Here is a 126,335-nt window from a genome sequence, read left to right as displayed (position 1 = left end):
ACACAACTCCTTTGTCACTCTTGCCTTTCAATGGAGGGTTATGTCACCAAGGAGCCCCCATTCCCATGGCCAGGCCACCAGGAAGGACAGCCAGAGGCTCCTAAGGGACAGGTTCAAACATGGTGGAAACAACACAGCAGGCCACTTCTTGCTCAGCCCATTGGGCAAATGCCTATAAGCCTTGAAGACAGTCCCTCCCTGATGGGAAGGGTGGTGCTGGTGGAAGAGAAAACCTGTGTGGGAAGGGGGCACACAGAGGAGTGTCTGAGTAAGCAGAAAGAAGGGGCAATTATTGCAGATCAGTTCCTTGTCTCCTTTGTTTGAGAACATGACTAACTCATGACTTCAGTGAATTCATATCCAAACTTATTGTGTTGGGATCAAGTTAAGGCTGGAAGGCAGAAGAATTTCTCCATGACTACAGGAAGCCAAAGAGGCAATCTTCATATTTCATACCTATCTAGAGGCTGGGGTGATCTCACTGTTTGTAAAGCTCAGCCCTTCCCAATCTGCAAGCTCACCTTCCAGCACTGAGCCCAGCCCATTTTCATCCTATATAAACGGCTGCCGGGAAGCTCAGCTCACACACCTGCTCCCCTCAGCGCTGCCCTCCAGCCTCTCGCACTTTCTAAAGCCTTCTCATCTTCAGGAACCATGTCTAGCAAATCTATCAGGAAGAGCCAAACCATTACCCACCGCGGCTTCAGTGCCGGCTCAGCCAGACTCCCTGGGGCCGGCCGCTCTGGCTTCAGCAGCATCTCCGTGTCCCGCTCCAGGGGCAGTGGCGGGCTCGGTGGAGTGTGTGGAGGAGCTGGCTTCGGCAGCCGCAGCCTCTATAACCTGGGGGGCTCCAAGAGGATCTCCATCGGAGGGGGCAGCTGTGCCATCAGTGGCGGATATGGTGGCAGAGTTGGAGGTGGCTTTGGCTTTGGAGGTGGAGCCGGGAGTGGATTTGGTTTCGGCGGTGGAGCTGGTGCTGGCTTTGGGCTCGGTGGTGGCGCTGGCTTTGTTGGTGGCTATGGGGGCTCTGGCTTCCCTGTGTGCCCTCCCGGAGGCATCCAAGAGGTCACCGTCAACCAGAGCCTCCTCACTCCTCTGAACCTGCAAATCGACCCCACCATCCAGCGGGTGAGGACTGAGGAGCGGGAGCAGATCAAGACCCTCAACAACAAGTTCGCCTCCTTCATCGACAAGGTGAGCCAGGAGGACCCGCCCTCCAGGAGGATTTCAGAGTCCCCAAACTAGAGAACCACAAACGTCCTACAGGGGGAGACGAGGGGAGAGGGGTAAGGGGACCCAGGCTAGCTGTCCCCTGGGATGCCAGGTGGGCTCCATGTTGAGCACAGGCAGGAGGTGATGGACATCATCTAGAGATACTGAGCCTTAAATGTCCCTCATTCCTGCCTAGGAAGAATTCTCAACTTTTGATAACCTTGAAGCAGATATGGGGAAATGAGAGAATGTGATGGGCTGGCTTTACCTTCTGAAGAATCTAAAGATTAAAAAGAAAATTCCGGTGGAAACTGCTGTAGAACTCTGAGTGGGGAGAAAGAATGAAAGAAAAAAGGAAAGAAGGATATTATGGCTGGGTTAAAAAAAAGACTCAAAAACGTTTGCATATCCATAGAAATATTAATTTTATTTTAGAAACAGAGAATGATGATTAAACGAGGAAGTCTTTGAGGCAATTCATGCTTAAATGGGAAGTCAGATAGGAATCTAATCATTAATTAGTCTAGAATTTAATCATTAGATTCTAAATAGTTGATATCTCATTAAATTAGATCCTAACTAAATAGAAACTTTGAGATATATCAGGGAAATACTATTTTTAATTGAATTTGTGATTTAACTAGATTTGTGATGGCACTCGTTAAGAGAGAGAGAGGAATATTGAAGGGCACGGATAGGCTCCATAGCTCAGAGGGTGAGGAGTAGACTCAGGGGTAGGTTTCATCAATGAGATCTGTGGGGGGCAAGGAAACGATGTGGGGCACAAGACCTGTCAGCCTGAGCCTCTGTACATGCTCTGTAGAGGCCCAGCATCGCCGTGACCACCAGGCCTGCTTGGGGACCTGATAACTCACATCTCTTGCTTCCTTCCTTTGTCTGGCAAATAACCACCTTGTCTTCCTCCAGGTGCGCTTCCTGGAACAGCAGAACAAGGTCCTGGACACCAAGTGGACCCTGCTCCAGGAGCAGGGCACCAAGACCGTGAGGCAGAACCTAGAGCCTCTGTTCGAGCAGTACATCAACAACCTCAGGAGACAGCTGGACAGTATCCTCGGGGAGAGAAGCCGCCTGGACTCGGAGCTCAGGGGCATGCAGGACCTGGTGGAGGACTTCAAGAATAAGTGAGTTCCAGGAGGGACATGGGCTCAGTTTCCTGAGGTGCACAGTTCAAGACTATTGACCAGGACAGCTGTGGGCATGAATCCTAGAAAAACATGTCCACGGACATGAAAAGCACAATTATTGCCCAAAAGCAAACCCCAGAAGACAAAAGGGCCTTATAGGTGGATGGGGAGAGTAAAGAGGAAAATATTTAAGGACTCAAAAAATCATCTTTCAGGCTCACAGGCAGGAAAGCTCAATTTGGGTGTATCCATTATATGGAAGTTTAGATCGTAGGCTGTCTTTTCAGTATCATCTTCACCACCAGCTCAATTACACCTCATCCTTTTCTAATTCTAGATATGAAGAAGAAATCAACAAGCGCACAGCAGCAGAGAATGAATTTGTCACTCTGAAGAAGGTGAGCTGCTTGAGGTCAGGCGCTCATGTTTGTTTGCAGAAAGGGGTCCCTGCCCACATCAGACAGGAGAATAGTAGGGAGACTAAAAGATGGGCAGACTGGGAAGGAGAGCTCAGCTGACTCAACTGTTGGCTTATTCCATAGGATGTGGATGCTGCCTACATGAATAAGGTTGAACTACAAGCCAAGGTAGACAGCCTCACAGATGAGATCAACTTCTTGAGAGCCTTCTATGACGCAGTAAGCATCTCCACCCCCTTGGATTTACCCTGTGGGGCTCTGCAAAGGGTGCAAGACCTTGGGGTGGGTCCCTCTGTAAATGTCACAGGAAGAGATGATCTGACGATCTCGTGTTCCGCAGGAACTGGCTCAGATGCAAACCCACATCTCAGACACTTCTGTGGTCCTCTCCATGGACAACAACCGTAGCCTGGATCTGGACAGCATCATCGCCGAAGTCAAAGCCCAATATGAGGAGATCGCTCAGAGGAGCCGGGCTGAGGCTGAGTCCTGGTACCAGAGCAAGGTGAGCAGTGAGTTGGCAGCTGCTGAGGAACCCCTCTGCCCCATCTCTCAAGACCAACCAGGCTACAGGCTCGATGGGGAAATCGACTTCGAGGAAGCTGGAGTCCTCTCACAGGATGTGTTCCCTTCACTCATAGAGTAGACATTTACAGAATTTATGTCCAAGTCTTGTAAGTCAAACCAAATGCAGGAAAAAAGCTACCATAGAGAAAGAGCTAGTGATCTCTGCTTTACCTTCACTCTGATGCTGGCTCAGAAACAAAGTACAGACCCTTGCTGGTCCCAAAGAGAACTAGACAGGCAGTGGTCCCATAACAAAGATGGCCTGAGATCGGTGTACGATATCCAATGATCTTATAATGTCAACTCTTCCTAAAATCCCTGGTAGAGAAGGCATTAAGCCCAAGTTTAATGAATGTCTGATTCAGAAGTGAAAGTCACCTTTAGCATGTTAAAGCCCATATACACCGCCTTCTCTCCCTCTGGACTGCAGTACGAGGAGCTGCAGGTCACAGCGGGCAGACACGGCGACGACCTGCGCAACACCAAGCAGGAGATTTCTGAGATCAACCGCATGATCCAGAGGCTGAGATCTGAGATCGACCACGTCAAGAAGCAGGTACGCTGGGGGACTGTGGGGAAGAAAAGCATCATCGTCTCCTTAGTAGACCAGCAGGCACTCTCACCATCACTGGGAAATTCCTGGGCGCTGAGGGAACTGCAGGGAGCAGAGGGCACGCAGCTCCTCCTTAATGAGTTCCCACAGGTTAGGAGAGATGCATGCAAAGACTAGAGAAAGATACAGTCACGTGACAGGACCAATCCCGACTGATCAGAGATGTAAATACATAGTCTAGAGGCATTGAAAGGAGATGGCCTAATAAGGATGGTAGATTTGGGAATACAAGAAGCAAGTCGGGAAAGAAAAGGGCAGGCCAGTAAGTGAGGAAGAATGTTGCAGATCTGCTCAACATTCAATTAAAGAAAGCCAAGTAAAGACACAGGATGAAGATGAGTGTTACTCATAACTGTGAGGTGGTAGGAAGGCAAGGTCTCAACAGTTTGATGTGAAACTCATCACCTCACTGAGGATGTTTATAATTTTGTATAAGCTAGTCCGGCATCCATATGAGATTAACTAAAACTGCCACATTCAAAACAAACCAGTGAGTCCATTTCTTCCAATGTCCCCTGGTCTTATGTCTGCTGTGGTAACTTCCACCAGTCACCACTCATATCCTCGTGCAGGCTGGTTAAGACAGAGGCATAGGTTTTCTCAAGTGGCTCCCAGACTAGACCATGTTTGCAGAATTGACAAACTGGACAAAAGGAGTCATGAATTCTGGGTTCTGGAACTCTACCTTAATGGAAAACAAGAACCAAGCTTTGTCTCCTCTGGAAGCCTACATTGTAAGTTCGTTCTGCCTGTTCCCCCTGTAGTGCGCCAACCTGCAGACTGCCATTGCTGATGCTGAGCAGCGTGGAGAAATGGCCCTCCAGGACGCCAAGAATAAGCTGGCTGGTCTGGAGGATGCCCTGCAGAAGGCCAAGCAAGACATGGCCCGACTGCTGAAGGAGTACCAGGAGCTGATGAATGTCAAGCTGGCCCTGGACGTGGAGATCGCCACCTACAGGAAGCTGCTGGAGGGCGAGGAGTGCAGGTGGGTAATTCACACAACCTTCTAAACATCTGGGCCATCTCCAGGATGTCCAGGCAGTGAGCAAGTTTAAGGCACTCTAGTGGTGGCCATAATTGCTACTCTCGGAGAACTATTTAAAGGCATTTTCCCCACTGGCTATGCTCAACACCGAGGCTTCCTTCACTGGTCCAACGGTGGCTCTCTGAGGTCTCATGCCCTCTGTCTTTCCTTCCTCCTAGGCTGAGTGGGGAAGGCGTTGGACAAGTCAACATCTGTAAGTACTTTTCCTTGCCTCCCTCCCTTGCCCTTGTATTCTTCTGACTGGACTCAGGCTGGCAGAATGAGCTCACCGAGTCTTGTGTGTCCTTGTCCCTCTCCCGTCCACAGCCGTGGTGCAGTCCACCGTCTCCGGCGGCTATGGCGGCTCCAGCAGTGTTGGCGGTGGCGTAGGCCTGGGCGGAGGCAGCAGCTACTCCTATGGCAGTGGCATTGGAGGTGGCTTCAGTTCCGGCAGTGGCAGAGGCATTGGAGGTGGCTTCAGTTCCAGCAGTGGCAGAGGCATTGGAGGTGGCTTCAGTTCCACTGGGGGCGGCAGTTCCACCATCAAATACACCACCACCTCAACCTCCAGCAGGAAGAGCTACCAGCACTGAACTTCTGGCACCGGCTCTCGGTCCCACGCTGTCTCAGGCCCCTTCTCCAGCTGCATTGTCCCCTCCTCACGCTGCTTCTTCTCTCCTGCTTCCTACGTCTCTTACTCCTTCAGTTAGAACTGAAGTTGCTGAGCACCCTCCTTCCTCCTCTCTGCCTACACCTGCTCCTCCTGAGCTCCCACTGCTCACCATCAGAAGGTTGCTGCCTGGGTGCTACTCCAGAGCTGGCCAACTGCCCCTGGCTCCCACTGGCCCAGGGAGTCCCCGTCTTCCAAGTGTTGAGTTCCTCCCTCACTGTGGTCATGAAAGCACAATTGGCTAGTTCTGTGATGTACAGGGCCTGTCTCCCTGTGATGTTTCCTCTGCCCTCTGCTCTCTTCTCATTGCTAAATAAAAGCAGATTTGTTATATAATGCAATGTTTTATTGCCTTGATTTGTCTCCAGTGGCTCTTGAGCTTTTTCATCTGAGAAACACTGTTTCCTGAATGAAGGGTATTCCCACTCCCCACGCGCTCACTCGCCTCCTGTAGACAGCTTCAATGAAAAGCAGTTTGGCATCCTGACGTTAAGGATTTTTCCCAGATCAGTTTCCGTCAGTCTTTTTGGCTAGTGGAGTGGGAAGGATGTTGTCTATCATCATTGCAAAGTCTGTTTTCTGACAGTTCCAGGCACTAGCACCTTAGTCTCTCAGACTTGGTCTCTAAGACTATTTTCCTCCTACCCCAGTGGTCACCCATAAAGCCCAGAGAAACATATTACTGTCCAATTAGAGTAAAAGAACATTTACAAGAGATTAAGATATTTGATTTATTCTTACAATCACTTTCATGAGTAAGAAACTTGCCTGAAAACATGTGTCCAGAGCAATTAACTTGTGCACACTCCTGGGCTGACGTCATACTCCCAGAGATGTATCCTGAGGAAACTGTACAAATGCTGAAGGTGTATGTGAATCCCAATAATCTTGATAAGATGGAAATATGGGAACACTAGACATGGTCAAATTAACGATCCAAAGACTCAGGCACAAAGCTCAGATGCTGATTTCTCGAAGTGTGAAGGAAAAATAGGAATGGAAATGTCTTCCTTCTCACACCGTAATCCTCTCACAGTGACTCAGAGATGCAGAGTCCCTGTTGCTGCGAAGAGACGGTCCCACATCTTCTCTCAGGTGCGCCCTGGCCCACTTTGACTTCTATGAATGAGTAACGGAAAACTCGGGATACCGTGCAAGGATGGTCTGTCCATTTCTGCTTCCTGAGGGCCAGCCACTGTTTCCAGTCCGTTTTCTCCATGCGTCTCTTCCCCAGGCTCTCACCTCACAAGAGAAATGTTCATGAATTGATTTACAGAAGGTGTTTCTGGATCCTGCTGCATCAGTGTCCTGCTGTATTCACCTCTAAGCATCCCCCCAGGAACGTGGGCAGCCTCTCACCTTGGCCCCTCTTCACTTTGTGCCCAGAATTTCCCCAAGAGCAGACGGACGTGTGATGAGTGGTGTCCGCAGTCTAAGCCCACTCACCACACATACTAATGTGTGCCCACGAGTGATAATCGAAAGTCAAGTAACTGACTAGGAAAATTATCTAGGACATAGCAACACACCAAAAGGGGATTAGAACAGTGTATACACACAGTCGTGCAGCACTTAACGATGGGAGTACATTCCGAGAAACGCATCGTTAGGCGATTTCGTCGTTGTGCGAAAATCACAGATTGTGTCTACGCAAACCTAGGTGATATAGCCTATACACACCTAGACTATATGGTACTAATCACCTTCAGATGCATGGTTCTTTTTTGACCAAAGGGCTGTTATGTGGCGCGTGACTGTATATAGATTTAAGTTAAATTACAATCTTATAGTACATGGATATTAAAACTATAATAAAGGAAAACTGTAAACAACTCTATGATGACAAATTTGATAATTTAGATGAAATGGGTCAAATTAGAAAGACACAAAACTAGCACAACTTACACTAGGAGAAATAGATACTCAGAATAGCCCTGTATCTCAGTTAAAGAAATTGAATCAGTAAAATATGACCTTCCAAAAAAGGAAGCACGAAGCCCAGATATTTTCATTGATTTTTCTACCAAACATTTAAAAAGGAAATGATGCTAATTCTTGCCAATCTCTTCCAGAAAATAGAAGCAGGAGGAACACTTTCTAACTTATTCTAGGTCAGCATCACTCCAGCACCAAAACTAGACAAAGACATTGAGGAAAGGAAGTCTGCAGTCCAATACCTCTTATGAACATAGACAGGAAATGCTCAACAAAATAGCATCAAATTGAATCCTACAATGTAAAAAGAAATTATATACCACAATCAAGTGAGATTTATTCCAGATACATAAGGCAGGTTCGACATTCCAAGTCAGTCAATGCAATCCACCATATCAGAAGACTCAAGAGAAAAAAAAATATGATAATATTAATTAATGCAGAAAAAAAATTATAATCCAACATCCACTCATAATTTTTTTAAAAACTCTCAGTAAACAAGAAATAGATAGCAACTCTCTCATCTCAATGAAGAACATACCAAAAAAAATCCTATAGCTTACATCACACCTACCGGTGAGAGACTGGACCCCTTTCTTCTGAGACTGAGAACAAGACAAGCATGTGCTCTCCCTCCGCTTTTATTCAACATTGTGCTGGAAGTGCTAAGTATTGCAATAAGATGAGAGAAAGCAAGAAAGTTATACTAGATTTAGAAAGGAAGAAATACAACCGTCTTTATTCTCAGATGACATGATAGTCACTGTTGAAAATCTGAAAGATGCTTTCCAAAACTCCCTGGAATGAACAATCCAGTACAGCAAAGTCACAGGATGTAAGATTACTATGCAAAGGTCAGCTGTTTTCCAGCAGTTGAGGAACTGAAATACCAGCAATGAAGAACACAGCACCATTTATGATAAAAGCAAAAGATGAAATACTTACACATAAATCTAACAAAATACATAGAGAATTTATAAGTGGAAAATTATAAAATACTGATGAAAGAAATCAAAGGTGTAAATATGTGAATAGATAGTTCATATTCACGGGCTGGAAGGTTCAATATCACTAAGATGTCAATTCTTGCCAAATTGATATATAGATTCAACACCATCTCAATTGAAATTTCAGCAAGTTCTTTCATAGATACCAACAAGTTGATTGTGAAGTTTGTACAGAAAGGCAAAAGACCTCTGCAAGGTTACATAAGTGATGCACAGGGGGATTTTCTCAGGTTGGTGAAGCTCTTCTGTGTGATACTGTAAAGGTGAATTCATGACACTGCATTTATTAAAAGTCATAGAATTTTGTAGCACAGAGTAAACTTTATCATTTGAAATTTTTAAAAAATTTATGTGGTTGAGAGAACCCAGTATGGAAACGTAGAATGTAGGGGCCGGACCCATGGCCGAGTGGTTAAGTGCGTGCTCCGCTTCGGCGGCCCAGGGTTCGGATCCTTGGCGCGGACATAGCACCACTCGTTAGGCCATGTTGAGGTGGTGTCCCCCAGACCACAACTAGAAGGACCCACGACTAAAATATGTAACTATGTGCTGGGGGGATTTGGGGAGAAAAAAGCAGGAAAAAAAAAGAAGAAGAAGATTGGATACAGTTGTTAGCTCAGGTGCCAATCTTTAAAAAGAAAAAGAAATATAGAATGTAAAGAAAAGAATCTATCTGTATTACAAATGTATGAAACGACCTCACTGAAGTGGATAGGGGTTAAAAGGCTGACCTAAGTAGCTCTGGAAATGAGTGGAGTCTATAAGACTAAAAGGCCTGTACATTAACACTGCACTCTAGCTGACAAGGTTGTTTCCCATGGGGAGATGGTCTCATAATTCTGAAGCCACTATACACATATACTGAGATTGAAAAATTAAGTAAAAGGTTGGCAGATGGTTGGAGCCAGGTTTATCACTGTTGGTGTGTGAGGTGACAGATAAGCAAAAGAGAAGCTAAAATGATCCTTACAGTAATGAATTAGAGCTGTAGACGTCAGCATGAACTTATGTTTTGGTTTGATATAGATACAGGTGGTTCCATATGGTAATATTCATATATGTATGTATATACAGGGGCTGGAATAGACACATATATTTTTGCTCTATTACCTAATGGTGCCTAGAAACAATGACACCTGAATGGCAATGAGCACATCTTACAGCCCAATCTTGGTTTCAAATACCATTACCCAATATTAGTGTGATGATTAATTTTACGCATCAACTTGACTGGGAAGGTGCCCAGGTATTTAGTTAAAAATTATTCTGGGTGTTTCTGTGGGGATGTTTTTAGATAAGATTAACGTTTAAATTGGTAGCGTGAGTAAAGTAGGTTGCCCATCATGATATAGGTGGGCCTCATCTGATCAATTGGAAGTCTAAACAGAACAAAAACGCTGACCCTCCACTAAAAGACAGAATCCTCTCACCGGACTCTCTTCCGACTGGGACGCTGGCACTTCCCAGCTCTGCAAAAGCCTGCTGGTCCTCGGACTTGATCTGGGATGTCAGTCCTGCAGATTTTGCACTTGCCAGCCTCCAAATCACATGATCAAATTCGTTATAATAAATCTCTTTTTGTGTTTGTTTGTGTGTGTGCATATATGTATATATAAACAAAATTTCTGACATATATATGTGAAAAAACGTTTCCTATAAGGAATTGGCTCATGATTATATATATAGCATATATACAATTGTTTGTTGATTTATTAAATACAATTATGTGTTATATATAATAAATTTACATTACACACTGTAGAATTATGTAAATTATATATAATAAATCTATAATAAATACATAAACAAATATATATATGCTATATATGCATCTGTCTTCTCTTGGTTCTATTTCTCTGGAGAACCCTGACTAACACTATTAGAAATGAAAAAGGCTCCTTGGAGAAATGAGCGATTTAGGACTGCGATGGGAACATATGATCCTAGAGCAGCTTTCAGTGCCAAAAAAGAAGGAAATCATCAGAAAGCCCACTGAGAGAGCTCCCAATGGCCAAACTCGAACAATTTGAGCCTGGAAGGAAGGAAGGAAAGGAGAAAGAATTGGAATATAACCCAAAGTACAAAATAAATGTTCATGAGCCTATATTCATATGAATAAATGATTGAATAAATAAATTAATGAGGGAAGAAAGACAACTCTCATGCAGAAGAATTCCCAACTATTTACATAGGTGCACCCCCCCTCGAGAGGTAGAGAAAAACTCCTCCCCCTTAACTGTGGGCTGTGTGTAATGACTTCCTTCCAAAGAGTACAGTGTGAAAAGGGGGTGGAGAATAATTTTACGGTATTGAAATCTGACAAACACTTCCTCAGCCGGTTGATCAAGGTTAACATCAACAGCGATAAGTCATGTTGATAGCATGTACCCTTCATATGATGTGATGAGAAGGGCACATTTCCTCTGTGGTCTTCCTTTCAAAACCCCATAACTCCAGTCTAATCCTGAGAAAACGTCAGAGAAAGCCCAATTGTGGACATTTACAAACTACCTGGCCACGGTTCGTCAAAACTTTCAAGGTCATCAAAACAAGGAAAGCCAGACAAACTGTCTCAACCAAGAGGAGTCTAAGGAGGCATGATGGCCAAATGTAATGTAACATCCTGGATGAGGTCCTGGAACACAAAAAAGGCCCCTGGGTGAAAGCTAAGGAAATCAGAACGAGGTATGGACCAGTCGGTAATAATATATTTATATTGGTTCCTTAATTGTGACAGGTGTAGCACACTAACGTGAAGAATTCATAATAGGAGAAACTGGATGTGCAGAGTGTAGAGGACCTCTGTGCTGTCTTCACATTTTTTTGTAAATCTAAAACAATTCTAAAATAAAAAGTTTATTACAAAAAGCGCTTAAGGTGTGGGGCTCAAGGTGACATCTGTGTGTTTAACTAACACTAATTTTGTAAACAAAATTATAAAACAACTGAGAGAGAGAGAGAGAAATACTTGAAGGACAAGTGCTAAAACAATAATACTGGTTGTCTCAAGTTGGTGTAGACCCAAGTAACCTGTATTTGTTTTAAATTGCATGACTTTCTGAATTTTTTAATGTTGAACATGTGTTACATTCATCACGAAAAAGTTATTTCAAAAGAAAGGAAAAAAGAGTTTTCCTGATGATGTCATAATTATAGGACATCTGAGATTAGAGATGGTTACACTTTTTGAGACAAAGGGAGAGAAGAGTCAGTCTCTAGACCCAAGGCCCATGAGGGTGAAACATTGGGTTGCATTCCTTTGCCCACTGAAGACTGAATGGAAGGAGAAGATTTCTTTTGCAACAGCAAAAAAGCTTGTTTTTGAGGCAAGGAAGGAGTGCTCTGTACCAATGGTGGTTGGATACTGGCTTGGACACCTAAGGAGGCTAGCCAATTGCCTTCTCCAGTACTGAGTCTGTGTATCTGGAAAAGACAGGAAATACACCTTTTCAATAACATCCTCAAGTAGAAGAATTTATTGCTAGTTAGAAGCCATATCCAAAGTTCACCTTGCCTGAATCTTCTGTGATCCAGCATGATCACTTGTGAGCCATCCAGTGTACATTCTAGACACATTGGCTAGAATCCTAAGCACACCCCAATGCATGGAATCACGTCTCACAGTGGGAGCAGCAGGATCATCACAGTCAGGGAGGAAATGCTTCAAAGACGTGCTGAGAGTAGGCTGCTCTTCCCTGCCCTGCTCCGCGCCCCAGGGGGCAATCCCCATGGACTTCCTTGCCAGCTAACTCTTCATTGTTGTGGCCTTAAGAAAAGCTGGCGGTAGATCCAAAGATGGGAGGACAAAGGTGTCCACCTCTGGTAGTAGCTGTATCCCTCTTTGACCATGACTCCTGTGGGGCAGTCCCTTCTCCTCAACGCTGTCACTTACTGGACTCCAGGGGCACCATTTCCTTTCTCATCTCTTCCTCTCCTCACCTCTCGAGCATGTGTTCTCTGTGCGTGTTTTTGGAGACCTGACAGCCCTTGTTTCTTCCTTTGACTTCTCTAGTAGTCCCTTAATCAGCGTTCTTTGGAGAGCATTCTGCTTCCTCCTGGGACCCTAGGTGACACAGCAGGGATTCTAGCTGATGATCAGGAAGCAGGAGCTCTCCCCTTCCGAGTGCCACACTCCATCTTCTCCAAACCAAACAGAGTCTGAGCTCTGACTGAGGTTGAGCTGTTTCACCGAAACCTGTCTAGAGCCGAGAACCAAGACCTGTGACTTTGTCTAGCAGCCTCTCCCTTTGGCACTAGCAAGTGGGGGTGGGGCAGAAAAACCACCCTCTTTAGGATTAGAGGGGAGCCCACTCGGAGGCACCGTTTCCCCCAACACTCTTACTGTCCCCAATCTCCTCATGCTCCTGTAGCAGCCCCTACTCTAAGGCCACTGTCATCTGTATCTGTGCTCCTCTCACTTAAGAAACTCTTCTCCATCAATTGTAATAACAGAGGACCTTACTTCCCACTTCTGTTTTAATCTCCAGCCTAGAATTTATCTGGATGCTCATGAACATCTTCCTCCATCCCCTTTTTCTAAATCTCCATTCCCTTTGCCTAATTTTTCTTCGTAGCACTTGAAGAAAGTTAAAAACCAAAACCCCGGACTGTGTAACAATGCCCTGCCGTATATCACACTGGAATAACAGAGATAAAGCCAGCTGTGAAGTTAACAGAAAACAATTTTTTCCTAAAGGTAAGTTACGGCTGCAAAGTTCTATGAAACCACCTTCTTTGAATGACAGCTGCTCTCTTAGTCACCGACAAACTTTATTGTCTAAAAACGTGGGCTCAGAAATTTTACTGCTTGAAATTATATCAGTAAGAAATGAAACGCCCTGGACCTGGCGGACCTAAGTCGCTTTGACACAGAGAGGCAATCTCAATTTCCAAGCCAGGCACAGAGCTTCAGATAAAAAGTCTCTGGACATCCACATCTAGCTTAACTTTCCTGTTTCCAAAGAAACAGGACCATGAGTCCACTGTGCACGTAACCTGGTGTTGACTGACCTTTTCACACAGCACTTTGCTTTGAAGCATCAAAATAAGGCTTCTTTTAAATTTTGCCTAGACTCCTCCCTTCCCCAAATCCTCTAATGACTCTGCCTTTCCCTGTGTTTGCAGATACACCCGCAGTTCCTCTGTCTGTGATCTCCCTCATTACAATGAGTCAATGAATCTCACTTTGTCAGACTACACACTTATTGAGTTAGGGCGTACTTGTCACTCACCACATTTTTTGTATATTCGTCAGTTAATTGACAATTTCGCCCCACCCCGGAATGTAAACTCCGAAGCATGGGGTCTTCATCTTCAGCCATACCTAAAACCATACTGGCATATAGAGACCCTCAATAAATGTCCATCAAGTAGGTGAATAGTAGACACACCTTCTAAAGAGCACTCTGAAAAGCAGTAACATGCATATTTATTTATTTAGTATTTTTCTAAAAAAATGTATATTTTTATTTTAATGACAAAAGCCAGTGGCAGAAAACAGCATTTATAGAATATTTAATTTTGAGTCAGCAAGAAGGAGGAATATAAACATATAGAGACGTGTTTGCTTGTATGTTTTTAAAAGTAAGGATTGTAAGGATAAGCCAGACCTAATAAGAATGATTCCCTGTCAGGCTGGGGCTGGCGTGGGGGAGCCAGGGAGAAGGCAGGAGAAGCGGAAGGCAGTAAGTCTTCTGCGAATGGAAGTTGTTGTTGTTTTTTTTTACTTTGGAACCACATAAGGGCTTTACAAAATTTTTTGAAAATCAAAAGGAACAAGAAAGCCATCCCCCAAATGGAAAACAGATGAAATAAGCTCTAGGTCAACTGGTACTGAAACCGTACAGAGAAAAATGTTATTTTAAGTGACTTTAAAATACTTGATTTAATTTACATCCCTAGTAGGATATATCCTAGAATTAAAGTAGCCTCAAAGAAATCATAAACTGCATTCAGTAGACCTATTTTTAACAGTAATGTTGGTATTGATGTTTTGATACTATCATAGGTATGTTCCAGGATAAAGCAAATAAGTAACAGGCTTGTGTCATTCAGAGCCAAGCTTTTCAGTGTGAGAAAAAATAAATACAGGTAAAAAAATCAGCCTGTCATCTTCTATTTGAATTGGAAATATCAGTATAAACTTCTGATTTGGTTTTTTTAAATATATGTTGACTTTTTCCTAGCTCTGTCCCCTGAAAACACTTCAAAGCAAAGACAACCCAATAACAATGAGCACTCTAGCATCCAAATTCTAGTTTAGGAATATCAGTTCCCATTAAAAGGACCCAGAGCTGCTCGGAGCTACAGCTGATTCCATGTCTGCTCCACGATAAGGACAAGGTACGCTTGAGACATCTCGTCCCAGAAACAGAGAAGCTTTCAAAGCGAACAGGGGCCCATCCAGGGGACACAGAAGTCAATCTGAAGAGCTCCCATTGGCCTAAAATGGGACAATTTAAGCACCAAAAGGATTAATGGCGGCAATGGACTGAAACATATCTAATGTATTTTTTAAAAAACTATGAATTTATAATTATACCAAAAACAAAACACAAAAGAAATAACCAAACAAAACACTTCCTGATTACCTTCAGAAATTGCTAGAGTCCCAATCCATTACATTGAAAAGTGGCAAATAAAGGGAAAGAATCAAGCACTTATTCTGATTGTCTTGTAGGAATTAAATATTAGGTTACCTAAAAAGTAAACGATGAGAAGTCTTTCTTCATAGACAACTCTGAGCCAATAAACACAGACACAGGATGGTAAAATCAGAAAGTTGCCATTTTGCAATCCCTAATGAAACAATCCATCTGGAAATTTATCAATGGATACTAAAATCTTAGATGAACTTTTACTATGTACTGTTTAATGGAGGGATAGGGCAGAAATCACAGAAATTCCCTGGTCAGTCTTAACATCACTAAACACTGGGCAACTAGCATTATGTACCTCATGATACGATGCAATAGGGAGTACAGAGCACCAGCTAGTAGGCACTCTTGCCTGAAACAACGGAACGAAGTCCAGTCAACTCTAATACATCCACTAGTACGTAGGAAAACCAGGCATAGAAGAAGTTATGTGGCACCAAGAGGAACCAATGAGCCAAATCCAGAACACAGCCATTCTATAGAAAAAACATCTTCTCCACAAATCAATGGTATGAAAAAATAGGAAGGAAGCTGTTAAGAATAACGAACCTGAAGAGACATAGCAGTGACATGCACTGTGTGACCTAGTTAGGATGTTGCCTCAAGAAAAACCAGGAAAAAGACATCTTAGAGATAATCACAGAAATTTGAACATAGCTGGTTTTTAATTTCATTAGGAAATGGTTGTTGATTATGATAGATATAATATAGTTCTGCACTTAGATTAAAAAGTCATTATTACTTAGACAAGCATGCAAATATTTACTATGAAATGACTTCATGTCTGGATTCCCTTTAAGATGCTTCAACAAAGAAGTAGAGGATTTAGATGTGAAAAGCAGGGAAATTAGAAGAAACAATTATCAGAAAATATTGATAATCATTTCACGGGTGATCGGTAAATGGTGGTTTATATACTCTTGTCTTTCACCGCATCTATTTGAAAGTTTCAATGATACACATTTTGTTTAAGCAGTAAAGTCGATTTTTATGCTGAGGAGAGCACAGATGTATTTCTGGATTACACTTCTGGTGAATGTAAATCTACAGCATGGTAAAGACAACGTGCCGCAGAAATCTTTCAGGTGACACACAATACGGCTCTAAGAAGGGGCGAGGCCCTGAGAACAATGACAGCTGCATTGAATGAAATTGTTTCATAAAATGTGAGAGAGGAAAAAATAATATTTCTAATTTAAGTTACTCAGTTAATATTTTAATTAATATGATATTTTAATATAAATATACAGACAGGAGAGTTCTGAATATAACCTAACGGAGGAAAAGGAGGCATTTCCCTCTTCTCAGAAATTACCTAAAAGTGGCAAGAAGACAAGAAACAAAGGTAAACTCCACTCTCAACCACCAAAATAAACAGATCTTCAATCCCCAAACCAAAAAACTAGAGGGATATTCTCACAGAAACAGAGACATACTAACACAATGGTTAGGTGTTTGCCCTCAGCTGCAGATCTCAGAAGAACCCAGGGAAGAACATTCTCACAGACAAATCAAACCAAACAACATGGCGACCACAAGGAGCACCACACAAGCTGACACTGAGAGTCACCACACTGGCCTCTGCTGACTCATGGAACTCCCACCAGTCAGCGGAAAGGACAGGTCCTCAGGCGCAAATCCAAGAATCACTTGTTTGCACCAGTCAGAGCTGGGTGTGTTGGCTGGAAGCAGGACCCCATTTGTCATGAAGTTTCTAGAAACAGTGAAGGCAGGGTTAAATAACGAATCAGAGTCAAGGCCAATGTCAGCATTTTGTTAGTGAAGCAAAGAAAGCTGAGCTGAACTGTGAGCCACTAGGCAGCAATCTTTGTTGGTTTAGCTGAGTTGAAGAGTAAAAGAATTATTCACACAGCCCTGTGTCATACGGAGAATCCTGTTAGCCTGGATATGGCCTTGGCTCCTCCTCCAGAATACTTTCTTCAAATGGCAGGCCCAGAAGTTGCTCACTTTATTCAAGGATGAGCACGAGTCACAAAGGAACCATTGCAGGACCCACAAAAGATATTTTACATTAAAAAATGTAGGCAGCCTGGTGGCATAGTGGTCAAGTTCACGCACTCTGCTTCAACAGCCCGGGGTTCTCAGGTTCAGATCCCAGGCACAGACCTACACACTGCTTGTCAAGCCATGTTGTGGCAGCATCCTGCACACAAAATGGAGGAAGATTGGGACAGATGTTAGCTCAGCAACAATCTTCCTCAAGCCAAAGGAGGAAGATTGGCTACAGATGTTAGCTCAGGGCCAATCTTCCTCACACACACACACACACACACACAAATGCAGGGAATCGGAGAAACAAAAGGCATATAGCAAACACTCAACAGGGGGCTGGCCTGGTGGCGCAGTGGTTAAGTTCACACATTCCACTTCTCGTTGTCCTGGGGTTCGCCAGTTCTGATCCCAGGTGCGGACATGGCACCACTTGGTAAAAGCCATGCTGTGGTAGGCGTCCCACATATAAAGTAGAAGAAGATGGGCATGGATGTTAGCTCAGGGCCAGTCTTCTTCAGAAAAAAGAGGAGGATTGGCAGTAGTTAGCTCAGGGCTAATCTTCCTCAAAAAAATAAAAAATAAACACTCAACAGAAAAAGACTCGACAAAATAGTACCAAAAACTTCAATGAGATACGCACCATGATAAAATGAGGGAAGAAAGGGGTAATGTACTGAGACAATGAAAGGTAAAAACATTAACTTGTAGAGCCCAGAAAAGGAGCAGAGAACCAAAATAAAGCCACCATAGAAATGAAGGCCAAATTGAAAACAGCACAAAGAGGAAACCACATTGCTGAGTGTGGAATAACGGGCCCACAGGTGCAGGTGGAGGACAGCGGCAATCATGAAAGAGCAGTCACAGCGTGGAAGAGACCAAGAGAAACAGATATGGGGAGAAAGCAGATACAACACAAGTGTAGTGGGAACAGAGAATATATGTGTGTGACATATATATATATACAAGTAAACTATACACATATATGTAAAAAATATTCTATATATGTATGTAAATTTTATATAACACACACACACACACACACACCTGCCTCAGGAAAAACCCTGAAATATATCCAAGTGATTTGAGGAGGATGCGCATGGAACTGGACTCTGCTCGCCTCCATACGTGTGAATTGGGTGGCTTGGGAAGGACCTTCAGTGTGTATTTTGTTTCTTAAACACGTGTTACTTATTTAACTTTTTAAAGTATAGATCAGTGTGTAAGTAACAATATTCAATATATAAATAAGCATTCCTCTCCATCTGCATCTGGAAAGTTTAAATATATAGCTTCGTAAGCTTCTAGTGGAGCTCTCAGTACACAGGGATGTGAAGGACACAGTGGCGTGTTATGACTCACTGAGAGTCCACAATTAGAAAACTCCAAAGAATGAAAAGCAGCACAGGACAAATAATCTGGTTTTGTTTTTGTTTTTCTTTTTGTGAGGAAGATTGGCCCTGAGCTAACATCTGTTGCCAATCTTCCTCTGTTTTATGTGGGATGCTGCCGCCACAGTGTGGCATGACGAGCAGTACTAGGTCTGTGCCCAGGATCCAAACCTGTGAACCAAGGGCCGCCAAAGTGAAGCACTCAAACTTAACCACCGCGCCACCAGGGCAGCCACATAACCTGGTTTTTATAAAAAATAAATTGCAATGAAAAAAATGAAGGGACATCTAATGATTTAAATGATTTTAAAGATAGGTCACCAAAATACAACATGTATGGAGCTTATTTGGATTCTGAGTTGGAAAACTGAAATCTAAAAGATAAATAAGGCCAACAGCAAATTTGAAGATTAAATAGACATTTGTTGATTTAATGAACATAAATTTTTAAGACATAAAAATGGCATTTGGTTATATTTTCTAAGAGTCTGTCATTTAGACTTCAGTATAGAACTTTCTACTACAGAAATTATGTGATCTCCGGATTTGCATTGAAATAATGCAGAGTTGGTAGGGAATTGGGTGGGACTGTGGAAGACATGAGTTTGACCGTGAGAGATTGTGAAGCTGGGTGATAGGTACACAGCGGCCCATTATGTTGTTATTCTACTTCTCGAGCTGTGTGAAATTTTAGGGAAAAAAAGTCATAAGTAATCTTCATACATAATGAAGAGGATGAGAATCTTTCTGTCAAGGCACATGCCGTCCAGTACTTCCATCTGCAGCATCTCTGCTGGATGGAACAACAGGTAGACAGGAGAGCACTTCGTCCCTTCTGACACACAAGAATGACATGTGGAACCTCTATTATAGATGGTGACTAACTCCGAGCTCAGTGAATGGACAATAGGCTTATTGTACAGACATCAAGTAAAGGCTGGAAGGCAGGAGAAATTTTCCCTGACTGAAGGAAGCCAAAAATGCAATCTTCGTATTTCATAACTTTCCTAACAATCCAGATGTGATCTCACTGTTTGTAAAGCCCAGCCCTTCCCAATGTGCAAGCTCACCTTCCAGCACTGAGCCCAGCCCATTTTCACCCTATATAAACGGCTGCCGGGAAGCTCAGCTCACACATCTGCTCCCCTCAGCTCTACCCTCCAGCCTCTCGCGCTTTCTAAAGCCTTCTCATCTTCAGGAACCATGTCTAGCAAATCCATCAGGAAGAGCCAAACCATCACCCACCGTGGCTTCAGCGCCGGCTCAGCCAGACTCCCTGGGGCCGGCCGCTCTGGCTTCAGCAGCATCTCCGTGTCCCGCTCCAGGGGCAGTGGCGGGCTCGGTGGAGTGTGTGGAGGAGCTGGCTTCGGCAGCCGCAGCCTCTATAACCTGGGGGGCTCCAAGAGGATCTCCATCGGAGGGGGCAGCTGTGCCATCAGTGGCGGATATGGTGGCAGAGTTGGAGGTGGCTTTGGCTTTGGAGGTGGAGCCGGGAGTGGATTTGGTTTCGGCGGTGGAGCTGGTGCTGGCTTTGGGCTCGGTGGTGGCGCTGGCTTTGTTGGTGGCTATGGGGGCTCTGGCTTCCCTGTGTGCCCTCCTGGAGGCATCCAAGAGGTCACCGTCAACCAGAGCCTCCTCACTCCTCTGAACCTGCAAATCGACCCCACCATCCAGCGGGTGAGGACTGAGGAGCGGGAGCAGATCAAGACCCTCAACAACAAGTTCGCCTCCTTCATCGACAAGGTGAGCCAGGAGGACCCGCCCTCCAGGAGGATTTCAGAGTCCCCACACTAGAGAACCATGAATGTCCTACCAGGAGGAGACGAGGGGAGAAGGATAAGGGGATGCAGGCTAGGTGTCCCCTGGGATGCCAGGTGGGCTCCATGTTGAGCACAGGCAGGAGGTGATGGACATGCTCTAGAGATACTGAGCCCTTAAACGTCCCTCATTCCTGCCTAGGAAGAATTCTCAACTGTTGATAACCTTGAAGCAGATATGGGGAAATGAGAGAATGTGATGGGCTGGCTTTAGCTTCTGAAGAATCTAAGAGGTTAAAAAGAACATTCTATGGAAAACTGGCTAGAGCTCTGGACAAGAGGGATAAGAGGGAAAGAAAACAAAAAGAAAAGAATTTCTTGGTGGATTAGAAAAAAAGAACTCAGAAGCATTCATATGTCCATCGAAATACTAAACTAGTAGAATCAGAATATGACCATTAAGGGAGTTTGTTTTAGATTCAGGCACTAAACGGGAAGTTAGATTGGAATCCACTCATTAAGTGGATAGGAATTTAATCGTTAGGTTCTAAAGGTTTGACATCCCTTTAACTAAGGTACTATCTTAAAGAAACTGAGGGGCCAGCCCGGTGGCGCAGCCGTTAAGTGCGCACGTTCCGCTTCAGCACCCCGGGGTTCCCCAGTTCGGATCCCGGGTGCAGACATGGCACCGTTTGGCACACCATGCTGTGGCAGGTGCCCCATGTATAAAGTAGAGGAAGATGGGCATGGATGTTAGCTCAGGACAGTCTTCCTCAGCAAAAAGAGGAGGATTGGCAGCAGATGTTGGCTCAGGGCGAATCTTCCTCAAAAAGAAAAGAAAAGAAAAGAAACTTTGACTAATATAATAGGGAAATACTACTTTTAACCATCTTGGTGAGTTTAACTAGATTCTAATTGTACTTTTTAAGAGAGAGAGAAGAAATGTTGAAGGGCACGCATAGGCTCCACAACTTAGAGGGTGAGGAGTAGACTCAGGGGTAGGTTTCATCAGTGAGATCTGTGGGGGGCAAGGAAACGGTTTGTGGGAGCAGACCTGTCAGCCTGAGCCTCTGTACATGCTCTGTAGAGGCCCAGCATCGCCGTGACCACCAGGCCTGCTTGGGGACCTGATAACTCACATCTCTTGCTTCCTTCCTTTGTCTGGCAAATAACCACCTTGTCTTCCTCCAGGTGCGCTTCCTGGAACAGCAGAACAAGGTCCTGGACACCAAGTGGACCCTGCTCCAGGAGCAGGGCACCAAGACCGTGAGGCAGAACCTGGAGCCTCTGTTCGAGCAGTACATCAACAACCTCAGGAGACAGCTGGACAGTATCCTCGGGGAGAGAAGCCGCCTGGACTCGGAGCTCAGGGGCATGCAGGACCTGGTGGAGGACTTCAAGAATAAGTGAGTTCCAGGAGGGACATGGGCTCAGTTTCCTGAGGCGCACAGTTCAAGACTATTGACCAGGACAGCTGTGGGCATGAATCCTAGAAAAACATGTCCACGGACATGAAAAGCACAATTATTGCCCAAAAGCAAACCCCAGAAGACAAAAGGGCCTTATAGGTGGATGGGGAGAGTAAAGAGGAAAATATTTAAGGACTCAAAAAATCATCTTTCAGGCTCACAGGCAGGAAAGCTCAATTTGGGTGTATCCATTATATGGAAGTTTAGATAGTAGGCTGTCTTTTCAGTATCATCTTCACCACCAGCTCAATTACACCTCATCCCTTTCTAATTCTAGATATGAAGAAGAAATCAACAAGCGCACAGCAGCAGAGAATGAATTTGTCACTCTGAAGAAGGTGAGCTGCTTGAGGTCAGGCGCTCATGTTTGTTTGCAGAAAGAGAGGACACGGGGTCCCTGCCCACATCAGACAGGAGAATAGTAGGGAGACTAAAAGATGGGCAGACTGGGAAGGAGAGCTCAGCTGACTCAACTGTTGGCTTATTCCATAGGATGTGGATGCTGCCTACATGAATAAGGTTGAACTACAAGCCAAGGTAGACAGCCTCACAGATGAGATCAACTTCTTGAGAGCCTTCTATGACGCAGTAAGCATCTCCACCCCCTTGGATTTACCCTGTGGGGCTCTGCAAAGGGTGCAAGACCTTGGGGTGGGTCCCTCTGTAAATGTCACAGGAAGAGATGATCTGACGATCTCGTGTTCCGCAGGAACTGGCTCAGATGCAAACCCACATCTCAGACACTTCTGTGGTCCTCTCCATGGACAACAACCGTAGCCTGGATCTGGACAGCATCATCGCCGAAGTCAAAGCCCAATATGAGGAGATCGCTCAGAGGAGCCGGGCTGAGGCTGAGTCCTGGTACCAGAGCAAGGTGAGCAGTGAGTTGGCAGCTGCTGAGGAACCCCTCTGCCCCCTCTCTCAAGACCAACCAGGCTACAGGCTCGATGGGGAAATCGACTTCAAGGAAGCTGGAGTCCTCTCACAGGATGTGTTCCCTTCACTCATAGAGTAGACATTTACAGAATTTATGTCCAAGTCTTGTAAGTCAAACCAAATGCAGGAAAAAAGCTACCATAGAGAAAGAGCTAGTGATCTCTGCTTTACCTTCACTCTGATGCTGGCTCAGAAACAAAGTACAGACCCTTGCTGGTCCCAAAGAGAACTAGACAGGCAGTGGTCCCATAACAAAGATGGCCTGAGATCGGTGTACGATATCCAATGATCTTATAATGTCAACTCTTCCTAAAATCCCTGGTAGAGAAGGCATTAAGCCCAAGTTTAATGAATGTCTGATTCAGAAGTGAAAGTCACCTTTAGCATGTTAAAGCCCATATACACCGCCTTCTCTCCCTCTGAACTGCAGTACGAAGAGCTGCAGGTCACAGCGGGCAGACACGGCGACGACCTGCGCAACACCAAGCAGGAGATTTCTGAGATCAACCGCATGATCCAGAGGCTGAGATCTGAGATCGACCACGTCAAGAAGCAGGTACGCTGGGGGACTGTGGGGAAGAAAAGCATCATCGTCTCCTTAGTAGACCAGCAGGCACTCTCACCATCACTGGGAAATTCCTGGGCGCTGAGGGAACTGCAGGGAGCAGAGGGCACGCAGCTCCTCCTTAATGAGTTCCCACAGGTTAGGAGAGATGCATGCAAAGACTAGAGAAAGATACAGTCACGTGACAGGACCAATCCCGACTGATCAGAGATGTAAATACATAGTCTAGAGGCATTGAAAGGAGATTGCCCAATAAGATGGTCAATTTGGTAATACAAGAAGCAAATTGGGAAAGAAAAGAGCAGGCCAGAAACTGAGGAAGAATGTTGCAAATCTGCTCAAGATTCATCGTGATAAGGAAAGTAGGGCAAACACACAGGATGAAGGTCAGTGTTGCCTGACAATGTGAGGTGGAAGGAAGGCAAGTTCTCGATAGTTTGGTATGAAACTCATCACCTCACTGAGGATGTTTATAATTTTGTATAAGCTAGTCTGGCATCCATAGGAAATTATCTAAAACTGTCACATTCAAAACAAACCAGTGAGTCCATTTCTTCCAGTGTCCCCTAGTCTCATGTCTGCTGTGGTAACTTCCACCAGTCGCCACTCACATCCTCATGCAGGCTGGTTAACACAGAGGCATAGGTTTTCTCAAGTGGCTCCCAGACTAGATAGGTTTACAGAATGGACAAAGACCGGACAAAAAGATTCATGAACTCTGGGCTCTAGGACTATTCCTTAACAGGAAAGAAGAACCACGGTAAGTCTCCTCTGGAAGCCTACATTGCAAGTTCATTCTGCCTGTTCCCCCTGTAGTGCGCCAACCTGCAGACTGCCATTGCTGATGCTGAGCAGCGTGGAGAAATGGCCCTCAAGGATGCCAAGAATAAGCTGGCTGGTCTGGAGGATGCCCTGCAGAAGGCCAAGCAAGACATGGCCCGGCTGCTGAAGGAGTACCAGGAGCTGATGAATGTCAAGCTGGCCCTGGACGTGGAGATCGCCACCTACAGGAAGCTGCTGGAGGGCGAGGAGTGCAGGTGGGTAATTCACACAACCTTCTAAACATCTGGGTCCATCTCCAGGATGTCCAGGAAGTCAGAAGGTTAAGGCACTCTAGTGGTGGCCATAATTGCTACTTTCAGAGGACTATTTAAAAGCATTTACCCCACTGACTATGCTCAACACCAAGGCTTCCCACACTGGTCCAGCGGTGGCTCTCTGAGGTCTCATGCCCTCTGTCTTTCCTTCCTCCTAGGCTGAGTGGGGAAGGCGTTGGACAAGTCAACATCTGTAAGTACTTTTCCTTGCCTCCCTCCCTTGCCCTTGTATTCTTCTGACTGGACTCAGGCTGGCAGAATGAGCTCACCGAGTCTTGTGTGTCCTTGTCCCTCTCCCGTCCACAGCCGTGGTGCAGTCCACCGTCTCCGGCGGCTATGGCGGCTCCAGCAGCGTTGGCGGTGGCGTAGGCCTGGGCGGAGGCAGCAGCTACTCCTATGGCAGTGGCATTGGAGGTGGCTTCAGTTCTGGCAGTGGCAGAGGCATTGGAAGTGGCTTCAGTTCCACTGGGGGCGGCAGTTCCACCATCAAATACACCACCACCTCAACCTCCAGCAGGAAGAGCTACCAGCACTGAACTTCTGGCACCGGCTCTCGGTCCCACGTTGTCTCAGGCCCCTTCTCCAGCTGTATTGTCCCCTCCTCACGTTGCTTCTTCTCTCCTGCTTCCTACTTCTCTTACTCCTTCAGTTAGAACTGAAGTTGCTGAGCACCCTCCTTCCTCCTCTCTGCCTACACCTGCTCCTCCTGAGCTCCCACTGCTCACCATCAGAAGGTTGCTGCCTGGGTGCTGCTCCAGAGCTGGGCCACTGCCCCTGGCTCCCACTGGCCCAGGGAGTCCCCGTCTTCCAAGTGTTGAGTTCCTCCCTCACTGTGGTCATGAAAGCACAAGTGGCTAGTTCTGTGATGTACAGGGCCTGTCTCCCTGTGATGTTTCCTCTGCTCTTTCCTCACTTGTAATTGCTAAATAAAGCAGATTTATAATATAATGCAGTTTCATATTGCCTTACTTGGTTGCCAGTGGTTCTTGAGCCTTTTCATCTGAGGAATTCTGTTTCATGAATGAAGGGTATTCCCACTCCACATGTGCTCACTCCCCTCCTGTAGATAGCTTCAACAAACATCAGTTGGCATCCTGATGTTCAGGATTCCTCCCAGATCAGGTTCCATGAAAATTTGGCAAATGGAGTATGAGGGTTCTAGTCCATCATCATCGCAAAATCTGTTTTCTGACAGTTCCAGGCACTAGCACCTTAGTCTCTCAGACTTGGTCTCTAAGGCTGTTTCTTGTCCTGCCCCAGTGGTCACCCATAAAGCCCAGAGAAACATATTACTGTCCAATTAGAGTAAAAGAACATTTACAAGAGAATAACATATTTGATTTGTACTTGCAATCACCCTCATCACCACGAAACTTGCCTGACAACATGTGTCCAGAGCAATTAACTTGTGCACACTCCTGGGCTGACGTCATACTCCCAGAGATGTATCCTGAGGAAACTGTACAAATGCTGAAGGTGTATGTGAATCCCAATAATCTTGATAAGATGGAAATATGGGAACACTAGACATGGTCAAATTAACGATCCAAAGACTCAGGCACAAAGCTCAGATGCTGATTTCTCGAAGTGTGAAGGAAAAATAGGAATGGAAATGTCTTCCTTCTCACACCGTAATCCTCTCACAGTGACTCAGAGATGCAGAGTCCCTGTTGCTGCGAAGAGACGGTCCCACATCTTCTCTCAGGTGCGCCCTGGCCCACTTTGACTTCTATGCATGAGTAACAGAAAACTCAGGATACCGTGCAAGGATGGTCTGTCCATTTCTGCTTCCTGAGGGCCAGCCACTGTTTCCAGTCCGTTTTCTCCATGTGTCTCTTCCCCAGGCTCTCACCTCACAAGAGAAATGTTCATGAATTGATTTACAGAAGGTGTTTCTGGATCCTGCTGCATCAGTGTCCTGCTGTGTTCACCTCTAAGCATCCCCCCAGGAACGTGGGCAGCCTCTCACCTTGGCCCCTCTTCACTTTGTGCCCAGAATTCCCCCAAGAGCAGACGGACGTGTGATGAGTATTGTCCGAAGTCTTAGCCCACTCACCACACATACTAATGTGTGCCCATGAGTAATAATTGAAAGTCAAGTAACTGACAAGGAAAATTATCTAGGATATAGAAATACACAAAAATGAGGTTAAAAACAATGTATGTATATATGGATATAAGTTAAATTAAAATCTTACAGTGCATAGACATTATAACTATAATAAGGGAAAACTACAAATAACTCTATGCTGACAAACCTGATAAGTTAGATGAAATGGGTCAAGTTGGAAAGACACAAAACTACCAAAACTTACACTAGGAGAAACAGATCATCAGAATAGCCCTATATCTCTATCAAAGAAATTGAATCAGTAATATATGACCTTCCAAAAAAGAAAGCATCAACTCCAGATATTTTCATTTGTTAATTTTACCAAACATTTAAGAAAGAAATGGGACCAATTCTTGACAAACTCTTTTTAGAAAATAGAAACAAAAGGAACACTTTCTAACTCATTCTGTGAAATCAGCATTATTCTAACACCAAAACCGGATAAAGACATTTAAGAAAGGACATGTGGAGTCCAATACCTCTTAGGAACGTACACAGGAAAATGCTCAGCAAAATATCATCAAACTGAATCCTACAATGTATAAAGAGAATTATCCGCCACAACCGAGTGAAATTTATTCCAGACACGCATGGCTGGTTCTACATTCCAAATCAATCAATGCAATCCATCATATCAAAAGACTCAAGAAGAAAAATCATATGATTATACTAATTAATGCAGAAAATGTGTACAACATAATCCAACATCCATTTGCGATTTATAAAAAACTCTCAGCAAACGACAAACACAGGGCTACTTCCTCATCTTAATAAAGAACATGCAGAAAGAAATCCTATAGCTAATATCACACTGACTGGTGAGAGACTGGACCCTTTTCTTCCGAGACTGAGAACAAGACAAGCATGTGCTCTCCCTCCACTTTTATTCAACCTTGTGCTGGAAGTGCTAAGTAGCGCAATAAGATAAGAGAAAGCAAGAAAGTTATACAGATTAGAAAGGAAGAAATAAAACTGCTATTTATTCTCAGATGATATGATAGTCTATGTAGAAAATCTAAAAGATGTCATCAAAAACTTCCTGGAATGAAAAAGCCAGTATAGCAATGTGGCAGGATAAAAGATTATTAAACAAAAGTCAGTTGCACATAGATACGAACAGATTAGTGGTTACCAGAGGGCAAGACGGTTGGCGGGGAGGCTGAAAGCGGTAAAGGGCACATATGTACGGTGATGGATGAAAACTAGACTATTGGTGGTGACCATGATGCAGCCTATACAGAAAGTGATACATAATAATGTGCACCTGAAATTTACACAATGTTATAAGTCAATATTACCTCAATAAAATAATTTTTTAAAAAGTCAATTTCTTTCTTATATGCTAGCAATGAAGAACTGAAAGTTGAAATTAAAAAACAATCCCATTTACAATAGCACCAAAAGATTAAATATTTACACATAAATCTAGCAGAATACTTAGACAGTCTATATATGGAAAATTATAAAGTACTGATGAGAGAAATCAAAAGCGTAAATATATGAAGAGATATTCCATATTCATGGGTTGGAAGATTCAATATTGTTAAGATGTCAATTCTTCCCAGATTGATATATAAATTCAATACCATCTCATTGAAATTTCATCAAGCTCTTTTATAGATATCAACAAGTTGATTCTAAAGTTTATACAGAAAGGCAAAAGACCTTTGCAAGGTTACATAAGTGAAACACAAGGGGATTTTTTAGAGTGGTGAAACTCTTCTGTATGATACTGTAATGGTGAATTCAAGACACTGCATTTGTCAAAACTCATAGAATTTGTAGCACAGAGTGAACCTTAATGTTTGAAATTTTTAAAAAAAAAATTAGGAGGTTGAAGGATCCCAGAATGGGAAAAAAAATAATCTATCTGTATTACAAATGCAGGAAACAAGCTCACTGAAGGGAGTGGAGAGTTAAAAGGCTGACCCGAGTAACTTTGGAAATGAGTGAAATCTGTAAGACTAAATACAAAAGGGCCTGTACGTTAATAACACTGTATTCTAGCTGATAAGGTTGTTTCCCTGGGGAGATGGCCTCATAATTCTGAAGCCACTCTACACATATACTGAGATTGAAAAATTAAGCAAACAGCTGGCAGATGGTTGGAGCCAAGTTTATCACTGTTGGTATGTGAGGTGACAGATAAGCAAAGGAGAAAGCTAAAATGATCCCTACGGTAATGAATTAGAGTTGTAGACATCAACATGAACTTACATTTTGTTTTGATATAGATACAGGTGGTTCCATATGGTAATATTTATATATGTGTGTACATACAGAGGCTAAACTATACACATAGAAATTTTTGTTCTATCACTTAATGGTGCCTAGAAACCATGACACCTCAATAGCAACAAGCATATCTTGCACCCAGATCTTGGTTTCTAATACCATTACCCAACATTAGTGTGATGGTTAATTGTATGTATCAACTTGACTGGGCCACAAAGTGCCCAGATGGCCAAAATTATTCTGGGTGTTTCTGTGAGGATGTTTTCAGATTAGATGAACCCTCAAATTTGGAGACTGAGTAAAGTAGATTGCCCACTCTAATAAACGTGGGCCTCATCCAACCAACTGAAGGCCTAAATAGAAAAAAAGGCTGACATTCCACTAAGTAAGAGAGAATTCTCTTGCCTGATTTTCTTCCTACTATGACACCGGCACTTCCCAGGTCTGCAATAACCTCCCAGCCTTCAGACTTGAACTGGGTCATCAGTTCCGCAGATTCTGGCCTTGCCAGCCTCTAAATCACATGAGCCAATCCCCAATAATAAATTTCTTTCTATGTACATCTGTCTTCCACTGGTTCTGTTTCTCTGGAGAACCCTGACTAATCCCATTAGGAAGGAAAGCTTCTTTATCAGGAATGAAGGAGAAAGGACATATTCTAAGAATGGGGCAGGAAATATATATGATGAACCCTGGAGCTTCTTTCACTGCCAAAAAGTAAGGAAATAGTTCAAAAAACTCACTGAAAGAGCTCCCAATGGCCAAATTCGAACAATTTGAGCCATAAATTAAAAAATAGATAAAGTATTGGATTATAATCCAAAGCATAAAATAACTTTTCATGAGCCCATATGAATAAATGATTGAACAAATAAATTAATGAGGGAAGAAAGGCACCTCTCACGCAGAAGAATTGCCAACTATTTACATAGGTGCACCCCTCTTGGGAGGTAGAGAATAACTCCTCCCCTCTAACTGTGGGCCGTGTGTAATGACTTCCTTCCAAAGAGTACAGTGTGAAAAGGGGGTGGAGAATAACCTTACGGTATTGAAATCTGACAAACACTCCCTCAGCCGGTTGATCAAGGTTAACATCAACAGCGATAAGTCATGTCGATAGCATGTACCCTTCATATGATGTGATGAGAAGGGCACATTTCCTCTGTGGTCTTCCTTTCAAAACCCCATAACTCCAGTCTAATCCTGAGAAAACGTCAGAGAAAGCCCAATTGTGGACATTTACAAACTACCTGGCCACGGTTCGTCAAAACTTTCAAGGTCATCAAAACAAGGAAAGCCAGACAAACTGTCTCAACCAAGAGGAGTCTAAGGAGGCATGATGGCCAAATGTAATGTAACATCCTGGATGAGGTCCTGGAACACCAAAAAGGCCCCTGGGTGAAAGCTAAGGAAATCAGAATGAGGTATGGACCAGTCGGTAATAATATATTTATATTGGTTCCTTAACTGTGACAGGTGTAGCACACTAACGTGAAGAATTCATAATAGGAGAAACTGGGCGTGTGGGGTACAGACGAACTCTCTGTACTGTCGTCACAATTTTTTTGTAAATCTAAAACAATTCTAAAATAAAAAGTTTATTACAAAAAGTGTTTAAGGTATGAGGCTCAAAGTGACATCTGTATCTTCAACTAACACTAATTTTGTAAACAAAATTATAAAACAACTAAGATTGAGAGAGAGAAACAGAGAAATAATTGGACACATGCTAAAACAATAATGTTGGTTATCTCAAGTTGGTGTAGACCCAAGTAATGTATATCTATTTTAAGTTGTGTACTTTCTGAATTTTTAAATGTTGAGTATGTGTGACTTTCATCACTAAAACATTTTTCAAAAGAGAAAGGAAAAAGAATTCTCCCGATATGTCATAATTATTGGACAATTGAGATTAAACGTGGTTACACCTTTTGGCACAAAGGGACAAAACATTTAATCTCTAGATGTAAAGCCCATGAAAATAAAACACTGAGGGCTGAATAGAAGCAATAGATTTCTTTTGCAACAGCAAAGACTTGTTTTTGAGGCAAGGAAGGAGTGCTCTATACCAATGGTGGTTAGATAGTGGATTTGACTCCTCAGGAGGCTAGCCAATTGCCTTCTCCAGTACAGAGTCCAGGCATCTGGAAAAGACAGGAAATACATCTTTTCAATAACACCCTCAAGTAGAAGAATTTATTGCTAGTTAGAAGCCATATCCAAAGTCCACCTTACCTGAATCTTCTGTGATCCAGCATGATCGCTGGTTAGTCGTCCAGTGTAGACTCTAGCCACATTGGCTAGAATCCCAAGCACACCCCAAAGCGCAGAATCACATCTCACGGTGGGAGGAGTAGGGTCAGCACAGTCAAAGAGGAAAAATTTCAAAGACGTGCTGAGAGCCGGTTGCTCTTCCCTGCCCTGCTCCGCGCCCCAGGAGGCAATCCCTATGGACTTCCTCGCTAGCTAACTCTTCACTGTATTTGGCTTTAAGAAAAGCTGGCAGTAGATCCAAAGATGGGAGGACAAAGGGGTTGAGGCATCCACTTCTAGCAATAGGTGTATCCCTCTTTGACCATGACTCCTGTGGGGCAGTCCCTTCTCCTCAATGCTATCACTTCCCAGACGCCAGGGTCACCACGGTCCTTTTGGCACTAGAAAGTGGGTGTGGGGCAGGAATATCTTCCTTTTTGGGATTGGAGGTGAGCCCACTCAGAGATGCCATTTCCCCCAATACTCTTACTGTCCCCAATCTCCTCAGATTCTGGTAGCAGCCCCCTTTTTAAGGCCACTGTCATCTATGCCTGTGCACCTCTCGCTTAAGAAACTCTTCTCCATCAATTGTAGTAATGGATGACCTCACTTCCTCTCCCGTTTTTAACTCCAGCCTAGAATGTATCTGGATGCTCATGAAAATTTTCCTTCATCCTCTGTTTCTAACTCTCCACTCCCTTTGCCCAATTTGTTTTCCTTCATGGCACTTGGAGAAACTAGCCACAAAGAAATCATAAACTGCATTCAGTAGACCTATTTTTAACAGTAATGTTGGTATTGATGTTTTGATACTATCATAGGTATGTTCCAGGATAAAGCAAACAAGTAATAGGCTTATGTCATTCGGAGCCAAGCTTTTCAGTGTGAGAAAAAATAAATACAGGTAAAAAATCAGCCTGTGATCTTCTATTTGAATTCGAAATAACAGCATAAACTTCTGTGTTTTTTTTTAATATACCTTAATTTTTTCCTAGCTCTGTCTGCTGAAAATACTTCAAAGCAAAGACAACCCAATAACAATGAGCAGTCTAGCATCCAAATTCTAGTTTAGGAATATCATTTCCGAAGAAAAGGACCCAGAGCTAGTGGGAGCTATGGCTGATTCCATGTCTGTTGCAAGATAAGGACAAGGTACGCTTGAGACATCTCGTCCCAGACAGAGAAGCTTTCAAAGAGAACAGGGTCCCATCTAGAGGATACAGAAGCCAATCTGAAGAGCTCCCATTGGCCTAAAATGGGACAATTTACACACCAAAAGGATTAATGATGGCAACGGACTGAAACATATCTAATGTATTTTGTAAAAACTGTGAATTTATAATTATACCAAAAACAAATGACCAAACAAAACACTTCCTGATTACCTTCAGAAATTGCTAGGGTCCCAATCCACTATTCTGAAAAGTGGTAAATAAAGGGGAAGAATCAAGCACTTATTCTGACTTTCCTGTAGGAATTAAATATTAGGTTACTTAAAAAGTAAACGATGAGGAGTCCTTCTTCACAGACAGCTCCCAGCTGATGAATGTAGACACAGGATGGTAAAATCGGAAAGTTGCCATTTTGCAATCCTTAATGAAATAATACATCTGAGAATTGATCAATGGATATTAAAAGCTTAGATGAAGTTTTATTGTGTACTATTTAATGGAGAGATAGGGCTGAAACCATAGAAATTCCCTGACTAGTTTTAACATCACTAAACACTGGGCAACTAGCATTATGTACCTCACGATACGATGCAATAGGGAGTACAGAGCACCAGCTAGTACATACTCCTGCCTGAAACAATGGAACTAAATCCAGTCAACGCTAATACAGCCACCAGTACACAGGAAAACTGGGCATAGAAGAAGTTACGTGGCACCAAGAGGAGCCAATGAGCCAAATCTAGAAGACAGACATTCTATAGAAAAAAACAACTTCTCCACAAATCAATGGTATAAAAAAAGAGGAAGGAAGCTGTTAAGAATAAAGAACCTGAAGAGACATAGCCGTCACATGTGTGACCTAGTAAGGATGCTGCCTCCAAAAAAACCAGTAAAAAGACATCTTAGAGATAATCAGGGAAATTTGAATATAAGTGAGTACGAGATTTCTTTAGGAAGTGGCTGGTGGTTATAATAGATATAATACTGTTGGGAAGTTAGATTTGAAAATCAGTGACCCTGGCGGTATTTGAAATACTAGTGGCATAGGGTTCAGCATCACAGTCACAGTATGACAACCAATGGACAATTGACTGACGGGTGGTATGGTTCCTGACCAGGAAATGAACCCGGGCTGCGGCAGTGAAAGCACCAAATCTTAACCAGTAGATCAGCAGGGCTTCTCAGAAATTACCTAAAAAGAAGAACAAGAACAAGAAACATAAAAGTAAACTCCACTCTCAACCAGCAAAAGCAAAGGATCTTACAATCCCTAAACCAAAAAACTAGAGGGATATTCTCACAGAAACAGAAACATACTAACACAATGGTTAGTTGCCCTCCACTGCAGATCTCAGAAGAACCCAGGGAAGAACATTCTCACAGACAAATCAAACCAAACAACATGGCGACCACAAGGAGCACCACACAAGCTGACACTGAGAGTCACCACACCGGCCTCTGCTGACTCGTGGAACTCCCACCAGTCAGCGGAAAGGACAGGTCCTCAGGCGCAAATCCAAGAATCACTTGTTTGCACCAGTCAGAGCTGGGTGTGTTGGCTGGAGGCAGGACCCCATTTGTCATGAAGTTTCTAGAAACAGTGAAGGCAGGGTTAAATAACAAATCAGAGTCAAGGCCAATGTCAGCATTTTGTTAGTGAAGCAAAGAAAGCTGAGCTGAACTGTGAGCCACTAGGCAGCGATCTCTGTTGGTTTAGCTGAGTTGAAGAGTAAAAGAATTATTCACACAGCCCTGTGTCATATGGAGAATCCTGTTAGCCTGGATATGGCCTTGGCTCCTCCTCCAGAATACTTTCTTCAAATGGCAGGCCCAGAAGTTGCTCACTTTATTCAAGGATGAGCACGAGTCACAAAGGAACCATTGCAGGACCCACAAAAGATATTTTACATTAAAAAATGCAGGGAATAGGAGAAACAACAAACATGTAAAAAACACTCAACAGGAAAAGTCACAATAAAACAGCATCAAAACTTTAAGGAGGGGCCAGCCCCATGGTGTAGACATTTAAGTTTGTGTGCTCCACTTTGGCAACCTGGGGTTTGTGTGTTCGGACCCCGGGCGCGGACCTACACACCATTCATCAAGCCATGCTGTGGCAACATTCCACATACAAAGTAGAGGAAGACTGGCATAGGTCTTAGCTCAGGGCCAAACTTCCTCACCAAAAGAAAAAAACATTCACTGAAATGAACACACTGTGATAAAATGAGAGAATAAAGGGGCAATGTAGTGAGACAATAAAAGATTAAAACATTAGCTTGAAGAGCCCAGGAAAGGAGCAGAGAAGGAAAAAAAATCCACAATAGAAATGAAGGCTAAATTGAAAACAGCACACAGTGGAAAACACATTGCTGAGTGTGCAATAACGGGCCCACATGTGCAGGTGGAGAACAGCGGCAGTCATGAAAGAGCTGTCACAGCGTGGAAGAGACTAAGAGAAACACAGATACAGGGAGAAAGCAGATACAACACAAGAGTAGTGGGAACAGAGAATATACGTGTGCGTGATATATATGCATAAATATATACATACAATATTTTATGTATGTTATGTATGTAAAACACACACACAAACACAAACACACACACACCCCCATGCCAGGAAAAGCACCAAAATATATCCAAGTGAGGTGACAACAAGGACACAAGAAATTGGACACAGCTTGCCTCCAGATATGTAGGAATTGAGTGGCTGGAGAAGTGCCTTGAGCATGTATTTTGTTGCTTAAACATATATTACTTTTTAATTTTAAAATAGTTAACTAACTGTGTATTAACAATATTCAATATATAAATAGGCATTCTACTCCATCTGTATCTGGAAAGTTTAACTATATAGCTTATTAAGTTTCTGGTTGAGCTCTCAGTTTACAGGATTGTGAAGGACACAGTAGCGTGTTGTGACGCACCGTAAGCACGCAATTAGAAAACTCCAAAGAACGAAAAGCAGCACGGGACAAATAACCTGGTTTTTAGAAAAATAAACTGCAAGGAAAAGAATGAAGGTGAATTTAATGATTTAAAATACAAATTATGTTAAAGTTATGTCACCAAAATGCAACATATATGGAGCTTATTTGGATCCAGATTTAGGAAATCAAAATCTGAAAGATAAATAACGCAAATAGCAATAGTTGGGGATTAAATACAGGCTTGTTGATGTTAATGAACATAAATTTTTAAACAATAAAAATGGAATTTGGTTGTATTTTTTAAGAGTCTGTCATGTACACATAAATAAAGAATTCTCTACTAAAGAAAAGATGTGATCTGCGGATTGTCATTCAAATAAGTTAGAGTTGGTAGAGAATTGGGTGGGAGTGTGGAAGATGTGAGTGTGGCCATGAGAGATTTTTCAGGCTGCGTGATAGGTACTCAGGGCCCATTATGTTGTTATTACACTTGTCTATCACTTCTTTTATTACATAAAAGGAAAAAAGTGATATTCAACTTTCATACGTGATGAAAGAGGCTGAGAAGCTTTCTGTTAAGGCACATGCCATCCGTGATTTCGATCTTGAGCGACTCTGCTGGATGAAATGCCAGCTGGAGGGAGAGCCCTTCGTCCCTTCTGACACACAAGCATGACATGTGGAACTTCTGTCTGAGACAGTGACTAACTCTGAGCTCAGTTAATGGACAATAGGCTTAGGGTGCTGAGAACAAGTAAAAGCTGGAAGGCAGGAGAAATTTTCCCTGACTAAAGGAAGCCAAAAATGCAATCTTCATACTTTCATGTTAATCCAGATGTGATCTAACTATTTGTAAAGCCCAGCCCTTCCCAATCTGCAAGCTCACCTTCCAAGACTGAGCCCAGCCCATTTTCACCCTATATAAATGGCTGCCGGGAGGCTTAGCTCACACATCTCCTCCCCTCAGCTCTACCCTCCAGCCTCTCGCGCTTTCTAAAGCCTTCTCATCTTCAGGAACCATGTCTAGCAAATCCATCAGGAAGAGCCAAACCATCACCCACTGTGGCTTCAGCGCCGGCTCAGCCAGACTCCCTGGGGCCGGCCACTCTGGCTTCAGCAGCATCTCCGTGTCCCGCTCCAGGGGCAGTGGCGGGCTCGGTGGAGTGTGTGGAGGAGCTGGCTTCGGCAGCCGCAGCCTCTATAACCTGGGGGGCTCCAAGAGGATCTCCATCGGAGGGGGCAGCTGTGCCATCAGTGGTGGATATGGTGGCAGAGTTGGAGGTGGCTTTGGCTTTGGAGGTGGAGCCGGGAGTGGATTTGGTTTCGGCGGTGGAGCTGGTGCTGGCTTTGGGCTCGGTGGTGGCGCTGGCTTTGTTGGTGGCTATGGTGGCTCTGGCTTCCCTGTGTGCCCTCCTGGAGGCATCCAAGAGGTCACCGTCAACCAGAGCCTCCTCACTCCTCTGAACCTGCAAATCGACCCCACCATCCAGCGGGTGAGGACTGAGGAGCGGGAGCAGATCAAGACCCTCAACAACAAGTTCGCCTCCTTCATCGACAAGGTGAGCCAGGAGGACCCGCCCTCCAGGAGGATTTCAGAGTCCCCAAACTAGAGAACCACAAACGTCCTACAGGGGGAGACGATGGGAGAGGGTTGAGGGGACCCAGGCTAGCTGTTCCTGGGGATGCCAGGTGGGCTCCATGTTGAGCACAGGCAGGAGGTGATGGACATGCTCTAGAGATACTGAGCCTTTAAACGTCCCTCATTCCTGCCTAGAAAGAATTCTCAACTGTTGATAACCTTGAAGCAGATATGGGGAAATGAGAGAATGCAATGGGCTGGCTTTACCTTCTGAAGAGTCGAAGAGGTTAAGAAGAAAATTACAATGGAAAACTGGCTAGAGCTCTAGACAAGAGGGAAAGAAAAACAAAAAGAAAATACTTTCTTGCTGGATTAGAAGAAAAGAACTCAGAAGCATTGATAAATCCATAGAAATACTAAACTAGTAGAACCAGAATATGGCCATTGAGGAAGTTTATTTAGAAGACACTAGGGCGCTAAATGGAGAGTTAGATTGGAATCCACTCATTAAGTAGAAAGGAATTTAAAATCATTAGATTCTAAAGATTTGACATCCCTTTAACTAAGGGACTCTCTGAAAAAAATTTCATATTATATCAGGAAAATATTTTTAATTAAATTTGTGATTTAACTAGATTTGTGATGGCACTCAATAAGAGAGAGAGATGAGATGTTGAAGGGCACTGTAGCTTCCATAACTTGGAGGGCAAGGAGTAGATTCAGGTGTAGGTTTCATCAGTGAGATCTGTGGGGGGGCAAGTAAACGATGTGGGGCACAAGACCTGTCAGCCTGAGCCTCTGTACATGCTCTGTAGAGGCCCAGCATCGCGGTGACCACCAGGCCTGCTTGGGGACCTGATAACTCACATCTCTTGCTTCCTTCCTTTGTCTGGCAAATAACCACCTTGTCTTCCTCCAGGTGCGCTTCCTGGAACAGCAGAACAAGGTCCTGGACACCAAGTGGACCCTGCTCCAGGAGCAGGGCACCAAGACCGTGAGGCAGAACCTGGAACCCTTGTTCGAGCAGTACATCAACAACCTCAGGAGACAGCTGGACAGTATCCTCGGGGAGAGAAGCCGCCTGGACTCGGAGCTCAGGGGCATGCAGGACCTGATGGAGGACTTCAAGAATAAGTGAGTTCCAGGAGGGACATGGGCTCAGTTTCCTGAGGTGCACAGTTCAAGACTACTGGGTGACCAGGTCAGGTGTGGGCATGAATCCTAGAAAAACATGTCCATGGACATGAAAAGCACAGTTATTGCCCAAAAGCAAACCCCAGAGGGCAAATGGGCCATATAGGTGGATGAGGAGAGTAAAGAGGAAAATATTTAAGGACTCAAAAAATCATCCTTCAGGCTCACTGGCAGAAAAGCTCAATTTGGGTGTATCCATTGTATGGAAAGTTTAGACTCTAGGTTGTCTTCTCAGTATCATCTTCACCACCAGCTCAATTACACCTCATCCCTTTCTAATTCTAGATATGAAGAAGAAATCAACAAGCGCACGACAGCAGAGAATGAATTTGTCACTCTGAAGAAGGTGAGCTGCTTGAGGTCAGGCGCTCATGTTTGTTTGCAGAAAGAGAGGACACGGGGTCCCTGCCCACATCAGACAGGAGAATAGTAGGGAGACTAAAAGATGGGCAGACTGGGAAGGAGAGCTCAGCTGACTCAACTGTTGGCTTATTCCATAGGATGTGGATGCTGCCTACATGAATAAGGTTGAACTACAAGCCAAGGTAGACAGCCTCACAGATGAGATCAACTTCTTGAGAGCCTTCTATGACGCAGTAAGCATCTCCACCCCCTTGGATTTACCCTGTGGGGCTCTGCAAAGGGTGCAAGACCTTGGGTTGGGTCCCTTTGTAAATGTCACAGGAAGAGATGATCTGATGATCTCGTGTTCCGCAGGAACTGGCTCAGATGCAAACCCACATCTCAGACACTTCTGTGGTCCTCTCCATGGACAACAACCGTAGCCTGGATCTGGACAGCATCATCGCCGAAGTCAAAGCCCAATATGAGGAGATCGCTCAGAGGAGCCGGGCTGAGGCTGAGTCCTGGTACCAGAGCAAGGTGAGCAGTGAGTTGGCAGCTGCTGAGGAACCCCTCTGCCCCCTCTCTCAAGACCAACCAGGCTACAGGCTCGATGGGGAAATCGACTTCGAGGAAGCTGGAGTCCTCTCACAGGATATGTTCCATCCACTCATAGGGTAGACATCTACAGAATTTATGTCCAAGTCTTGTAAGTCAAACCAAATGCAGAGGAAAAGCTACCATAGATAAACAGCTAGTGATCTCTACTTTACCTTCACTCTGATGCTGGCTCAGAAACAAAGTACAGACCCTTGCTGGTCCCAAAGACAACTAGACAGGCAGTGGTCCCATAACAAAGATGGCCTGAGATCGGTGTACGATATCCAATGATCTTATAATGTCAACTCTTCCTAAAATCCCTGGTAGAGAAGGCATTAAGCCCAAGTTTAATGAATGTCTGATTCAGAAGTGAAAGTCACCTTTAGCATGTTAAAGCCCATATACACCGCCTTCTCTCCCTCTGGACTGCAGTACGAGGAGCTGCAGGTCACAGCGGGCAGACACGGCGACGACCTGCGCAACACCAAGCAGGAGATTTCTGAGATCAACCGCATGATCCAGAGGCTGAGATCTGAGATCGACCACGTCAAGAAGCAGGTACGCTGGGGGACTGTGGGGAAGAAAAGCATCATCGTCTCCTTAGTAGACCAGCAGGCACTCTCACCATCACTGGGAAATTCCTGGGCGCTGAGGGAACTGCAGGGAGCAGAGGGCACGCAGCTCCTCCTTAATGAGTTCCCACAGGTTAGGAGAGATGCATGCAAAGACTAGAGAAAGATACAGTCACGTGACAGGACCAATCCCGACTGATCAGAGATGTAAATACATAGTCTAGAGGCATTGAGAAGAGATTATGTAAGAACTGTTGATTTGGGAATACAAGGAGCAATTGAGAAAGGAAAGGGCAGACCAGAAAGTGAGGAAGATTGCTGCACACCTTCTCGAGAGTCAATGTGAAGAAGACGGTCAAGTAAGAACACAGGATGAAGATCGTTGTTACCTAAAATTGTGAGGTGGAAGGAAGTCAAGGTCTCGACTCTTTGATGTGAAACTCATCACCGCGCTGAGGATGTTTGTAGTTTCTATAAGTTAGTGTGGCATCCATATGAAATGTGGATGTTTCTAAAACTGTCACATTCAAAACAAACCAGTGAGTCCATTTCTTCCAATATCCCCTGGTCTTATGTCTGCTGTAGTAACTTCCACCAGTCGCCACTCACATCCTCATGCAGGCTGGTTAACACACAGAGGCATAGATTTTCTCACTGGCTCCCAGACTAGATAGGTTTACAGAATGGACAAAGACTGGACAAAGAGTCATGAACTCTGGGCTCTAGAAACCTTCCTTAATGGAAAAGAAGAACCAGGGTTAGTCTCCTCTGGAAGCCCAGATTATAGATTCATTCTGCCTGTTCCCCCTGTAGTGCGCCAACCTGCAGACTGCCATTGCTGATGCTGAGCAGCGTGGAGAAATGGCCCTCAAGGATGCCAAGAATAAGCTGGCTGGTCTGGAGGATGCCCTGCAGAAGGCCAAGCAAGACATGGCCCGGCTGCTGAAGGAGTACCAGGAGCTGATGAATGTCAAGCTGGCCCTGGACGTGGAGATCGCCACCTACAGGAAGCTGATAGAAGGCGAGGAGTGCAGGTGGGTAATTCACACAACCTTCTAAACATCTGGGTCCATCTCCAGGATGTCCAGGCAGTGAGCATGAGTTTAAGGCACTCTAGTGGTGGCCATAATTGCTACTTTCAGAGAACTATTTAAAGGCAGTTTCCCCAAGGACTATGCTCAACACCAAGGCTTCCTTCACTGGTCCAGCGGTGGCTCTCTGAGGTCTCATGCCCTCTGTCTTTCCTTCCTCCTAGGCTGAGTGGGGAAGGCGTTGGACAAGTCAACATCTGTAAGTACTTTTCCTTGCCTCCCTCCCTTGCCCTTGTATTCTTCTGACTGGACTCAGGCTGGCAGAATGAGCTCACCGAGTCTTGTGTGTCCTTGTCCCTCTCCCGTCCACAGCCGTGGTGCAGTCCACCGTCTCCGGCGGCTATGGCGGCTCCAGCAGCGTTGGCGGTGGCGTAGGCCTGGGTGGAGGCAGCGGCTACTCCTATGGCAGTGGCATTGGAGGTGGCTTCAGTTCCAGCAGTGGCAGAGGCATTGGAGGTGGCTTCAGTTCCACTGGGGGCGGCAGTTCCACCATCAAATACACCACCACCTCAACCTCCAGCAGGAAGAGCTACCAGCACTGAACTTCTGGCGCCGGCTCTCGGTCCCACGCTGTCTCAGGCCCCTTCTCCAGCTGCATTGTCCCCTCCTCACGCTGCTTCTTCTCTCCTGCTTCCTACTTCTCTTACTCCTTCAGTTAGAACTGAAGTTGCTGCGCACCCTCCTTCCTCCTCTCTGCCTACACCTGCTCCTCCTGATCTCCCACTGCTCACCATCAGAAAGTCACTGCCTGGGTTCTGCTCCAGAGCTGGCCAACTGCCCCTGGGTCCCACTGGCCCAGGGAGTCCCCGTCTTCCAAGTGTTGAGTTCCTCCCTCACTGTGGTCATGAAAGCACAAGTGGCTAGTTCTGTGATGTACAGGGCCTGTCTCCCTGTGATGTTTCCTCTGCCCTCTGCTCTCTTCTCATTGCTAAATAAAAGCAGGTTTGTTATATAATGCAATGTTTTATTGCCTTGATTTGTCTTCAGTGGCTCTTGAGCCTTTTCATCCAGCAAACACCTGTTCGGATATGATGGATATTCCCAATCCCCATGTGTTTCACTCCCTTCTTGAAAGAGGCGCGACAGCCAGCATTTTGGCATCTTGACACTCACTCTTCTTTCCCACCGCACATTTCATCTCAGCCTCTGTCAAGTGGAGTGGGAGCAATCTGTCCACCACTGTTGTATACTCTGCTGTTTATTGACGGTAGCAGATAGTAGTGGCTTTGTCTCAAGTCCTTCATCTCTAAGATCTCTCCCCACTTACCCCAGGGAAAAACCCTAAATGCTCAGTTGGGGACACATGTTTCTTTCCAATCAGAGTAAAAGAACACTTAATAAGGGATAAGATATTTGATTTCTACTTAGAATTAGCTTCATGATCAAGAAAGGTGCCTGACAAGGGATGTCAAGCGACATTGATATGTGCATAATTATGAACTGGAATTATACTTCTAGAAATGTATCCCGAGGAAAGAGGACAAATGCAGGAAGACGTATGAATAAGGGTGTGAATCCCAACAATCTTCACAACAGGGAGAAATTGGCAACACTAGAGGTGATCAAATTAAGGATCCAAAGACTCAGGCGCAAAAAGCAGATGCTGGTTTCTTGATGTGTGAAGGCAAAACAAGAATGGAAATTCCCGCCTTCTCACACCTAAGACTCTCATGGAGATGGATGAGCCTGAGCCCGTGGCTCTCAGAAGAGAAGCTCGCACGATTCCTCTCTGGTGTGCCCTGGCGTGGTTTGACTTCTATGCACGGGAAATGAAAACTCAGGGTACAGTGCAAGGCTCATCATTCAACTGGTGCTGCCTTTTGGCCACACCTGTCCCTGTTTCCTCATGAAACAGCCCCCAGGCTCCCACATTACAAGAGAAAATTTATTGGCTTCAATAATATAGAGAGAGTGCCTCTGGATCCTGTTGTATCAGTATTCTGCTGTGTTCACCTCTAAATGTTCCCCCAGCAACATGGGCAGCCTCTCACATTGGCACCTCCTCACTCTCTGCCCAGAACTTCCCAAAAATAGATATGTGATGAGTGGGTTCCAAAATCTAAGCCCACTTAACATTCATATTATTATGTCCCCATGAGGAATAAGGCAAAGGAAGCAATTGACCGGTACAATAATATAGGATATTGCATTAAACCAAAAAGCAATTTGCAAAACAATATGTGTACATGGATTTATTTAATTAAAATCTTAGGGTGCAGGTGATGATAGCAAAAAGGCACACTAGGAAACTCCAAGCTCTCCTTCTGCCACAGAAACACCAAAAGACAACCAGAAGCTAGCTGAACAAACTTTGTAGGAGCTCTGGAAGATAGTCAAAAGTTTACAACAACTAAGCAAATACCTAATCAAGAAAATCCATCTTCAACATTACAGGAAGTTGTGTGACATTTTTCTTAGCACTTGTCCTCCCCTCTACCTGGTGCAGTTGTGGTCTACAGCAGGCAGCTGCCTTGTTCCACACTCTTCTCTGACCCCCTTCTCCCCCTCCAGCCCCCTCACTCTCTCCCCACTTCTAACTTCCCCTCCCACACAGCACATGCACCTAGAACCAGAGAGAGAGTTGCAGACCCTGTTTGCAAATTACTGTGGAAGTTTCTCCAAATATATCTGGGGGATTACCAAAGAACTGATGCAAGGTTCTCATCTTTGTTTTACATAAATCCTAATGCAGGCATGAGAAGCAGGAGGCACAGCTAAGAAAAATGAGAAGGCAGACCACAAACCCACAGAGTCCCGGGACCAGGAGACACACAACAGACCATCTGACCATCTACTGTCTATAGGTTAAGCTGGAGTGAGACTCTTGGGAAATTAGGACATTCAAAAGCAGCTGTGTATATGAGAGAATTTAGAAAGCCGTGCATATGTCCAGGCAAGACACATGCTCGGAAGACTCTTGAGAAGATCTTAAGTATTCACCCAGTGCCGGCCTCTGGGTTCCGAGTACGCCTAGCTAAGTGGTAAAGGAGTGTTCCATCACAGGGGCAATGTGCAAACACTGGGAAGGGCAGTTGTTCTCAGTTTTGTTACTTTGGTTTCTTGCTTGTTTCAGCTCCTGGCATACAAGAAAATCTCTGTCAAAACAATAGCTGAACACAGGCTGAAGGAGAAGCCTAACCTTGAGGTTTTACTACATGTCAGGCCTTGTTGACCATTTAACACAACTAAAGTCAATGGAAAGCACGGGTCCTTGGGTGCAAATCCAAGAATCCCTTGTTTGCAACGGTCAGAACTGGGAGGGTGACCTGAGGTAGGACCCCATTAGTCATGAAGTTTCAAGAAGCTGTGAAGGTAGAATTGAACAACGAATCAGAGACAAGTCCTGTTGGTAGCTTTTTGTTGGTGAGAGAAAAAAAGCAGAAAGACTGTGAGTTGTAGGCCGCTCTGCAGCGATGCATTGGGCTGGGTGTTTTAAGGAAGAAGAGAATTATTCACACAGCCTGACAGCCTGCACATGGCCCCAGCCCATCCCCTAGAATACTTTCTGCAAATGACAGGTCAAGAAGGAGGTCACCTCATTCAAAGGTGAGCATTAGTCAGAAAGATACCAGGTCCCGCAAAAGGTAATAAACACTGAAAAATGAACGGAACAGGAGAAACAACAGGCAGATAATGATCACTCACCAGAACAGAATCACTATAAAATATTGCCCAAAATTAATAAAAGAAACCCTCTATCAAATTAGAGAACAAACATGGAATGAGATAATAAGAAATAAAACATTACTTACAGAAGTCAGATATGAAGCAGAGAGAAAAATAAAGCCCCCATGGAAATAAACGTCAGATTGCTATCAGTACAAGGGTGATAAACACACTGAATGCACAATGAAGGACCCACAGCAGAATTTCGAGAAAAGAGGGAAGCGTGACCTGGGGGTCAGAGAGTGTTAGAGGAGAGTCAAGAGGACGTACAGATAAAGAAGACAAAGACCATCCAACGTAAGCATAATTGGAACACTTAAAGGAAAAGAGTATACACACACAAACTCATACGCGCTATTCCCCAAAAAGCAGAGAAACATCTTCAACTCAGTGGCTGGGGATTTGCCTTGAGCATTTATTCTGATAGACAAATGTGCTTTACTTACTGATTTTTAAATATGTAAATGTGGTATAAGTAACAATATTCAATCTTATACGCTTTCAATTACACTTACTTCGTAAAACTTTAAATACATAATATAAACTTAATAGCCTCCTAGACTTAGGCACCAGTTTACAGGAATAAAGAGGAGAGAGTAACCTATTAAACGACAGCAGAGGATCTAATCACAAAACCCAAAGAGTAAAACACTCTATGGGACGATTAACCTAGTTTAGTTAACAAGTTGCAAGAAAAATAAAAGATGAATGGTTAAGTGATTTAAAGGACATGGTATTGAAAGGATATGTCACCCAAATAAACACTGATGATCTTATTTGGATCCTGAATAGAACAAACAAGTTATGAAAAATAAATAAGAATACAGGGAAATTTGTCCACAAGACACTTCATGATGATGAAGAATTACTGTTTAATTTTTAAGATCTAAAAATAGTATTTTGGTCTTTTATTTTTAGAGAGTCTATCATTTAGACAGAAATACTGAGTTATTTACTGATGAAATCGTTTCATCTTCTGGAACATCCTTTCAAACAATTTAAGGTGGATGAAGAAAGCGGGTGGAGTTATGGATGAAATGAGGCCAACATTGAGATAACAATTGAAAAAACTGGTGACGGGCATCTAGGAATCTATTATGTTGTTCTTATGCTTTTCTATCTGATCAAAATGTTACATAACAGGAAAAAGAAATCAGACTTAGCATATTTGAAATCGTTGGGAAAATGGAAATCTTTCTGTTAGGACACAAGCAATAGATTGATTTTCTATTTCTAAGTTCTCAGCTGTTACAAAAGAGGAGGTTGGAGGGAGAGCGCTCTGCACATTCTGGTACACAAGCATGACATATTCAACCTCTGTTGGAGACAAAGTCGAACTCCTAGCCTCAGTGAATCGAGAATAGTTCCACTGTATTGAGATCAAACCAAAGATCAAAGCTAAGAAAAATTTTCCCTGGCTAAAGAAAGCCAGAAAAGCAATCTTCACATTTTGTACCTTTTTTAATAACCTAGGTGAAGTCTCAACATTTTTAACGCCTAGTCCTTCCCAACCAGCAAGCTCACCTTCCAGGAGGGAGCCCAGCCCATTTTCACCCTATATAAACGGCTGCCAGGAAGCTCAGCTCACACATCTGCTCCCCTCAGTTCTACCCTCCAGCCTCTCGCGCTTTCTAAAGCCTTCTCATCTTCAGGAACCATGTCTAGCAAATCTATCAGGAAGAGCCAAACCATCACCCACCACGTCTTCAGTGCCGGCTCAGCCAGACTCCCTGGGGCCGGCCGCTCTGGCTTCAGCAGCATCTCCGTGTCCCGCTCCAGGGGCAGTGGCGGGCTCGGTGGAGTGTGTGGAGGAGCTGGCTTCGGCAGCCGCAGCCTCTATAACCTGGGGGGCTCCAAGAGGATCTCCATCGGAGGGGGCAGCTGTGCCATCAGTGGCGGATATGGTGGCAGAGTTGGAGGTGGCTTTGGCTTTGGAGGTGGAGCCGGGAGTGGATTTGGTTTCGGCGGTGCAGCTGGTGCTGGCTTTGGGCTCGGTGGTGGCGCTGGCTTTGTTGGTGGCTATGGTGGCTCTGGCTTCCCTGTGTGCCCTCCTGGAGGCATCCAAGAGGTCACCGTCAACCAGAGCCTCCTCACTCCTCTGAACCTGCAAATCGACCCCACCATCCAGCGGGTGAGGACTGAGGAGCGGGAGCAGATCAAGACCCTCAACAACAAGTTCGCCTCCTTCATCGACAAGGTGAGCCAGGAGGACCGGCCCTCCAGGAGGATTTCAGAGTCCCCAAACTAGAGAACCACGAACGTCCTACTAGGCGGAGACGAGGGGAGAGGGATAAGGGGATGCAGGCTAGGTGTCCCCTGGGATGCCAGGTGGGCTCTGTTTTGAGCACAGGCAGGAGGTAATGGACATCATCTAGAGCTACTGAGCCCTTAAACGTCCCTCATTCCTTCCTAGAAAGAATTCTCAACTGTTGATAACTCTGAAGCATATATGAGGAAAAGAGAGAATGCAATGGGTTAACAATTACCTCTGAAGGGTCTACAGTGAGAAACAAAGGCCAGTCACAACCTGCCCTGAGGCTCTGGGTAGAAAAAAAAGAAAGAAAGAAAAACAAAGAGAAGAAAGAAAAATAAAATTCTTTGCTGTCCATATGAGACAAAGGAACATTTGAGATACACAAACATGTATAATCCATTTAAAAAAAAGAATTTATTCTAAAAACAGAGCATGATGATTTATCAAGAATGTTTTGGAAGAGATACGTGCAATAAATAGGAGCTTAGATTAGAATCAAACCATCAGATAGTATTTAACACCTCTTTTACTGAGATCCTATGCAAAATAGAAGCTTTGTACAACATATCTGATAAAAACTATTTTAAATTACATTTGTGACTCTGCTTGTCAAGAGAGGGGGAAGAAGTGATAGAAAATCACCAGTCGGCAGGATAACTCATAGAGCAGGAATAACACGAAAGCCTGTGGGGGAATTTCATGAGTGAGTCTGTAAGTTGAGAAGGAAAAAGATTCAGGGGAGGGCGCCTCCTGATCTGAGCCTCTGTAACGTTCCTTACGCAGCCCAGCACCATGGAGCACATCCTGGTCTGCTTGGAAACCTAATAACATAGACACTTCTTACTTTCTTGCTATGTCCTGCAAATAACCATCTTGTCTTCCTCCAGGGGCAATTCTTGGAGCAGCAGAACAAGGTCCTAGACACCGGTGGACCCTGCTCCAGGAGCCTCAGGCTGCCTCCTTCGAATCTTTCAAGGCTGAGTCCTTATACAGACCAACGTGAGCAGTCACCAGCAATGGGTGAGGCATCTCTGTGCCCCCTCCCTGATGGTTCTACTCAGCTGCACCAGCCTCCTGTAGCCTTTGAATGGAGTCTGAAGTACAAAGACACTGGACAATTTCATAGGAGGTCCATCAGTGCTGTTTTCATGTAAACAGCTAAAGAATTTACAGTTAAGCTATTGAGTAAAAAGAGAAAACCAAAGGCAGAAGGACTTTAAGGACATTGCACTACCAGGCTTTGCCTTCAGCCTCTTCTTGACTGTGAATCCCGTAGCTATCATGAAGAACATCACTAGTTTATTGAAAACGCAGGTGCTCAATGATCCTACAGAAATTTTCAGTTGTACAGAAGAAAATAATGTTGTGCCCTTACTTTTCCTAGATGAGATGTAACACCATTTGGTACAAGTTTATTAAATGACTGGGAATTGAAAGCCATTGTTCATGTGTGAAAGCCTATACACACTGCCTCTCTCCTGGTCTACAGGATGAGGAGCTGCAAACCAAGGTGGCCAGACGAAGGGACAACCTACACAGCACCAAGCAGGAGACTGCTGAGCTCAACCATGTGATCCAGAGACTGAGATCTGACGCCAACCGCACCCAAAAGCAGGTTTGATGGAGCAGGTGGGGGAGGGATAGTGAAGAGAAACATCATTTCATTGCCTGACCAGCAGCCAGTCATCAACCATCATTTGGACACATTCCTGGGCACTGGAAACAACCAGGGCGGAAAGGACATGTTGCCCTTGGTGGGCCCCACTGGGTGTCTCTCGGAGGGTGGGTCCAATCCCAAGGGCGTGATCAAAGGTGTGGACAGAAGCATCTCACTGTTCACAGGGGCGAGCATGGGCTGGAGGTGTGGAAAAAGGATTGGTCTAAGAGGAATAGCTGGATTGGGAAATGCAAAGGAACACATGGAAGGAAAGGCAGGCCGAAGAGTTGAGGAAAGATGTCTTAAATCTGCTCGTGATCCACGAAAAAGAGAGAGGAGTGAAAGCAGAGCACAGTGCCTCCCAATGGTGTAAGGGGCTCTGTGGTGGGAGAGGGCAAGTTCTCAACAGTCTCGGGAGAAAACGCACTATCTCAATGGACCATATGTTTAATATTGTACAAATTTAGCTGTGGTCACACAAGACACGATGGACTATAGTCCAGGTTTGACCTTGAAGACAACACTCAAAACAAACCAGTGATCCACTTCTTCCAATGTCCCCTGGTCCTGTGTGCACTGTAGGGTACCATATCAGTCACCACTCACATCGGCATGCATGTGGGTAACACAAAAGGCATAGAGCGGTGATAACCAGCTCCCAGACTGGAAAAGGTTCACAGGTAGTCAATGAGCTAGACAGAAAGATTCATCACTCCCTCTCCCTCAATTCTACACTCTAGGACTCTTCCTCGCTAGGAGGAAGGATCACGGTTGGTCTCCGCTGGAGGTCCAGATTGCAAGTTCATTCTGCCTGTTCCCCCTCTAGTGTGCCAACCTGCAGGCCGCCACTGCTGGTGCTGAGCAGTGTGGAGAGCTGGCCCTCCAGGATGCCAAGAATAAGCTGGCTGGTCTGGAGGATGCCCTACAAAAGGCCAAGCAAGACATGGCCCAGCTGCTGAAGGAGTACCAGGAGCTGATGAATGTCAAGCTGGCCCTGGATGTGGAGATTGCCACCTACAGGAAGCTGATAGAAGGCGAGGAGTGCAGGTGGGTAATTCACACAACCTCCTTAAACATCTGGGTCCATCTCCAGAATGTCCAGGCAGTGAGCATGAGTTTAAGGCACTCTAGTGGTGGCCATAATTGCTACTTTCAGAGAACTACTTAAAGGCAGTTTCCCCAAGTACTGTGCTTAACACCGAGGCTTCCCACACTGGTCCAGCAGTGGCTCTCTGAGGTCTCATGGCCGCTGTCTTTCTTCCTCCTAGGCTGAGTGGGGAAGGCGTTGGACAAGTCAACATCTGTAAGTACTTTTCCTTGCCTCCCTCCCTTGCCCTTGTATTCTTCTGACTGGACTCAGGCTGGCAGAATGAGCTCACCGAGTCTTGTGTGTCCTTGTCCCTCTCCCGTCCACAGCCATGGTGCAGTCCACCGTCTCCAGAGGCTATGGCAGCTCCAGCAGCGTTGGCGGTGGCTTAGGCCTGGGTGGAGGCAGCGGCTACTCCTATGGCAGTGGCATTGGAGGTGGCTTCAGTTCCACCGGGGGCGGCAGTTCCACCATTGAATACACCACCTCCTCCACCTCCAGCAGGAAGAGCTGCCAGCACTGAAGTCCTGCCATCAGTTCTTGGTCCCCTCTTCGTCTCAGGACCCTCTCCAGCTGCACTGTCCTCTCCTCCAGTTTCTTCTCCTGCTTCTGCCTTCTCTTGGCCTCTGAGCTAGAGCTGAAGCTGTCTAGTCCTCATTTCCTCTGTCTACTCCTGCTGCTCCTGAGCTTCCATTACTCACCATCAGAAGGTCAATGATCAGTGTTACGCAGACAAGTAGACATTCTTTCGATGTTCCCATCTTATTACCAATTATGTCAGTCTCATGATTCTGGGAAGAAAAGACCCATGCCCCTGTTGAACACTGAAACTCCATCTGGATCATGCTACAGAATGGGGGATCTTCCCTTTGCTTTCTGGCTGTCCTGTCCATTATAGCCTCACTCAAGAGCTTTCCCATAGGACAAGTAGGTTGTGATCTTCCCGTGCAGCGTCCCGAAGTGGTATTGACACAACCCTCTCACCTGCAGAGTTATATCCCTGCATTGCCTTTCTCTGCTCTCTTTGCTTTCTTTTCTTGTGTTGAAGAAAGCAGATTTCGGATATAAGGATTCTGTGTTAGATGACAGTCCTGTCACGTATTGGTTCTGAAATTCCTCATCCCACACACTGATCCTCGTCTTTGGAGAACCATCTCTCAGCCCCACTGACAACTTACCCTGCTTCATACCCAACTCTGCCAGTCCATGTTATGTGATGCTGAGTTATCCTGCGGGTGGATGACTACCAACAACCATTCAGCCCTCTGCCACTCAGGACTCTTTCTCAAAATGGTCTTTAAAAAGCAGTAGGAAATGGAGGCTGGATCAGTATAGTCCGATAACTGAAAGGTTTTGTTTTTCCACCTCCATCCTTTGGTAGCTTGGTCCCCACGCCGATCTCTGAGACTCCCTCAGAGACATCCCCACGGCCCCCTCCCACCACCGGGGAAACTGCACTGATCCAGCAGAACAGAGGCGAGTCGGCAGGGAGGCAAAATGCTTGATTCCTCTCTATGATAATAAGGACTATTGCCACAGAGTGGTTGCTTTGACACAACATCTGAGATGTGTCGGTCAAACCATTTGGTACAGACAAGGAAAATCCCCAGATCTTGGTGGATGGAGTTAAAGCAATGTAGTCCTAAATGAGTTGGAATGGATTTCCTTTGCACCCAAAGATACTTGGGTTCCACTGAGGGACATCTCTTAACAAATGCCGGTTAAAATTCAGACAACTGTACACCTAAAAACAGCGAATTTGGCTGTCTGTAAATTACATCTTCATAACCTTGAAATAAAATGAAGCTGTCAGAAAGTCAATAAAATGAATTCAGAAAACTTCCAAACAGTGCTGGTTAGAGAGTTTATTTTGAAGTGCTGTTGGCAAAAAGATGCGATGTTGACAGATGACCCTCAGATGAGCAGAGGGATGGCTCTGGCTGGGAACCTTCTCCTTTTGTGATAGGATATCCAAACACCAGTTTCAGTGGAAACTTTCATGCAAATTTTGACAAGGATAAATAGATGTCAGAGGTTTATTCGAATCTTCCCAGATACCAGTGTCAAGGTTATAATTTTGACTTTGGGACAGAAATGGACTCTCTACCTTTTAGGTCATGTTTATACAAGCTTATTGTAGAATTTGGCTAATCAGGCATTCCATACCAGGTCTTATCTGCATGCAAAAGAAAAAGAAGCAAGGAAAAATTCCACAAGATCAACAATAACCAACTCAGTTATAATATTTTGCTAATTTGAAGCCACAGCGGAGACCCTCTGCCCTGGGTCACAAATCAAGTTGCTGTCTAGCCTTATTCCGTGGTTGTCTGCAGGTGGGCCACGGTCGTCCTCTGAGCAGGCCACTAGGCAGCAGCTTTGGAGCTGGGGGAAGCTTTTGAGGATTAGTGACCTCCCTATCTTATATTGTACAGCCCTAGGGTTTGAGCTCAAGGGCATGGTGGAAGCAGAGCTTAGGCCCTGCCATGCTGTACAAAGTCCCAAAAGCTGATGGAGAAACTCCTGATGAGCCAGGCTCAGACTCTGGTTCTCCCTCCCCACAGGACAAGCTCCACGACCGCAGGCTACCCACAGGCCTCCCTCTGCACGCTAGAGTGGAGGCCAGACGAGTACCCAGCTCTGTAGAGGCCAACTACACGCCGGTAGCCTTGATACTCAGGGCAGGCATTGCTGTCCCCATCACCAATGAACAGGGCCACCCAGACAAACTATAGGACACTCAGTTAACTTTGAATTTCACCTAAATGACAAAAAAAAAAAAAAAATTAGTATAAGTATGTCCCAAATATCGCAGGGAACATACTTATACTAAAAAATTATTTGTTGTTTATCTGAAATTCAAACTGAACTGCACATCTTGTGTTTTTATTTACTAAATCTGGTAGCCCTGCTTACAAAGCAGATCTGCCCTCATATTGAACTACAGACAAGGGCCGTGGTGGGTGGGCTGCTGTTCCGGATCTCTATTGTAAAGGAGCAGACAACAGGCAAGGACAAACTTAAGACCCTCTCCTCCAGAGCACCCCCTCTCTGCGACCTCAGGCCTCAGCTCCAGGTGGCAGCGATCCACCTGCCCCAACACAAATCAGCTCGAATGGCCTCGGGCTCCCCTGTGCTTTCCCACAGCTTTGTGGTCATCGTTGGTACTTCCTAGCATCCACAGCTTCCAAGTGTTTCTATAATTTCTCAGGATTGATCCTGGGGGAGGGCGACAGCAGGACCAGCTGATTGGCCAACTTAACTGGAACTTGAGCCATGGCTTGTTTTTAAAGGAAATTGTGTTTACTTTTTATGTATATGATTTTTTTTAAGAGATGTTAACATGGAAAAAAGGGTGAAAGCAAATAAACCAAAATATTAATAGTGATGGATTCTGAGGAGTGGGAATTTGGGTAATTGTTATGTTCTTTTTTGTAATTTTCTGCTACATAAAGATAAACATCCTCACTTCCCTTCATTGAAATATCACTTTTATTACATGCTGAATTCAGACATTTTCTTTTGTGTTCCATCGACCTCATTGTGCGATCACACCATTGCAGTTACTAAAGCTGTCTATTCTGTGTTGGTTTCTGATACAGCAATTCTTCCTCATTGTTCGTTTGCTGTCGATGTTTTCTGGTTCTTCTTGTGCATTTTGTCTTCTTCTTCTTCTTCTTGCTGCTATTGAGGATCCTTAGGTATCTGAGAGTTTTTTTTGTTGTGAATCAGAACCCTTTCTTTTCTGTCACATTTTCTAATTACTGAAAGGCAGTGCATGGGAATTATTGATTTCTGTACCCAACCACCTCACTAAACTTTATGCTAGTTATAAAGATTGAGGCAAGGAAGAGGCAAAGCCAGGATCCAAGGACTCATCCGCCTCCTTTCGGGATCTGTGCTCTTTCCCAGGGCTCAGGAGCTGTGGTCTTGCCCGTCAATTCCCTGTCTGGCCATGGGGAGAGGTATAAGTGTGAAGGAGGAGGGACTGGCCTGTCCTGCCCCCACCACTCCAGCCCTTCTCTGCTTTAACTGCCCTCTGGTGGAGATAGCACAGCCCTGGGGTTCAAGAGCAAAAACAGGAGTGGGCTCCTCGCCTAAATGGGGCATCTGCTGGACAATGACATCAGCTAGTGACATAGCCACCTAACAAGGGCAAATGCCAAGCAGTGTTGTCCTTGAGCTTGAGAATCTCAGCCCACACTGGGAGGAAGAGGAGTGACTGCTTTTGCCCAAGCTGGCACAGCGTACGTGCTCTCCTCCCCCAGCTCTGGACCTGATCCAAGCTCCACCGTGTCTTTCCTCTTCCGGAAAGACTTTACTAGTCTCTGAACCTTGTTTTCCCTTCTCTGACTTTTCGTTTATCCTTCAGTGATGAGGGAGTGATGAGTGGAACATGACTGTCTTTAGCCTCAAAAAATGCCTACCAAGCCTCATTATTTGCTCATATATGCCCTCTGTCACTCAGCAACCCAGCAAAGTCACTCAGCAACACAGTTTAAGACCTGTGGCATAGCCGGGTTCTGCAGAAAATTTAAAAGAAGTTAGGTGCATTACTAAGTGCATGTTGGATTCAACTGAATTATGTGTGCACCCTTGAAAAAAATTCCTCTTACCTGGCAGAGCCAGAACTGCACCCAGACACACACACACACTCACCACACAAATTAAGAGGCAAGGGCAATGCATGCAAAGTGAGAAGGTACCTGAGCAATGGCAGGTCCAGCTTCAGAGAGGCTAAGAGAGCGTCAGTTCCTTCAAGGGGACATTTTTAAAGAAGTAGAGAAACCGCATTTTAGAACTAAATCCATGGAATGCTGTGATGCCCAAACAACCTCACCAGGATGGAGAGCACAGGTGCTTAACTCACAGACATTACATGCTCCGGAGAAACAACCAAGCAAAAAGAACGCCATGTATTGCAGAATGACACCCTCTAAGCCATTCCAGAAAGAATCTATAGACATCTCACGACTCCCCTGGAAAGAGAATTTCCCTGTTTTCCATTAGACTGTAGACGCCCCTGGATACTGAAGTGAATTCTCCCTGCTGGGTTCAAGTGTATTCTTGTCCTACAGCAACAAGGGAACAGACTGGTCTCCTACCATCGTGCCCTTCCACACACCTCCTGTTTCCCAATGCCCTCGTCCTTTTCATTAGTCTCTGGGCTCACTCCAGGTTGGCCAACTCTTGCTTAATAAACCAGTGCTCGGGGTGAATGAAAAGCACTTTGAAGCATTCCTTTAAAGGGAATGAGTGTCTCTCATTGGCCAGATGGGAGCATATCCAGAATATCCACCGGAGGGAATCAGGCAGCGGGCGCTGGGGCATCTGCCTGTGGGAGCATACGCCATCTTAGCCCTATTCCAGAAGGGGAGTGTCCTGGCTGCTCGATGTAACCTGTTTTGTAGACAACATGCTGGTCTGTTCAGTGGAAACGATTTCATCCCACCAGATTCCAGAAACATCTCTGGTTTTGCACCCTAGAAGCCCTCCTGCCAAGCTGCATATTAATCAATTGCACTTTGAGTGCACACAGAGGGCTGGCTAACTGAAAGAGCGCTCTGCTGAGCAGAGTCCTCAAAGAGACAAATTGTTTGAAATAATGAGTCACAACCCCTAATTTTTCATCCCTCTGTGTCTGGGCTTTTGAATGTTTACCGCTCTTAAAGCAGAGCACACAGAGGCACCCATTCTCCAGTTACCTTGAGTCAATCACTTCCAGATTAATGGCTCTCAGTTTCCCAACTTCATTGTCATTGTCACCATCCTCATCATCAGTGTGTGCTCACTCGGTGCCCACAGGTCAGCTGGGCATCAGACAGCTCAGCGTGACACCCAGCATGAGGCACGGACTCCCAGGCCAAGGCTGGATGCCTCCTGAGGATGGTGGAAAACACAGCCCCATAGCCAGAAGCTCCTGCCAGTGCAGTAAATGATGCACCACTGGGATGTCTCAGACAGGGACGCAGCTTCACAGACAAGGTGGGTGTGTGTTCAGCAGATAAACACAGGCGCATCTTGAGTATCTGTGGATGGATTCACCCTGTGATTTATCTGTGAGAAATGTTCAACCCCTTCAGCTCCCCAGCCTCTCCTCCCGTGCTCAGGAGGCTGGTCCTCCTGTTTGGGCCTGAAATGTGGCCCTTGGAGCCGACAGGAAGAGCAAGGATCACCTGAAGCCCTCCAGGTCCATCCTGGGATCAATCATGCCACTCACTGTCCAAATTTCAGATTTTTAAATTCTGTTATATGCCATTTTATATGACTTTTCTTGTTTCCTGTGTGTCAGTTTTGTGTTCCTCACGACCCAGCAGGCCACTGGGGGTGGGAATCACACAAAACAATGACTTTATATCTAGTGTACCAGGACTGCTGTGACATGGGCACAAGCTCTGTGCCAGGGGACGGGAAACCACGGGCCTAGCTCCAGCTTCACTCTCAACTTCTGGTGGGACTCTGGGCCTCAGTCTTCCCATCCGTAAAATAGGAAACCTCTGTAACGTGCACTTGGTGAACTCTTCTGGAGCAGAGGCGAACAGCAAGGGCTTGGGGTCCAGACCCCAGGGTCACAGCCTGGCCTCCGAGGAGGAGCGCTCCTGCCAGGAGTCTCGGAGCTCCCTGTGCCCATCCTGTGCCTACTCATATCCATACGGTGACACCCTGTCGTAATGGTCCATTCTCCTGAAGCAGTGTTGGTGACGGGGCCTCCATCACTGTCGTATCCCAGTGCCTAGCACATCGTAGGTCCCAACAAATATCTGTTGAAGGAATAAGTAAAGGAACAAACAAATGCACCTTGTTTGAAGGCGCAGGTCAGCAGTGCCTCTCAGATGTAACTGGGGGTGGGAGAAAGACTAGAAAGTGGGACAGAGGAAAGACTTCCGATGATGTCCAAGTTCATGAGATCCAGAGGCGGTGCCAAGCCCAGCATGGGAGTGAGGCTACCACTTCTGGCTGTTACTTCCCAGCTGGTGACACACACCCAACCCTCGACAGCAACCCCAAGCCCAGTACCAAGCCAACGCGATGGTGTAAACAGCCTCCCAGTATCGCCCAGCCCACCCAGCCTGAGCCCAGAGGCTATGGCTACATGCCATGTGTGCCTCGCTGGGGTTTCTGGGCACTGGACTCCTCTGTGCACAGAGGGCCTCTGGGTCCCCGCCCGCCAGGAAGTGCCACAGGGGCTCCCCGTTTCCTCCCCCCTCCTCTCCCAGCAGTGCCCCTGTTTGGCAGTTCCTCTTCAGCACCAGCCAGAGAGACTCAGGGAAGCACCCCATCCTGGGAACAAATGAGGCCATTAACATCGTCAGAGGTGACTGGCCAAGACACACCTGGAATCCTTTCTTGTCTAAATCCCTTCAGATGCTCTTTGTGGGGGAGCACAGCAAAGGTCCTTGAGATGCTGGCATCAACCGCCCCCGCCCTCCAAGAGAGCACCCACTGTGCTTCCCAGGCCACAGGGGGCTTTTCTTGCCGGGCTCTATGATATGAGGGATGCTCGAGGCAAACGCGGGTGTCAGAAGGAATTAGGAGCCCCAGCTCGGCCACCACATGGCTGTACGGCCTTTGAGTTCTTGTCCTGGGGTCATCCTCTCTAGGGCTCCTTCAGCCTCTAAAGACAAACTCTGCTCCTTCACTTCACTTCTCTACCCTGACACACCCCGTCGGCACCACATTCTTCTGTGCATAGTCTGTCGTTTTGCGAATCTTTTTAAGACGTGCGTGTCCCCAAGTCGGTACTTTGCACGTGCACATCTGTTGGGTGTGTCTGCAGGACCTGATCGGGGCGGGAGGGGGTTCTCCATCTGGCTTCTCTCAAGCACAGTTTGAACGAAAAGAGCAACCTATTTTGTTGCTAAAATTGACTGAAGGGGACTCGCGGGCTGCCCATCCAGATGCACGAGGCTCTGCACCTGCCCGGCGGATCTGGGCCCAAGAGAAACACCTGGCGATGTCGGCAGTGAAGGGAGCAGCTCAGGGGAGATCTGGCCGTGTGCAAGGAGATGGCCCAAGTCCTGAATCTTCGTGGCTTCTTGAGATCAACTGACATGTTTGGTGCCTTTTGGAGAGCAGTTGTTGGCACTGAATGCAGGAAGAAAGGGGGCCGTAAGGTGGAGGCGGGCTGGGTGGTGCCTACTAGAGATGCCAAATATGGAGGAAGTCGCCTGCCCCGGCATGAACAGTCAAGGTTGAAAAGCGTTCCTGGCTGGGATGTCTCAGGTTCCACCACGACAGAATTATCCTGTCTACACTCAGCCCCTAGGAGTCATAAGCTGGGACACCCCGGTTGTGACTGCAACTCCAATGGCCTCAGCTCCCCTTGCACTTTCAGTATAAGCTCCTGGAGGGGGCAGTTGTCTGCTTTGTTCACTGCTGCGTCCCCTGTGCCTGGAGCAGTGAGCCCCTGGCACATAGTCGGGCTAGTAAGTAGTTAGTAACTAAAGGTGGGACTCCTGAGCTAGTAGGAGAGCTCTGTCCAGGAGGGATCTAACGTGTTGAGGGATTGGAGGTGGGTGGCTGGGGCCTGGGTCCTCTGACACTGTGCGCCAGGCCAGCCTGCTCCAGGGGATTGCCTAACCCACTCTGCCCCCATCCAGCCTGTCCCATCCAGCCTTCCCGCCTCTCACCTCGGCCTGGTTGGAATCCAAAGCTACTGGTGCGCCCCCTACTCCCTCAGCCTTAGGAGGCCTACCTCCACGCCTTCCCCTCCTCCTCCACCGACCTCCACAGCCCTGGCTGCCACCCCAGCCCAGTGTCCTTGAAATCCACCACAGCCAAGGGCCTCCGTGTCCCTCCGAGGATGGGAGAGACCTCTCTGAGCAGGACAGGCAGGGGACAGGGAAACAGAGGGGTTTGGCACTGCCAGCCTGGGGCACCAGAGCACATTCCATAGCTCTTGAATCCACCACTCCCAAAACCTCAAGAAAATTCCTCGAGACAGACCCAATAACCCTGAGTGGGAGAGACTCAGCAGATTTGAAAACAGAAAGGAATATGTAGCTCTTATTGAAATTAGACAACCTGTGTTGGCTGAACTTCTGCAACAGTTCCACGTAGGGTGCCAGGAGACAAGGCTGGGGCCAGGAGAAGCACCCCTGACCCCCAGAGGTAAAGCGACACCCAGAGCACCAGAAAACCAAGCAGGTGGACAAATACACTGACGTGCAAGCCACACACAGGCGTTCACAGGGAACAGGTGTAAGGGGGTTGATACCTGGACACAGTTTATCTCGGAGGGCTTCTTGGGGGAGAGTTCTAGACAGAATTACAAAGGAAGTTAAAATTAAAACAGAAGACCTTCTTTGGCAGAAAGGAAAGAAGAAGGTGTTAGCAGTCTCGAAGCGTTGAGGTTTTAAAGGGGGTGGTGACACAGGCTGTCAGGGAGGCCAGAGAATCCTAGGCATTCATATAGACATCATCCACCAGGTGAAGGTCACAGAAGAGGGAGTGAAGGAGGAAGAGAGGTGAAAGATTTCTCTATTTCCATCTATCTCACCAAAGTCAGTGAGTGCGACAGTCCAGCTTCAGAAACGAGTCCAGGTAGAAAAATTAGAGAGAGGAGGGAGGGAAGGAAGGAAGCGGGCAGCCCCAGACAAGAGGTGAGGGCTGAGAGGAAACAGAATGAGACGGCAATGCCTGGGACCACGGCTCCCGGGAGAGGGTGTGGGAAAGGCCTGGCCCCAGCTTGAAGGAGACTGGAGCCAGCTTCCTCACCGAGCCTGATGGGAGAAAGCCGCGGTGGGCCCCACTCCCAAGGGCGTGCCCGCGAAGGCGGTCCCCAGGCCTTGACCCTCCACCAGCCTTTGTTCCATGGAAAACTTCGAAGGGTTTACTCGGCACGGCTCAGGAAACAAGTGTCCCTTCTTCGGGGAGAAGGATTATCATGCAATGAGTGTAAAACACAAAGACGATTATTCTTCCCACCCCAGCCGCATGCACCACCCTAGCCAGGACACTGGCAACCAGGCGAGAGAGCTCCAGCACTCCTCTTGGCCTGTGTCAACAAAAGCCATGATTCATAGGTTCCCTGTGGAAACTGAGACTCTCAAACAGTCTCTGGATGGAGGAGAGGCCCACCTCCTGGCCTCAGCCCCAAGGAGGAGATAGCTCTGAGAACAGAGAACCACCGGTCCAAGCGCCATTCCAGGCAGGTGAGCATCCGCCAACCCATTGGTTCCCCATGTGCCTGTGAGGAGAGACCGCGGAAGCCAGCTCTGCCTCTCACTAGCCAGCGATGTTGATCTACTTAGTGTCCCTTTCAGGGCCTCAGTTTCCTCATCCACAAGATGGAGACGAATACATTTCAGCTCCTCTCTCACTCTTCCATCCTTCAAAACTGCAAGAAGCAAAACGTCGCCAGGCGGAAGAAGATCTAACAGTTTCTCTGTCCGGCTGCCCCCACGGGAGAGGCGGGGAGATGAGATGCAGAGCCAAGTGGACGAGGAGCTTGTAGAGCCATACCAGCTTTAGACTGATGGTGGATGTAGGGCACGGCCCACAAGACGAGGGGAAAAAAGGACTCCTCTACTCAGTGCAACCACTGGAGCTCTTTCCACGAAGGACTCCAGGGTTGGGGTCCCTGGCCCCTAGCAGGTGGGGTGGCTAGTCTGGGACTTCTGGGGTATGGCAGCCTCCCACAGAGTAGGGAGGTAGCACTTTATCGTATACCACCCTTCCCTAAATTACATAACAGGCTTCAGTGCTGCCTTCCCAAGACGATCATGAGCCCACCAGTAAAGGAAAAACGTGTATTGCGCTTCTTTCAAATCCCCACAGGACTTGCCACGGGATGGACACACTGCTGGCGCCTCATTCATACTCGCTTGATGGCATCAGAAGGAGAGAAGATGAAACAAACGCTCAGTGCTCACATGTCCCCTGGGCATCACGAAAGTCATTCTCCCACATGAATACTCGTCACCAACCCCACTTCACAGACACCCAAACTGAGACTCAGAGAATTTTCATGACTGGCCCCGGGTCTCACATGGCAGGGCTGGGATCGAGACCCCTGTCCTCCCACCCTCATGGCTTCTTCCCACAGACAGAGGACCTGTCTTGAGAGTCACGTGAGATTGGAGGAGACAGGACATACATGCGCACACACCCACATGCATGCACATGCTCCTGCTCCAGAAAATCAATGTCACCACAGAGATGGAAGTGTAAGAGTCAGAGAAAGGGGCAACCAAAACTGGATGGATTCCTAAGGAAGATGAGCTAAAGCAGGATTTTCAAGATCTGGAGGGACAGCGTGGGGGGCAGGGGACTGGGCAGTCACTGCCGAGAACACGCTCCAGAATAGGAAGCTCATCCAAGGAGCAGGAAGGGGCAGGAAACAGGGAATAGCAGTCTCTTGTGTTGACACAAGATGTTTGGACAGGAGAGAGTCGGTCCCAGGCCTAAGAAAGCGGCATAGAAATGAGGCAGTGTTTTTCGAGTCCAATATAAGACGCAAGATTAGGACATGACTGAAAGCAATTAACGTGCTTCTCATTCGTCTGGTGATCAAGTTGCAACTAGAAATGTGTTTCCACATGGGGACGGGGGGGGAGGGGGTGCTGGGGAACCAACCAGCAGCTTTTATCATTTCCAGAGGGGAGGTGAGTGTGAGCTCAGGGTTGGCGAATGCCTAGGGGATGCCATCAGAGGCCTCCATTAGCAGTGCCCGCCCCTCCTTGAGGCCCATAAAAGCAGAGGGGCCTGGGGCTCCCCAGATGCCCTGTCCTCTCTATCCGCCTTCTCACGCACCCACCTCAGGAGCTCTTCTCGCCAGCCTTTCTCAGCCACCATGTCCAGGCAGTCCACCATCACCTTCCAGACCAGCGGGCGCAGGGGCTTCAGCACTGCCTCGGCCACCACCCTAGCCACCGGACGCTCCCGTTTCAGCTCCGTCTCCACGACCCGCTCCACAGGAGGCAGTGGAGGGCTGGGAAGGATCAGTGGCGCTGGCACCGGCTTTGGAAGCCGCAGCCTCTACAACCTGGGGGGGACCAAGCGGGTCTCCATGAGTGGGTGTGGCAGCAACTTCCGAAGTGGCTTTGGTGGCAGGGCAAGCGGCGGGTTTGGGGTCAGCGGTGGATTTGGCTACGGGGGTGGGGTCGGAGGGGGCTATGGGGGCTCTAGCTTCCCCTCCTCTGGAGGCATCCAAGAGGTCACCGTCAACCAGAGTCTCCTGACCCCTCTCAACCTGCAAATCGACCCCACCATCCAGCGGGTACGGAAAGAAGAGCGGGAGCAGATCAAGACCCTCAACAACAAGTTCGCCTCCTTCATCGACAAGGTGAGCCGGGAGCTGCCTCTCCTCCATTGGGTTAGGGCAGCATGAACTCTTGGAGAGGCCCTGGCCCGGAGGGCGAGCAGTAGTAATGCAGTGTCCTCCCTGTGAGGAAGCTCATCTGCTCGATAAGTACCTCCCAGGGGCTGAAGCGTTTTCCAGCTTGTCCCACAAGACATTGTGGAAATTTCCCCTCATCCTCCTCGGGAGCCATGCAGCCCGGGTCAGTCAACAGCAAGGGAAGAGTTAAGTTCTTCTCCACAGGAGTTTCCTCTGAGCAACCTGACCTACCCCAGAGCAGGCGTTGTCTAGACACTCAACCCAACAGCAGAGGCTCCCCACAGAGGCCTCCAAGCCCCACCACACTAGCTCTATGGAAACCCCCAAGAGTTCCAAGGTAGCTTCAAGGGCTTTCCCATTCTGAGCTGGAGTTGTCAATACAATAGTGGACAGATGGGTGTCAGGTGAAAAGTATATTTTTCTTCTCTCCCTTATTCACTGGAGCGTCTGGCTCTGCCTCCCTAGTTTCTCAAGATTTCATTCTCTTCTTCCCCCTTCCAGGTGCGCTTCCTGGAGCAGCAGAACAAGGTCCTGGAGACAAAGTGGAGCCTCCTACAGGAGCAGGGCTCCAAGACGGTGAGGCAGAACCTGGAGCCCTTATTTGACACCTACATCAATGACCTCCGCCGGCAGCTGGACAGCATCACCTCCGAGAGGGGGAGGCTGGACGCCGAGCTGAGGAACATGCAGGACGTCGTGGAGGATTTCAAAGTCAGGTGAGTGGGAAACGGGCAGACACATAGTCTGGTGACACACAGTCCTCCCAGGGCTCCTTTTAACGAGGACCAGAGAGATGCAAAGGACCCAATGCAATGTCATCGGGAGGTTTGGAGCCTGCCATCGTTATCCTGTAAGAGGAAGACAGCCTGGTGTGGGTGACAAAGGGACCCTCATCTCATGCCTCACCATTAACAAGAAGCCTATTCTTTGTCTGCCTCCATGACTGCAAAGGGATATCTGTATCATCTAACAAAACTTTGCTACTCTGGGAAGTATAATATGATTTCATGGTCAGCGTGTTATTTAAGTCTCTGGATGTGGGCTGTATTGCTGAGATGGCTTGCATTTCCAGGATGTGCACTAGAGTACAAACAAGACAGTCTGATCCTCCTCGGGGAGGCGAGCTTTGTGCATCATCTGGGTTGCAGAGCTGAGACATCCAATGGAAACCCCTTAGCTGGCTGACCCTTGGTTTCTTCGTTTGGGTTCCACCTAGCTACAAAAAACACACTGCTCAATGGCCGCCCTGAGGTTCAGAGAAAATATATCAAAATCTACTGGGAATAGTGTCCTGATGGATAGTTTACCCCACTGTTCAAGCAGGCACTTGGGGCAGCAAAATTTTTTTAAGATTGGAATTGTGCATCTCTAAGATAGAGTTGCATAAGTACATATTTCTATTCTTGTAAGTTCCACGCTCACCTTCTAGTCTTACAAAAGAAAGAAGAAAAAAACTTCTGGCAGAAGAAATGATTCCTCTTTTATAGAGGGGGAAATAGAGGTTAAGTGAATCACTCAAAGTCACACGCAGGTCAGGGAAGAGCTGAGAAGGATCTGAGGTCTCTTAAGTCTTCCTGCAGTCCAGTCCATCCTCCTCAGCCTGGGAAGAGTTCAATCGAACCCTTGCTCAACCACACGCCCCCTCTCCTCTGTGCTTACAGGTACGAGGATGAAATTAACAAGCGCACGGCTGCTGAGAATGAGTTTGTGGCCCTGAAGAAGGTGGGTGGAAACGTCTCTCAAAGGAGAAGATCCAAAGCTGAATCTTGGAGTGTGGGGTGACCTGACCCTGAGGCCACCCAAGAAATGTGGCATCAACCTTGAGAGTATCTAGAGAGCTTAAACCTGCCAAAATGTTCCCTCGGTGTTTACGGTCCCACTGACCCTGCTGGCGTTTCTGTAACCCGGGGAACTCAAGCCCCCAGTCCCCAGCAGTCATCCACTCCCGACTGCAGTCCCCAGACACAGAGTTGGCTGAAATCCAACCTAGAAGGGCCAGGGAGGAGCTGCCCAGCTTCTTTTGGACTCACTGCTTGGGGTCAGGGTCTCAGAGGAGCATCCTGTGCTGTCGTTCCAGGACGTGGACGCCGCCTACATGAACAAGGTGGAGCTGGAGGCCAAGGTCAACTGTCTGACCGACGAGATCAACTGCTTCCAGACTCTCTTTGAGACAGTAAGAGCCTGTGAATGCTTGTGTCCCTCCTAGGTCTGGAGCCTGGGAAGGAAAGGGTGCTGCAAAGAGTGCCATCCATGCAGGGCCCCTACCTGACATCGCGTCCCAGATACTCCCAGCTGGGGGTTGGAGGGTCCTAGGAGAACCACTTGAAATCTTGCCACAGTAAACCCTACCCCAGCTCTGAGGCTTCTCCTCCCACCCCGTGGCCTAGCAAGGAGGGAGAGCTGATTCCCAAATTCCAGGTCACTGGGTAACAGTCCCAAGGAATCGAGAGCCACCTCTCCCTTCCCTCTCCTGGAAAAGATCAAAAAGGCACGCTCCCCCTCGGCTCATTGGTCAGGGCACGTCGTGCCCTCTGAAGATGCCTCGTTCTGGGCACTGCCACACTGAAGGCAGAGAGCCGGTCTGTGGAAAGGGAGAGAGAGGTAGGGAGTGGTGACGTCATGCTGTGTGGGAGGGCAACAGGGTCCTAAAAACCACACGATCCTGAAGAAATATTTTGTGCTGGCATACGAATCGACATATGTCGTATTCAAGTCGATGTAATTTGGATCAGAGCACTTTTTCCCATCCTTCCCACTCAGGGAAAGCACAGAGATGGGAGTCTTGGGAAGGACACTGGGGGACACACTCCCGTCACACTGATCTATGACCCGGGAACTTCTCGGGGATTGGCATGAGACCCCCTAAATGGTTGGGAGTGCCCAGGGAAGAGCTAGAAGAATCCTTGCCAGGGATGCCAAAGGGATTCCTGACCTAGATGGCTAGTCAACCGTGTGATTTCAAGATCCCTTCTCTTTATGCCTCGGTGACGCTGAGTTTACTGGCTCTGCAGGAGCTATCCCAGATGCAGACACGCATCTCAGACACATCTGTGGTCCTCTCCATGGACAACAATCGCAGCCTGGACCTGGACAGCATCATCGCCGAGGTCAAGGCCCAGTACGAGGACATCGCAAACCGCAGCCGGGCAGAGGCAGAGTCCTGGTATCAGACCAAGGTGGGTGTGGGCACCTCCGTGATAGGTTCCAGGGCTAGTGCTCTCTGAAGCCCCAAATCACCATTTAACCATTCACTACATGCCTCAGGAAACATGCAAGCAATTCCATTTCTTGTATCTTGGCAGAAGCATCTTTGATGCTATGAAAACTTAGCTTGAAATGCATGTGGAAATCCAACCATACATACTAACACATGGCCACATGATCTGGGGTGCTCAGGACAGCCACAATGCCCGTGGCATTTATGATCTGGTTGGGAGCTGGGTGAGACTCCAAAACAACCAAGAAACAGCCACACAGCTGTTTCTAAAGGGCTTATTTATTCAACGCGTGTTTACGGAGCTCCCGCTGGACGCCAAGCAGGGTTCAGAGTCGTAAATAAACAAACTGCGAACAGAGACTCCAAGGTCTGGGAGGCCATGAAGTAAATAGACAATCATGGGAGGGAAAAAGACAGCATTACTAAAAACCTTCCAAGAAGAGGTGGGGTTTTGGTCCATTTTGGAAACAGCAGGGGACAAAAGATTGCCAAGGAGGGGGGAGGTGTTAAGGCTGAGCAGGCAGCCCTTCGGGGCTCGAAGGCAGAAGTGAGCACTTTGCCAAGCAAGAGAGTTTGCATCAGGAAGAGTGAGGTGCGGATGACCATAGAGAGCTGGTGTCCACAGGCGCAGATGGCCGGGAGCCCTGGCTCTGGAGGGTGTGGGCGACTGGAGAGTCCAGCCCCTGGGATCACCTCCCTGCCACATCCAGACCCTTCTCAGGGCAGCTGCTCCCCTGCAAGCTGGCTTCCAACCCTTGTCCTGCTCTGTGCACTGCCTTAGTCCCCACCACTGCAGTGTGGGTGTCAGGGGCCAGGGTGACCAGTGCAGAGCAGCCCCTTGACCCCCAGGTGGAGTGCTTGAAGTTTATAGGGAATGATTCCTTTTGCTGGCAAGGCTGTTGCTCCCTTTAACCATGTGCATCTAGAAATACAAAACCTGAGCTAGTCCACACTTTCAAAACCGGGCACATCTTCACTCCGGCGGGCGCTCTGCTTCCACTGGGAGAGGTGTAGGTGTACTCCGTCTGCGGGAGGAGACAGGCTGCATTTATTTCTCCTAAATGAGTGTATCTTGGATATGCGCCATTAGACAAAGAGCTCCCTGAGATAGAGGATCCTGTTACGAAGTCTTCAGAGCTGTGTCCCTCGGCTCCATCCAACGCCGTGTCCTTGCATCTCCTCCCTGTTGCCCCAGCCCTGGGGTCTGGAGGGCTACCAAAATTCATGGTCACAATTGGTCTGGAGGTATGCCCCGTGATCAGGAACTCCTCAGGGACAGTGATCAAGTCACCTCTCCCTCCTAGAGCTCACCATGTCCTTCCTGCCCCACGCAGGCCGTTTCCTCTGCCTGGAATATTCTCTCCCCGAGCCGGTCACTTAGATCACTCCTTCCATCTTCAGAGCACAGCTGGAGCACCTCCATCTCTGGAAGGACACCCATGACCCCACCCCCCAATTCCATATTTGAGTCAGATTCCTTTATTACACTCTCGTAGGACCCTTTTCGTTTCCTAAGAGGTGCTATCTTGGTTTGGAACTATAAATTTGATAATATGCTAATTCGATTAATGTCTATCTCCCTCCAATAAACTGCAACAAGGAGTCTGATTATGCTTTTCATGATTTTCCCAGAGTCTAGTACATGCCTGGCAAGTAGATGTGCTCAAGAAATGTCACCCGAATAAATGAGCAAGTGTAGGCGTGAATGATTGTGTGTGGATACGCCTGCTGTGGCACCAAGGGCCAGGCTGTGTGCACAGGGAGTGCCCAGGTCAGGCGTTTGATGCGGGGACTGGGTCTGCTCTGGTTCTCTCAGTACGAAGAGCTGCAGGTCACGGCGGGCAGACACGGCGATGATCTCCGAAACACCAAACAAGAGATCTCCGAGATGAACCGAATGATCCAGAGGCTGAGAGCCGAGGTCGACAGCGTCAAGAAGCAGGTAAAGTCATGCCAGGGCCGTGAGCTGCTCACACACTCATTATTCTGGGTCATTCTGCCATGCTTACAGGCCTCAAGGAGCACCACACCTCCAAGGGCGCCCATAAGGCTCCTGGCTTCCTCCTCTCCCTGCAGTGTTCCAGCCTGCAGACGGCCATCGCCGATGGAGAGCAGCGTGGAGAACTGGCCCTCAAGGATGCACGGGCCAAGCTGGTGGAGCTGGAGGAGGCCCTGCAGAAGGCCAAGCAGGACATGGCCCGGTTGCTGCGGGAGTACCAGGAGCTGATGAACGTCAAGCTGGCCCTGGACGTGGAGATCGCCACCTACAGGAAGCTGCTGGAGGGCGAGGAGTGCAGGTGAGGGCAGAGGCGCTGACTCCATCCTGGCTGCCTGGGCTCAGATTGCTGCAGCCCCCTCATCATCTGGAAAAGGGAGCAAGATGCAGGTGGAACTGGGCTATGACAAAGTACACAGAGCAATTTCTTTCCAGGCTAGTAAATCATTATCAGATTCCCATATTCGAGGTATAACTACTTTTAGCACCCCATGGAAATCCAGGACCTGACCAGGTCTAAGTAATCAAGTTCTATCAAAGGAGATGTTTGGTTACATAGCAGGACTGGAATGTGGTATGAAAGGCTCTGGACTGAGAATAAACTGCCCTAGGATGGGGGCTTACAGGTCTGCCACTAACCAGCGCCGTCACCTTAGGAAAGTCAGTATCCTCTCTCCGGCCCTCAATTTCTTCAACAATGGAATAAAGAAGCCAGGTCACATGATCCCCAACCTCAATGGGAGCTTTGAGCTCTGCCAATTACCCGCTGTATGACCGAGGGCAAATTACTTAGCCTCTCCACTCCTCAGTGTCCTCATCTGTAAAATGGGTATAAGCACAGTTTCTCTCTCACATGTTTTTAAGAGGGTTGAAATAATGGAATATACGTGAAGCTCTTAAACTAACGCATGTTACCCAAGTGTCCATCAAATGTTAGCTATCCTTCAGTTTAGGGGCCAAAGACACGGGTTTTGGAGTCAAATGAATCTGGCTTCAAATCCAGCTTTGTGATCACGGGCAAGTTAATTAACCCCTCTGAGATTCAATTTTCCCATCTGTAAAACTGGGACAATAATACCTACCTAGTGGGGTTGTTGAGAGAATTAAGTGGCACAAATGTAGGGAACAGGTCCTCAATAAATGTTAGCTCTTATTAAGGTTCTAGGTATGTGTTTATGAATGAATGCCAGTTCTGTCCTCAAGATGCTAAAACAAAATTACTCTAGTTGCTTCCACAAGAATAGACCGATTATTGCTATTGTTACATTTATGACTCAGAGTCTCTCCACACCTGTAATAACTCAGCACTGCCCAGTGCATGACAACAGTCCATTGTTGACAGAACCCTTCTTGTTCTAGAACAAGCCCTGGCTTTCCAACTGAGACCGGCGTACGATTCCTTTAATTTTCGTAAGCTGTCTACCTACTTTAAATCAAAAATTCCAAGATTACAGGTTTTACTCCTATGAACCTCAAACTCCATATTATTTCAGTCATTAGATTATTATTTTTAATACTACTAGTATTTAAATATTTCAACCTCCATTACTCCTGCAATAAAAATAATAACGGGTTTTTAAGTGAATTTAAAACAGTTACAAAAATGTCATTTCAAAGGCCCGCAAGCTGCTGGACGCAATAGTAACCTTCTTTCTCCCCTGTCCTCCCAATCAGGCTGAGCGGAGAGGGCGTTTCTCCAGTCAACATCTGTGAGTATGACAGCCCCCTCTGCCATTTGGAGTGTATGTGGTTGGCGGGCTGGGAAGGTGGTGGGCAAGCCAGAGGGTGGAGGGCACACATGGGGCCTTGGAGGGGATCCCACTGGTAAGGTTCATTTTGAGAAGCTTTGAGGTTTTGGATTCTTTAAAAAGAGAGCCATATGGGAAAGAGTATTTAATGTCACCATTCTGACCTCTTTGCAAGAGAGAGCACCACAGAGGGGCCGTGGGAGGTTTGCTGTAACCCTTCTGCATGGGTTTAGAAGACCCGTGAGCCACACCTCCCGCCACCCAGGATGCCACACCTTTCTTGCTGGGGCTGCAAGTCCAGCTCAGAGATGAGCGTTCAGTGTCGACAGGATTTATGAAAACTCCCGGTCGGCCTTCAACCTTTGGAGGGAGGCTTCTCAGTGGACACAAGAGCATGGCCGACAGGCCAGCCCCTTCCCAGGACAGTGTGGGGAGAAGCCCCACTGCTTGCTAACTCTCAGAGCATCACTGCAGAAAGTCACCAAGGGTTTGCAAGGCAGCAAGGGCACTGTGAGACACAGCGGTGGGGGCAGCTGCTGGAAACGGGTGAGGAGTCAGCAAGCTGGCCCGGCCCCGAGCCAGTAAGAGCAGAAGTCGTCACTCAGAGCTCAGCGCTGGCATCATGAGGCCGACAGAAAGGACTTTGCAACTTACGCTCTACAAGGGAGCTTGGTTTTCTCAGCACAGGCTTCATAATAGCAATGGCTACATTAACTGAGGGTTCCAGAAGGCGAAGGCCTCTGAACCACCCCGGTGTGGTGTCCTCCTTCACTGATATCCCTGTCTAGTGGCTCCAGAGATCCTCACAGCTAATTTTGGGAATAGATAGTATAAATTCTACAGTTTCCTTTCTCTTAAAGCACCTAGAAGTCAGTACTCGCTCCCTAGGCTGCTGCAGCAAAGGACCACACCCTGGGCACCTGAACACAGCAGCAACGTCTTGTCTCCCAGTTCTGGCGGCTAGACGTCCAAAATCGAGGTGTCGGCAGGGCCATGCTCCCTCTGGGACCTGCAGGGGACAGTCCTTCCCTGCCTCTTCACAGCATCTGGTGGCAGCTGTCCGTCCTCGGGGCCCTCGCATTGCATCACTGCAATCTGCCCTGTGATCATGTGGCCCTGTCCCCGCGTGTGTCTTCACGTGACGGTGTCCATCTTCCTCTAGGGCGCCAGTCACACCGGCTCAGGGCCCACCCTAATGGCTTTACCTTAACTTAATTACATCGGCAAGATCTTATTTCCAAATAAGGTCCCGTTCACAGGTATTGGGGGGTCAGGTCTCCAACGTACTTTTTCGAGGACACAGTTCATCCCATAACAGAGTCCCTTTCTCATTTTTATTTTCCTTCTGAAAAGCCCATCTAGGGTACTAGATGTTTAAGATGATGGGTGGTGATAAAAATTAGGAAAAGAGCAGATGGAAGGGGAGAAAAGGCATCATCTATCACTTGGTCTGTTAAGAATATTCCAGCCTCCCTCTGGGATTCAGAGTGCGGAGGCTGGGGGACACCAAGGGAAGCACATACGTGCCCTGCCATGAGCTTTCAGAAGGAAGGGAGACACCAGAGCCAGGCCCACAGAGGGAGATGGGGACAGAGCAGCAGGGGAAAGGGTGACAGGATGAAAAGGGAAGGCAGGAGGACCAGAAGAGCTTCCTGAAGGAGAGAGTCCCCAGGAAGTTCTGGAAGGAAAAGAGAGGCACCCAGTAGCAGAGGGGAGGCAAGAAGCCATTCCAGACTGGGAGAATGACGGCACTACAGCACAGGGAAAACCAGGCTGGGACAGAGGACAGTGACCTCACCAAGTGGGTGGGAAAATTGAGAAGAGGCAAACAGCTGCCCGACAAGACCATCCTGGCCCCACGCCACGGCCATCAGGGCCCAGGCCCTGACACCACGGGCATCTTCTGTCCTGCCCTAAATTCTGACCACGTCTCCTCTCTTCCGGCAGCCGTGGTCACCTCCACCGTTTCCAGTGGCTATGGCGGCAGCAGCGGCATTGGAGGTGGAAGCCTGGGTCTCAGCGGGGGCAGCGGCTACTCCTTCACCACCAGCGGTGGGCACGGCCTGGGGGCGGGCCTGGGGGGCTCCGGCTTCAGTGCCAGCAGCAGCCGGGGCCCCGGGGGCAGTGGCTCCAGCGTCAAGTTCGTCTCCACTACCTCCTCCAGCCGGAAGAGCTACAAGCACTGAGTGCAGCTGCCTGCTCCCTCACCCCTGCCCTGAAGCCAGCTCTGCCCGCTGACCTGGCCTGTCTGCATCACCCTGGACACCTGGGTCCTTCCCCGTCTTCTGCCTCCACAAGGCCCACCTGTGCTGCTGGGAAGCCTGGGGTCCTGGCTAAACCCCATCCCCACCTAAACCAGCCTCTGCCCTCCTGACCGTTCCTGACACCCTCTCTGTGCCAAGCCCGCTGTCTTTCAAGATTCACATTCAGCTTGTCTTGTGGGGACTCTCCCCTCGGCTTCTCCTCCTCACTCCAGATGCACAGGTGGGGAGCCTGTGTCTCCCATCTCACTGCCAGGTCGGCAGCCCGCCTGTCTCACGGTGCTTATAAGCTGTCTGCTGGGAGTGAGGGCTCCCCTCTTCCCTCCCTGGAATGTGTCAATTAAACGCATGTGTAATGTGTTTGGTGTCCGGCCCTCTGTTTGGAGGGGTGATGTTGCACAGAGAAATTCTTCTCCTCCTGGTCTCCTCCCAGCACAGGGCCCCACACAAGGAGAGCTCAGAGCACGTCAGACCTACCCCCTCCCTCAGAGCTAAGAAGGCGGGACTGGGAGATGAGAGGGACCCGAGGGCAGACTGCCAGCCGTCCTCCCTCCTGGAGCTTCTGCCCACTTCCTCCTACCTCTCTGTAGGATGCCTTCTTTGAGGAGCCCAAGGCCCTAGGCAGAATCTCTGCCCAGCCTCCCCGCTCCGTATGTCATGCAGGTTGACGCCATCCCCTCCCAACGCCAAACTGTGTTCCGAGGACACTGACGCAGGGTGGGCGGCTCAGCCCTCCTCCAGAAAAGGGGCCGATTGTTCCCTGGCAGCTTCAAACTTGCAGACCTAAGCAGAGAAATAACAGGCCAGGAGAGGAGTTAAAAGTCAGCCCTGGGGGCAATGCTTGCGCCAAGCAGAGGAGCCATTTAGGCCCATAATTGCAGGCAACAGTGAGACACCCAGGGAGCTCCCATATTCCTGAGTCCACAGTCTCCAGAACCCCTCCCGTAAGGCCTGAGCCCCAGGCGGTGCCCCGGAGGGCCTGGAGGGAGTGAGTTCAGTGCTCAGGACCAGGCTCGCAACTGGTGGGAACCAGGGATCTGAAACACAATTGTCCAGGGTGAAGGAGTGGGAAGTTAAGTGGCAGGGAAGGGACGGGCCATGAACCAGGACGAGAGAAGATGAGGGTAAAGCCAGGAGCTAAAATTTGGAAGGGTTGGGAGAGAGAGGATGGCAGGAAAGAGAGAAATGACACTGGGGACAATTATTAAACATTTCTCGTCCCTAGGGACGAGAAGAGTAGCAGGAACAGGAATTTGGAGTGAAATCTGAGCCTGCCACCCTTGGACAACCTCTTGTTCTCCATCACATGAGCTGTGGAGATGTGAAGGGGGAATCTGCAGTCAGACCACTGGGCCTCACATCAGCCCGGCACTCACCCTGTGGCGTCACCACCAGGTCTCTTAGCTACCCTATGCCTCGACTGCTTCTTGCGCGAAACAAGAATAATGATAATAGCCATCCCCTGGTGCTGCATACAGATTACTGAGAAGATGGGTGTAGAGCAGTGACCTGTCATAGCTGCTCAGTAAATGTTGGCAATTGTTATTACACGTGTCACTGCCCACCCCCAATGTCATTATGAGAATCAAATGATATAATGCCTGCAATGGGCCTGCCACACGGTCTGGCACACGGTCTGGACCTCAGTAAATGGGGTTTATTTCCTTCATAACTGCCCGTGCTGGGAGGGGCATAATCAATGCCCGGGTTCGGAGTGCAAGATCCAGGAGTCGAGAAGAGAGGAGTGGATGAGAGGCAGTGGGAGTGCCTGCAGCATGAGGCTGAGAACCTGGGTGGGTGGGGGGCTTGGCCCTGTGGCCTGCCCCAGGCCCGAATCCCCAGGCCTGGTCCTGCCCTGGTAGGGTGTTCCCCAGCATGATTAGCGGGGCAGAAGATGGGCCGTGGCCAGACATGCCATTGGAATGAACTCAACAGAGTGGCCTTTGATCTTCTCCGGACAAGCCCAGTTCTTGCAAGGGATAAAAGTCAAGGAGGGTTTGGGAGAGCTAGACTGTGAAGGCTCCTCATCTCTTTGACGTCTTTGCTCCTCTGACACTCTGGCACCAGCTCCCACCATGACCCAACGGTCCTCTGTCACCATCAAGTCCGGGGGCACCCGGAACTTCAGCGCTTCCTCAGCCAGCCTCCTCTCAGGCTGCCGGCCCAGCTTCAGCTCTTTCTCCGTGTCCCAGGGCGGGAAGAGCTTCGGAGGTGGCTTTGGGGGCGGCTTTGGGACCAGGAGTCTCCACAACCTTGGGGGTAGCAAGAGAATCTCCGTCAGCGGGAGCTACCACTCCAGCCGTGCCGGCTTTGGTGGAGCTGGCTATGGGCTGGGTCTTGGGGGCACAGGGTACCGAGTCGGGGGAGCCTGCAGTGGGTTTGGATTTGGAAGTGGGATGATGTCTGGCGCTGGGGGCATCCAGGAGGTCACCGTCAACCAGAGCCTCCTGACCCCCCTCCACCTGGAGATCGACCCGTCTCTCCAGCGGGTGCGGAAGGAGGAGCGGGAGCAGATCAAGACTCTCAACAACAAGTTCGCCTCCTTTATCGACAAGGTGAGAGGCAAGTGGGGTCCCCACCATGAGAGCAGGGGGCTCCCACGGGGATCTCTGCTTTCTGTGCTTTTCTGAGGTCAACTGTGATTTGCCCAGGACCTGCGATCCTGGGGGCCATGCAGACTGCTGATGGGGTGGGGGGGATTGGTTTCCCACCTTACTGAGGTAGGAGCAGAAAAATGTCCATCTCCAGACTCCAGAGCCATCTGACCCACTGCAAGGACACAGCTCTTTCCATGGATGATGATCATGTACAGGGCTTAAAATTAGTCAGCGGAAGGGACCAGCATGGAGGGAAGGGGATCAAAGAACGAAAGGTTATGAGTTTTGTTCACAGCAACGGGCTGGGGTCCCATTTTCCTGCCTGGTTAACAGGGGCACGTCCTCCCGTGGCAACATCCCTTGTGATTTGGGTATCTGGGAATCTGGGTGGTTGGTGAGACGGGTGCTCAAAGCGTTCCGCACTTTTCTTGTATTGAGAGGAAGCTGCGACATCAGTCCTGAGGCCACCCTGCTGTGTGGCCTGGAATCCTGGGGATTTGCCCAGTTCTGGCGAAAGAAATGATTCTCTTTTTGCACCATCACCGGTGCACACCTGAGCTCGTTGTTTTTTGCCTGGGAAGAAGCAAATCAAGGATCTGGATCATTAAGGCTCCATACCTGGGATCTGGAAGGAAGAGGGCAAGCCTACGAGGCCACCAGCCTGGGTTCTGTCTTTGGCTTTACTGCTAGGAGCAGCCATAGCTGCTCGGTCCTCGGTTGAGTCAGACAGATGGACTCTGAGGTCCCTTTGCAGATCTGACGGGCTGTGAAATGTCTCATCCCATGCACCCAGTTCTTCGAATGGGTAAACCTAACCCACAGGACAGCTGAGGCGCTGGTTCCTCACCTTTATCCCCCATGTCACCCCACCTGGCCTGGTGTTTGCACCAACAGACGTGAGATTTCCAGGAGCCTGGCTCTGAGGAGAAGATGTGGGCCCTGCCTTTCTTTGGTTCGTCTGGAGGGGACCTAGGGAAGGAGGGGATGTGACTAGGGAGGGACTCAGAGCCAGGACTGCCTTCCTTCCTCTGACAATGAAAGAGAAAGCTGGGGCCCCCGAGGGGGTGTTGTTAAAGACCCTCTGTAGGCACTCTGCCACCTCCAAGGTCTGGGAGTCTCTGTTCCCTCGTTCTCTGAGGCTGTCGTTTCAGCTTTTCCCAATGGTAGGACTTTGTTTGAGGAGCAAGGTTTTGCATATCCCCAAGGTTGCCTCCCAGACTGAGGAGCAGATGAGTGCAATTCGAGAAATTAGCAGCACAAGACCACAAGGGACCTGAGAGAGCAGAAAAAAGGAGGGGCTTGCCCCAGGCCACACAGCTAGTTGGGGACACAGCTGGGATTGTGCCCAGGTCCCCTCAATGCAACTCCAGAGTGACCCATTCCAGCAACCCTGGAGTCTATGGGCAACCAAGTCCAGATTTTAGAACCAGAGAAAGCACGGCAGAAGGAAAACGCCCATTTAACGGGAATCAGAATCTCACCTGGTAATGTGATGGCCCAGTGTTCTGTTCTTCAGCTCCCACACCTCGACATGGTTTGGTGTATTCAGATGGTTTCCAGCCTCTGTGGCCCTCCTTGCTTCTACCTACAAACCAAGCCACCACCTATCTCCCAAGCCCATTGCACCAACATTTGCTTGGCATTCTACATTCTAGGCTCCTTCCGGGTGGAGGAAGAGGAGGAGCCTGCCACCTGGACTCTGAGGCCTCGCAGGGCCCCACTGCACTGTTAGGGGGTCCTGCATCCCAGAGCCCTTCGGGAGGCTGCTGCCGGGAAGCCCTCACAGTCTCTCATCTCTGGCGGGGGCAGGTGCGGTTCCTGGAGCAGCAGAACAAGGTCCTGGAGACCAAATGGAGCCTCCTGCAGGAGCAAAAGACCACCAGGGCCAACATCGAGCCCATGTTTGAAGCCTACATCAGCAACCTGAGGCGGCAGCTGGAGGGGCTGGGCGGAGAGCGGGGGAGGCTCGAGACGGAGCTGAAGAGCATGCAGGACGTGGTGGAGGACTTCAAGAACAAGTGAGTGGATGTCCAGCCACCCCCATGCAGGGCCTTCCCTGAGGCGCCTGGGGCCGCTCTGCTCTCCGGAAGTGCCCCGTGCAGCGAGGAAATGGGGCGCACACTTAGGGCATGGAGGTGGAGTCAGAACAAGCACTGGGACCCTGCAGTGGAGGGGAGGAGCTGGGTTACAGGTGCCCATAACTCACATGGGCACAAAGAACACGTTATACACAACGACCTCGTAAACTCTGCAGGTTAGGAAAGTGAGGTCTGAGATAGCAACCCATCGTCCAAGGTTATACGGCGGCAACAAGTGAGTTAGGAACTCAACTCACTCCCACATTGTTCAGCTCAGTTCCATTGCTGCCTTACGCGGTGTTCACACATCCACCCCAACCCTGGCCAAGGGGCCGGGGAAGAGAGGAAAAATACACATATTTGCTGCCCTCTCCCTAGAACCACACACACACACACACACACACACACCACTAATCATACAATTATGCTTGTGCCTGTAGATGTGAGTAATTTCTTATTTTTATTGTTCTAATTTATTTCTAATTGTCTTGATCCAAACAAAATAAGTGACTAAAGAAGCAGTGTTGGTTTCTGTTTGTATAACATAGTAAGAGTTTCAGGTTTGAGAGCTGTGCTAACAAGTAGTCGCTAGCCACATGGCTATTTAAATTTAAATTAATTGAAATTAAATAAAATTTAAAACTCAGCTCCTCAATCGCACTAGCCACCTTTCAAGTGCTCAGTCACCACATGCGGCTAATGGGTCCCCTAGTGGATGCAGAAATAGAGCATTTCCATCATCGCAGAAAGTTCTAGAATTTAGAATCTTGGCTCAACCCCACTTACTAGCTGGATGACCTAAAGAAAACTAGCCTCTCTAAGCCCCAGTCCCTTTGTCTGTTAAAGGGGGTATTAATAGCACCCACCTTATAGAGGGGTTGAGAGCATTAAATCAAAACTTAGATGTGTAATACTTGGTGGGGTGCCCAGTGCCTGGCACAGAGGAGATTGTTAATAAGTGCTGGCTAATCTTATTGTATTGATGATGAGGTACATGCTTGTAGTGACGCAGACACAGACAGGAGAAGCAAGCACAGACAGATAATTTATAATATGTATGCAAACATGGAGTAATAGTGTTTCAGTCCAAGAAGGCTTCCTGGAGGAGAAGATGAAAAGTCAAGGTTGAGAAGGAAAGAGGCACAGAGAGGACTATGGGGGGATCTGTTGGAGAGCGTGGTCCGGTCAATGGACGGCAACGTTCCTGTGGCAGGCATGTAAGAGGCCTGTGCAGGGCCACGTGATGCTTGCCCTCTGGCAAAGGGCCTGGGAGCTGGGGAACATAGGAGACAAGGACAGGTGCATGGGATCAGGTGACAAAAAGATTTAACGGAAAGGCGACAGGAGGAGACAGTAAGGAGAACCAGGTCAGTTTTCCCAGAGAACGTGGGAGAAAGGCCAGGACTGAAGACCCAGTGACAGGAAAGAGCCTTTCTCAGATTCTAGTGGACAGAAGAGCAACCCAAAGGCAGGAGAGATCCTGGCTGTGAACGTCATGTGCGACAGTATTGGTGGTTTTAAAAGAATATGGACAGGCCGCTTCATAGATGGGAAGGGGCTCCGAGGTTAAGTGACCGCCCGGGGGACGCAGCTGGGTGGTGAAGGAGACGAAGCCAAATGACAGCTGTCCCGAGCCGCTGAGGGGGTGGGACTCACGGACACTCAGGAGGGTTGGATGGGAAGCGGGTCACCTGGAGCAGAAGGGAACCTTCCTTCTCAGGGATCAGTGAGCAGGGGGCACCTCCACGTGCCCCTGGGGGCAGGGAGGGCGTGGGGTTGCTAAGGACCTGCACACTCTCAGGAGCACAGCCAAGGAAACGGCCTCAGAAAGAACAAGGGTGGTCCTGCGCTGCTGTCCTTTGGGGTGTGGGTTTGTCTGGACAGAAGGGGTTGCTTGATTGATTTGGGATGGGGGCGGGCCCACACGTGCCAAAGGAGCCAGGCCATCCTCGCACGTTTTCCAAGTCTGCTCTGGAGACGCACCATCGCCTGTCCACTATAGCCCCTGCCATCTGCCCTCACCCCCAGAGCTCCACTCCTCACATGGGTCCGCTCCTTGATCCCCCCTGCAGGTACGAAGAAGAGATCAACAGGCGCACAGCGGCCGAGAACGAGTTCGTGGTGCTCAAAAAGGTGAGGGGATGGGGATGCTCCCTCCTGACTGCAGGGCCCAGGCAGCCCTACCTGAGTGACAGCTGCCGCTTAAGCCAGGGGCCTTGCGTGCAAGGCTTCATTTAATTTCCGGAGCAATCTTGGAGGCAGGCTTTACATTACAAGTGAGGAAACTCAGGCTCAGGGAGGCTAAGCAAGCTGCCCACGGTTACCCAGATAATCAGGAGGGAGTGAGGATCCAGGACTCCAGAGTCTGAGCTGTAAATCACAACCCCAGCCCCGCCCCACACGGAGTCCAGTGCGGGGAGAGGGAACCAACTGGGCCTCGCGCAGAGTGCGTCTCGGGAGGACAGATCGGGACAGGACAGGGATCCTTCCTGCTTAGCGGGCTGGGCCAAGGGATGGGGAGAACCACCCCCCAGCTAAGCTGGAGGAGGAGGGATGGAGCAGCAGTGGGTGACGGGGAGGAAGGGGCGGAGTGTGAGGAGCAGGGGATGCCGAGGCTGGGAGAGGCCAGAGGCAGCAGAGGACCAAGTGCCCAGGATGGGGTCATCCTCATCACCAGGAGGGGACATCGGAGATCTCCCCAGGTGGCACCAGCTGATGAGCAGGTGGCATTCCCTAAGAGCTCTAGTCCTCACACCATTTGGACCCCCTGCAAGTCCCACCCCATTGCCTGGAACAGAGAAAGGCTCTCATCCGCGGTTCCTGGGTTCCTGAAGATCTCTCGCCTCACTCACAGACAGAGGGGCTGGTTAAGCGGGAAGGATGGGACCCAGAGTGACAGCTTGTTCTGTGCCCAGGACGTGGACGCCGCCTATATGAACAAGGTGGAGCTGGAGGCCAAGGTGGACGCCCTAATGGACGAGATCAACTTCCTGAGGGCTTTCTATGACGCGGTAAGCGGTGCCAGGTGCTCCCCCTCAGGAGGGCTGGAGGCCGAGGGGCCTCACTGGGCGCAGAGGCTCCCGGCTCCTTCCCTGGTCTCCCCGCAGCTCCTCACTCCATCCCTGAGTTGGAAATTCATGGAGAAGATGCTGCCTCTCCTACCAAGGGAGACCATGAGGGTCCCTGGGGCAGCTGATGGGTCAGACGAGGGGAGAAATTCAAACTTGACCACCTGGACCAGGCATATTCTGTTGGCCAGACAGAAGAACCACCTGTCATTGAATTATGCATGGTTTCCGCAGAACTATCCAACCCACCTGGCTCACCAGGCCTGCTCAGACTTACCTGCTCCTCTTCTTAGAGCAGCTGCAGGGTGAGGCAATTATGCAAACTGAGGCAATTAGTGAGCCCTCAGGTGCTTCTCAAAGTACACGACACAATTGCCCTGCTCTCCTGAAGACAGGTTTTGCCATGTGCCTCTGTACGCCTGACACTGTTCTCGGGGCTGTGAGTACAGCACTGAGCAGAAGCAGTCAAGCCCCCAAGGTCTTGGAGCTTCCATGACGGTGGGAGGTGCAGGCCGCACAGAGAGAATCAAATAACCACACCATTTCAGGCACTGTAGGGGCGACAGAGAAAAAATACAACAGGGGGCAGAGGCAGGCAGACGGTGGGTGAGATTTGAAGAGAAGTCTGAAGGAATTGAGGACTGAGGAATCCAGAAGGAGGCCCAGGTGGCTGGAGTAGAGTGAGGGGAGGAGATGGGGTCGGCAATGTTGCGGCTGGGCCATAGGTGCATCGTGTACCTCCAGGCAGGCCTGGTGAGGACAGGTGATATGCCCATGGGGTTACATATGTTTGGTGCCCAACAGAGGTGGTCATGTTCCAGGAGAAGGGGCATGGGCTCTGTGTCCTCGGGTAAGTTCAGTGACCACCCCACTGCCACCTGGAGCAGAAAAGCATCACCTCCTCTGCTTATTCACTTCAATGCTGACAACCAGTGTGGTGCTGGCTCCGAATTCCGAACAGCAGGCCTCTGGGCTGAGACCCCCTCCAAGCCAGGTCAGCTACTAGGAAAAACTACTCGGGGAAAACAAATTGCCACACAACAACAACAAAATAATTTCTGGAAGCAGGAAATGCGTGAACCAATTGCTAATACAGAAAGGAAAGGGACATTTTCGCTTAGATGTGTGATTTGGACCAATGATTCTCAAATTTTACAGCTCATCAGAATCTTCTAGAGGGCTTATTGGAAAACCAGTCCTGATTTAGCAAGTCTGGGTGGGGCCCAAACTGTTGCATTTCAATCAAGTTCTCAGGTGATGCTGACACCGCTGGTCCGAGGATCGCATCTTGGGAACCACCGCCTTAGGTGACTCTGAAAAGTGATTATTAACAAATTAACTGTGGGTTTACCGTCTCAACAACCATCTTATATGGCCATGAATTTATTTGATCCTCATAGAGAGCACACGAAGCAGTGCTATGACAAGTCCCCTGGGACCCCGCGATGCTATCCAACCCGCTTGGCAGATCCAAGACTTGAGTTTTTCAGTCTGGCGCCCTTTGTGCTATTTCCAGCTGATTTCCATTTCCCATGCCCAAGGAGCAGGGAGGAGCGAAGTCGGGAAACAGGACTGGGAGGGAGCAGAGCTTTGTATCTCCTTCTGACTCAATTTTCTTTCACAAGATGATTTCTTCATTTGGTGTGAAAGTCTGTGTTTTCTCAGAACACGAGACGTCACGGCATTGACAGGTCACGGCAGGGTGCACTTCCTTGACAATGGGAGTGACTTCTGGAGAATTCTGGCTAGTTACCTGTGTTGCTGCTCCCTCTGTGCAGATGACGAGACGATAAAGAACGGAGTAAACTCTGTGACCTCTCTAATGTCCTTCCCAGCCCTTTCAGACCTAAGCAGGATGCCCCACCCCAACAGTGAAAGTGAGACCCTTGATGTCAGGGTCTGTTCCAGCAGCCTAGTCACAGTCTCTCAACATGCATGCACTTGCACATCCACATGCATACATGTACACACGCACATGCACACCCTGCTTCAGCTCTCCTGTCTGGGCCCCGTCACAGGAGCTGGCTCAGCTTCAGGCCCAGATCTCCGAGACCTCCGTGGTCCTCTCCATGGACAACAACCGCAAGCTGGACCTGGACAGCATCATCGCCGAGGTCAAAGCCCAGTACGAGGACATTGCCAATCGCAGCCGGGCGGAGGCTGAGTCCTGGTACCAGATCAAGGTGAGGTGTCAAGGCCAAGTTCATGAAATAATCGTACAGAAATGGGATTTCAAAGGCAAATTAGGTAAGAGCCTTGTCCTCTCGGACGTCCAGTCTGATGGGGTCGAAGAGAACTGAGTTCAGCCTCCAGCAGTACCGTCAGGCCCTGGGGGAACAGCCAGACGAAAGCAGGAGGTGGCCAGTCCTTCTCCAGGGGGTGGATGGACACACCTCCAGTGCCCTGTAGAGGAGAGAGGAGGGACGGTACCAGCCATCAGTGCCAGCAGGAGCAAGAGAGGGAATGTGCATCCAGAGAAGACAGGTGGAACTGGCTGGGGCGGAGGGGCTGGGGGCAAAGGCTGGATATGGGGCACACGGTGAGAGTTTCCAGGTTAGAGCAAACACTCTGAGCTGCGGGGTCACTCGGGGATATGAGATGTGATGCCAAAGAAAACAAACACGAAAGAGCTTTAAAATCAGAAAGCGACAGGCATCCCTGCATGATGCTGAGTTTGTGAGGGTGAGATACTGGTGTGGAGGGAGAAGGAAGAAGGACCAGTACAATTAGAGTCTGGCTGTGGGTGGAGCCTGAGGACACAGCCAGGGGCAGAGCCAAGAGAAAACGCGGAGGGATTTGATGGAGGGGGGCACAGGGAGGCGTCTCCATGCAGCGCCTTGGCAGCCTGTGGGCCCTGGGAAGCCGCCGCCTTCTCTTCTCTGGCCTAACCATCGCTGCCTCCTGCTTCTCCTTCACTCCAGTACGAGGAGCTGCAGCAGTCCGCTGGTCGGCACGGGGACGACCTCCGCACCACCAAGATGGAGATCTCCGAGCTGAACCGGATGATACAGAGGCTGCGTTCTGAGATCGATAACCTGAAGAAGCAGGTGGGGCTGAGCTCCCAGTGCGTCCCATCCGTGCCCCTGTCCCCGGGGCAGAGCTGGGCCTTGTCCTAACTCAGCCCGTGCAGAGAGAAGCCTCCCCAGATGAGTGACCCTCTGGGAATGGAAACCTGCGGTCTCCCACCTCACCAGGGAGGTCAGGACCTTCTTTCTGAGATCAGTCCAACATCATTCCCTCTAGAAAAGGTTCTGTCCTCTGGACGCATACAGGGGCAAAACGTTGAACCACTTTGCTTCCCCACTGCCCAGAGAAGTTCAGCATTGAAAAGGACCCCCAAAATTGTTCTCTCCATCCTGGCTACATCTCAAATTATCCAAGGGGGACAGAGATTAATCTTATTTTTAAAGATGATGAAGCTCCGACCTCCTTTGCGTGAAATCCATTTCAGGAAGTTCTTCCATATTGTTAACCCAAAGCCCACATCGTACTGCATTCCCTCTGGACAATTTCACAAACTCTTGTGTCCTCCCGGCAGTGTGCCACGCTCCAGGCCGCCATCAGTGATGCCGAGCAGCGTGGGGAGCTGGCCCTCAAGGACGCCAAGCACAAGCTGACCGAGCTGGAGGACGCCCTGCAGAAGGCCAAGCAGGACATGGCGCGGCAACTGCGCGAGTACCAGGAGCTCATGAACGTCAAGCTGGCCCTGGACATCGAGATCGCCACCTACCGCAAGCTGCTGGAGGGCGAGGAGTGCAGGTGGGCAGCCTTCTCTCCCAGCGTGGCTCCAACAGATGCCACCAGAGCACTAGCAATGCCGCAGGGCCAGAACCCCACAGTGTCAGGACCCAGATGGAAATTGCAGGGGCGGAAATGGAGTTAAAATGCAGCTGCTGCCTGGAGGCGTCCAGCAGTTGCAGACACTCCCATAGCACCTGTTGGACCCAGGGCAGGGGGCGGGAGGAAAGCTGTCAGGGAGAGGTGGCCTGTGACTACCTGGAAGGCCATAAGGACATTTCTGCCCAGACCCTTTGACAAAGGAGGCCACACTTGGGATGAGCCTCAGCGGCTCCTGTTTACCCAGAGATGCCTACCCTCTGACAGTCCCTCTGCACCTAGTGAGCACGGGCCCTCTCCCCATTTCTCTGTGTATCTTGACTTGATCTCTCTCTAGATGTCCCCTCACAAATCCACAGTAGCTTCCTAAAGCTAATGAGGTGGACGAAAGCCTCGCCAAGCACAGAGCCCGCACGCAGTCAGCACTCAGTGCTGGGTGCTTCAAACACAAAGAACCCAGGGCCCTTTCACTTCTCAGCAAATGAAATGTCCCTTTCTCTCCCCACCTGCAACAGACTCACTGGGGAAGGCGTCGGACCCGTGAACATCTGTGAGTAAATGTCTTGGGATGATAGAAAAGTGGGGGACAAAGTGGAAGCTAATAGCGTCACTAGCAAGGATTTGGTGAATGATAAAGCACGAGCTGGGCAGGGATGGCACTAAGACCTTCTTAGGGGTCCTATGGGGGCCCCTCTCTTCCTTGGCCCTTCCTCCCAGTGGGGTCAAGAGAGATGTGTGGTGACCCCTCACCCCCAGGGCCAGTCCCAGTGGGGTCACATGTCCACAGGAATGACTCCACCCTGGCCCTGGAGGGTTGCAGTTACAGGACGGGACTACCCACAGAGCAATAGGTCTCCAGTCCGAATGCCTGATTTCTCAGCTGGTTCTGGCAGGAATCCAAACTCACATAACTAATAAGAGGCTATCAAACAGGCTAAATGTACAGACCCGTATTTAGAATTGAAGCAAATTAATTGAACAGGTAGAGTAGCGACTGATCCGGCTTGGCCTCAGCTCCCAGGGGAGCTCCCCGTCTGGGGAGGAGTCATCTCACAGATTACCCAGCAGGACTTAGGCGGCATCCGTGGGGCCCCGAGTCCTGGGCAGGGGAAGGAGAGGCCCCTGGGCCCCATGGGGGTCAGAGCACGTGAGGGAGGCTGGAAAACCAGGATCAGGAACTTGAAACCAATGAATAAGAGAAACAGGTGTGCCTCCCCTGGGGAAATGGACACTGAGTGGGGCAGCCAAAGAGCCATCTTGGAACATTTGACAGGCTGCGGAGAGCTATGTCCCGAGGTAGTGAGCTCCCCGTCGCTGAAAGCATTGAGCAGAAGCTGAGTGATTGCCTCTCAGGGATGCAGTCAAGGGGATTCCAGCCCTGGGGGAGGGCCATCTGGACGGCCTTCGGGCGTCTTCCAGCATGGGAGTCTGTGATCCCCGCAGAGATGTGAGGCCTCGCGGTCCATCCACTATGAGAGCCCCTGGTCTTAATGTGGAATGAACACAGCATAGGAGCCTAAAGCCTCGGTTCCTGGCAGGTGGTGTGACCCTGGGTGTGTCACTTGCTGTCTTGCACGTCCGTTTACCCCTCTATAAAATGGGGGTGATCTTAGCAACGGGTCCTCTCCGGCCTGTGAGATCCTCGTGATCACAGCTGTGAAAGTGCTTTGAAAGTTGTGACGCCCTGTGTGCGATGCTCACATTGAGGCAGCGTGGGATGGGGACGGGGAGTCCCTGCCACCTGCTCTGACCCTGGCCCCCGGGGAACGCGGAGATTCCTGTTCCCTGAGGAAGTGCCCTGGAAGGGAGCTGGCCTGGGCGGGAGATCCAGGGAGGGTGGCTCTTGGGAAATCAGAGGAGCCTGCCATGCCCCTGTGCCTTCTCTCCACAGCCGTGGTCTCCTCCTCCGGGGGCACAGGCTACAGCGGGGGCGGCGGCCTCTGTGTGGGCGGGAGCGGCTATGGCGCTGGCTTCAGCTCCACCAGTGGCCGCAGCATGGGCGGCAGCACCTCCAGCATGCGCATCATCTCCAAGACTTCGACCAAGAGGAGTTATAGGAGCTAAAGGCCCCACCCTCGCCTCGGCTGCCTCCCCGCTCAGGCCCCAGCTCCCAGCCCTAGGGCCTGCCGCTTTGCTGACCCGCCCCCCACGCACAATCAATAGCAGAAGGCACGGGGAGCAGGGAAGTGGCCTGTGAGTTCTCAGGTCACCTCGTCCATCGCTCTGCCTCCAGACAGGTCCCCACAAAGGTACCCCACTCGCTCCTCATCCCAGACCCTCCAGGGTCCACAGGCATCCATTCCAACTAACACTGCCTCGATTGCTCTGTGCCAAGACCAGGGCAAGGACTTGGCCCTTCCAGAGCGTGGGTGCAGTGGCCTTCCTCTCTCTGTCTGACCCCCATCCACTGCGGCCAGAGTGCTTCACTGGGGGGTGGGGGGTTAGAACAGACCTGGTGCCCCCAAAGAAGTAGGCGCAGTCTGCGCCGGAGCCTCCACCTGTGCGGCTTCTCACGCAGACAGAACGCTTTCCTACAGGTCGCTCAGGCCAGGGAATGTTGCAAACCCTGCCTCCATATTGCCTCCTCACCTCCTTCTTTGTGTCCTCACCCGGGCCCCCAGCCACTTCCCCTGTCACCTCCCACCAGCAGAATATTTGATGAGAAATCAACGCCCTTCAAAATAGGACCAACTCGATGACTCAGACTGGAATGGAATAATTTTATCAAGAACTCGAACGTTCTCCATGGCCTGGGGCTGCGTTAGCTGATAGTTCATAGCCAAATTCCTTCCAAACTGGCCCCATTTAAGCCAACATTAGAATTACTGTCCCAAACCAAAATTCCCATGAGGAAAGGAGGCCACGTGAGGGCGTGTGGACGGCTGCTCTGCACCAGACGCCTGCAGCAGAGGCACCAGGAAAAGGACCCCCCTTAGCCTGTGTTAGGACCCCGTGGGAGAGTTCTCCTGCAAAGTAATCAAGGCTCAGGACCTGTTTTCTTTCCTCTGCAGTAGCCACGTCTCTCTTCTGGAAAGTCCCTTTCGTCTCTACCTCCTTGTCCTCCTCTACCACCCAGCGTCCACTCGCAGCCCCTCTCCTTGCCTTTATTTCTCGCCTTTCCCTCTTCCTTTTCTTCCTCTCCCACTCATCTGTTTGGCAATGTTATTTCCTGCTCTCTCTCCTGACCTTTCTTTTTCGATCTGCCTGTCTCTGAAATGTCCGCGGTTTGGATTTGCCCATCCCCACCAGCCCTAGCCAGAACCGAAACTCTTGAAGGCAGTCCACCGGACTCCCTGCCCCACAGGGAGCCAACTGGGAAGAGGGGCGCTATCTGTTCCTCGCACAGAGCGGACGCGTTGCTCAGCCCCGTGAAGGAAGCAGAGGTGGGGGTGTAATAGGAGAGTGGGGTAGGCCGGAGACCTTTGTGAGGCTGGCATTCACGGGGTGATTTCCTTACTTAGTCTGAAGAGTTAGAAACCCTCAAAACACCTGCCAGGCATCAAGATCAGAATGCGTGCCAAGGGCAAGTAGAGACTGGCGCCATGCTGCTGACGTGAGGACAGGAAGTTCACTGCTTCAGAAAAATGTCCCTCCCATGTGGCTCTGATCGTTTCAAACCCTCCTGAACTGCCCGCTCCCTGTGCCTGCCTGTTTCCTGAAATAGCTTCAATAAAATGTCACCGAGCTTTCTGGGTCTTGGCTGCGTCTGTCCTGCCTCACCCTCAGAAGGCAGCCTTGGAACTGGTGTTCTCTCCGAGCAGGTGCCTTCTGCCCACAACCCATCCAGTGAACCGTCCAACATCCGCTCACAAGCTCTGGCCCTGGGCTGCAGGGAGCCCAGCACGGTCACTGAGACCACCCGCCAGCCCAGGTGCAGTGGGGGAGGCTCTGCTGTGTCCACATGGCTCCCGTGAGCCCTGGCTCACAGCTCTGCCCGCTGTCTCACCCATTCCCTCTGGCAGGAGTCTGCTCTCCGGTCTGGCTTCTTAGGGTCACCATCACTGTTAACACCATCTCCTGGGCCCACTTCTGTGATGCTTACTCCAGTGGGGAATGAGAATCGCCTTCCCCTTGGGGCCAGGGTGGCATAGTGGTTAAGTTCGCACACTCCACTTTGGTGGTCAGGGGTTCGCAGGTTCAGATCCCTGGGGCAGACCTACACACCACTTGTCAAGCCATGCTGTGGCAGCATCCCACATACAAAATAGAGGAAGATGGGCACAGATATTAGTTCAGGGACAATCTTCCTCACCACAAAAAAAAAAAAAGAATCACCTTCCCCACACCATGCACCAGGACCCCACCCCTCTCCACCTCTGCCCCCCCCCCCCCCGCCCTTGGTCTCATGTCACACCCCTTACCTCCCCAGGTCCCAACCTTCCCTCCAAGCACTCTAGGACCCAAAGTCAAGACTCTGTAAAAGGGGTCAGTGTGAAATGTCACAAGTAGACCGAGAATTTCCAAGCACAAGAAACTTTTGAGTTCCAATCTCCTAATCTGCCGGCGGGGAAGCCGAGGAACAGGGTTGACGTCATGCATATAGGCGGCAGACCCCCGAATCCTAGTCCAGGCTTCTCTCCACGGGAGCAGCAGAGTCTGGTGACATCAGAAAGAATGAGACTGAATCCCAGCCTATCAGGGACAAGCTGTGTGGCTTGGGGAGTGATGGCCACTCACTTATCTGTAAAATAGAAACTACATCATAATGTCATGAGAATTAAATGAGATAATGGATGGAGAGCTCGGAGTGGTCCCCACCCAGAGTAAGCACCCAATAGATGTTACTATTACTATTATTGCCTTGATTTTGACCTGGAACAAAGTCACAGTGTGGAAGGGAAAGACCAGGCGGCCACAGCAGAGGTTTCACGGATGGGACTGATGGAAAGAGGGAGGGAGGAGAAGCGGAGGGGGAGGCTTCAAGCATCTCCAAAGAGCTGTGACCCAGGTGCTGGGGAGAAAGCCTGTGTTCTGCACCCACCTGAACAGTTCCAGAGGACAACGACTGTCCCCAGAGATGTCCTCGGGCCGGAGCAGGCTCTGTCTACCTCCAGGAGGCTCGGGATACAGAAGAAAGGGAAAGGAACAGTGACGTGGAACCCCAACCTAGTGGCTGACATCATCGCATGTTTTGGGCGAGCATCCCTTCTTCTTCGTTGCTCAAGCACAAGGCATCTCCTCTTGAGGCCCCTGCAGCTATTTTGGACCAAACGGGCTCTGGAGACAAGTCTATGTCTGGAGCCTCCTATCGCAGGAGCCCTAGCGAGACGGGGGGTGGCTGAGCCAGAGCCAGGACCCCGCCTGGCCTGAGCAGGGGCAGGGCCCAGCCTGCTTAGGGAGGCTTCTCCAACCCCAAAAGCCTTCCTCCCTGGGAGCTTCTAGGATCACCCAGGAGCCCGTGGAAGGCCCTCGGGTCTGGAGCATCTGCAGAAAAACATAAAAACAGCCTTGGGGAAACAGAGCATCCTCAAGCTTGTCTAATTTAGACTCTAGTCCGGAGCAGCAGGGTGTATAATTCATGCTCCCCACCCCATGAAATGGCACAAAGTCCCAACTCTCCCTTTCCTTGAGGCCGAGCCACCGCATACACCCAACACATCTGCCCAGTTGGCCCCTTTCATCACCCCCATAAACAAGGAAGGAGGACAAATGGGCCTTTTATAGGGCCCACCGGCATCGGCCACTGGTTCCTTCCCTTTGCTCTTCGCTACCCTAATTATCCACCTTGGTACTTAGCAGCTGCCAATATCCCAAGCTCATAAACCTGATTTAATGGTGATTTAGGGGTTGACCCAGCTCAGCCCTCTATCCTCTACCGGATATAAGGGTGGAAGCCGAGCTGCCTGATAACTCAGCCTCCTGTTCTCCCCCCAGGCCCGGTCTCTCTTCTGCGCTCCGCCATGTCCTGCCGCTCCTTCCAGCAGGGCTCCAGATGTGGCAGTCGGAGCTTCAGCTCGAACTCGGCCGTCCTCCCGCGGATGGTCACCCACTACACAGTGAGCAAGGGGCCATTCCAGCTCGGAGGCAGCGGGGGCCTCCGCGCCCTGGGCTGCCTCGGCTCTCGGAGCCTGTGCAACGTGGGCTTTGGAAGGCCCCGGGTCGCCTCCAGGTGCAGCCTGCCTGGCTTCGGGTACCGACTGGGGGCCACCTGTGGACCTTCTGCCTGCATCGCCCCCGTCACCATCAATGAGAGCCTGTTGGTCCCACTGGAGCTGGAGATCGACCCGACCGTTCAGCGGGTGAAGAGGGACGAAAAGGAGCAGATCAAGTGCCTCAATAACCGCTTTGCATCCTTCATCAACAAGGTAAGAGGGAGCGCCCAGTGGTCCAGGGCTGGGGGTTGCAGAGAACGCCTTTTGTCTGGTCCAGGGGGCCAGGAAGAGACGGCCATGGAGAAGCCACATTGATCATTGGCCTCTCCCGTACTCCACAACTGCTAATCGTTGAAAGCTGGTCAGATCAGCCTCAGCACTAAACCTTTCTGCTGGCTAGTTCTTTTTTTTTTTTTTTTCAGATTTTATTTTTTCCTTTTTCTCCCCAAAGCCCCCTGGTACATAGTTGTATATTCTTCATTGTGGGTCCTTCTAGTTGTGGCATGTGGGACGCTGCCTCAGCGTGGTTTGATGAGCAGTGCCATGTCCGCGCCCAGCATTCGAACCAACGAAACACTGGGCCGCCTGCAGCAGAGCTCACAAACTTAACCACTCAGCCACGGGGCCAGCCCCTGGCTAGCTCTTTTTTAATATGTCGTCTCTCTCTGCATGTGATCTGATAAAATCCCCAAGGTTGCCTAAGGTCAGACTACAAGAAGAACTTCCAAAACAGTGATAGACACTGAAAAGGAACAGCCAAAGACCTTCCCAATGAGACTTTAACAAAAGAGCTGCCTTCTGAGTGCATGAGCTGCAGTGAGACCCTTGGGCCTGGGCGTGGGGATGGGCGCTGTGACCCCCAAATTTGCCATTGCCTTAGACCTGGGATGAGGAGAAGGTGGAGGCCTCAGAGCCAAGGACGTGTGGCCATGAGCAAAGTCTTACGCATGTCAGCCCCAGAGCCACGGCTCTGAGAGGCTTCGTGGAAGGGGGATGTGTGGCCTGTGGAAGGCACTGAGATGGCCTGTCACCCTCAGCTGCCTGTCCCCACCCCCCAGGGAGCCCCTTGGGGTCAGAATACCTGCCACGGGCTGAGCCAGTGTTTCCAGTGACCCCAAGGTTTAAGGCAGAGTCCTGGGCCGGAAGTCAGGAGACCTGGGGCCTGGCACTGGCACCACCCCTGCCTGTTCCCCTGATGCCCTGTGCAAACCCCTCACCCCCTGCCTCAGGGACCCTGCTGCCCGTGGGGAAGGGGTGATGCTGATGGAAGAATTAAAGGAAGTTGTATATGCAAAAGTGCTCCAAAAAGAAATTTGTTTTAGTGAATGGGAACTGTTACACTCTGGGTTTTGTTTTGTAGGTGTGTTAAGTACTGGTTCTAAATTCACTCTAATGACGTGGGCCCTGGTTGTCAGATGTGTCACGCCACCTTCCTTGAGGCTGGGAGCCTCCTGGGGACCCGGCCATTGACCAGAAGTAGGGCAACGTCACTTCCTCTGCAGTTTTCTTGAGAGACAATGTGCCATCTGGGGAATCCCAGGGCGAGCCCTAGAGACCGTGCTCCCTCTGCCAGTGACCAGCTAGGGGGTCGTGGTCACCTCGCCCAGCTTCTCGTAATCTGGGTCCCCAGGCCACGAAAATAGAGAAGGTGGGCCAGCCGCTCTCCACATTGCTGTGACAGGGACGTTTTTTGGAGGCAGCCACGCAGGACACAGCAAAGGGGGTGAAAAGAGCTCAGAGTGCCGAGACAGAGCCTTTGATCTGCCCTTCTCCCCTGAGGGCCCCCGGGCCCGACTCCCCAGTATAACGCCACTGGTTTACACTAGTAAAGTGTTCCCATACACCATCCCAACGAGGAGCTGTAGGAAGCAAAGCGAGGCTCGAAGGGATGTGCTGGCTCCGATATGGTTACAAGGCTGCGGGGAGGCAGGCGGGCAGGGCTGGAAGGCAGACCTGCCCCGGGCTCTTCGGGCAGCACACTCTTTCCACTATAACATGTGGACCCCCCTGAGGAGAAGATCGGGTCCTATAAGCTCCCCCAGGCAGGGGAGACCCAGAGACACATCCTCAGGTGCCAGTCTATGCAGACTGTAATCTTTGCAAATTTTAGCACATAGGCAGCGGTGCATTGAGAGAGACAGCGCGAACTGATTCCATGCCCCCACCACCATTTGCTCTCTCCCAGCCGTGGTCCCCAGGGTCGCTGCTGCTCTGTGACATCCCATTCTTGGCTGCAGGTCCGGTTCCTGGAGCAGAAGAACAAGCTGCTGGAGACCAAGTGGAACTTCATGCAGCAGCAGAGGTGCTGCCAGAGCAACATCGAGCCCATCTTCGAGGCCTACATCTGTGCCCTCCGGAGGCAGCTGGACTGCGTGGCCGGGGACCGGGCCAGGCTGGAGTCGGAGCTCTGCAGCCTCCAGGACGCGCTGGAGGGCTACAAGAAGAAGTGAGTCTCTCAGCTTTCGCCCCACCAGGGGATCTAGGGCAAGCCATGTCAACAGTCTGGGCCTCAGTTTCCCCATCTATAAAACAGAAAGCTGAAACTTAGTTGCTTAGGTGGCAGAACAATTGGGTGGGATAATGCAGCAGCGCATTGAGTGTACTGCCCGTCTGGCACACGGTAGGAGCTCTGAAATTGTCATTTGTCTTCACCTCCCTTCCCATCACCCTGGCTAAGCAGGCCCCTCGCCCTCTCTCTCAACATAGGACAAGGTCTTTCTCCAGCATTTGCGGTGCTCCAGGGCTCTGCTCCAAACCACCTGTTCTGCCTTATTTCCATCCATCCCTTGGCAGATCCTGATCTACTTCTATTCCCAAAACAGACCCCCAAACCCTCTTCCCTCCAAGCTTTTGCTCCCACTGTCTCTTCTTCCCGGTGAGCCCCTCTCAGCATCTCTTCACGTCACATCCAGGCTAACATGTCACATCCCCCCTGTCACAGCAGGAAGTCATCACCCCTCCCCTCACTGTCAGGGCTCTGTCTCCCCCGCTCCCTTCCCGGTTCTTTGTGGCTCAGGTGCTGTAGCTGCTAGACTTGTCCTCGCTGAGGGCGGCTCCGGGGCCTGACTCACAGGGGAGAATGTAATTGATAAGCATGTACTAACGCAGAGCTTGCAGGCTAGTAGATCCAGGGCTTGCAAGAGGCTGAGACCCAGATAAATTGCCTCATGGTCCTGCGTGGGTCTCTCTGACCCAGAGTCTCATGGAGCGCACGTTGGTGGGGAGGGTTGAGAGAGACAGTGACAAGAAATAGTGTGATTTGCTGAGAGCAAGGTTCATCAAGGATGTGGGTCAGTGGAAGGGAGCCACGTGGGTGTCACTCACACTCCAGGTGTCAACCACTTGCCTACTTGGTGCCAGACACCAGGCTCGGCCAGCTCCTTCCCTCCAGATGCCTCCATCCAGGAAGCACAGACCTCCGTGCCTGCACACCAACAGCTACAACGTGGTGCAGGGCAAAAGGGGAGAGGAATTCCAAGAGAGTGAGCGAGCACAAGGGGCCCGGGAAGGCTTCCTAGGGGAGGTGTCATTTGCCCGGGGTCTTGAAGGATATGTTTCATTCCAGTTGCTTCTTATTAAAGAGGAGTCCAAAGTAGACCCCGGAAAAGGGGGAAGGGACAGGAACAGGTGACAAGCGAGGCCAGCATGTGCCAACTGAAAGGGGACAACCCAGGCAGACTGTGACAGGCGAGATGTGGCAAGGCCATGGGAGGGGTGAAGGCCAGCCCTCTCAGCAGAAGCAACGCCTTTCTGATCGCATAAGATCCAAGATGATCAGGAGATGCAGTTTGCAGCTCAAGATGAGGACTCTGGATTTTAAACGTGGGGCAATAGGAGAAGGAGGAGATCAGTGGTATTTTAACAACAGCCAACGCTTACACAGCACGTACCCCGTGCCAGGCCCTGGCCCAGTGCTTGGCAGACGTTAACTCATGTGACACGTAACTCACAACAGCTCTACGATGAAGCAGCAGCACAGAGAGGCCAAGTCACTTGCCCAAAGTCACACGACTAGCGCGTGACGGAGCCGGGATTCAAACGCCAGCGGTAGGTTCCCGCGTCCAAGGCCGGTGCACCAGCAGAGTTCTTCTGGCAAAAGGAAGCATGGGCGTCAGGAAGCACAGTGCAGGCTTTAATGGATCAATGTCGCTCATCAGACTGAGTCATTCCGCCAGACTGAACCCCCTGACGCTGATCCCGCTGCCTCAGGGGCAGTGTGTGGGCGAGGAGCTCCCTCGGAGCCCAGAGGAAAGAGCCGGGCTGTCTCCGTGGGTCTGGTCAAGTGGGTAATTGGTACCTCTGCCGGGGAGCTGCTGTGGAGGCCAGGGGCCGAGCTTTCCCTGTGAGGAGGGACGCGGGGTCAACTCAGAAAAGACGGCTGTGCCAGCGACAGGCCGCCAGCTGTTTACCACCTTCCCAGAGGAAACGGCCAGACGAAGTGGGTTCCTTAGCAGCAAGACAGAGGAAGGAGCCTTAAGGAGGACTTCCCCGAGGATGATTCATCCAGGAACAGGCTGCTGGGGGGCGGGGGGGAGTTGTGCCTGACAAGAGGCTCTGATCGTGACCATGTTTCTTGAGTGGCTGGAGGAGCTAGAGGTGTCCAGAGACCTGAGCCGGCCCTGCAGGCTCCTCAGGGCATTCGTCACAGAGGCCGATTAGCCCCCAGGCCCCTTCCATCCCTACAAGCCCACTGAAACCTTTGTTTCTGGCCCTTTCCACCAGATACGAGGAGGAGCTGGCCCTGCGGCCCTGCGCTGAGAATGAGTTTGTGGCCTTGAAGAAGGTGAGGGAGGGCGGCCCTGCAGGGGGAGCCCCAGAGCTGGCCCGGCCGGCCCCCGCATGCTCAGCCCCACGACTGTGTCCAAACATCCCTGCAGCCCCTGCTCCCGCCAACGGGTCTCTCAGCCCCCGGACCCCCGCGCTGCCCAGTGGACACCAGGAGAGAGGAAGGCCAGCCTACCCCCACGCCTTGCTAAAGGGCGATGACCCACCTGGCCTCCGCCTCCCAACTCATGTGGGCCAAACCTGGTTAAGGGTTGTGTCTACACCTGCCTAAGGAGCTGGAGATGTGGCTAATGCCAAATCAAAAACAAAAACTCTGACTCAAACCCCAACAGGTGAAAACAATAGTGATGATTCCTAGACAGATAGGGAGGTATTGACGGCCCGAGCTCCACACGGTGAGCTCTGAGACGCTGCACTCAAGGCACCTTCAAACGCCACTCCCTTCAGATCTTTCCCAGCAGGGTGCAGGCCAAGGCATGGGGCCCTGGGGCTGGGGACCCCTCCCTCCATCCTCGGCTCTGTCACCCCTTCACTTCCACGTGGGCCTGAGTGAGGAAAAGTGTGTCCCACACCAGCCACCTCCCAGGCAAGCTGGTGGAGGGGATGGCCCGTGCACGTTCCCCAACCCCAGGTCATGACTGTCACTGGTCTGGCCGCAGGACGTGGACACAGCCTTCCTCACGAAAGCCGACCTGGAGACCAACGTGGAGGCTCTGGTCCAGGAGATCGACTTCCTGAAAAGCCTGTATGAGGAGGTACCTGCAGCCACGCCAACCACAGGTGGTCGGTCAGGGGCCAGGTCCGTGGGACGCTGGGCGGGGAAGCCCTGGCCAGTGGACGCGTTTCAGGGCTAGCTAACTTAGAAGTGAGCCCGGGAAGCGATCAGCATGGGACAGCGGCTCTCAGGCAGTGATGCCCCGGGAGTGGGGCCACCTGGACCTTGGCTCTTGGTCTCTGTGTAACTTCAGGGGGCGGACGAGGAGCAGGTTGGGGATGCAAGGCCAGGGACAGCTATGCAAATCCCATGCGAAGCTGCTCTGGGAAGGGCAGAGCCCGCTCTCCCCTGTCCTCCCCACTTTATCCTCAGAGAGCTCACCCGTTCTCCCCTGGGGCCCCTCCCCCAGGAGGTCTGCCTGCTCCAGTCTCAGATCTCAGAAACCTCGGTCATTGTGAAGATGGACAACGGCCGGGAGCTGGACGTGGATGGCATCGTTGCCGAGATCAAGGCCCAGTATGATGAGATCGCCAGCCGCAGCAAAGCCGAAGCAGAGGCCTGGTACCAGTGCCGGGTGAGGCCCGGGCGGTGCTGGGGGGGGACCGCAGAGCCACTGTCCCCCAGGAAGTGGGTGAGGAGATAATGACAGAGCTGTGCCCTGCCACAGCGACAGAGAGCCCCATAAACCTCAGCGCCTGCTGCCTCTGCCAGGTCCCTGTGGAGCATGTGGGAGGGGACCCCACAGACATCCCAGGCCTGTCATCAGAGTGCCAGGTGCCTGAGCTTCATTCACCCACAGACTCCCTGGAAGTGCTCCCCTAAGCAGCACTCAAGGAATAATAATTGGCAATGATGGCAAAGAGGGCTCTGGGCGTCGAGGCGTGGGAGGAGGCTAATGGCACAGAGTGGTTACAATGGTGGAGCAGAAACGGTGATTAAGGTGGCCCCAGACTTCGGTAATTAGGGGCTTGCTGGGAGAGCAGTGGGTGGCCCCAAGGGCAATTTGATTTTACAAACATTATCATCCCAGTCTCACCTGGCCTGTCTGCGAAAGTCACCATGAATTCATTCATTCACTCATTCATTCATTCATTCAACAACTGTTTACTGAGCACCCATCATGTGCCAGTCACCATTCTAGATGCTGAAGATCCAACAGGGAACAGAACAGACAGCCATCCCAGCCTGCATGTCACTTTCGTTCTAGAGCAGGGGCCGGGGAGGGACAGAGAGCAGACAAGGCGAGTGAGTGTGTGTGTGTTGGATGGTGACGGCGTGCTGTGGAGAAAACAAATCAGGTGAAGCCCAGGGAGTGTGCAGGAACGTGGTTTGAAATAGGGTGGCCAGGGACGGATGTGGCACCAGGAGGATACTGAGTCGACCATCCCTGTCCTCAGGGAGGTTACAGTCCAGGGGAGAGAAACATGTAACCAACCAAAGAAACACAAGGCAGCGTGAGACGATGGCCGAGGGCGAGGGCCGACGGTGTGGGGGAGGGCAGAGGCAATGGCATTCGATCTTTATCTCAAAGGCCGAGTAAGATTTCAGTAAGCAGAGCATGGGGGAAGGAGGGTCAGGTGAGGGGTAGCGGGGGCCGGGATGAGAAGCTTGCAGGGCAGGTGCCCAGCGTGGAGCCCTCTGAAGGGGCTGGGCCGGAGGGCTGGCATCAGTCAGATAAGGCAGGTCTGCAGAGCCGTGCTGAGTACTGTGGAATTGTCCTGAAGGCAAAGGGTCCCACTGCCCAGGGAGTGTCCCAAGCAATGCTCTGCCCATTTTCTGGAGATCCATGGCGGGCAAAGGCATCAGACCCTGGCCTGGAGTCAGCTCCTGGTGACTCAGTCCATGGCCCATCCACGGCTGGGTTTCACCCTGCTGATGCCACCTCTGGATGCTGTCCTGGGCTGCCCATCAGTCAGGTGGGCTCGGGGAAAACCACCTCAGTTTCCATCCTCCTAAGTCAGAACCAGAAACACAGCTCTATTATTTAAGGATTGTATTTAGTTGCAAAGATCAGAATCAAAAGAAAAAATAGTTGAAACATATTCAGTTTTTACTTTTTTCTCAAATAACTTAAAGTACAGAAATATAGTGCCCCTGGATAACATGGGGGTTCTGTCACCATCAGGGACACATGCTTCTTCTAGCCCTCTATTCTGCAATCCTTAACACATGGCTTTAATCCTGATGGTTGCCTCATGTCCCAAAATGGTTGCCATACCAGCAATCTCACATGCTCATTCCAGGCAAGAAGAAGAACAGAGGGCAAAAGAAACATGCCAACTGAGTCATCCTCCACTTTCCTGGAAGCCCTACCCAGCAACAGCCATAGATCTCATTGATGAGAAGGCTGAAAAATATTCTCTTCTCTGGGCTTGTTGCCACCCCACATAAAAGCAGGGTTCTGTTTGAAGAAGAGGACAGTGAATATTGATTAGGCAACTACAGGCTTTCCCACAATAACCAGATAACAGAAGAGCCAAAGAGAGTGATTTATGCCTATCTCCTGTTTTGCACTTTCTATGGCAATGCTCCCACCCATTATGTGCAGGAAATCTAAAGTGGGCTGATTTTTTAAAATCCATAAATATAATCTACAACACACTATTCAGAAATTGGATTCAGAGTGCAAAGCTTGTATTAAAAAGTGCCAAGGTAGGAAGTAACATTGCATTTTGTTTTCAGTTATGTCAAAGGAGAATATACAAATGTACTCACCATGGTGGGCCGATGTAGTCTGTCTGTCCTTGGTCTGTCAGGCATTCCAGGCCGAGCACAGAAACCCCCTGCAAGGTCCAGAGCGACATCTAACAGGGAGGGAGACCCTGGGGCTCTGGGGCAGAGAGAAAAGGACGAGACGTAAAACAGCTAAACAGAGAGGAGGGGTGCTTGGAGCTCGGAGGAGAATTTAACAAGCCTGAAGGTTCTGGGCTGGGAGGTGAGAAGGGCGTGAGAAGCCACCCACAGAGGACTCCAAAATGGACCCAAAATGGAAAGGGGATGGGGACAGAACAAGTGTCAGAATCCGGAGAGCACATGAGCTAGGAAGTCCCGGGAGGAGGGGGGGACAGTGCGGAAGGGAGCTGGTGTGGGCGCCGGGGTTCTGATCTCTCAGTCCTGCAGTATGAGGAACTGAGGCTGACAGCCGGGAACCACTGCGACAACCTCCGAACCCGCAAGAACGAGATCCTGGAAATGAACAAGCTGATCCAGCGGCTGCAGCAGGACATTGAGAACGTCAAAGCCCAGGTGAGGCCAGGGGAGACCTGGCTCTGAGGGCATCTCACAGGCTGAGCCACCGTCTGGTCAAGTGGGGCGGCCCCCTCCTCCCTGGGAGCACTGATGAAGGGGGAATAAGCTGCCTCACTTAAGAGGGAGCAGGCCCTGTCTACAAAACAGGTGAGCCACAGCAGGAGGGGCTGCCTCAGGAGACAAGAGGCCCCAACAGAGACTGGGAGATCTGCTGTCAGAGACGACAGAGCAAGGATGCTTCACGAGGGCGGAGCATCAAAAAGACGGTCTCCACAGTCCCTTCCAACCTGGAGACTGTAATTCCATGATCCTGAAATTTAAGGTGACACTGAGGAGTCCATAAAATCAGGCCCGCCCTGTTCTCCTAGGCTGGTGAAGACCAGCCAGACACTTAAAATCTCTCAGCCCCGAAGAAATTGCTCAGCCTGTCTAAGAGGGAACCCTCAGATCTCCTCGAGGTGTTGTAGACAGGAGAACTGGTCCCGCTTCTCTGGAGGAAGGGCATGTCACAAGCCTAGGGTGAAACCTACAGCGGATTTCATCTGGCATCTAAACACGACTGTAGGAAAACTCACCCTTCCTCCTGCGTCTCTCCTCTCCTCTCACATTGCCACCACACCCACAACACGTCTGACACCAGACGGGTGGGGTTTCCCACACCAACCCATTCTGCCGCACCACCTGGGTGTCCTACAGTTTAACTCGATTTTGACATTTCTCTACCTGGAGATACCATCAGAGCCCACAGGTTAAGGGCTCAGTCCCACAAAACTGCCCCCATTTCAGACGCCAATCCCGAGTCCAGGTTGTCACCCGTGCTTCTGACCGATGGGCTGTGAATCTGAGGTTCCCATAACCCCCTCCTCAGGTTCCATTAATTTGCTAGAGTGGCTCACAGAACTCAGGAAAGTACTTTGTTATTTACCAATTTATTATAAAAAGATATGATAAAGGGTACAGATGAACATCCAGATGGAAGAGAGGCACAGGGCCAGGTAAATGGGAAGGGAGGCAGCGTTTCCACGCTCTCCAGGCACCAGCCTCCCAGCACCTCCACGTGTTCACCAAAACCCAGGAGCTCTCCGAACCCCGTACTATGGGGGTTTTATGGAGGCATCCTCACTGAGGCATGATCAATTATTCACTCCATTTCCAGCCCCTCTCTCCCCTCTCTGGAAGTTCCAAGCTTCTAATCATGGCTTGTTCTTTCTGGTGAGTAACCCCGTCCAGGAGCCCACCGAGAGCCACCTCATTAGAACAAAAGACACTGACTGCTGTAATCAGGAAATTCCAAGGGATTTAGGAGCCCTGTGCCAGGAACTGGGCACAGAGACCAAGATATATAGTTTCTATTATCTTACAATGACAATGTTCTCTCTGTTCTTCTGAGAGTCCACCTAGGGCTCCAGGGACCCCCAGTAATGTCTCTCTATGCCCTCTCCCCCAGCGCTGCAAGCTGGAGGCCACAGTGACCCAGGCAGAGCAGCAAGGTGAGGCGGCCCTCACCGACGCCAAGTGCAAGCTGGCCGGGCTGGAGGAGGCCCTGCAGAAGGCCAAGCAGGACATGGCCTGCCTGCTCAGGGAGTACCAGGAGGTGATGAACTCCAAGCTGGGCCTGGACATTGAGATCGCCACCTACAGGCGCCTGCTGGAAGGTGAGGAGCACAGGTGAGTCAAGTGTGGGCCAGGTATGTTTATTCACCTGACCCCTGGCTGCTACTGCCGTTGCCCATCCTGTGGTTGTGGAAAATCCAAAACAGCGTGCGGTCCATAGGCCCTTCTCACTAACACAGTCTGTGGTGCGGGCGGAGGGGGCAGGTGCCACACGTGTGTCAGCCTTGTTCTCTTAGATGCCGTCATCTTGCGTCTTCTTTCTCCTCTCACCCCCAGGCTGTGCGAAGGCATCGGACCCGTGAATATCTGTGAGTAGATGAGCCCTCCCTGAGGGTTCTGGGGTCTTGGGGGCTGATCAACCCAACACAGACCACACCACCCCTACCCAGACCTCGGCATGCCTCCCCCAACCCAAGGAGGAGCTGTCTGCCAGGAGCTCCTAGTTGGATGGAGAAGCTCTCCCCAGGGCTGTCCAAGTCTTTGGGAGTCTGAATGAGGAGCAGATGTGCAGCCTGGTCCCAGTGCTTCAGGGCCCAGAAGCTGCCAGGAACAATCCTGCCAAGAGGATGCTTTTCTGGAGAAAGAGGATTTGCAGCAGGTTCAGACAAGCAGAAACTGAGAGAACGGGAAGGAGATCTCAGGCCCGGCCTTGCCGAGGCTCTGGGGAAAGAGGAGAGACATTAGGGAACTTCTAAGCACTTTCTGTGGCTGGGTGGGAGACACAGAAGCCGGTAGCTGGGATGGAGGTGTCCTTAGAAGGGAGTGGTGGTGGCAGGTGGGGGGCGTGTCCTGGCTGAGATGTGTCAGGGCCACACAGTGCAGAGCCCTGAGCATCCTTCCTGTCCCCACAGCCGTGAGCAGCTCCAAAGGTGCCATCCTGTATGAGCCATGCGTGGTCAGCACCCCCGTGCTGAGGACCGAGTACTGCCCAGGGGGCGCCGGTGTCCTCAAGAGCAGTGGGAGCTGCAGCATCGTGGGCACCGGTGAACTCTACATCCCCTGCGAGCCCCAGGGACCACTGGGCTGTGGGAGCAGGCGAGGCCCCAGCACAAAGCTGGGGGCTGGGGGCAGCTCCTCCTGCCACAAGTGTTAACACTGCCCCAGCGGCTGGAAGCCCCGGGTCAGGGCACCAGCCTGCAGCCTGGATGTTGCCCCCACCATCAGGGCTGAAGACAAGGATATTCCAAACCCACACCTTCCTGTAGTGACCCCAGGTGTCCCTTGGGTTTTCACTGGCAGTTGCCCCTCAGGTCCATCCATGTCTTCAAGAGTCAGCTTCCGCTTAGCTGCATGCAGACCATCAGCTGGGCCCTGGGGGTGGGGGTGGGAGGATGCAAAGAAGGAGAATGAGTCGCCATGTCCCCTGGACTGCTGACAGTCAGGCTCTAGAATGACCAAGAGAAGAGCAATAGTCCCCAACGGCTTCTCTTCCGGATGAGAAGGCCAACTGGGCGCATCACAGTTCTGCTTGGTGGATTATCCCAAGGAAGTTTCCCCACAAAGCCGGCCTCTCCCTGACCCCCAGAGGGTCCCCGCCTCCCTTACCTCTGGCTCTCATGCCCCTAAGAAAAGTGAACTTTTAAGAGCCACCTCAAACACGCCTCACTGCAAATATCAAAAGGAGACATTCCGAAATCCCATTATGAATTCCAAAACCAAAGGCCAGGATTTCAGGGTCACTCAGGGCCTGTCCGTGTTCCTCCCAGTTAGCACACAGAATCAAGAGGTGGTCTTTGGGCGGTAGACCCACTTGCTCAGGTGTGTGGAACTCACGCTACAAAAATACGTCTTTTTCCTGAGCTCACATTGGCAGCTGCTGGTGGGAAAACGGATAGAACAAAGGCAGGGAACATGGAGCATTTACTGGACAGAGGGACACTCAGGAGCTGACGTCATCGCTCAATGGGATCGAGCCCCGCCCCCCCCCCCTCTTCTGTACATAGCTTCCCTGATCCTACTCTCTCTCCCTTTAGTTCTCTGGCTTTGGGTCTGATGTGAACATGTCTTCCTGAGTACAGTGACGTGGGGCTGCCCCTGTGGACTCCGAGGCTCTGGCTCGGGGTCTGTGAGGGAGGAGCAGGCGCTGGGCTGACCCCACCTCCCCAGAGGCCCCGCCCCTCGTGCCACGTCCTGCAGAAGCCATACCCACGCAAGGGTCCCCTGTCTCTGCCGTGAGCCTCTGGGCTTATCTCTTCCCAATAAACTGACTGTTCACAGGCTACAGGAATCAGGATTATTTACCGTACTCTGTGGGGTGCAATAAGGCTGAGGGGGGACCGATGAGCAGCCTTTGGGGGCTGCGGGCTGGGGACCTGGGAGTAGAAATGAAAGTTATTACACAAATGAGAAAACTGCATACGAATGATTTGTAAGTGGCCTGTGGAATAAATAAATTTGGATCCATACATATCACACTTAAAACTTGCACATCACACTCCAAAAGTTTGCAAATCACTTGCCGTGTTAAAAACCACAGGCCTGCTCCCCACATGCTCCCCTGCATACGCCCTGGAGAAAGTCTGCAGGACCCCCAACACATCTACACTTAGCAGCCTCCGAGCCCTGGGCTCTGCCTCCCCGTCCTAGACCCCTCTCAGTGCAGGACAGGTGCAGCCTGGGGAAAGCACTGAAGATGGGCAGCCAGCCGGCCAGGGAGGTGGACTCACTAGTCTCCTCTCCCTCTCAGGGGGCCCCACCCCTGGAGATGGGACTTGGTAGCATCAGTTCTCCCCTCTGCGGGACCCCGATGCCCTCCCCGTTGCTTCATTGATCCCCCGTAACAATCCCCCCACCACAAACTCCACCTTGGGGCTCCCGTCTCCTAAGCACTGGGGTGCGGCTCCTCTTCCCCCACAGGCCCACATGGAGCATCTATTCTGTGCCAACCTCTGCATTAAAAGCTGGTGATATAGAGGTGAGTAAGACACCTTCTTATCCCCGGAGGGACTCTCGGCCTCACAGAGGAGTCATAAATAATGAGAACCAGAGAGTTTGGGAGCAACAAGAAAAAGCTGCTAATGATTATGCCGGGAAGGGGGGTCAGAGGGAGGTTCTCAGAGAAGATTGTAAGGACGGAGGCTGAATGGAAGTCTGGGCTTACAGATTTGTGGGCGGCATATTCAGAAGAACCCACCCATTCACTTTTTCACTCACTCAATACATATTTATCAAGCATCTGCTATGGGTCAGGCCACCCAGGGGCTGGCAGTGACCGACGGTGATAGACAAGACAACCCCATCAGGGCAACTTACCCAGTAGGTACAGTACCCAGAGCCCATGGTAGGGACTGTAAAATGGTGCAGCCACTTTGGAAACAGTCTGGCAGTTCCCCAAAATACTGAACATGGAGTTACCACAAGACCCAGCCATTCCACTCCCGGGTCTACACCCAAGAGAAGTGAAGACACGCATCCGCACAAAAACCTGTAGGTGAATGGTCACAGCAGTACTGCTCACAGTAGCCAAAAGGTGGAAACAACCCAAATGTCCATCGATGGACGACTGGATAATCGAAATGTAGTATATCCATGCAGTGGACTATGATTCAGCCCTGGAAAGGAATGGCGTGCTGACACATGTTACAACACGGACAAACCCAAAAACACTATGCTGAATGAAAGCAGAAAGACACAAAAACCCGTACTCTGCGATTCCCTTCACATGCAAGACCAGAACAGGGAAATCTGCAGAGACGGAAAGCAGATCAGTGGTTGCTTAGGGCTGGAGGGAGGGGAAGACGGGGTGAGGTAGAGGAACGGGGTGATAGCTCAGGGTGTCTTCTCAGGACGATGATGACTGTGGTGGATGGTTGCACATATCTGGGAAAATACTAAACCACTGAATTGTACATTTTCAATGAATGATATGGTATGTGAATTATATCTCAATAATGCTGTTTAAAGAAGATGGGGCCCTGGCCCCTGTCCGTACTCATGAGGCTGACAGCCCTGCAGGGAATACAGACCTGGAACAGGAAATTATAGGTGCGGGGACTGTTGTGAAGGGGGACATAACCGAGGGTCCCACCCTAGTCATGGGCGTCAGGAAGGTCCCCAGGAAGTGGGGCAGGCCAGCTGGGTCCTGAAGGACAGCAGAACTTAGCGGAAGGAAGCAGGAGGTTCCAGGCTAGGGGATCGGTGGCTGTGAGCCAGAGTGCACGGCGCCTGCCCCGGTGAACATCCGTGATTCCAGGGCTTCAAGTCCACATGCAGGGAAGGAGCGGGTGGAACAGTGGGGCCTCACAGCCTCAGCTCCCACTTGAAGCTGGGTCACTCTGGACCTGGCCCTGGAGCCAGCTAAGTTCCTTGCTGATTAATAACTCAAAGCTCCGAAAACTACAAGGATGCTCTGGCCCAGGCAAAAACAGAGAGATTCCATAGACCACCCAGTTCTGCCCCACAGATGACAACCCGAGCCCGGAACAGCCTATGGGATAAAGGAGGAGAGGGAGGGAAGATCGGCTTGGCCATGAGCCCTGCAGAACTTCCCGTTTCTGAGTGCCCAGGCCCTGGGGAGGGGCGGCTGTCTGGAACCTTCCACTAGGCATGACTCATCCCAACAGTGGGGGCGCCCCAGCTCCATCCTGGACACAGGCTCAGGGGCCTGGGCAACCCCGCTCCAGGGCTTCCACCTGGGGATCCCCCTCCTTTCTGGGCAGCAGTGCCCCCATTCTCCCTCCGTCCCCAGGGAGGAGGTGACTCAAGGCAGGCGGGACAAAAGTGCCTCCTGGTGGTGGCCTGGTTCACACTCCATTCACCTGGGCAAACATCCCCTGAGCTCCTCAGGAGGCCTGCCCCACGCCCAGTGCTGGGATCCAGGGAGGGGCATGGTCAGGCCCGGCCTCCTGGCCTTGGGGAGGAAGGGAGACCTCTGCCTGAAGCCAGAGCCTCGGTGCCTTCCGCTTCATCCAAATCCTGCCCCTTCCAGAGCGCCCCCGTGAGGACAGATGAGGAACAGAGAGGAGGCCTGGGGAAGGCTGGAAGAACCGGATGGGACCTCCTTGTTTCTGTGTCTCTCCCCACAGAATCTCTCCCATTTCCTCGTCCCTCTTCTGACCCGGGGCCTCTCTTCTCCCCGCGTGGCTCTTCTTTGCCGCACTGCCCTCTCCCTCAGGTCCCCTCTGCCTCTGCCCCCAGAGGCCCTTGGTCTGCGGGATCCCTTCCTCATCCCAGTTCCTTCAGTGGCCCCGGGCGCACCCCCGACTGCCACTCTCCACTCAGGACTCAGATTGTGGGAAACGGCTTCAGAAATGGTACTGTGGGCAGAGGAGGGGGCACTTAGCATCGCCGAGTCTGAGAGAAGGAGAGGGCTGCGCCCCAGCAGCCGCCCCAGCATCTAAATGCCACACCGGGCACCCATCGGCACCCAAAAAGGTCTGTTGAAGCAAACAGACCTTCCCTGTTCCAGGAGCAAGATTTTCACCCTGGACAGGTGACGGCTGTGTGGGCAATGCGAGAAATTTAGGTTAAACCTGAAAAAAATCATCCTGCCTGGAAGGGTGGGGCTGGGCCCAACAACTTTGTCCGTCCTGGGACGTGCTGGGATTCCATCCAAGCGTCATTCGTCCGAGAGGGCAGACGGCTGGAGGGCCTACGCAGGGGTGGACTCAGCCTCTCCCCACCGCCCCCCTCCTTCTGGGGACTCCGGAGCTTCCCTTCCCCAGAGACAGGTCTCAACATGAACACCTCCCACTGAGCGCCTCTCTCAGCACAAACTTGTCCCGGAGCAAGACGGAAACACTCTGAAGAAGGCGTCCTTTAGGAAAGCCTTCTCTCAGCACCTGGGGTTTCCTGTCACTCTCCCTCCTTCCCACGGGTGCGTGCGTGCGCGCACACGCACACACACACACACACACACACACACACTCGCAGCCACAGCTTTGTGCCCGGTGTTCCCAGACGCTGCTTAACCAACCAGGACAGGGCCCCGCCCCCACCCCCGCCTCCCCGCCCCTCCCCTCCCCTCCCCTCCCCTCCCCGCCCCTCCCCTCCCCTCCCCTCCCCTCGTCAGCAGTTCTTCCTCCTCCCCGCTAGGCAGACAGCATCCCCATGAGCCAGCAGCTGTCCTGCGGTGGCCCGGTGAAGCCTGTCGCTGGGCGCAGCCGGCAGATCTGGGGGTGACAACAGGAAGAAGAAACTGTCAGGGCAGCAAAACCTCCACCCGGTGTTTCCAGGGCAACTCCTCCCCCCTCCCCACCTGCCACCCCTAGTAAGTGACGGTGCTATGCATCACCTGGCGAAATAATGCCTCAGAACTGAAAACTGCTGATGGTGGTGCCTCATCCCAGAGCAGGGGTTACGCTTGACTGGTCCCAATTACCCCCACCGCGCCCAGCCTGGTCAGGGTTGGAGGAAACCGAGACAGGTTAGGGACAGCCCCAGGAATGGCTGATGGGTAATGAATGCCACAGCTGCGGGCTCAGGAGGGAGGTGGGGTGCCGGAGGGGAACAGGGCCCACTGCTTAGAAGTGAAGGGAGGGTTGTGCACAAGAGAGGGGAAGGGGCAGAGAGAAGGAGAGAGGGAGGGAGGGAGGAAAGAGAGCGAGGGGAGGAAATGGACAACAAGAACCACGCCAGGCCCACGCAGTGTGCACTGCAAACACTTTCATAGTTAATCCTCACTGTACAGACGTGGCTCACTTAATGACAGGCTACGCTCTGAGAAACACATCGTTAGGCGATTTTGTCGTTGTGCAAACATCATAGAGTGTACTCACACAAACCTGGATAGTCTAGCCTCCTGCACAGCTAGGCTGCACGGTACTAATGGGTCTACTGTCGTATGTGCAGTCCCTCGCTGACAGAAGTGTCGTGCTGCGGCGCGTGACTGTACCTCGACGTAGGTATCATTCCACTTTACAGACGAGGAAGCTGAGGCTTAGAGAAGTTAAGCAGCTCCCCCAGGTCATCATGTACCGTGGAGGGGAGCGTTTGCTGACTAACATTGTTCAGAGTGGCTGGTGCACAGTGATAATGAAAAGCAGACCGATGTTCAGTTGGTTGTATTATTGTGTTTAAATGCTCTCAGACAAGCCCCCTTATCGCCTGTGCCCAGAGCAGAGCCCTGACACCACCCTGCCGTCCAAGGTCACCCTGCTGGCAGGTGGGAAAACTGGGATTGAACCCGGTCCGTGAGACTCAGAGGGCGGTGTCGCTTCTTCTGTCCTCGGCCAGGCACACTCCACTCACTGGAGTTCCTCCTGCTCCCCTCCCCCTTCACCTCCACAGGGGCCTTGGGGCCCCTTCCCAGTCTCCTGGATCCCCTTGCCTGGCGTTGGGGGAGGGGATGCCTTTTCGTCCAGCAGCCCAAGAGGCCAGAGCTGGAGGGCAAAGAGGGTTGGTCCTCTGTGAGCACTTGAGTTCCTGCACCGCGATCATCCTCAGGCCCGTTCCTCTCCATTTTGGAGACTAGAGACTTCTCTTCCCGAAAGATCTGTGAAAGCTAGAGCCAGAATTCCTCTTCTTTTTCGTCCCTGCTCCTTTCTCCCCTTTTCCCTCCTGCTTTTAATCTTTGCAGTGTGTTCATTCATTCAGGAAAGCTACATAGCCCGCCCACCTCGTGGCCCCGCTCTGCTGAGCGCTGGGAACACAGGAAGAACAAAGCACACAACCGTGCCTGCCTTCTGGAGCCTGTGCCCCAGCCGGGGAGGGCAGTCAGGGAACAAGCAAGCGGGCAGGAGAGGCTCTCTGATGGCGAGAACTGCTAAGAAGGGGAAGAAGCAGGGAGCGGGATGTGGGGTGTATGGGGGAGGGGCTTTAAATAGGGGGTGACGTATGAACGAAGACCTGGAAGAATTAAGGGACCTGGGCTTGCAGTTATCTGAGGAAAAACACTTCCCAGCAGAGAAACCAACAGGTGGGAAAGCGTCCCGGGCAGGAGTTCTCCTGCCCATCTGATGGACAGCCAGGCGCCCAGGGTGGCTAGGGTGGGGTGACAGTGGGATGGATAGAGGTGAAGGGAGGGGGGAGAGACTCTGTCGAGTCCTGTATGGCATTTACTCTGAGTGAAATGGGAAACCCCTGGAGGGGTTCGAGCACGGAAATGACATGATCTAACGTGTTTTAAAAGGATCACTCTGACTATGGTGTTAAGAAAAGACTGAAGGGGTAAAGGAGGAGGCAGGGCACCTGGCTGGAGGTCACTTGAACTGCCCCCATGAGAAAGGAGGGGCTCGGGCCAATGTGGTAGCAGTGGGGGTGGTGAGAAGCAGTAGGAGTCCAGATACCTTTTGATGGTAGGATTTTCCAGTGCAGTGAATGTGGGATATGGAATAACAGGAATAAAGGATGACTCCCAGATTTTTGGCCTAAGCTACTGCAGGGATAGTGGCAAGTGGAACAAACTTAGTAGGAACAATTAGGAGAACAGTTTTGGATCTGTTAAGGTTGAGATGCCTATTTGACATCCGAATAGAAATGTTGATCAAAATATACATGTGGAGCACAGAAGGAATGTCCAGGATGGAAATATGCCTTGGCAGTCATCAGTGGATAGATAGTATTTAAAGTCATGAGGTTGTACGATGTCACCAAGGAAAAGAGTGTAGATAAAGATGTGAACAGGTACAGGGGCTGAGCCCAAGGATGCTGTGGAGTGGAGAGGTTGGGGATATGAGGAGAAACTGGCTAAGAAGACTGAAAAGAAGCAGCCAGTAATGGCAAGAAAATCAGGAAAGCAGGATGCCTAGAAACCAAAAAAAGAGAGTGTTCCAAGGAAAAGGAAATGATCAACTAGCCATGTAAAATAGTCAAACAGTGCTGATTAGTTAAATGAGGGCTAGAACAGACCACTGAATTTAGCAACATGAAGGTCACCGGTAACCTTCACAAGCAGTCTTCCCTTAATATCATTTTTCTACTTCTTCTCCCTTTAGACATACACCTGATAGGTGGGTCTATGAAAAATAGTAGTAAACCAGGAACAGAGGGAAACTTCCTCAACGAGTATCTACCAAACAACCTACAACTAACATCATACTTAATGGTGAGAAACTTGAAGCTTTCTCAAGAAATCAGGACTAAGCGAAGAGGTCCCCTCTCACCACTGCTTTTCAACATTGTCCTGGAAGTCCTGGCTAATGCAATAAGACAAGAAAAGGAGATAAAAGTTATAGAGATTGGGAAGGAAGGAAATAGTGAAGATGTGAGCTGATCCAAAGTACTCATCCCCTTCCAAGGGTCCAGTCAAACACGAGCTCCCCAGGCACAAGACAGGTGGGACGAGCCACATCACACACTAGAACAGAAAAGGTAAACAGCGGCCTGCCATATTGATAATACCCAGTTACTTAGAACTTTGCATTTTCTATCTGCTTTTTGTCTCTCTATCCTAACCAACGATTCATCAACAATTCAAGGAACCTACGTAGGCTGGACTACAGATCAGCCCTAAAGTGTATGTGGGGTGCTCAAAATCATGTGGCTAACTTTTCACACAGACACATGGCCAAATTATTGACACGCTTTGGCCTCAAATTATGCCCCAAAAGTGTTGACTGGCAGAAGTCCTCTGGATTAATATTCCACCACCACCATGAGGATAGAGACTCTCGTTTTTATCTCTGTACCCTCAGTACCAGGCACAGTGCCTGGGACAGAGTAGGCACCTGATGATTGGTGAATGAATGAATGAATCTCCTTTGAGTGTCTCAAATCAGAGATGTGTCTACAGTAACCCAAAGAGCTTTACTGAAGATTCGACTCTTACATAAACAGCCAAAGAAGCTCATGGAGGATAGATGAAACACTGCCAAAGGTTTCTGGATTTTTTAACCCATCTACAGAGATGCATTAAACTGTATTCTCACCGTATCATTTCTTACTCAGAGCTGTGCAGGCCCTGTCCCTCTCCTGCGCACCCTCTATCTATTTAGGGGGTTCTATCTGTAGATGCGTCCTTTGCAAGCCTCTTGCTGGAGCTGTTACCACCCTAACTTTCTGGTGGTTAGCCACACTTGCAGTGAAAAAATCTATTGGATTTATGGCTAAAGCAAATTAACGTCCCCATAATGGCAATTGTGGTGGACTTGTGGGAAACAATAGGACCATAATATTTATGTGTTTATGTGTTTTTAATGTTTATAGGTTTGATGTTATAGCCCTGATCCTGAGGAGTATAGGTGTGTCTGTGATTAGCTCATTGCTGAGGAGGTTATAGGCTTGAAGAGTTTCTGCTAACTCCCCAAGCTCATAAATGCTGCCAAATGGCTTTTTTCGTTTTTATGGGGCCAGTCCTCAGGTCCCCACACACATAAAAGGGGTGAGAGGGATCCACTAGCCTCAGAGGACTCCCAGCTCCCGCTCGCCCCACTCTGCGATCACACCTCTGCTCTCATCCAGGAAGCCACCATGTCTTGCCGCTCCTACCGAGTCAGCTCTTGCCGCCGTGTGGGCAACTTCAGCTCTTGCTCAGCAGGGACCCTCCCCAACCTGAACCGCTTCCGGGCCAGCTCTGTCTCCTGCAGGAGTGGGCCCAGCTTCCGGGGCGTCGGCGGCTTTGGCAGTCGGAGCGTCATCACCCTTGGATCATGCTCACCCCGGATAGCGGCTGTAGGCCCTCATCCCATCCGCTGTGGAGTCGGCTTTGGTGCTGGCAGTGGGGTGGCCTTTGGCTTTGGTGATGGCATTGGTGCTGGTCTGGGGTGTGGGGTCGGCAGTGGCCTTGGCTATGGCTTCGGCGGCCCTGGCTTTGGCTACAGAGTTGGAGGATTTGGCATCCCGGCGGCTCCATCTATCACAGCAGTGACTGTTAACCAGAGCCTGCTGACCCCCCTCAACCTGGAGATTGACCCCAACGCCCAGAGGGTGAAGAGGGATGAGAAGGAGCAAATCAAGACCCTCAACAACAAATTTGCCTCCTTCATCGACAAGGTACCTATGACAGTTCAGTCTCTGGATCTGGATGATGAGAGCTAAAATGTACTGGGGTGCTGGGACATTGACCTTGACCCCAGATCCTTCAGGTGTCAACCAAAGGCGCTGCAGTATGGTTTCTGGGTGGCTCTGCTGCAGAGCAAGGACAAGCCTGAGGAGAGGCTGTGCAGTGGGATAGACTAAGACAGTGGTTGTGTCTTCTGGAGGAAAGCGGAACACCCATCCAAGTCTGAGGGTCTCCGGACAAACTAAGACCCGCCACCTAGTCACTTAGAAATATCCCCCAAACAGGCTAGAGACATTAGGACTTTGGCCAGGTGTTGGCTGGGATATGTTTAAAGGTTTTATCCTTGAGGTCTTCATGCTTTTCTTGAGGTTTTCATAGTTTCTGAGGTTGGGTGGCCACATCTGTTCAGGCTTAGGAAAGTGGTGAATGGAGCTGAGTGATTTTTGTACAAAACAAAGAATTTAATCGCCCAAGATTCAGCTAAGTTGCCTGGAATGAGGGAAAGAGTTAGGCACCACCTCGGGTAGTCCCTGATCTTCAGGCTGATGAGAAGACCAGTGATGTGGAACTGACGTCCCACAAACCACGTCTCCGTGGGGCAGGAATGTGGTGATTGTGTCAGAGAATAGAAACTAACCTTTGTGAGCTTCAGTTTCCTCATCTCTAAACGAGGGTTGGAGCAAATGCTCTCCAGTTTCTCCTCCAAGCCTACAAGTCTCAGCTGACGGAATATCTGGGATGGTGGGGATGACTTACGAGCTGAGAATTCCCACTCCCTAATGCCGCATCCCACCCCATATGTACTTTACTCTGCTCCTCATTCCTGCCAGGGATTGTTGACATCTGCTTTTAGATAGAGGCAAAACCCCAGCCCAGGCAGAATCAGTCTCTCCAACTTCCCGGTGAACTGGCTTATACCCTTCTCAGAAGGTAGAAGGGGAAATGGTACTGAAGTGCTTTGGTTTGAAAGCCTCTGTTTGTAGCTAATCCTGGCTGAGCATGAGGAGGACTCACAGACCTGCTCTTCCAGCTCCTACTGGAGAGAACGATGTCAACACACGGTTGAGAGTCATCTCTAGCCAACTCAAGTACAGGTCAATATGTAGATGACCCTATCAAGCTGTTCAATCACTATTTCTTTGCCCCCGTGGATTTAGGTGCGGTTCCTGGAGCAGCAGAATAAGCTCCTAGAGACCAAGTGGAGCTTCCTCCAAGAGCAGAAATGTGCCAAGAGCAACCTGGAGCCCCTCTTCGAGAACTACATCACCAGCCTGCAGAGGCAGCTGGACGTAGTGACCAGCGAACAGGCCCGGTTCGAGGCTGAGAGGAACCACCTGCAAGATGTCCTTGAGGGTTTCAAGAAGAAGTGAGTGGCATCTAACTGCCCTGACCAAGGACGGGCATGGGCTCATCCCCAAAGCAGCAGCCAAGCTCAGAGGAGAGGAGCTGGAAGGATCAGGGTTGAATGCGGGTTTCAGTCCCCAGCCTGGAGACAGGGGTGGGGGCAGTGATGTGTGGAGGAGGAGGAGAAGGCCGTCCATGGGTCCTGAGGAGAAAGGAGATTTGCAATTGGGCGTTGTTTGTCCCTAATCCTGCCTGTGGGAATGGGTAGTTGACCCCAGAAAAAGGAACCCTTTGATTTTGAGAACACTGCCCAGGTTCAGCAGTGAGTTGGGTCCTGCCTCCTCTATGGTCAAGCACAATGACCCTAAGTCTTCTCCAGCAGAGGAGCATAGCAGTGGTCCAGATTTTCAGACCCCCACATCCAGTTGGAGAAAGTAAAAGGGATTTGGAGAAACTGAGGGCCACTGGCTCATAAAGATCTTAAAGATGGGACAGAGCGGAGGATAGCGTATAGGTGGCAACAGGGCGCCATGCTTCTGGGTGGAGCAGAGAGAGCAGAAGAGGCTCACTGTGGGGTTGGGAGTAATTGGCTCTCAGTTCAGGGCAAGAACCCACTCTCTTAATCCTTGTCATCCAGGTATGAAGAGGAAGTAGGATTCCGCGCCAATGCCGAGAATGAGTTTGTGGCTCTGAAGAAGGTAAGGGAGAGCGACAGAGCCGATTAGACTCCTCCTCCAGACAGGCAAATGTTCTCAAGACACCCCAGGAGACTGCCCGGGAAGCCCTGTGGAGTCTGGGATCACTCACACAGAGTGGAACCCCTAAAAGCACAACAGGCTCCCTTAGAAGTTCTGATTCAACCTCAGATTATTTAGGATCAGATCTTCGTGAAGCAGAGGTCTGAAGAGTGACATTTTAAGAGTCTTGGATTATCCAGATTTTCCTCACCTCTAAATAAGCATCAGGAAATGTCCAGCAGCCCCTGGGGGAGTTTTCAAGCTGTAGTGGGGAGAAGAACAGGAGTCACTAAGCTGCATTTCCACCCAATGCCTTCACCACCCATCCCAAAGCCTGGCCTGGCCCTGTGGGGATTGGCCTGATCTTCCCACCCACCTCTGGACCCTGCCAATGGGGGACGGTGAAGTAGTGCACGGGTAATGAGCACTTCATCCTTCTCTCTCTCATGCAGGATGTGGATGCAGCTTTCTTAAACAAGGCTGACCTAGAGGCCAACGTGGACACCCTAATTCAGGAAATCGACTTCCTGAAAACCCTCTACATGGCGGTAAGGGCTCCTCCCCTCTGAGCCATCCAAGGAGATCAGCTTGGCCCGGACACCCGGGGGGCTTCCTCTGGACTAGCCTGTTTTCTAACATTTGGTGTCATGCATCTTGCCTCCCACCCAAATCCATGTCCCCTATGTGTCGATGTGTCTACAGGTGGAGAAGTGAGGTAAGCAGGCTTCTCAGCAGCCTGACTCAGGTCTATGAATATACTCCTTGGATCTATGATCCGGCTCCTTGCTGGCCAATCAAAGACTGGAGTCTAGGAATGTCTAGACTTCCTATCTGCTGAGAAGACTCTGGAAAACCGATTTGCTAGGAGATATAAGAAAAATTGCATTTGACCTGATTAGCCAAAAGAACTTGCTCTCTTTTGCTCCGTAAGTGGTCCGTTTGGTCTGGGGCAGACCCTGCCAGAGTTGAATGCCTGGCTCTGAGTGGAAAGGCTGAAAAAGCTCCTCTGGAGCCCTCACCTCACAGGCCAGTTCCAAGACCCTCAGTTCTATTAAGAACTTGGGATATAGGAACTCCTAGACCACCATGTCCTAAAATATTGTCAGCTCTCAATGATCTATGACCAGCACAGCCACTTTGAAGATAAGCCAAAGAGGAGTTTAAGCCCCAGCATGGCTCTCATCCCTCCTCCGAGGCCCCAGGCCCGCCTGGCCTTAATAGTCACCTAAGCAAAGTTGGGGGTTAAAGCGAGGTCTCCAAGTATATAAGAAATGTTTAAAGTCAAAGAGAAATGGTTCTCCGTCATCTCTTTCTTTGCCCTGGGTTTGGATAGTCTGCTCCATTGCTTTGGTCTGAACAAGTGAGCAATGCTCTCTGCTCTTGACACTGCATCCTGGGGACCCTATACAGAGTCCTGGACACTGAGGGGATTCTGAGCCCCTCTCTCTTGCTGATCCTCCGACACAGGAAATCCAGTTGCTGCAGTCACACATCTCAGAGACATCGGTCATCGTGAAGATGGACAACAGCAGAGACCTGGACCTTGACGGGATCATTGCCGAAATCAAGGCCCAGTATGAAGAGGTCGCCAGGCGAAGTCGGGCTGATGCTGAGGCCTGGTACCAGACCAAGGTGGGCAGGGGCGCTGGGAAGGGGTGTAGCAGCCCTGGGTAAGACTCGAGTACTGCGGAGTGGACTCAGTGAAGGTCTGAGGCCCCCAACTCAGTTGGGGATGTAGTCTTGACCCAACCTTTGAAACCTCGGAACATCTTCTCTCCCCCCCAGTATGAAGAGATGCGGGTGACAGCTGGCCAACACTGTGACAACCTGCGCAATACACGGGATGAGATCAATGAGCTGACTCGCCTGATCCAGCGGCTGAAGGCGGAGATCGAGCACGCTAAGGCTCAGGTGGGCAAAGGAGAGGAGAGAAAGCCCCAAAGGGAGGACAGGCAGGGCCCCCAAGCTTTGGGGAGCCCCAAGTCTGAAGACATGGGGAGACCACCAAGACCCAGGATCAAAGGAATGGAGGGATTAGTCCAGGAAGACTTCCTGGAGGAGGAAAATGTGAAAGGGAAGGAGTCTCCCATATAGAAGGAAAGGCTGGGGCCAACTTAGAGAGGCAGGTGAAGCAGAAAGAATAGCTTTACTCTCTGGACCCCATGGGTCTCGGAGTAGCAGAAATCAGGAAGTATAAAATCAGTGGGGATGGAAACAGCAGAAAAGCAATGCCCTACCCGCTAGCGACCTCGAACTATAGGATCACAATCCCACAGAAAGCAGCCACCGTGGGCTCCATCCCTGACTTGGCACCAGGCTGTGTCCCCACCAACAGAGGCCAGTGTTTCTAGCCTCTCCCCCAGCCCCCCGCCCCCGGGGTTCCCCTAGTCCCTGCTAAAGCCCACCTGCCAACTGCCCCCTCCCCCGGCAGCGGGTCAAGCTGGAGGCCGCGGTGGCCCAGGCGGAGCAGCAGGGTGAGGCGGCCCTCAACGACGCCAAGTGCAAGCTGGCAGATCTGGAGGGCGCGCTGCAGCAGGCCAAGCAGGACATGGCGCGGCAGCTGCGCGAGTACCAGGAGCTCATGAACGCCAAGCTGGGCCTGGACATCGAGATCGCCACCTACAGGCGCCTGCTGGAGGGCGAGGAGATCCGGTGAGCGCTCTCAGGGCAGCGGGAGGGCTAGGGGTCAGACTCAGACACCCCAAGAGACTAAGTGGGGGAGGGGCCCAGGTGAATCTCTGAAATAAGCGGTCTCTGGAGGTGACAGTAGCTTTTCTGCCCTTGGCAGGGTTTTAGAAGAATGCTGGAGGTCTGTGCCTGCTGAACCCAAGTTTGAGGACAGGCTGCCCCAGAATCCTAAGGAGTTTTTCTTGATTGGTTAGCTGATTAGAAATAATAGTAATAACACACTTCCTGAAATATCTTGATTCAACAGCTTTGGGGTAGGGTCTAGGAACACGTAGTTTTTCAAAGCTCCCCAGAAGCTTGTATGGCCAGGGGTGAGAGCCAGTGGTCCACACTGTCCACTCAGCGGAGAAGCCCTTCTGAGAGCAAGCAGGTTTCCAGGGAAGAACCCCCCCTGTGAGCTGACTTGTTTCTTTCTCTCTCCAGGATCTGCGAAGGTGTTGGACCAGTAAACATATGTAAGAAACTTAAGTCTTTTCCTCTTCCCATTTATCTCCTGGAGCCCTTCCAATTTCCTTTAAACTCAGGCCCACCTTGGGATCAGGAGCCCATGGCTGGGCTGGCTGTGACAGTCAGGGGAGCAGGGACCACCTTGGGCCCTGGACGGGGAGCATCCCCTTAGCCCAGGTCTGAGATCTCCGCAGAGCCCGCCTTCCCCAGAGCTAAGCGATGGCGAGGGTTTTCAGGCTTATTGGTGGGAGAGGGTTCCGGAAGAGAGGCAGCCTTTTTGCTTTGAGTGGCTTTGCCCTTCAAGGGCAAAGGCCAGGGAAGGAAGTGAAAGGCCTGTGCCAAGGAGTTCCCCGACACCCACCCCCTGAGATGGCGAGGGATGGGACAAGGCTGAGCAGAAGTCCCCCGGCTGCTGCCAGGCAGAGCATGCTGTGCTGGGCACTGCCGGGTGGGGACACAGAGAAGGCGAGCCCCAGCCCTGCTCCCTAGAATTACAGTCTTCTTGATAAGATGAGTCCTATCCACTGTCTGCCTAATCCTCAGAGCCCGGGGGTCGGGGGCAGGGGGGGGTGCCTAGGCATTGGTGCATCTCCCTTTTGCTAATTCGGAGAAAATACGTGAATTGCCAGAAGTCGCAAAGCTAGTCAGTGGCACAGCCAGAAGTCAAACCCAGATTTCTGACCCCAATCACAAATATATGCAGATGTGTCGTGGAACTGAGGCCTAAGCTGGGTGGTTAGATGGTCAGAGCTTCATGTGGTCAGAGGACAGCGCCACAGAGAGGGGGAAGCCGCAAGGAATGGCTTTCTGCAGAAGGTCAAGCTTGAGTGGAGGTCACAGGTGGCGAGAAGGATTCTGGGAAGAAGAGGGGGGCCCCTCCACAGGCGGGGCATGTCTAAGCGAAATTTAGTCGGATTAGGGTCCCGAGGCATGGAGGTGTGCCCAGTAGAGACCACAGGGCTACAGAGCAGAGCTATCAGCGGCTGAACAGAACTGACGAGGACTCTTGGAGGGGCAACGTGGGGAACACCAAGGGGCTCGATATAACTGAGAGAGAAGCCCGGGGCTTTACCCGGGCTACTGCTCCAGCTGTCTGGAAAGTCCAGCTCACGCCTCCCTCAGACCACCCAGCCACAAATAAATGATAGTCAGCAGATAGCTGTATGCAAACACCTGGGGAATTGGGTGAATTCTTCCATTTTAATCTGAGTGTTTGACATTATGGAGTCACAGCCTTTGAGGCACCGAGACAAGAGAAGGGAAAGTAGGCACTGACTGTGTAGAAATAAGGACCCCCTGGGGCCACCAGTCCTGCCTCCCCTCCCCCGCAGCAGGGAGCATGGGGACATGGCAGCCCCACTGATGGTTTCTTCCTCCCGCAGCCGTGAGCAGCTCCCGGGGCGGCGTGCTATGCGGGCCTGAGTCCCTAGTCACCAGCTCCACCCTCTCGCGCAGTGGGCTCACCTTCTCCAGCGGCAGCAGCATCCGGTCCAGTGGTGACCTGCTGAGTGCTGGCTCCCGGGGGTGCTCGGTGCTGGTGGGCGACGCCTGCGCCCCCAGTGTCCCCTGCCCGCTGCCCACCGAGGGGGGCTTCAGCAGCTGTAGCGGGGGCCGCAGCAGCCGCAGCTCCAGCGTCCGCTTCGTGACCACCACCACCTCACGCAGAACCAAATATTGAGATGCAAGCCCCAGCCAGCCACCACCCAGAGAAGAACCAGCTCAATGTCTCCTGCTTCTGTCCCCAAAGCGCCTGGACTCTGAGCCCGAGGGGTCTCCAGCTACCCCCACTCCTGCCAGGAAGCCACATTCAGCTCTCCTTCCCCGCCCCAAGGGCTGCTCTGCCTGGCCACCATCCTCTGGGGGGATTTTGTCGCCAGCTAAGCACTCCATCCACAGCACCCCCTAGACGGGCTTCTCCCTGACTCCCAATTTCCTTCCTTTGGATCACTCCCCACCATCCAGCTAACAGCCTCAAGAAATGCAGATTCAATACAATTACCAAAATCAGGGCGCCAGGGGAAAAAGGAACCGTTCAAAGCCAAAAAGAATGTGTTTGGGCACCACCACCATCCATGGCTTTGGAGCAACTTGGAAACTGGAGAGTTGACCGTCCACACCGCGAGCACCCTTAGCCCACTGTCCTTTGCTTCCTTCCTCTTCCTTTCCTTGGCAGGAGAAGGTTCTTTCCTTCTCTTCCTGACCCAGAAGGACCCACAGTCCTCGGTGGCCCAAAGGATCCCTAAGTCCCCTGAGATGGTTCTTCTCCGAGCGGCGTATGTCCTGGCTGCTTCTCTTCCTGGGTTGTTGGCTTAACTCTGGCATGTGTGTCCACGAGGCGGGTGGCGTGCTGGTGGAGAGGTGGGCTCTGCAACGCTCGGGCGGCCCCGCCCTGTTGTGGTGTGCGGGAGGCCCAGCCCTGGCTGCTGCCGGAGGGTTTCTGTCTGTACCCTCCAGGAAGGCCTGGGGTGGGTGAGGGGCCTGTTTGTACTGCTCTCTGTGTTCCTGGGTTTTCAATAAACTTGCCAAGCTCACATCGCTAGGACTCCGGTCTGTCCTTCTGGATCACACTGGGAAGGAGAGAGATTGCCTCCTACACTCACCAGGCCACCCCACTGGGGACTTGCAAAGGGCAGAGGCTAGTGTCCTGGGCACCGGGGAGGCGCTGAGGAAAGAGGGCTCAGGCCCCTCCCCAGAGGGGCTCACAGTTCAGCAAGGGAGAGGAGGCACAGGAAAAGGCTCTGAACAAGGGCTGAGCAGCCACCTTCTCTCCAGACACGGCCCTACACCCCGTAGGTACCCTCCTCCTGACCAAGGGAAACCCTTCCACCTGTTCCCCAGGTCCCACCTCCCCCTACCCAGTTCCACTGGGATCATTGCAGGCGCCTCCTCATCTTTCTGTCTCCACTCTTGTCCGCATCCAACTCATTCACCATGATGCTGCTAGAGAGGTCTTTCTCACACAGAAAACTGATGATAGCTCTCCTCTGCTTAGAGCCCTCAGTGGCTCCCTATTGCCTTCCAGAAGTAGCCCAAACTTCTCAATGTGCCATATGAGCCCTTGGTGATGGGCTCATGCATTTCCACCCCCTGCCTTCCCCACCCCCACCATGCACCCCGCTTTCGGCCTCTCACCCTTTACTCGTTCATCCAACAAACGCTTGATTAGCACTTGCTGTATTAGCCAAGCATGATGCTGGGAAACTGCAGAGAGTAAGACTGGGTCCTTGCCCTCAAAGAGCTTAGACTCAGGCCTGATGGACATGCCAGTAAACAAGCATTTATGACTTGATACACTAATTGCTGTGTTAAGAGTAGAATCAATGTGAGCCAGCCCTGAAGGCCTAGTGGTTAAAGTTTGACATTCACCGCTTCAGTAGCCCAGGTACATTTCCTGGTGAGGGAACCACACCACCCATCAGCCAGTTGCCATGCTGTGGCAGCGGCTCACACAAAAGGACTTACAACTAGGATATACAAGCATGCACTGGGGCTTTGGGCATGGAAAAAAAAAAAAAAGAGGAAGACTGGCAGCAGATGTTAGCTCAGGGTGAATCTTTACCTACAAAAAAAAAAGAATTTTAAAAAAAAAGAAGAGTAGAATCAATGCTGCTGTGCACAGAGGAGGCCCAACCCAGATGTAGGCATCCTTAAAAGCTTCCTGGAGGATGTGATGTCACCGCATAGATGTGAAGGATAAGGAATTAGCCTTACTAAGCAAAGGGAAGTGTCCCGGGCAGAGGCAACAGTGTGCCCAGAAACCAAGAGGTTGGAGAGATCATGCCCAGCTTGCTCCTTCTTAGAAAGGAGGAAGCCCATCTTCCGTCTTTATAGATTCTGCCTTGCCCAGGCCTCAGCCAGCAACCTGAGATCTTACAGGGTTCCTCTGCTCACGGCCTAAGGCCTGCCCGACCCTGGACTCACCAACCACCTGCCCTCCCGCTTCCAGAGGCTCCTGGCTTCCCAGCTCATCTCCCGTGTGCAAAGTCCCACACATCCCTCAGGTGGTGGCAACATCAAGGCTGCCTCCTTCTGGCCTTGGTGCGTCTCCTCAGCCAGACCCACGTCTGCCTGTGCTAGTTGTCGATTTATTGCCTCCACTCCAAATTCACCCTTATTGCCTACTCTGTGGAAAGGGAGCTGATCCCTTTAAATAATTTCTTTTGCCAGTTGGCACATTAAGCCTTGTCAGTAGGCATTTCCATAGACATTGGAGAGACCTCACGGGAGTAGGGGACTTTGCTTCCAGTGCCCTCGCTCAGCGGTTTCTCTAGCACCTGATTGCTGCAGCACAGGTGGCCTCTGTGTTATCAGGCCCCTGCAGTGCACAGCAGCAGCAGCAGCACCTAGCAGCTCCCTCAGCATCCCTCTGGGGCAGTTTCATAGCAGAGGGCTTCCAGCAAGACACCTCCTTGTGAAAAGCTTTCCCCGGCAGCCTAGAGGGTGGGCTTTAGGTCAGTTCTGGATGGAAGACCTCCAGCAAGCTCATTTGGTGTGGCACCACATGGCTTCTCCAGAATCCAGTGAGCACTGGCTGTGCCCTCCCCAACGAGGTCTGGACCTCAGCTGTGGCCTTTCCACGGGGCCTCGATCCCAGCCCTAGGGGTAGTGGCTGTTCCTCACATCGTCATCTGTATACTCTTTAGAGTTCTCTGTGCTTCTCACTAGCCAGCCCCTCATCACTCCAACCCCTGATATTATCCATATGAAACTTTCCCTGTTCAAGTTACTGTGTGCCACTGTCCCCTCATGGGACCCTGACTGACACGTGCCCCCTGGACGGTATTGCTTCCAAACTCTTGCAACAGACATGCCAACACTGGACTCCTCACCTCCTGTCATCAGATTTCTTCTCTTCCCTCTCCATGCTACCCTGTAGGTGATCTCTCTCAGTCAGTCTTGTGGCTTTCAATGCCCTCCCTATTCCAGGAACCCCTGAGCTTATGGTTCCAGCCCAGACCTTCCAATAACTGCAAGCTGGTATATCCAGTTTGCTCATGGACATCTCCGTGTGTGTATCGAATGGGCATCTCAAACTAAACATGTCCAAAAACAAACTCATCTTCCTTCTTCCCTTCCTATGCTGCTCCCCCCCATAGTAATGGCAATTCTGTTCAGTTGCTTAAGCCAAAAAAAGCCTTGGTGTCATCCTTACTCCCTCTCTTTCTCTCACATCCCCACATGTAATCCATCAGCAAATCTTGTCCTTTTAGCCTTCAAATGATATCCAGAATCCAACCGCTTCTCACCACCTCCACGGCCACCACTGAGGGCAAACTGCCATCACTCTTGCTCTCTGCTTCTCCACTCACCCTCCTTCAGTCTGTCCTCAAAAACAGCCAGGGGGTCCTGTTAGAATCAAGTCGACTTCCAGTTCCATCCATGTTGGAGGAAGCCGATTAGAGCCTGTCTCTCCCACTGATTACAACTAAAAACTCTGGATAAAATTTAAAAGCAATGATTGGAAGACTCTGAAAAGTAAGCAAAACCAGGTAGATTGTAGCAGAAGGACAAAGCACGAAGCAGTGACCCCTGTCTTTTTTTTCCTTCTGCGTACACAGCTGTGAGCTGAGGGTCGGCTCCAGTTGTGGGGCTGTGAACCATCAGCATGACCAGCTAAGACTCCAATAGAAAGCTCATCTTTCTAACCGGAGGGAGCAGGAAAAGGGACACCTGTAAAAGAAAGCAGACGGGGGAGAGGAAAGTTGGAGGAGGGGATCCCTCTGTGCATAAATCCACACAAGTCCTGGGCTCTCCCTGGAGCTGTATGTGCATGAGAGACCCAAAGCGGTGTGCCAATGACTTTGAGAACTGCAATGAGATTGAAACCATGGCCCGAGTTTCAGACAAACGCCTAAGCGGGATATGCACAGAGCAGACACAAAGCAGCAAGCAAAAGCTTGGGCAGCTGAGCTGCGTGTGGAACCATTGCCCACAGAAGAACTTTCAGTCCGAACCTAATTAGGCTGATTCCCGCTAAAACCAAACAAAACCCATCTGAAATTTCTCCAGAGGATTTAAGCAGGACTGATACTCTACACAGCACAATATTTTAAATGCCCAGGATATGATCTAAAATTATTTTGACATTCAAGAAGCCAGGAAAATGCAGCCAATTCTCCAGAGGAAAGAAAATCAACAGACGCCAATCCCGAGATGATACAGTTGTTGGAATTATCACACAGAGAAAAAGCACTGTTATAATTATGTTCCATGAGATAGAAGTAAACACATTTGAAGTGAATGCAAAGACAGAAGTTCCCAGCAGAAAATAGAAACCACAAAAACAGAACCAAATGGAAATTTTAGAACTGAAAAATACTATATTTGAAATTTTAAAAATCACCTATGGGCCCCGTAGCAAAAAGCAGAGGACAAAAGAAAGAGTCCATGACTTAGAGATAAGTTAATAGAAATTATCCAGTCTGAAGAATAAGGAGAAAAGAAGATTGGAAAAAATATTTTTTAAGCTAGAGAAAAATGACAGTATGCGTAGGAGACAAGTATTCAAATTACTGCAGATTTCTTGTTAGAAACTATGAAAGACAGTGGACTATGACAGAAGGCTATGAAGACAGTGGAACAACATCTCTAAAGCGCTGTCAACCCAGAATTCTAATCCAGCAAAACTATCCTTCAGAAATGAAGGCAAAAAAAGAGAGAGAGAGAGAAGACAAAAATTAGCAATATTAGGAATGAAACAGGGGACATCTCTACAGACACAACAGATATTAAAAGGATGATAAAGGAATATTGTGAACAATTTTATGCCCACAAATTTGGGGATCTAGATGAAGTGGATAGATTCCTTGAAAGACACAAACTACAAAGCTCATTCAAGAAGAAATAGATCACCTGAATGCAGGGCTGGCTCCATGGGCGTGTGTCCCATGCTATCACACAGGATCCTATACCACAGACAGTCCCCAGGCATGGTTTAATGACCATTTTCAGGATCTTGAAATTCTTAATAATTTTTTTTTGAGGAAGATTAGCCCTGAGTCAACATATGCTGCGAATCCTCCTCTTTTTTCTGAGGAATACTGGCCCTGAGCTAACATCCATGCCATCTTCCTCTACTTTATATGTGGGACGCCTGCCACAGCATGGCTTGACAAGCGGAGACATGTCTGCACCCGGGATCCGAACCTGCGAACCCCGGGCCACCAAAGCAGAACGTGCGCACTTAACTGCTGCGCCAATGGGCCAGCACCAAAATTCTTAATAATTTTTGACAAGGGGCCTTGTATTTCTGTTTTATACTGAGCCCCACAAATTGTGTAGCCAGTCCTTCGTGAATAGCTCTATATGTACAGAAAGAATTGAATGTGTACTTTTAAATCTTCCAACAAAGAAAATGTCAGGCCCAAATACCTTCACCACTGCATATTACCAAACTTTTAAGGAAGAATTCAACCAGAAAACGTAAGAGGAGGGAAAATTTCCCAACTCCTTTTATGAGACCAGCATTACCCGGATACCAAAACCAGGCAAAGACATTATAAGAAAAAAGACTACAAACCAATATCCCTCATGAACATAAACGTAAAAATCTTCAACAAAATACTAGCGAATTGAATACAGCAGCAAATAAAAGGATAATGTATCATAACTAAGTAGAGTTTATCCTAGGAATGCACGGCTGGCCCAACTTTTAAAAAATCTATTAATGTAATACATGATAGCAACAGACTAAAGAGGAAAATTGTATGATTATCTTAATAGATGCAAAAAGACATTTGACAAAATTCAATATCTACCCCTGATAAAAACCCTCAGCAAACTAGAAATAGATGGGAACTTCTTTAACCTAAAAAATGGCATCTATGAAAAAAAAAAAAAAAAACCCTCTAGCTAACAGCATGCTCAGTTCAGTGAAAGACTGAATTCTTTCCTTCCTGAGACTGGAAACTAGATAAGGGTGTCTTAGTCAGGGTTATACAAGCTGGTCTAGCCTGTGAACTCAGGCAAAAAGAAGAAATAAAAGCCATATAGGTTGGAAAGGAAGGAATAAAACTGTTTCTATTTTCAGAAAACAGTATCTTCTACATAGAAAATCCCAAGGAATCTTTTTGTAAAAACCTGCCAGAACTAATATGTAAGTTGAGCAAGGGTTTAGGATACAAGGTCAATATATAAAACTAATTGTATTCCATATACTAGCAATGAACCATTGGGAAGCCAAAAATTTTTTAAATATCATTTACAATAGCACCCAAAAGATGAAATACTTAGGTGTAAGCCTCAGAAAAAGTATGTGAAGAAGGATCTGCATGCTGAAAGCTACGAAACGATAAAGAAAGGAATTCAAAAAATACTTAAAGAAACAGAGATATATACTATGTTCATGAATGGGAAGACTCAGTATTGTTAAGACACTGATTCTCCCCCAAAGATGACACAGGGGTCAGATCCATGGACTCTGGTGTGGGCAGAGCCCAGTTCAAATCCGGATCCTCTACTTACTAGCTGTGTGACCCGTGGTCACAATAGGCAGCAGAATACTTCACGTCGATTGAACTGAGCAGTGTTCCAAGTGCTTTTCATCCTCTAACTCACTTGGTTCTTTCAATAACCTTATGCAGCAGGCATTTTTCTTATTTCCCATTTCACAGACGACAAAACTGAGGCCCAGAGAGGTTAAATAGATGGTGGAAGCAGAGCCATTCTGACTCCAGAACCCACATTCCTCACCATGCTGCTCTGCCTGCCACTTGCTCTCAGTAAGCCTCTTGCTTCATCTGTAAAATGGGAAAATGTTTCCTACTTCAAAGAGTTGTTGTGGAGATTACACACAATGGCATAACTAAAGTGCTTAGCACGTAGCGTGGCACACAGTAGGTGCATAATAAGTGATTGTCATTGTTTTCATGGTGGTGGTGGTGGTGGTGGTTCTAGTTTTATGACTGATGGAGGATATCCGTGTTGGGCAGCTCAACCACTGCAGTACCAGCCACGGGTGGAATGCGGGAGTGTCAGCAGGCTGTTTCCAGCATCTGTATCCAACCTCTGGAGGCCTGAGCCCCAGCCAGGCAGCTCCACCTGCTCCTGCAACACTGAGCCTCCGCCGGGCCAGCTGTGGGGCTTTGCTGCCCTCTGCTGGCCACCAGCTTCCGAGGAGGCACTGCCACTGGGGATTTTCAAAGTAATTCAGTGGGAGAAGGAGCTTAGAGTCCTTTAAAACAATTTTTTTCCTCCAAAATTGTGTTTAGGACACAAATATTACAACATGAATAGCAACTTTAAAAAGAAACCTACCCCCTCTCTCACCAGCCCAACACAGCACTGTTTTTACCATTCTGTGTTTCTCTCGGTCTTCCTTCCCACAGATGCTCAGGAAACCGCAGCCTCGATGCAACAAAAGACCAGGGGGGGCTTGGAGTTTTCAACTGGTTTTCAAACTGGGTATGCTCCAGGGCTCAAGGGCCAGGGCCTCCCACAGGTGGCATTTTCCACCAACCGTCAAATATCTAAAGTATCCAAGATACCCATTAGTGCACACATTCCATCAGTCAGCAGATGTTTCCTGGGCACTCACCACAGTCCCAGCACTGTTCTAGGTGTGGGGAACCATCAACGAGCAAAACACCAAGTCCCTGCTCCCACGGAGTTGGTTTTGGGATGAGAGGAGAGACTGAGAATAATCAATAAGTAGAATCAATCAATCAGTTGTAGAGTGTGTTAGTAGGTGTTAAGTGCTATGGAAAAAAGAAATAGAGCAAGGGGAGCTGGATGGAGAACGCCCTGGGGGCGGGGAGGGCAGAGCAAGAGGCTCTTTGAGAGGAGTTACTTGAGCAGAAGCCCCACTGGCCAAGGAGCAAGCCATGTGGTGAGGGAAGAGCATTCTGGACAGAGGAGACGGGCAGTGCAAAGGCCCTGAGGCAGGAGTGTGCCAGGTGTGTCTGCAGAGCAGCAGGAGGCCAACATGGCTGGCGAGAGCAAGGAGATGAGGTGAGAGAGGTGACAGCAGGGACAGGCAGTGCAGGGCCCTGTCGGCCATCCCTAGGACTTCATCTTGTACTCTGAGTGACATGGGGAATCCGCGGGCATTTGAGCAGAAGAGTGAGACAATCTGGTTCTAAGGGGATCCCTCCACTGTGTTGAGAATGGAGCAGAGGGGCCAGGGCAAGCAGGGGACCAGCATGTCACTCTCATCTGTTTTTATAACTGTGTCTATACAGCTCTGTGCCCCAGAAGCAAGACCTCGAAGGAACTCCTTGGCCATGCCATCCTGAGCAGTGCTGGGAAGCCTGCTGCTGAGTCATCTGGGAGACGGGACTCGCACAGAGGCCCTGTGTATCTGCCCGGCACTGGGCCACAGGGGTCTGGTTCAAATGACCACTCCTACTCCGCATCAGTTAGCTGATAGCACCCACAATCAGCTTTAGATAGCTGTTTTCCTCCTAAGAGTTAGGGAAATGGTGCTAGAAAAAAAATTTCAAAACCATTAATACGGTCGAATTCTGAAATTAGAGGCTCTGTGTTTACTGAGCATCTGCTCTGACCAGAGTGGCCATGGGAAACAGCAGAGCCACCAGGGACCTCCACCTGCAGGAAGGTGTGTGGACACGGTTCGGGAGGACACTGCAGTTTCTTGGAGCTCCTGGTGGGGAAGCCCGTGAGAGGGAGGATTGGGCAGCCGGGGGAGCGGCCTTGCCAACAGATGAGGGGCACGGCCCCAGAGTTGCTGGGGAGGATCCAGGGTCCATCCAGCTCCTCCCTGCGGCTCAGACCTCCCTCCTCTCACATGGGGTCTGAGTCATGCCCAAGTTTGAAAAAAGCCAAAGAAAACATCACAGGGCTAGAAGACCCTTCAAGAGCTGTGTCCTAGCACCGGGGAGTGGCATCGACTTGGATACGTAATAAAGTGTGGGGAAGACCAGCAGAGATGATGGGCGATGCCCGACTTGAATGAGCTGTGTGGGCAGCAACCAAGGCCGTGCTCAGGACAAGCCTTGTCCGTGGGGAACCCCTCAAGCTCAACTCTTGAGAACCAGCCACCAGCAAAGACAGCAAGAACGTCCACGGGAGCCCAGGCAGATGCAAACACAAAACTGCGAGGGCCGGCAGGCAGTGCTCAGACAGACGGACAGACAGGGCAGGGCGGGAAGGGGTCAGCGCTTCCTTCTCTGGGGACAAATCCTGACAGCCTTCCTAGAGGCAGGGGAGTCAAGCACAGGAGAGAGGGCAGAAGTGAAGGGAGGTCGTGAGCCGCTGGCGTGAGGAAGAGCAAGCATGGCCCCAACCAGCATTCAGCTTCACATGCAGGAGGGGGACGGACCATCGTGGGTGGGCATGAGTGAGTGATGTGGCCTCTGGGGAAACCCCAGGAGATGGACTCCAGGAAAGGAGCAGAGTCGGATGGAGTGGAAGTCGCTGGGGCACCAGGATGGGGCAAAGAACCTTTCTCACCCAATTAACTCTTGAA

General features: G+C 50.0%; 8 protein-coding genes and 2 long non-coding RNA genes across 11 annotated transcripts; 8 read left to right on the top strand and 2 right to left on the bottom strand.

The window, feature by feature from the left end:
- The first annotated feature begins 572 nt into the window (after nt 1-572).
- Nucleotides 573-5,986, top strand: KRT6A (keratin 6A). Its single transcript, NM_001346209.1, is given in 9 exon segments — nt 573-1,194; nt 2,140-2,354; nt 2,695-2,755; nt 2,900-2,995; nt 3,117-3,281; nt 3,774-3,899; nt 4,721-4,941; nt 5,160-5,194; nt 5,308-5,986. Coding segments are annotated over 9 exon segments (1,725 nt in total). The 5' UTR covers nt 573-654; the 3' UTR covers nt 5,574-5,986.
- Nucleotides 5,987-19,779: 13,793 nt separating this feature from the next.
- On the top strand, nt 19,780-25,421 carry KRT6B (keratin 6B). The gene is given in 9 exon segments (NM_001346137.1): nt 19,780-20,392; nt 21,598-21,812; nt 22,153-22,213; nt 22,368-22,463; nt 22,585-22,749; nt 23,242-23,367; nt 24,193-24,413; nt 24,632-24,666; nt 24,780-25,421. Coding segments are annotated over 9 exon segments (1,689 nt in total). The 5' UTR covers nt 19,780-19,852; the 3' UTR covers nt 25,010-25,421.
- Nucleotides 25,422-36,133: 10,712 nt separating this feature from the next.
- On the top strand, nt 36,134-41,512 carry KRT6C (keratin 6C). Its single transcript, NM_001346138.1, is given in 9 exon segments — nt 36,134-36,738; nt 37,678-37,892; nt 38,238-38,298; nt 38,453-38,548; nt 38,670-38,834; nt 39,327-39,452; nt 40,280-40,500; nt 40,722-40,756; nt 40,870-41,512. Coding segments are annotated over 9 exon segments (1,689 nt in total). The 5' UTR covers nt 36,134-36,198; the 3' UTR covers nt 41,100-41,512.
- A 4,296-nt stretch (nt 41,513-45,808) lies between these two features.
- LOC102150124 (keratin, type II cytoskeletal 6A-like) lies at nt 45,809-51,068 on the top strand. The gene is made up of 5 exons (XM_070270348.1): nt 45,809-46,465; nt 47,967-48,092; nt 48,961-49,181; nt 49,403-49,437; nt 49,551-51,068. The coding sequence occupies exons 1-5, from the start codon at nt 45,881-45,883 to the stop codon at nt 49,742-49,744; spliced, it is 1,161 nt and encodes a 386-aa protein (XP_070126449.1). The 5' UTR covers nt 45,809-45,880; the 3' UTR covers nt 49,745-51,068.
- A 9,868-nt stretch (nt 51,069-60,936) lies between these two features.
- Nucleotides 60,937-71,140, top strand: KRT75 (keratin 75). Its single transcript, NM_001346217.1, is given in 9 exon segments — nt 60,937-61,504; nt 62,060-62,274; nt 63,220-63,280; nt 63,636-63,731; nt 64,570-64,734; nt 66,592-66,717; nt 66,852-67,072; nt 68,446-68,480; nt 70,467-71,140. Coding segments are annotated over 9 exon segments (1,650 nt in total). The 5' UTR covers nt 60,937-61,012; the 3' UTR covers nt 70,706-71,140.
- LOC138924824 (uncharacterized) lies at nt 65,037-71,096 on the bottom strand. The gene is made up of 2 exons (XR_011440107.1): nt 69,440-71,096; nt 65,037-67,138 (listed from the first exon to the last, which is right to left on the bottom strand). It is a non-coding gene; the product is annotated as an uncharacterized lncRNA (long non-coding RNA).
- Nucleotides 71,141-71,811: 671 nt separating the features above from the next.
- Nucleotides 71,812-86,046, top strand: LOC100061458 (keratin, type II cytoskeletal 5-like). The gene is made up of 9 exons (XM_001504397.5): nt 71,812-73,335; nt 75,187-75,395; nt 77,528-77,588; nt 78,371-78,466; nt 80,542-80,706; nt 81,445-81,570; nt 82,062-82,282; nt 82,876-82,910; nt 84,252-86,046. The coding sequence occupies exons 1-9, from the start codon at nt 72,856-72,858 to the stop codon at nt 84,422-84,424; spliced, it is 1,566 nt and encodes a 521-aa protein (XP_001504447.2). The 5' UTR covers nt 71,812-72,855; the 3' UTR covers nt 84,425-86,046.
- A 2,139-nt stretch (nt 86,047-88,185) lies between these two features.
- KRT82 (keratin 82) lies at nt 88,186-101,034 on the top strand. 2 transcript variants are annotated; one of them, XM_070269203.1, is made up of 9 exons: nt 88,186-88,665; nt 90,690-90,898; nt 93,175-93,235; nt 93,897-93,992; nt 94,362-94,583; nt 97,073-97,198; nt 98,649-98,869; nt 99,092-99,123; nt 99,667-101,034. In XM_070269203.1, exons 1-9 carry the CDS (start codon nt 88,261-88,263, stop codon nt 99,906-99,908), a joined length of 1,614 nt encoding a protein of 537 aa, XP_070125304.1. In that variant the 5' UTR covers nt 88,186-88,260; the 3' UTR covers nt 99,909-101,034.
- On the bottom strand, nt 95,461-96,782 carry LOC138924823 (uncharacterized). Its single transcript, XR_011440106.1, has 2 exons — nt 96,668-96,782; nt 95,461-95,904 (listed from the first exon to the last, which is right to left on the bottom strand). It is a non-coding gene; the product is annotated as an uncharacterized lncRNA (long non-coding RNA).
- Nucleotides 101,035-109,098: 8,064 nt separating the features above from the next.
- Nucleotides 109,099-117,445, top strand: KRT84 (keratin 84). Its single transcript, NM_001346210.1, is given in 9 exon segments — nt 109,099-109,684; nt 110,852-111,060; nt 111,676-111,736; nt 112,228-112,323; nt 113,243-113,407; nt 113,561-113,686; nt 114,207-114,427; nt 114,887-114,918; nt 116,293-117,445. Coding segments are annotated over 9 exon segments (1,728 nt in total). The 5' UTR covers nt 109,099-109,162; the 3' UTR covers nt 116,589-117,445.
- The last annotated feature ends 8,890 nt before the right edge of the window (nt 117,446-126,335 follow it).

The sequence above is a fragment of the Equus caballus genome, chromosome 6, assembly GCF_041296265.1.
Source record: "Equus caballus isolate H_3958 breed thoroughbred chromosome 6, TB-T2T, whole genome shotgun sequence".
Classification (NCBI taxonomy): domain Eukaryota; kingdom Metazoa; phylum Chordata; class Mammalia; order Perissodactyla; family Equidae; genus Equus; species Equus caballus.
The sequence above is the reverse complement of the archived record's forward strand: the minus strand, read 5'-3'. Positions and strand labels throughout refer to the sequence as shown.

Coding starts and splice junctions, on each gene's coding strand:
- LOC100061458 (XM_001504397.5), top strand. CDS start 72,856: ATGACCCAACGGTCCTCTGTCACCATCAAGTCCGGGGGCACCCGGAAC. Junction 80,707..81,444: donor AGTCCTGGTACCAGATCAAG/GTGAGGTGTCAA, acceptor CCTTCACTCCAG/TACGAGGAGCTGCAGCAGTC. Junction 81,571..82,061: donor TCGATAACCTGAAGAAGCAG/GTGGGGCTGAGC, acceptor TCCTCCCGGCAG/TGTGCCACGCTCCAGGCCGC.
- LOC102150124 (XM_070270348.1), top strand. CDS start 45,881: ATGTCTAGCAAATCTATCAGGAAGAGCCAAACCATCACCCACCACGTC. Junction 46,466..47,966: donor GGAGGATTTCAGAGTCCCCA/AACTAGAGAACC, acceptor CCTGGTCTACAG/GATGAGGAGCTGCAAACCAA. Junction 49,182..49,402: donor ATAGAAGGCGAGGAGTGCAG/GTGGGTAATTCA, acceptor TCTTCCTCCTAG/GCTGAGTGGGGAAGGCGTTG.
- KRT82 (XM_070269203.1), top strand. CDS start 88,261: ATGTCCTGCCGCTCCTTCCAGCAGGGCTCCAGATGTGGCAGTCGGAGC. Junction 93,236..93,896: donor AGTTTGTGGCCTTGAAGAAG/GTGAGGGAGGGC, acceptor GTCTGGCCGCAG/GACGTGGACACAGCCTTCCT. Junction 94,584..97,072: donor CACTGTCCCCCAGGAAGTGG/GTGAGGAGATAA, acceptor TCAGTCCTGCAG/TATGAGGAACTGAGGCTGAC.